The sequence below is a fragment of the Lepidochelys olivacea genome (assembly GCF_965140295.1).
Source record: "Lepidochelys olivacea isolate rLepOli2 genome assembly, chromosome: 20".
NCBI classification, from domain to species: domain Eukaryota; kingdom Metazoa; phylum Chordata; order Testudines; family Cheloniidae; genus Lepidochelys; species Lepidochelys olivacea.
Genome location: NC_140430.1, coordinates 21,681,491 through 21,821,598, shown reverse-complemented (window position 1 = coordinate 21,821,598; position 140,108 = coordinate 21,681,491). Strand labels below are relative to the sequence as shown.

The 140,108-nt window shown below is 50.8% G+C and overlaps 6 protein-coding genes and 2 long non-coding RNA genes across 13 annotated transcripts in view; 2 read left to right on the top strand and 6 right to left on the bottom strand.

Annotated features, from left to right (window-relative positions):
- The window catches only part of LOC311510328 (LIM homeobox transcription factor 1-alpha-like), a gene marked incomplete at its 5' end in the record, with an annotated part of 62,031 nt that extends 30,184 nt beyond the window's left edge, over window positions 1-31,847 (bottom strand). Inside the window, 4 exon segments of the mRNA XM_084609918.1 lie at window positions 20,787-20,973; window positions 30,227-30,307; window positions 31,482-31,817; window positions 31,820-31,847. Of these exon segments, the coding sequence (XP_084466044.1) occupies window positions 20,787-20,973; window positions 30,227-30,307; window positions 31,482-31,817; window positions 31,820-31,847 (632 nt within the window).
- Window positions 31,848-39,315: 7,468 nt separating this feature from the next.
- Window positions 39,316-45,511, bottom strand: LOC311510309 (hepatic lectin-like). Its single transcript, XM_084609880.1, has 6 exons — window positions 45,445-45,511; window positions 42,969-43,076; window positions 41,524-41,592; window positions 40,803-40,954; window positions 40,175-40,287; window positions 39,316-39,802 (listed from the first exon to the last, which is right to left on the bottom strand). The coding sequence occupies exons 1-6, from the start codon at window positions 45,485-45,487 to the stop codon at window positions 39,667-39,669; spliced, it is 621 nt and encodes a 206-aa protein (XP_084466006.1). The 5' UTR covers window positions 45,488-45,511; the 3' UTR covers window positions 39,316-39,666.
- Window positions 45,512-50,603: 5,092 nt separating this feature from the next.
- On the bottom strand, window positions 50,604-58,072 carry FBXL12 (F-box and leucine rich repeat protein 12). Of its 2 annotated transcripts, XM_084610437.1 has the most exons (3): window positions 57,968-58,072; window positions 56,691-56,763; window positions 50,604-55,106 (listed from the first exon to the last, which is right to left on the bottom strand). In XM_084610437.1, exons 1-3 carry the CDS (start codon window positions 58,060-58,062, stop codon window positions 54,333-54,335), a joined length of 942 nt encoding a protein of 313 aa, XP_084466563.1. In that variant the 5' UTR covers window positions 58,063-58,072; the 3' UTR covers window positions 50,604-54,332. The 2 variants fall into 2 exon arrangements, with proteins under 2 accessions (XP_084466563.1, XP_084466562.1); XM_084610436.1 differs by lacking the exon at window positions 57,968-58,072 and having other exon boundaries at window positions 56,691-56,984.
- Window positions 58,046-61,080, top strand: UBL5 (ubiquitin like 5). Its single transcript, XM_084610438.1, has 5 exons — window positions 58,046-58,177; window positions 58,333-58,397; window positions 59,061-59,144; window positions 60,192-60,229; window positions 60,820-61,080. The coding sequence occupies exons 2-5, from the start codon at window positions 58,342-58,344 to the stop codon at window positions 60,861-60,863; spliced, it is 222 nt and encodes a 73-aa protein (XP_084466564.1). The 5' UTR covers window positions 58,046-58,177; window positions 58,333-58,341; the 3' UTR covers window positions 60,864-61,080.
- Window positions 61,081-62,797: 1,717 nt separating this feature from the next.
- PIN1 (peptidylprolyl cis/trans isomerase, NIMA-interacting 1) lies at window positions 62,798-89,260 on the top strand. Its single transcript, XM_084610307.1, has 4 exons — window positions 62,798-62,889; window positions 66,157-66,357; window positions 77,886-77,996; window positions 88,013-89,260. The coding sequence occupies exons 1-4, from the start codon at window positions 62,832-62,834 to the stop codon at window positions 88,120-88,122; spliced, it is 480 nt and encodes a 159-aa protein (XP_084466433.1). The 5' UTR covers window positions 62,798-62,831; the 3' UTR covers window positions 88,123-89,260.
- Window positions 89,261-101,905: 12,645 nt separating this feature from the next.
- Window positions 101,906-105,750, bottom strand: LOC311510764. The gene is made up of 5 exons (XR_014709135.1): window positions 105,629-105,750; window positions 103,658-104,098; window positions 103,515-103,550; window positions 102,559-102,661; window positions 101,906-102,476 (listed from the first exon to the last, which is right to left on the bottom strand). It is a non-coding gene; the product is annotated as an uncharacterized lncRNA (long non-coding RNA).
- A 7,092-nt stretch (window positions 105,751-112,842) lies between these two features.
- LOC311510301 lies at window positions 112,843-123,130 on the bottom strand. 3 transcript variants are annotated; one of them, XR_014709067.1, is made up of 3 exons: window positions 118,654-123,130; window positions 116,685-116,752; window positions 112,843-114,326 (listed from the first exon to the last, which is right to left on the bottom strand). It is a non-coding gene; the product is annotated as an uncharacterized lncRNA (long non-coding RNA). The 3 variants fall into 3 exon arrangements; XR_014709068.1 differs by having other exon boundaries at window positions 116,685-116,749; XR_014709069.1 differs by having other exon boundaries at window positions 112,843-113,215; window positions 118,654-123,128.
- Window positions 123,131-138,536: 15,406 nt separating this feature from the next.
- LOC311510308 (microtubule-associated protein 1 light chain 3 gamma-like) overlaps window positions 138,537-140,108 on the bottom strand; it is a 12,007-nt gene continuing 10,435 nt past the window's right edge. For 2 of the 3 annotated variants that reach the window (XM_084609878.1, XM_084609877.1), the window contains exon 4: window positions 138,706-139,270. In XM_084609878.1, coding sequence (XP_084466004.1) covers window positions 139,075-139,270 — 196 coding nt within the window. In that variant the 3' untranslated portion in view covers window positions 138,706-139,074. Of the gene's footprint in view, window positions 138,665-138,705; window positions 139,271-140,108 lie in introns of those variants that run through there. The other variant, XM_084609879.1, reaches the window with a different exon arrangement.

Genomic DNA, 140,108 nt, shown 5'->3' with positions numbered 1-140,108 from the left:
CATAATTCTCAGTGATCTGGCTGCACTCACACCTTTAGGGATTACTGGAGCCATGAACTGCTATCAGCTGTTTGGCTTCTGATGATATGAATAAGCATTAAGCCCCATAGGAAAAATTAAATCCAGGAAATGAAGATGAAACAGGGAAACCAAGCTGGGAGCTCTCATCTTTGAAGGGTAATAAACACAGGGAATAAGGTACCAGGGAAGGAGAATGGAGCAAAAGATAAAAATAGGCAAGGGAGTGTAATGCATTTCTGAAGCAACCCGGCCGAGCAAGCTCCAGTGATCCAGCAGGGAGGCTGGCATTAGACCCAGCAGACTTTCCTTATGTGTTACATTCCCCGTTTTCATTTTCTTCCTCTTCTAATTTAATCATAATGTGTGTTCCCAAAAGGGAGCCACGGATTCTACTCCTGGAGCAAAACCCACGTGGGAAACAAGGGACAGGCTGTTTCCTAGACAGCAAGGAGCACTGAGAAGGCAAAGAGACCCATGTCCCAGGGCACTTCAGCACGGGGAATATTGATTATTATCCACCTCCCCTCTCACAAATACACAGGGAAGCCGGTTTTGTTTTAAAATACTGAATTAATTGCTCGTATTTCTTAACAGTGTTGGAGACTTGAGACCGGTTTCTAAATGAGGAAAATACTTGATGAAGAAGGCCCCATGTGTTTCAAGCTTTACACTTCCACGTCTTTTTGTTTTGTTTCATTTTTTGTAATTTTGTTTTTTGTAATTACAACCAAGTTTATGAACAGAAAGATTTCCAGAGTTATAATGCAACAATTGTAGCATCTCAACCTTTATAAACCTGCTTCCCTCAAGCTCTGCCACGCAGTCCCAACCTCCAGCCCTCCTGCTATCCCAGCCCTGGGCTCCCCACCGTTGCCAGTATCCCCCAGTCCTGACCTACAGTCCTGCTGCTATGCCAGCCCTGGGCTCCCCCTCCAGCTGCGCTGATGCCCCTCAATCCTCACCTCCAGCCTCCTGTTCTCCCAGCCATGGGCTCTGCACACGCACTGATCTGCTGATGTCACTCAGTCCTGACTTGCAGCCCCCGGCTGTCCCAGCCCTGGGCTCCCCCCAACTGCTCTGCCAGTGCCCTGAATCCCAATCCACGTGCAGAACTGTGATTCGGAGACAGGCACAAAAGGACACTGGTCCAAGACTCACCAAAGTCACTTATAAACTAAGACAGGATTTGCTTTTCTGAGGTGAAAGGTTAATGCAAACCCGCCACAATCTGCTAACTATCTTCTAATGAAAAAAGAAAAGGAGGACTTGTGGCACCTTAGAGACTAACACATTTATTTGAGCATGAGCTTTTGTGAGCTACAGCTCACTTCATCGGATGCATGTGATTAGGCCCTATGATGGTGTCCCCTGAATAGATATGTGGACCCAGCTGGCAACGGGCTTTGTTGCAATTCCACCATGATTTCAACAATTTCCATCCCACCATCAACCTCAGCCTGGACCAGTCCACACAAGAGATCCACTTCCTGGACACTACGGTGCTAATAAGCGATGGTCACATAAATACCACCCTATACCGGAAACCTACCAACCACTATTCCTACCTACATGCCTCCAGCTTTCACTCAGACCACACCACACGATCCATTGTCTACAGCCAAGCTCTACGATACAACCGCATTTGCTCCAACCCCTCAGACAGAGGCAAACACCTACAAGATCTCTATCAAGCATTCTTACAACTACAATACCCACCTGCTGAAGTGAAGAAACAGATTGACAGAGCCAGAAGAGTACCCAGAAGTCACCTACTACAGGACAGGTCCAACAAAGAAAATAACAGAACGCCACTAGCCATCACCTTCAGCCCTCAACTAAAACCTCTCCAACGCATCATACAACCTATCCTGAAGGACGACCCATCGCTCTCACAAATTTTGGGAGACAGGCCAGTCCTCGCTTACAGACAGCCCCCCCAACCTGAAGCAAATACCAGCAACCACACACCACACAGCAGAACCGCTAACCCAGGAACCTATCCTTGCAACAAAGCCTGTTGCCAACTGTGTCCACATATCTATTCAGGGGACACCATCATAGGGCCTAATCACATCGGCCACACTATCAGAGGCTCGTTCACCTGCACATCTACCAATGTGACATATGCCATCATGTGCCAGCAATGCCCCTCTGCCATGTACATCGGTCAAACTGGACAGTCTCTACGTAAAAGAATAAATGGAAACAAATCAGATGTCAAGAATTAGAACATTCAAAAACCAGCTGGAGAACACTTCAATCTCTCTGGTCACTCGATTACAGACCTAAAAGTTGCAATTCTTCAACAAAAAAACTTCAGAAACAGACTCCAACGAGAGACTGCTGAATTGGAATTAATTTGCAAACTGGATACAATTAACTTAGGCTTGAATAGAGACTGGGAGTGGATGGGTCATTACACAAAGTAAAACTATTTCCCCATGTTTATTCCCCCCACCCCCACTGTTCCTCAGACGTTCTTGTCAACTGCTGCAGATGGCTCACCTTGATTATCACTACAAAAGTTTCCTCCCCCTGCACCCCACTCTCCTGCTGGTAATAGCTCATCTTAAGTGATCACTCTCCTTACAGTGTGTATGGTAACACCCATTGTTTCATGTTCTCTGTGTATATAAATCTCCCCACTGTATTTTCCACTGAATGCATCGGATGAAGTGAGCTGTAGCTCACGAAAGCTCATGCTCTAATAAATTGGTTAGTCTCTAAGGTGCCACAAGTCCTCCTTTTCTTTTTGTGAATACAGACTAACACGGCTGCTACTCTGAAACCTATCTTCTAATGCGTCCTTTTTTATTCACCGAGGCTAATAGAGCAGGACATGGTGCAACAGAGAACAGCAGGGACTGCCGTAGCCTCCCCTTGGTGAATTCAGCTGCAGCCATGGGTTTTACATGTCACAGAGGAATCTGGTTTCTCAAAAGGAGGAAGCCAGTGCTTAATTTGTGCCAGGGCTTGCCAGGGCTGAACCCCAGCACCACTGGGCTTGGCAGTTCATAGCCCCGGCATTGCTGGGCTTGCCGCATCAGTTATGAAAGTAAAGAAACTACTTGAGCCCCTGCACCTCTTTCATTACAAACAAGGCACTGGCGGATGCACTGTTAGCCAGAATAACTCTTTGTAAGTCAGGATGCGTGTGCGGATTTCACCCCATTTGGAGCAGCTCCCGGCTGCCTGCACCATGGAATTTCTATAGCGCCTTCGGCTGCATCATTCTCCAAGCACCTGGGCACTTACACTCTGCCAGGCACATTTCAGGCACCTCAGACCTTTGTTTCTCCAGCACCTTTGCCCTCACTGGTGCCCTCTGGTGGTTGCTGATACGTGTCTGATTGAGAGAGTCAGCCTCTGGCAATGGGACGACACTGATGCCCTGCGACAGACTCCCATTGCCCTCCATTCGGCCTGGCCAGGAGCCTCGCGCGACAGAGCTGGCAAGCAGCTTGTGGTTCTTGGGGAAGGGTTGAGATAGCAATATGACACCTAGCAGCCCTCCCCGAGCTCCTGACCCTCTAGTGCTGTTCACACACACCGTATCCACAGCCCCAGTGAGCTCACAGTCCGAACCGGCAATGCAGGGAAGCGGAGTCAGATTTCTTTTTCAAATATATGCTTTAAACCAGCTTCTGGAGAAATTCTGTGGCCTGTGTGTGCTGGGGTGGGGTGGAGGTGGGGAAGAGCTCTCGCTCTTGATGCTCATAGTGGCCTCTTCTGGCCTTGGAATCGATGAATTCCCCTGTTCATCCCCTTCCCTTATGGGCCGTGAGGAGAACAGGAAGCTTTGCATTGCCCTCAGCAGACAATAACTAACTATGGTCAGCTCCCATGCTTCAGGGCTTCAGCTGGTCTTCTGCAGGGGCCAGGACCCACAGCGTGACTGTCTGTGCACAGATTCTGTCTCGGGCTCCTGTTTGGATTGATTATGCTGCACTACAATCATCCCGATAGCGTGCCATTCCACGGCACAGGGGCTCATGCCTCTGCCAAGTCTGAAGCCCCCACTGTTGCTAAGCAGCCTCCACGTTAGCCTTCACACCAAATAGCAAAAACACAGCCTGAAAAGCAGAGCCCTGCAAGGAAAGAACTGCCCGAGAGGGTGGTGCCCGTGAGAGATTCTGCTTCAGAGCAGCACTGGGGTTTGAACTACCGTTCCTCATCTGATTATCTACGATGCAGGAGGGGCCCCTGCAGTCTCTGCAAAGGGAGGTGACTCAGCACCCGGCATTGCTGCTCTCATTGAACATTATTATTATTTCACAGCATCTCTGAGTGCACGGGGCTGTGCTCAGAAAAGGCCCAAGAGACAGGCCTCTGCGCCAAAGAGCTCAGCCTCTCTGCGATGGACTCAGCTGACGAGCAAGGAAAGGATGGGCCAGGGAGGGCATGGGCTATAACGGAGACCGTGTGTGTGTGTGAGAGAGAGCTAGGTCTCAGCGTGGTGCCCAGGACGGGCTCTGCCCCGATCCTGCTGAGCTCTCACCGCAAGCCAGGTTGGCAGGATGAGGCTTGTATAAAACCTGAAACCCAGCTCTTGTAAGGAAATGCTATCACTGGGGCTTTTCAAACACAGCTGGGCAAACCTGTGTATAAAGGGAAATTCTTCCCCCTGCAGCTCACGCCAAAAGGCCATGAAACGCTGTCCTGGGGACACTGACATAAAGCCCCATGGAGCTGGGTGAAACACCCCCGGTGGTGGAACATCTCCCTGGCCACTCCTCCTGCGCCAGCCCTGGAACTGGCTGTTTGGAGCTTGCAGTCAGAATCCGAGCCCTGCGGGAGTGGGACACAAAGAGTCCATCAGCAGGATGCAGTCTCAGTAGCCCCAAGAGCCACTAGGCTACTTCCCTGCTGGACTGGGGCGGCTCCCAAACACGCAGCTGCCAGGTCCACCCAGAGCCTCTCTCCACAGGGAACGGAGGCCTCGTCCATCCGGGCAGAGCATTTCTTACTCCTTTTGAACTGCAGGGGAGAGTCCCTGAAGGGACTATGCCATCTGTGCTGAGCGTGTGGAAGCAGAGAGTCCTACTGGTCTGGACAACCCCTCCCGTCCATCTGCAGAAAAGCTCTCAAACCAACCTGCTCACAGGACTGTGGGGCCTGATCCGAAGCCCACTGCAGTCACTGGGCTTTGGATCAGGCCTTAAATAACTAGATCCCTCTTGCAGCTGTAAAGGGGTCTCCACCAATTTGGAACACAGGATTTATCGTCTGGGTCAAACAAGGGGCCTGTCTGGCCTGGTATCCCATCTCTAACAGGGGCAGCCCCAGCTGTGCCAGAGGAAGGAGCAAGAAATCCTGCAGGAGGCAGCAATGGGATAACCTGCACTCGGGCAAGTTCCCTCCCAACCCCTGGTAGTCAGAGGTCGGGGCTTGTGTGCTGAGGCAGGCAGGGATCTAGCCATTCCAGAATGCCTGCTTGTTTTCTAATCCTCACTATTTTAACTGTGGATATTCTTGTTATCCAAATTAGGGCTTGTCTACATGGGGGAAAGTTAATCTGAAATAAGGCAGAATGTGAATGTAAAGCAATATAACTATTCTAGAATAGCTCCCCGTGTGGACATTCTTATTCTAGAAGAGCTATGCCCATTAATCTCTCTGTGTAGACAAGCCCTTGGAGCCTTCTAGGGACCCTGCAGAGCACTTAGCCACACTGACATCTTGTGGTAGCGAGTTCCCCTGGCTAATCATGGATTATTTGGAAAAGCATTTCCTTTTACCAGTTTGAACTCTGACGCCTTTCTGCTTCATTGATTGTCCCTTTCTTCGTGTTCTCAGAGGCAAGATGAATAGAAGTTCCTGAGCTACTGCCTTGCTCCTCTTCATTAATCTGGATGCCCTTTTCACATCCCTCTTATTTTTCTCCTCTCTGAGGCCTGCTCTGTATACAGTGCTTGTACCCGTGAAATTATGTCAAAGGCGCGCTTTTTTTTGTAATCAAAAGATTTATTCTAATACAACCCTTTGTGTGGATGAAGTTAAACTGGTACAAAGGTGCCTTGCACTGCTATAGCCTATTCCCCTTCCAAATGGCATTAGCTACACTGGTATAACCACATCCACACTGTGGGGGGACAGGGACCTTTGGAATTACCAGCCACACCCAAAGTTAATCTTTAGCCCTTGTCTCCAGGCTCCATTTATGGTCCGAACAACCAACAAACTTGCAAAAGGAAAACAAAACTTCCAGCTGGGTGTTTCTCCCACCAGGAATCCCCCTCCTCCAGGGACTCCTGCAGGAACCTGTCCCTTCTGGAAGCTCTTCTCTACAACCCAGTATTCTGCCGTTCTTTTATAAGGAACACTTGTCCCCTTCTCACCTGCATCTGATCAGAGAACAGGGCTGGCTGGCTCTGGGCCTTTGAAGGGGCCGGCCACCCTATTACAGGGGGGCTGTGCCATTTTAACGATGCCATTCTGGTTAAAGGGGTATCACTTGTATGGGTCAAGAAGGCCAAAGGTTATAGTCATCCCAGTCTTTCTCACTCCCTCTTTATAAGCTAGTTAAATCACCTCTTCACAATGAAGAGCTCCTTACCATGGGGTGGATTCTCCATCAGTGGAAGTCTCTAAGTCAGGCGTAGATGTCTTTCTAACCGATCTGCTGTAGCTGAAACAGGAGTTACAGGCTCACTGCAGAAATTATTGGGTGCAGTTCTGTGCTATGCAGGAGGTCAGAGAACAACCAGCCTGATCCCTTTCTGGCCTTAACGTCTATCTGCCTACAAAGATGCTGACTGGTGACTGAACTGAAAGCATTCACCCGTTTGCGTTTTCTAAGGGAAATACAGAATATGTGGGTGGGTGGAGATAGCTGAACTGAACTGAGCCAGCCAGGGTGCAGATTCATAGATTCAAAGGCCAGAAGGCACCATTGTGAGGATCTCATCTGATCTCCTGGATAACACAGGCCAGAGAAGTTCCCCCATTTATTCCTAGACAGGATATTTTAGAAAAACATCCAAGCTTGATTTAAAAATTGCCAGGGATGGAGAATCCACCATGACCCTTGGTACATTGTTCCAATAAATTGCCCTGGGAGTAGATGAGAGTTTACAGGCACTCAGACAAGCAGAGCTACTCCAGTCATCAGGGACCCAGTGCTGTCTGAGAGACACAGAGAGAGGACACAGTGAGATCTTCAAACAGGGCGAAAGTCACCCCCATTGGAGCCTCCGCATGAGGCCTAGGCGCTGCTTCAGCCCTGAGACCTAGGCCTCAGGAAGGCCTAAGAGGGGTAGGGAGGAGTCAAAGCAGGGCCTAGGTCTTGTCCTGGTCCCTCTGCACAGGGTTGAATTTCACCCACAGAGAATGCCAGCTGGCTATGGAAAATGCCCCTACCTGAGTGGGCCAACAGCTTGTGTCTGGCATGTACGGTGGTAGAACCCCTCCTCTGCTGGGACTGACTTCACCTGTAGCATCTCATTATAATTACCCACCCCGGCTCCACTCCTCAGGACTTGCCAGAGGCCAGCATTGCTGAAGCACATAGGAAACCCAAAGGATTGGGTCCTGGTTTCCCGGGGATTTTCCCTTCATCACAGGACTCCATGGGGTCGGAGCTTTAAGGAGGATGCCAAATAATATTGTGAAAGTTGGCAACACTGGTTTCTCTTGGATTCCTCTTTGTCCATCTGGCCCCAGTCCCCACAGCGCAATCCCAACAAAGTAACTGGAAGGCTGGGGCCATTTGCAGAGACTTTTCTGTGATCTGACACAGGAGACAAGCAGATGGACAGACAGAAAAGGCCATCAGCACTGAATGGACGACAACATTATCCAGAAAATCTCAGACCAAGAGGACACAAAGTGGGGTAGGAAAAAACAGCCCAAAAGAGGGAGACAGCTATCAATTACATTTAATTAAACTAGAAAGATAATTTGCCATGACAAGAATGCTCCCTCCTATCCCTCTGTTAGAAGAAAACAATCCAACAGCAATTGGGAATGGACAGTGTATGGTGGCGTGTTTCTTAATCACGTTCAAGGCACATCTGCATATTTCTTTCATTTTGCAGCGATTATGAAGTTACTGTTTAATTTCCTGGGCTCTGTGAATCCACCAGTGCAGGGAACAGTGTGAATGGGGCGAGGAATAGCTTTGTGTAATTAACATCATTAATCATAGCGCATACTTCACTCTCAGCAGGAGATAGGGCCCGTCTTCCTCACCCTCACATCTCTGGGGAAAGCAAAATGCTTGGGACGAGGGGACAATCCAGTCAGAGTTTGGGTCTCTACTATGGACAGAAACCTGAATGGGGGAATGCTCACTTGCCAAGAGGAACTCAGCTCTTATTAACAGCAAAGGCAAAGACGGATGTAAAATATGAACACAGGATCATAAGCACATAGTGCCATCCTGTGTTTTCACATTGGGCCTGGGAGCCAGGACTCCGAAGATCTAGTCCTGGTTCTGGAAGGGAAGTGGGGTCTAGTGGGTTAGAGGAGGGGGAGCCAGGATTCCTGCCTGGATTCTCTTCTGGCCATTGCCACTGACTTGCTGCGTGATCAAAGTCACTTCTCTTGGTGGTACAGTTTCCCTATCTGTTAAATGGAGACAGCAACCCTGGCATGTGGGGGGAAAGGGGGATAAGACTTAGAGTTTGGCGACTTCTTTTCAAGCCTCAGGTGCCAGGTGCTCAGTAGATATAAATTATTACTATCACGGCAGATAGAGATCGCTCCCACACCTTCTCCCAAACCAGCTGCCACTCAGATTTAACTGGCAGGGGTCAGGAGGTGCAGGGCACTTCCTTATCTTCTCCCTGCTTCCCCAGCCACCTGGCTCTCCCTTTGTGTTTGGTGCAGCACCCGCAGGGGCTTCGAGAGGCAGGGGATGGGGCTCCATTCATCACTGCCTCATCCAGGCTGCTCATTATGTCATTTGTCTGCTTGCTCCTCAGCACACAGTCACTTCTTATTCCCTCCTTCCAGCCCCAAAGGGGTGGGGAGAAGGGACCCTCCTGTGCTGCAGAACAAGAACCAACTCTTGGCTGCGAAGGCTGCCAGGGTGGCAGGGTGGGGACTCAGCTCCAAAGGGCAGGGACCAGGCCTCCTGCTGTGTCTGTGCCGGGAGTAATAAATCATCAATAACCATACGAGCAGCCACAGCTTGGGACAGGCGTGTGAGCATCAGCGACCCTATTCACGAAGCAAGGCTGGGTAAGCAACAGGAAGCACGTTGTGGGTGAACCAACTCAATCCTGGCCTGCAGCTACGCCCCTTCCGCCCCCCCACCCCCGACACACAGCTCTGCTGATGCTCCTCAGTCCTGATCTGCAGCCCTCAGCTCCCAACCCCACCTCCGGGTCTGCTGATGCCCCAGAGTCCCAACCTGCAGACCTCTTGCTATCCCCTGTCCCCTGACAGTCCCCTTCAATCCAAAGAAGACCCGAGCCAAAGCTCTGTCTAAACTTGAATGCCTGTGTCTCTCACCAACAGACACTGGTCCAGTGAAAGATATTACTTCCCTCACCATGTCCCCCCTCAATCCTGACCTGCAGCCCCCTCCGCTCTCCCAGCTCTGGGCTCCACCCTCCGCCAGTTCTCAGAGCCCCGCAGGCTGCAGCCTCCCCGGCTCTCCCAGCCCTGCTCTTCTTGAGGCAGAGGATGCTTATTGTATCAAACGAGGATTGTTTTTAATGCTTATGTCACAAACTTATCTTGACGTGTCGGTCTTGGAGCTGTGCCCGTCTCCTCGCTGCATGCGAATAAAGAGCCTCTCATCTCTCTTCGCTGGCTTTTATGCCACTCAATGCTTTACATGCCAGGCCACGCTCCACCGTGCTACCTGTCTGCCTGCTTCACCATTGTGCGGCCCTTTGTGCCGTCATTTCCCACCAGGGCACGCTGGGTCCGAACCCGGTGGCATTTTACATCCCTGTGCACTGGCCTAAACAATGACACAGGCGGCAATAGAGACTCTGACGCTAAGCCTACAGCCCCCTGGGTAGGGCACAGGGGTAGGAATCAGGAGACCTGGGTTCTATTCCTGACTCTGCCACAGACTCCCTGTGCTGACCTTGGGCAAGTTACTTTCTTTTGCTGTGCCTTTGTTCTTTAGAGGGACTGTCTCTCACTTTGTGTGTCTGCAGTGCCTGGTGTGACAGGGCCCAGACCTTGGTCATGGGATATTGTGACAAATAATAATAATCTGTTATTAAAACAATCTTTGGTTTCCTTTAGCAGGTTAATTGCCGAATCCTCATCCTCCCAACCCCAGAGCCAATGGCTTCTCCTACCCTGGCGATCTTCTCTCTTCTGCTCCAAGGGGAACACATGGTCTTTAAACCTTCAAACCAAGCCTTCCCACATGGTCTTTAAACATTAACTTGCCCTCATGGAGTGGCTGCCAAGGCGTGTGAACCCGGATCAGTCACCTAGAGCCGAGCGGAGAGGGTCATTGTGTTGCTCGGAGCCTGTTCTGCAGGGAGGAGTGGTTGGAAGGGCGTGTGCTGCTGGCTCACCCCTCGCCTATGCAGCCCTGGACGCACAATGGCTCCCAGGCCCCTGCCTGCCAGCACCCTCCCAAGTGCAGGAGACTGAAGATGCCAGTGACCCGATTAGCCTGCCTGACGAATGGGGATCGGCTCACCTGCACTTTCATTCCCTGTTCACACACATCACAGCCTCCAGTTCCCGTTTCCCCAGCTGGCATCTGGGCCTCCTGGTTCCCCTGGATTAAAAATATTGCACAATCGTACAGCCTGGACCCAAATGGCTGCAGCACAAATGCAATGTGGGTCATTACCGCAGCGTCCCAGAGTGTTTTATATCAAGGGTCCCTCCTCCCCCTGCCTAGTCTCTCCACCTCACAGCACCGTCCTGGAGTATGAGAAGTTCCCGTCCAGGGGTGCTGAAAGCCACTGAACCAAGCGGTACACACTGCAGATGATGAACGCCAGGCATTTGGGTGCGATTATTGCTGCACCTGCAGCGCCCCAGGCCCACCTCTCCCCAAGGCTCAAGGGGATTCTCCATATTTTTCAGCCAGGCTTCAACAAGAAGAATACATGTTTGTTGCTCCCTTTCATCCCGAGCTTAGAAAGATCCCTGCTTGTGTCGGGTTGTTCCCACCCGCCCCCTTTACAGATGCTGGGCCAGCCCAGCACAAAGTGTCCCTGTGCAGGACCAAACAAAGGCCTGGTATCTCCCCAGGGAGGGGAGGTGCAGGCCCAAAGAATGCATAATGAGGAAAGGCAAAGGAAGCTGAGCTCCCCACCCCAGCTCTGCCAATGCCCCCCAATCCCGACCCACAGTCCCCCTGCAATCCCAGCCCCAGCTCTGCCTACACAGACCCCTAGGAAATGAGGGGAACTCTATGGTGATCTTCAGGAGGTTTGTAAAGTGACAACATGAAGGATTCACTGCCCTCCTTGAAGAGCCCACTGGCCCATCAAGCCCAGTGTCCTGCCTCTGGCTGGGGCTCGGCCCTGGACGCCACAGAGGCGGGTGTCCCCAGCCCCAAGAACTGCACCAGGCCAGTCACGTGATACTCTGCAACTCTGAGAAAATGCAAAGGGAGGAATCTAGGCACCAAGAGGGGACTTGGGCAAAGGCACCCGCTGGGACGTGCTGGCTGGTCAGCTGTCCCTGGCTCTCTGCCTTCAGAGTCGACATCAGAGAAACTCCAAATAGACTTCTCTGGGCCCAGAGGCCAGAGTCAAGACCAGGGGCCGAGGTGGCATTTCAGGGGTTCTGTCTCTGTGCTCAGTTGCACCGGTCACGTGAGAGCAGCCCGGCGATGGAGTGCCTGGCAAGGCAGGTTCGAGCCGAGTTCAGCCGGTATCTCTGAAGAGGACAAGCAAATCATCTCCACATGGGCAGCGGGAGAGCGCGGAGGAGAGAAGGATGCCTGCCAGAGCGAGGCTGCGGTTCACATCCCTCCTGACAGCTCCCCAGCAGCCCCCGCATCGCCTGTCATCCCACAAAACAAACTTCAAAGTAAACAAGGCGCCCGGGACCGGGCCGTTGCAGCCACTTTATCATCAGTGGAGAGTATTTTCCTCCCCCCGAACTGTTGCTGTTTGATACCATTTACACGAGCTGCACAGAGTGGGATTTACAGGGCAGGTGCCCAAACGAAGCGCTGGGATAGCTGGCGGGGCCCCAAGCAAAAGGGGAAGAGAGAGTTTTACAAAAGCCTTCAGATTGTGGTTTTATATGATAGGGACCGGAGAGCAACATCCATCTTCGGGCTTAACATTTCATCTCTAGATCAACAGCCCGTTCCTTCCCCCACGTTCAGCTGCAGCTGTTGGCTTATCTTTCCATTAAAGCATTTTCCTCTTATTGCGCAGTTCACATAAGGAGGGATATGTGCCAGACGGGTCTCCCCTTTGGGTCAACACGCTACAGCCATGGTCTAAACTGCTGCCCATGGTGACGTTGGATTCTGCAAACCAGATCAGTCCCTGGCCAAAACACTAGGGTTGGGTTTGTGCGTGTGCGTACATGTAAGAAGGCTAAGAATACAAACACGGGAGGACAGGATTTTAAAAAATGAGGGTTGGAAGTTAGACTCCTTTGAAAATAGCAGCCTGTGAGCCTAAGTGTGTTAGGGTAAAACCTTCAAGAGTGCCGAAGGATTTCAAAACCACTTAGTGACTAAAAGAACAGGAGGACTTGTGGCCTTAGAGACTAACAAATGTATTTATTCGGATGAAGTGAGCTGTAGCTCACGAAAGCTTATGCTCAAATAAATTGGTTAGTCTCTAAGGTGCCACAAGTCCTCCTGTTCTGTTTTCGGATACAGACTCACACGGCTGCTCCTCTGAAACTTAGTGACTAAGGAGCCTGAGTCTCATTTTCAGAAGTGACTTGGGGCACCAAACTCCCATAGACTCCTTTGAAAATCCCATGCATGAACCATTATTTAGGCACCAAAATAAGCCTCTAAGGGTGAATTTTTCAAAAGCACCCAAGTCCCATTGTCAAAAAAGTCAGTTTCCTTGAAAGCCAATGCTCCGAAGTGCCCAAATCTCTTAAAAAGGAACTTGAGTGCTTTTGAAAATTTTACCCTTAGAGGCTTATTTCAGTTCCTAAATAATGATTTACAGATGGGATTTTCAAAGGCATCTATGACTCTGTTGCCCAAACATGCATTTGAAAACACCCCGTATTTAGGCACCTAACTCAGGCTCTGTAAAGAGTGTCTTAACACCTTTAAAGTGCTGGTCCTGGTGTAGCCTAGGTCCAGATCCACACACAGTGTCTGTACTGGTGTAATTATGTCAGCTAGGGGTGTGATTTTGACCTAGAGAGTTAGACCGGTACTACCCCAAGTGTGAATGCAGTGATAAAGGTACCTCACACCTGTATCAGTTACTTCCTTTCTGGTATAAGAATAACTTACACCAGTATAAAGCACTCCCTCCACACTGGGTGAGCGGGTTGTTCCAGTGTAACTGTACATTACAGTTAAAAATGCATAACATGCGTGTGCAGGTAAGCCCTGAGCTAATGTGGTTTAAGCAAACATCATTTTTCTTCACTTACACAGGGCCCCTGTAACCTGGTTTCAAAAGCATGAAACACAACAACCGAGCTCAGCAACTTGCAAGGAGCTCAGCCCTTTGGAAAGTCACCCTCCGTGTCCAGGCGATGGCTCTATGAGCCTATCTTGGCCTCCGGGTGAATATCACCCCAGTGCATAAGGGCAACATGAGGCCTAAACATCTCTGAAGTCCCTCCCTGGCTTCCAGTGCAAGTTCAGGGCCACAGACTGTAAGTGTTTTTGAGCAGGGACCAGCCTGTGATGTATCTGGCAGAGCTGTGGGCGCTGTGAAATAAAGCAACAGCAGCCAGCCAGAGGAGGTGATGGAGAATGGGTGGCACAAACTGTGAGAAGCTGATGTTAACAGTGTCCCCTTACATTGAGGAATGGCCAGCTGCAGCAGTTTCTGGCTCGTGTCTGATGACTAACCAACCCTGGGAAGTGGGCAAGCCCTGGTATTTTTATTACTGTCCCTGCTTGCTGCCAAGCGTCTGCGTCACCGGCAGGGAGGCGGCTGTGTTCTCTCTTCTGAAGCGCGGAGGAGATAAGATTGGACTGTTAAGAAAAATCTTTAAAGGCGGCTGCCAAACTCCAGGAAACTTTACAAAGCACCATGTCTCCTTCCCAGCAGCCTCCCCAAACCCTCATGTGCCGTCTCTGTATTTCTTTTCCCAGCAATGCCGGCTGCCAGAGACCTATCTGTGCGGAGATAGACGCTCTCATCTTTCACAACAGCACATGCTCCCCCCAGCTGTGGATCGCAAATGGCGCAAGACTAAGCACACCCTGCCCTTGTGCAGGAGGTGACCGTTCTTATCCCCAGAGCACAGCCAGGAAACCAGTCACAGAGACTGGATGTGATTTGCACAAAGCCACACAGGAGGCCTATGTTTGGAAAGAGAAACCCAGGAGTCCTGACTCCCAGCCCACCCTCTAACCTAACCACTAGCACCCACTCCACTCCCAGAGCCAGGAAGAGAACCCAGGAGTCCTGACTCCCAACCCTGTCCCTGCTCTAGCCACCAAACCCCACTGGTTCACCTTGCATTTGCCCTGTTTCTCCTGCTGATTCATTCCGTGGTGTTGTAGCCCGGTCTTTGTGACATCATGAGCTGCCATGGTGACACTACCCGATGTCACAAATTCCAGGCCGAGCTGCAAGGTTCATGACATCCCCAGTTGACGTCACAGATGCCCTATTCAGCTGGTATGTCCAGGCTAATTCCAAAGGAGAAGCTGTGGCTCACACAGATACCCCAAGTCTTGACAATGTGGCCGAGGAAAGGGGCAGAGGGAGAGTTCAAAGTCATTTTGGTAACTGATTGGGTTCTTAAAGTTTGGCCGAATGTCACCATGGTTATTTCAACTCTGGCCTCAGGAAATAAGGAACCTATGTAAGCTCTGAATCATCCCCCACGCTGCAAGGCAGGGGAGAGCCAAGTGTCCGCCCAAAGCAGCTGCAATGCTTATAGCCGTGATCAAAGTGCTCCTCACAGGGAGATAACCTCCTGCAGGATCTCCCCTGACCCGCTCCATGGAGCTTTGCCACTTGGCCAGCATGAGGAGTCATAAGGCTGCAGCTTTGGTTAATCATTCAAAGCCCCGTTAGGGATGAGCAGCCCCTCTCCTCCCATCAGGTTCTTCCAGCTTATCGCTGTTCCAGACGTGTTGAAGGAAAGGGAGGTAGGGGCAGCAGGACTGGGAACATCAGCTCCCCATGCACCAGCTCCCCAAAGTACCCTCCTTCCAGAGCCAGAGCCAAGACCTAACAGAGCCAATGGTCTTTCACCCCGCCCCACCCCCACTTCCCCAAAAGAATAATACATTTTGCAAGTTGCATGCATGGTGGCTGCCAGGTCATGGTGGGTAATGGACTGGCCTTGACTAGCAGCATCAGGGTTAGAACTACCTGTGCCTCGTCTCCTCTGGGATTTAACATGGAGATTGCTAAAGTAATGCAACAGCACCCCTCTTTGTAGGCCCAGATTAACCCATGTGCCCTTAGTGCACTTTCACAGGGACCCCGTCTCAGGGGGGCCCCTGACCACTAGGGGAAAGAGCCAACTGAGCAGCACTGCAACCCCATGCAACAGGTTGCAACAGCCACTCACTCAGATTCGGGCCGGCTGCCTCCCCTGCCCCCATCAGGATAGATGGCAGTCTGGCCAAACCTGAGGGGCGTGGAGCCATGCAACTGCAGGGGCAGGCAATGGGAGTGCGCTGTGCTGGGCAGCCAGGGTCTGGGGGAGCTGCCCTAGGCTGGGACAGGAGAGGTGCGCTGAACCGGGAAGTGGGACGGGCGTGCTGGAGAGTGGCCAGGAATGTCCCAGAACTAAGTGATGGGCGGGGGTGAGTTGTAGGGGGGTTATGGGATGAGTGGGGAGTGTTGGAGGGCTGCGGGGTGAGGGATTGGGAGCAAGTGGGGGATGTTGGGATCGGGGGATGAGACGTTGGGGGCTGCAGTGACTGGGATGTATGTCAGGGCCGCTGGGATGTGTGTGTGTGTGGGGAGGTCATCAGGATAGGTGAGGGCTGGTGGAGGGTTGTTGGGGTATATGTGGGGTTGAAGAGCCATTTGGGGGCCCATGTGGGGATGGGGAGAGAGGGGAATTCTGGGGTGGGGTTGGTATGTATGGGGGGGCACTCCCTGTGCAGGAGCTCAGTGCACTGTTCGTGTCATGCAGGGCTGGCAGCCCCTGGAGCAGCCCTAGTTTGAGGAAGGTGGGGGCCCCACCCATGTCCACAGGGCCCAAAAACTCAGGGCTTGTCTTTTTGCAGTGCGGACGTGGCTACAGATGGCTGTGTCCCAGCTGGACCAGTGTGTTTAAGGGAAAGGAGCAGAGTCCCCTGCATCCCCTTCATACCTCTGTGCTGCTCTTGGCTGGCAATTCAGGAATAACCCCACCCTGTGCCCCCACAGCTCACCCCCCTAACTCCTTTCCAGCCAGCTCCCGACACCTCAGCCTGGCCAGCCCCATGTTCCTCCAGACTGCAAGAAATTTAAATGCACAAATTGCTAATAATCTGGAGCTCAGCCTGAAACCATCACAACAGATACCGCCAGGGATCCAGGGGTCTCCCTGGGGGAAGAGAGAGCAGGTGCCACCTTGCTCTCCAACCCTCCCTGCTACAGAGGAATTCGGTCCATCTGAATGAAGCTAGGCAAGACATCAGGATCCTCCTTTCCATTTTACAAATGGGTAAACTGAGGCACCAGGTGGGGGTCACACAGTAAGTCAGTGGCAGAGCTGAGAATAGGACCCAGAGTCCTGACTCCCAGTCTTGTGCTTACACCACAACACTATCTTTCTTCTTGGTTAGGAAAGTCATCAGAAGCCTCTGGATGGCGTCAATGAATTATTGAAAGAAAAGGAGTACTTGCGGCACCTTAGAGACTAACCAATTTATTTGAGCATAAGCTTTCGTGAGCTACAGCTAGCTCACGAAAGCTTATGCTCAAATAAATTGGTTAGTCTCTAAGGTGCCGCAAGTCCTCCTTTTCTTTTTGCGAATACAGACTAACACGGCTGTTACTCTGAAACCAATGAATTATTGAGTTACTGTTTTTAAAAGACAAGGAAGAAGAGCTTTGCCATTCAGTATTGGTAGCATTCATTTATACAGCGGTAGCTTCTAGTAGCCCCAGCCACGGACCACGACCCCACTGTGCTAGGTGCTGTACATTGTTTAGTAGGTGTATTACGGTAGTGCCTAGGTCAGGGGCGGGCAAACTTTTTGGCCTGAGGGCCGCATCGGGTTTCTGAAATTGTATGGGGGGCTGGTTAGGAGAGGCTGTGCCTCCCCAAACAGCCAGGCATGGCCCAGCCCCCCATCCGGCCCCCCTGCTTCTCGCCCCCTAATGGCCCCCCCGGGACTCCTGCCCCATCCAACCCCCCCGTTCCCTGATGGCCCCCCAGGGACTCCTGTCCCATCCACCTCCCCTGTTCTCGGTCCCCTGACTGCCCCTGGATCCCCCACCCCTAACTGCCCCCCACTGCCCCATCCAACCACCCCCTCTCCCTGACCGCCCCCAGACCCCTCACCCCTAACTGCCCCCCACCACCTCATTCAACCCCCCCTCCTTCCTGACTGCCCCCCTGGGATCCCTGCCCCCCCCACCCCACCCCCCGCTCCCTGTCCCCTGACCACCCACCGCCACCCCATCCAACCCCTCCTCTCCTTCTTGACTGCCGCCCTGGGACCCCTGCCCCCATTCAACCCCCCTGTTCCCCGCCCTCTGACCGCCCTGACCCCTATTCATGCCCCTGACCACCCCCCGAACTCCCCGCCCTCTATCCAACCCCCCCGCCCTGCTCCCTGCCCCCTTACCGCGCTGCCAGGACCACCTGTGACTGGCAGCGCAGCTGCACCACGACAGGCAGCCGCGCCACGCAGCACAGAGCACTGGGTCAGGCCGGGCTCTGCAGCGCCCCCGCCCAGGGCATTGCGCCACGCAGCAGTGTGGCTGCTGGGGAGCGGGGACAGTGGGGAAGGGGCCGGGGGCTAGCCTCCCGGGCCAGGAGCTCAGGGGCCAGGCAGGATGGTCCCATGGGCCAGGTGTGGCCCGCAGGTTGTAGTTTGCCCACCTGTGGCCTAGGTGCTCCAGCCATGGACCATGTGCTAGGTGCTGTGCTAGGCGCTGTACATTGTTTATTTGGTGTATTATGGTAGTGCCTAGGTGCTCCAGCCACAGACCATGACCCCACTGTGCTAGGGGCTGTACATTATTTATTAGGTGTATTACGGTAGTGCCTGGGGGCTCTAGTCACACATCACAACCCTACTGCGCTAGGCACTGTACAAATACAGGAAAAACGTATCTCTAGAGGCTGTCAAGAACCCTAGAGCTTGGGTCTTGCTGACAAAGGTGGATCGGCGGTAAATGCTCGCCTACAGACATTTCTGAGCCAACTAATAGCTGGATTCCTCTTGGTGCCAATTGCCAAATTTATTCCCTTTTTGTGTCTCCATTTTCCTCTTTTCGGGTTCCAGGTTTATTTAATATTAGGAGAGAAAAATCTTTCAACGGCTCTATTAAATGGAGCTCAGGTTCTACCCCTAGTGTCTCTGGGCTGGATGGTGGGAGCAGGAGCTCTGGGGGAAGGAGGCTGTGGAAGGAGCTGCAAAAATACGGGTGTTCACAGGTGGGCCAAAGTGCAAATCCCTTATTGTCATGGTTTGGGCTTCTGCCTCCATTACAAATGTACAAATACAATTCCAAAAACAGGCTCTCTCATCCCAGATTTGTTTGGGGATATAACATGTAGAAGTGGCTATTTGGGACTGCAACACACAGCATGCGAAGTAGCCCGCAGACAGATGGGAAGGCTGCTTCACCATCTACCTGTGTTTCCTTGAGGGAACTGGTAACATTTTTAACTACACATTTCTGACAACCACAAACACGCTTTCGTTTGGCAGAAACGCCATCTCTGCTTCCAGATACACACAATACAGCTCCTGCCCGAACTGGTTCCTACTCTGGCACCTACTTTAATCTACAAAATGTAAAAATAACCCATAACCAGCCTAGCAGAGCAGCCCCATTCTGTGCTCCTGGAGCCCTTGTCAGCCACTCAAAACAGAGTCTATAAGTAACAGTCCAGGTGGCTCTACCCCCTCTCCATAGGGGGGAGACAAACCAACTACCATCAGCCAAGCAGAGGAGAAACACAGCTCAGTGCCCTCTCCAAGCTCCATTGCGCTCACCAGGAGCCGGTGCAAACAAACAGATCTAGCAACCTGCCTGGAATGTCAATAGAACGGTGCCATTTTGCACCACAAAGTTGGGGATCAAATTCCAAACCAGAACCTGGTCTCCACACTGGCAGCTCCCTCCCTTTTAAACTAAGGGAACTCCATGCACTTCAGCTCCCGCAGGATGGCACAGCTGCACGCATCCCTGTCCCTCCCGGCTCTTTGGAAGATCTAACTTTCCCCTTAGGGGCAGAATGTTCCAGGTCTTTGTTAGTAGCTGTCTCTGCTCAGATAGGCAGGGCCTGGGTCTCTGTTGCTCTGGAATCTCATGCTATCACGCCTATGCAAAATGCTTCTGTTCCGATCTGGAACCAGGCATAGAGCCACGGAGAGCCAGCTACTTACTGTGCATGGTATTCTCTAGTACCCCGTTGCATCTCTCTCTCTCTGCATTTGCAACTCAGCAACGGGCCTACCGCAGAGTTGCACTGGCAAAATTCTGCCTTCAGTTGCACTGGTGCATTCCCACTGATTTGAAGGGTGCTGTATCAGTGTGAGTCAGGGACTCCTGGGTTCTAGTCCCAGCTCCATGATCCTGGTCAAATCACGACCAGCCTCTGTTCCCCTACTATCTTGTCTATCTTAGAGCTGGTCGAAGCTCAGAAGTTCCATTCCTCAGGAAATTCTGACATTTTAAAATTTCCTTTAATCCTAAATTGGAACAAAACATCAAGATTTCAAAATTCACTGTGAAAAATTTCCATTTTGGAAACGTTTTGGAAAGATCAAAATGACCTTATCAAAGTGCCTCATTTCAGCCGTTCTATTTTAGAAACAATAAAATCAAAATGAAGTGCTCTGATAGTTTTTCTATAAACATTTTGACAAAGTTGATCCTGTATGTTGCCGTGGATGTTTCGACTGTGTTGAATTTGCATTTTCCAATGGAAAACTGTCCCACTGGAAAAATTTTGCAAGCTCTATTCTATTTAGGGCAGGGATGGTCTCTCACTACAACAGAACCCTGATTTTATGAACACCAATCTTACAAACAATAAGTTACACCAACCATTCTTCCTTCCCTTGTGAAAAAAAAATACATGACCCAGTGAAAGTCATGGTGAAGAAGTCGACATCCCTTCACAGTCCAATACCTTCAGTGCGTTGGAAAGTGCTTTGCAGTGGTTTGAAGGGCAAGCAGAAAGTGATGCAGTGCTCCATACTGCAGCTTACGCAATGAACCTGCCGTAATGCTGATATGTTTGATTTCATTATCTCCAATTACTTGGTAAAATAGGGGTTCTGCTGTTTGGGTCTGTGCAGCACCCAGTACAATGGGCCTCTAGATACTCCTGCAATATACATAACCTGACCCTACGTGTCCTATCCCCTGCTGCATATCATTACAGTCATCTCTTCTTCACAGCCCATCTCCAGGAATCCATCTCACACCTGTTCTCTCTGCTTGGCTTCCCCCTTAATGGCAGCCTCAAACACAATAGCCAGAGCTTGTGACGTGGGGGGAGCCAAACTCAAAGCCAGAGGCACTTACTTCTCATAGTCATGCTTGCAGTACAGCTGCCGGTTGCGACAGTAACAGGTGCCCGACAGCGGCTGCAGGCAGGCGGCACACTTCACACAGCCTTCGTGCCAGGAGCGCTCATTGACTCGCAGGAGGAACCGGTCGGAGATGGGCATGTCACAGCCGGCACAAACCTCCCGCATTTTGGAGTCTGTCCCTGGCAACAGAGAAAAAGGCAAATGAGCCACACGAAGGAGGACTGGTTTCCAAATGGGGATGTGTGCTGCTAAGGTGGAATTCACCCCTGGGGAGGAGACCCAGCACAAGGCCTAGGTGCTGCTTAAATCCGGCTTCAAGGGCCGAAGCTGGATTTAAGCAGGGCCTAGGCCTCATGTTTGCGCTAAATCTGTTTTAGAGCCATGTGTTACTCGTGTCAATTGCCGTACGTGCACCCAGAGAGAGAGAGAGAGAGAGAGAGAGAACACTGTATTGGGCACATATTTTTACAATCTTATAAATAAGTAAAAAAGTTTGTCCCACAAAAATATATGGCATCTACAGGATTGGTTTCTAATTTCCAGGTAGTACATTTTTAAAAATCCTCTCCCCTGCCCCCCAAATCCACCACTAAAGAGAAATATAGAATGCAGAAGACCATCCCCTCGGGTCTGTAATAGCTAGATCTTCAAGAGTACCCAGCACTTACACTCAGGACTTGGTAGTCACATAATACCAGCACATTAGGGGCTGAAAATGCCCCGAGTGTCACTTGCACCATTGGCAAGATTTTCCGAAGTGATCTGCTCCCAGCAGCTCCCACTGTTTTCAGTGGTGGGGTGTGTGTGTGTCTGTTCGCCACGGTTCTCAATGGCGTAATATATGCACGGTCTGTTGTTCTCAGGGATGCATGTGTGGTTCTCAAGAGGAGCTGTTGGATGCTGAGTACTTTTGACAATCTACAATAAGAGTTTGGAAGGAGGTCAGATTTGGGTCTGAACAGCCAGCCTGTGCCTCCCAGGTGTATGCCAGATTAATCCCAGTCAGGGGGATGCGGTGCTAAACCAGTTAAAATAGCGAGAGCTCCAGAGACTTGAGATTTTTTCCCCTGGATGTTATCATCACATAAATCTATGGCTACCCTTCAAAGGCTTCCCTGCGATAACTCCAAGGTAGAGGCATGCGGGTGGGTAATAAATACGCTCTCTGGCGCATTGGATCTGGGCTGTAGGCTGAGCCAGGCAGGTATGAAGTACCTTAGCCGAGTGCACTGTCTCCCCACCCATCATGCTGAGCTGCTCAGGTTTTTAAACCCTTGATTTGTCCTGTCCCTTCACCAGCCTCTTGTTCTTTTATCCTCCTTTGGGCAGGCTCGTGGGGCAGAGCTCACCCAGAGCCTACTGCGGGCGTGGGAGAGGTGCCAGCTAGTCACATAGGTGACATTTACCCCTTTTGTAAGGGCTTAAGTGGGGCCTAGGCCTCATGCTGGGCCCTGCCCAGGGGCAGGGGTGGGACTAGGGCCTTTTGCTGGGACCTGCCGGGGTCAGACAGGCCTGATGGTGGGCCCTGCCCAAGAGCAAGGGTTGGGAGCTAGGCCTTGTGTTGGGGCCTGCATGGGGGACACGCAGGTGTCTAGGCCTCGCGCTGGGCCCTGGTCAGGGTGAGTTTTAACCCATGTGAGCACTAGGGATGTCGCAGTCATGAGAGAACTGGCATGTCCAACAAAGAAAGGCCACAGAATTCCCTCCTCAGAGATGCTCTGTGCCCCTCTCATCTGGGGACGCAAAGCAGCCCTGCTTTGGAAAGGGGCGCCATGCGCACAGCGTTGGGGGAAGTGGGCTGTGGGATTTCTAGCCAGTCTGCAAAGATAGAAGGGAAGAGTTGATTTTCCAGCCTTGCTAAACTCACTACCTAGGGGATCTGCGAGGCAAGCAGGGACACTAGGCAGCCCTGGTCACGCACCCTCCAATAATAAAGGTTCTGTGGGTCAAATCAGCCCCTCAGCAACACCTGTGCAGGCCCCTTGCACTCAGCAGAGTGTCACAATTCAGTTTTCTGCAACGGGTGTGACAGAGGACAGAGCCTGCCCAAGGAACTGGCCCTCTAACTAACAATTCTGATGATGTATGAGCCAGGCTCGAATCCAGGAGCCTGATTCCTTGGCCCCTCACACCTCCTACATTCACTTTCTGCAGTGTAAAGTGAGTGTAAAAAGTTACTCTCCCAGTATGGTAGCGTTCTACGCTCACGTCCTTGCACTGGGGTAAATCACAGTACCTGGTGCAGGGTAATGGAGAATCAGGCTCTGTGCTTTACAGATTTTGCATCATATCTTAGACTGGGAAGCCTCTGGGGCCCAGCCTGGTCTCTGTTATTTGTTTGTACAATGGGGCCCTTAGGTGTTACTGCAATAGAAACAAACCGTAGCTGTGATTCAAAGGCAGGTGCTGGGAGAGCCCTAACCCTGCATGGCCTGACATTGCCCTTGCTCTGGCCCAGCCTCTGCCGTTAGACAATCATTCCTGCTGCATCTCGCTGCTTAAGCAGGATTCTTTACTACAGCAGCAACAACCTCTGCTGCCTCCCCACCAGGAGCTGCCTCCCCCCAGGCTCTCACCAAGCCACGTGCTTGCCAGTATGGAAGAAGATGGGCAGATATTCTTGTGGCCTGGGAGAGGGAAGTCAGAGCAGGGGAAGCAGCTCAATTTGATGGAGGAATATCAGTGCTGAGATGGTTTGGGAAAGTGGCAGCTAACAGAAACGCAGCCCTGTTCCTCTCCATGGCTTCCTGAGCTCTTTTACTGCCTGTATGTTGGAGTCTAGCAGTTCAGGATCTCCCCAGATCAGTGCCTAAAGTAGTCTGAAAAAAGGGTGTGTGGGAAGTCTAACCTCAATCTGGGAGCAGTAGTTTTGATGAGGGCTTGTCTACACAGACATCCAGGAAAATTAATCCAAATTAACTAAAGATGTGAATCTGAAGTGGTTTAATTAAACCACATTGAATCCCTGCGTGGATGCTGTTATTCAGAATGGAACTGGCCTTAATTTGGTTTAGTGAAGTGAATTGAGTTAAGATCACTTTAACTTTGAATACCAGCATCCACACAAGGGTTTAATTAAGTTTAACGAATCCACTTCAGTTTAACCCTTTTAGTTAATTTGCAACAATTTCCCACTAAGTGACCTGGCTTGATTTATTTGTATGTATTTATTTTTGCCAGGTCTGCTCCTCCTGGAGAATTCCTCCCACATACACTGTAAACACTGCCCCAATGCTTCTGCCACTGTTGGGGGCATGAATCAGGGTTCTAGGAAGCAATGCCTCCTGCCTCTGGTTTCTCCTGGAGCATTGCTCACTCAGGCTTGCTCTGCTTGTGTTTTGTTTCTGTTCTCTCCCCTGCTTTAATCTTTATGTTTTCTCTTACGTCTCTCTCTCTCTCTTCTGCCTCCAGCTCCTCTTACCCCAATTTCTTGCCCCTCCCACTGCCTCTTCCTTCATCCTTCCCCGCCTTTCCTTTCACCAAACTCCACATGAGAGGAGCCTAGAAGTGAGTACAGTTAAGCATTCATTGCATTTCAGCAGCACAACCCTACAGAGCTCTGTGCACCTGTGGAGAGTCCAGGGCTGGAATAGCAGGAGAGCTGGGGGTCAGGATTGAGGGGCATCTGAAGAGTTAGGGGGAGGAGCCCAAGGCTGGAATAACAGGGGACTGTGGGTCAGGATTCAGGGGCAGCGGAACAGCTGTGTGTGGGAAGCGAACGACTGGAAGAGTGGAGCAAAGTGTAGCCATTTGGAATCTGTGGAGGGGCAATTTGTAAAGTGTCTGCCTTCTTTATGTCTAGTTGTAGCAAGAGCTAGAGTCTTTCATGAGTACCAAACCCACATACAACTGCAAAATGGTCCAAGACACTTGCTTGAACTCAGCCCAGCACACTTCTGAGCAGGCTCAGACAAGGCAGCTGCTAGGATCCTCTTTAGCGCTAAGCTACTGGCCCATCACTAGCCTTTAAGGGTACCCTTATCATTGTTACATAAAACCAGGAGAAATCATTCACAGTAAATAACATTAATTAGGTTCATCAGGGCTTATTACCGTAGTTGGCACCTTGGGAGCCTGAGGATCATGAGTGAAGGCGGCTACTCACCCCACTTGCTAGCCCCTGTTAGATTTTGCGTTCAGACTCACTAGGACCTGAGCCAGCCCCCTCCGCTGAACTGCTGCCTGCCACTGCAAACAAGCTGCCCGTACGATCCATTCCTGAGCAGGGCTGCCCGAGCGCAGCTCTGCCAGCATCAACTGACATTCAGAACTACGCCAAGCCCTCGACAGCTTTCAGATTCAAACACATTCTGAACTAAACCCTGGGGCTTGCAAATCAGAGGACGGGGCCAGCTGGAGGGAATAAAACCTATAAACCCTCCCCCATCCCCTCAGCATCCATAGGGAAACATCTTGCCCACGGAGTAATGGAGGTAGCATGACCTAGTGGGGTGAGCACTAGACTGGACTGGGACCCACAAGATCGAGGTTCTATTCCCTGCGATGAATGGTGGCAAGATATTTCCCTTCCCACCCTGTGCTGGTCTTGTCTATTTAGCCCATAGGCTCTTTGGGGACGGGACTCTTTCTTACCAAGGTCTGCTCCACACTCGCTATTTGTAGCAGCTAGGGGTGTGACTTCTTACGGATAGCGTTAGACCAATGCAACTCCTTGGCTGAACACAGTTATACCAGGAGAGCTTACTTCCCTTCCCTTAGGGGAATAGTGCAAGGTGTATGTCTCTAATAAACACACAGCAATACAGGTGCGTGTGGGGTGTAACAGGTGGGCTGGAACAGTTTTTATAGTGGGGGGTGCTGAGAGCCATTGAACCGAACTGTAAACCTTGTATATAATGGAAACCACTTCAAGTCATGGGGTGCTGCAGCACCCCTCGTTCCAGCACCTGTGCTCCCGAAATAAAATATGTCAGTGAGCTTGTTTTGCCAGGGAAGAGGATAAAAGACCAAACAAGTGACAGATGCTAGCCGCATCGCCTAACACACTATGGGAAGGCGATCAGATAGCACAGGGATGAGGCAGGTGCAAGAACCTACACCCAGCTACACCTGCGTACGCACATGTATGTTGTTAGAACTGCATCCAGTAGGGGGGCTGGGCTGCTTCAGCTCACCCAGGATACAGTAGTTAGTCCAGGATAGTTAAAGCCGCACGTCTGTGTATAGGCGGGTTTCCCTGTCTGTGCTGCTGGGACCGTTCAGTGCTACCGTAATACCTATCATGAAAAGGATTCTCTGTAAAGGTCACTCAGTTCTACCGTAAAGCCTGTAAGAACGTAGCCACTTAATAATGGCTCTAGAGCATGGCAGTGGGAGATTGGATGGGTTTTTTTACTAGATGAAGTATGATCGCGTGGTTTGTCCCGTGAGCTTTGTTGCCTGAACTCACTGTCTCTGATCCTGCAATAGCCACTGTGCAAGCAGACCCCTGCAGGGCTTAAATTGTAAGGAAAGAAGTGCTGGGGCTCAAACAATTTTTTTACATTCATAACTGACACAGCAAGTCCAGAGGTGCCGGGACTATGAACTGCCAAGCCCAGAGGTGCCGGAGCTCAGCCCTGGCACAGATTAAGCACTGATACCCTCACATGGCATGACTGGAACTTGAGAGTATAAACTCTTAGAGCCAGGGCCCGTGCTGTATGGAAGGGGTCTAGAACACAGTGGGGGCTGCTGCTGTAATCCAATGAATTAATAATGGTCCCTCCCCCTCCAACTCATTATTGCTAGCACTCCCCTTAGCTGCACTGGGCCTGTCAGCCTTGTCATCACAAGCAAGTAAATTCAGTCAGGACAGATTCACTCCAGGTTGCAATGGGGGAGTCCTAGCAGCCCAAAAGAATGTGGGGGGGAGGGGCTATGATTTGTGGGGAGGGGCTCTTTTTGAATGATCAAATAAGTTTAAAAAATAAATCTTTAAAATTGTTTCCTTTGTGCTTGTCTAACTTGAAGACACCTTTTTCTTATTCAAAACACTCGACCAGCTCAGAAGAGAGGACCTGATGCACCTTTAGAAGAAAAACAAATGAAATACAGCCACAAAGCTCTGAGCCTCTGGACCTGCTACTGCCAGTCATGTAGGACGGAGTTGCAGCACTTCAGTACTAGACCAGCTGCAAGAATCATAGAATCATAGAAGGTTAGGGTTGGAAGGGACCTCAGGAGGTCATCTAGTCCAACCCCCTGCTTGAAGCAGGACCAATCCCCAATTTTTGCCCCAGATCCCTAAATGGCCCCCTCAAGGATTGAACTCACAGAGCGCAGTGAAACTGCACAATGCACACCGAGAAGCATTAAGGCCTCAATTCAGCAGAGCTCTAAAGCGCCTGCTTACTGTAGGCATATGCTTAAGTTCCATTTGACTTCCATGAGACCTAAGCATGTGCCAAAAAGTTAAGAATGTGCATAACTACATTGCTGAATGGGTCTGGATTTAAGCCACTGCCTAAAATGAGGTACATGGTTTGTTGAATCAGGGCCCAGGGCTGCTTATCCCTAAATATTCAAAGAGACACCTAAGGGATTGGGGGTAGTGTAGACAACACTTTGCAGGAGCGGGGTCAGGCTCAGGTCTAAACCCACACAAACAAGGAAGGTCCCATTTAAAGCAGAAAGGGCGAGGCGGTGGGGTTAGTTTTAGTGCTTGCCCAGCGGGGTCAGGATGGGGTGTCAGAGGAGGTTCCCTGTGGTTTTGAGGGGAAACGTGCCAGCCTGTTCGCGATACTCACCGGTCACTAAGGCTGTGGGATCTCGTTTCGCCTACTTTGGAACTGACAGACACTGTGGATTTGAAAGCTTGGCTCAAACACAGAGGACAGTAGGGGCTTGTCTTCACTGCAGAAATTAGCTCAAGAGTTGCCCCTAGCTTGAGTTCTGTCCACGCACAAAACCCCCTTAACTCAAGTGTGGCAGGACTTGTAACTCAAATTGGCTGCCCTGTCAGCTCCTCACCTGCTAACAATCACACAGTTCCAGTGCCAGATTGCTGTATGGCTGCTCTCACTCACGCTAGGCTAGGAGCAGAATTAACTCAGGTTTCGATAAATCTGAAGTGAAGACATACCCAAGGGTTCATGTCCCACTCAGTGGGGAGAAAGAAAAAATTTCATGAAAAAATAGCTGCCAGGGTTGGATTCCCAAGGGCTCAGCACCCACAACTGGGGACAGATTTTCAAGAGCTCATTTCCCATCCAGGCACCTAAATAGAGACCAGATTTTCTGCTCAGCTCCAAAAGTGCCCAGGCTGGGTTCCTCGGAAAATGTGGCCCATGGTCTTTGTCTGGAACTGGTTGGAAAAATGGATTTTTGTGTTCCCATGGAAATATTTTACTTTTCATCAAAACTCCAAAACCTGTTGGTGGTGGTTGATGTTTTTGTTTGTCTGATAAAAAGCAAAAGTTTTCTGTGGAAAGGAGACGCTGTCCACATACATTTTCATTTGGTCAAAAACCCAGTTTTCTGTCCAATAACGGTTTCAATGCAAGATTTCAAACCAGCTCTGTTTTCGTCCCATTAGCTGTATAGTGTGTAACTTTCTGTGGTTGGGTTTTGTGGTGACTGCAATCCCTTACAAAAAGCATAAGCTTCCCCATTAGGGGATTTGGGGGGATTCTTTAATACTTAAATAGCTTTTGGGGGGAGGGAGTAGGAACAGATATTTAAATGAAGAACAAAGGTATGTGAACTTGAGCTAGCTCTAAGAACTAAAGAGAGCCACAAAACTTCAGATGCTGCGAGGTTCCCCCTCCTTGTTCAAAACACACTTTACATTAGATTATTAAATGACCAAGTGAGCCTGTTGCCAAGGATTACGCTATGTGGAATGCCACAGAGCCATGCCCATGGCCAGCCTGTATTGTGATTCACTGACACTGGCCATGTGAGCAGGAGAGCTGAGGGCACGGTCAATAATTCACACCTGGAGTTTTGTTAGGCACAAGGCCAAGCACCCAGCAATAACTTAAGAAAATGTAAAGAGAACAATCCAGTCGTGGGATGGAGGATAAAAGATGTGTAGGGTGTAAGTGGGAATGCTGCTTGTCTGTAATAACATCTAATCCCTGGTAGAGTCACAACCTCCTCAGAAGGGGCTGGACTTGAAACTGGAAGTAAACAAGCCTCTGACATTTTGGATCCTACCGACTGCAAGGCTTTAAAATTAAAGGGTAGAAAAATGCAGCCGTTTGAGCTAAAAACATGAGATTTTAAAATTCTTGTTCCTGTTCTGAGCTGGGAACTGACAAGATGGCGAATGAGTTCCAATCAGCAAAATGTGCAGCATTAATTTAAAGGGCAAACTGCTTTCAAGAGTCCCATTGCAATGTAAGTTTGTCAATTCCTTACCAAATTAATTCATAGATTCTAAGGCCAGAATGGACTGGTCATCTGGTCTCACCTTCTGTGAAACACAGGCCACAGGAGTTCCCTGTGTCATTTCCTGCTTTAGGGTCCAATAACTGGGCTGGATGTAGAGTAGATCTTTTAGAAAAATCCCATCTCGATTTAAAGATGGCCAGTGATGGAAAGTCCCCCACAACCCTTGGCAAGTTGCTCCAATGGTTAATCACCCTCCCTGTTAAAAGTCTGAATTTGTCTAGCCTCAACTTCCAGGCATTGGATCTGGCTACAACCAGAGTGAAGAGCCTTCTATTATCAAATTTCTGCCCTCCAACAGATACTTGTGGACTTGCATCAAGTCGCCCCTTAACCTTCTCTTTGTTAAGCTACCAAGAGGAGTCTGTCGAGGCAGAATTAGCTCCTTTGGGGCACACAGCTGGAATATTTTGGGGCTCCCCCTTACCTCTCCCCCACACCCTAACAAAGATGAATTGCATTATTTTCACAAACCACAAAATCCACCAACAGAAGACATGGACATTTGTTAAACACTCCACATTAGATAACGAACAGTATTTGCGGGTAACACTAAATCAGGGGCCTGCAGGCATCGCTTAGTCAGTCTGCCTTACCCCCCTGCCGTCACAGATCTGTCAGGGGCAGGTTTCTAGCCCTGTAATCATGCTCCTATCCCTTCTCTGAGCCCTCTCCCCTTTATCCGCATCGCTCAATTCGTGTGGAAAACACTCAGGTCCCACTCCCAGACTTGCACCAAACTAACCGGCTGTGTGAACTCAAAGCCACGTAGTTCTTTCAGCGCCAGTCCCTGTGTAGACAAGCAGCGGTGCTGGAACTAGGGGGGGCTGCCGCACCCCGCGGCTTGGAGCAGTAACAGCAAACACCGAATCCATCAGCAGCACCCGTGTAGACAAGTCCCGGCTCTATTCTACAGCTCTGGGTTGAGACGGGGGACGCCGGGCAGTCAGCAGCGATGGGGTGCGACCCAGCCAGCCCACTCCCTACCCGGGGAGGAGGGTCTGTCTCTCGGCTACCCCAGGCCATACAGACACTCACCGAAGCCCAGCACCGGGGTGGCCTGCTGCAAGCAGGATGGTGCCTCCTCGGTCTTCATGCTCCAGCCGCGCTGGGGAGAACCTGGTGGGGGAGAGACTGGGTTAGTTCTGGCACGGGACTGGGACCCGGAGGGGTTGCCCTGGGCCTGGGGAGGGGTCAGGTAACCCGGGGGAGGGGGGCATGGGAACCTGGGGCAGGGAAGGAGGATCCCCTGATCTGGAGGGGAGGGGGTTTCTCAGCTGAACCTCCCGGGGTGGGAGCGAAGCTGCAGGGGGAGACCTGCAGGAAAGGAGGCGGCGGAACCTAACCCCGAAGTCCAACCTCCCCAGCCTGTGCGGGTCTGTCCCGCCGTGGCTCCCATCTGTCCATCCCCCCCGCCCCTCCTGTTCCCCATCTGCCTGGCCACGAATCTTCTTTTCTGTCCCCCACAGCTCACCATGTCCGCCGGTCTGTCCCCCACCGCCCTGTATCCCCCGGTCCGTCCCCCCCTTCTCCCACCGCACACGTTAGTCCCCTAATCTCTTTACATTATTCTGGGCAATAAAGAACCTCCCCCGCCACCATTATCGACCTCCAGGCTCCCCGAGCCCTGTGGGGGGAAGAGCCCCCAGAGGTTACCCCGGTTCAGCCCCCGCCCCGCCCCGAGTGAGCCATGGATCGGCCCCGGAGATAGAGGAGTATCTGGGCCGGGATGGGGTTGATTGGCGGGCGGGGGGAAAGATGGGGTGGCTGGTGGGGTAGGTTACAGGGGCAAGTTATGGGGCAGGATGGGTTCGTTATGGGGCGGATAATGAGGGTTAAGATGGGCTAAATGTGGGGCGGATAACTGGGTCTGACGTCGGGCGGGTTACCGGGGTAGGATATGGGGCGGGTAACGGGCTCGGACGTGGGGTTCTCTGCCCCCAGCCCTGGGGCGGGGAGAATCCCACCCCCCGTTTCCGCCTGTTGCTTTAATCCCCGGAGCCGAGCTGGGTTTTTACCCACCCCGATCCCTGGCGGGCAGCGCCCCGCGGGCGGCTCCTTCCCCCGCCGGGGCTCGCTGGGTTCGGCTCGATGCCCGCGGTTCTGGTTCGCCACCCGCCCGGCGCCGCTGGGTCAAGCGAGCCCCGCGGTGGCGCTTTAATGGAACCACAACGAATTCTCCGCCCCTGGGCCCCGGAGCCCGCTAGCCCCGGCCGGCCCCGGCCGGGTCAATTCCCCGCAGCCCCCCGGCCGCCCCCCGGCCCCCGGCCCCGCTCCTGCGAGCCGCATTCACCTGCGGGCGCGTCCTTCCCCTCGGTCCCGCAGCCGCCGCTCTCCGCAAAACGGGGCCGGGCCGGGGCCGCGGAATCGGAACCAACGAAATTTCGTTCGTTTCTCGGGTTAGTTACCCCAATACCCGGCGCTTTGGTGTCCTTCGTGCGGAGCTTCCCCGGGGCCGCGGGCTTCGCTTGTCGCCGCAGTAATTTCGGGGCGAGCCCCGGGCCCGCAGCGCTCACGAGCCTGCCGGGTTTCAGCGGCCGAAGCCCCCGGTTCGGTCCCGGCTCGGCTTCGTTCGTTCCGTTGGGACTCGCCCGCAGACCGGGGCGGGTCGCTGCCGGCTGGCGGGGCTCTGGCTGCGCGGCGGGCCCCGGTTCCGCATGGAGCCTGGCTTTGTCCCTGCTCTCCGGGGGCAAGTGGGACCCCGGAGCTCTAATGGCGGGGGGTGAGACCCCGGCTCCCTCCAAGTCCAGGGGAGTTTCTGCTCTTGGCTTCCCTGGAGCCGGGAGTTCGGGGCTGCTCCGCCCGCGTGTGCAGATTTACACCCTGTTCTCCTGCAGGGCAGCCCCCCAGCAGGGATTTCTCCCCCCGGCTCCACAGAGAGACCAGAACCTGCCTGGGACAGACGGGCGGAGCACGGAGCTGGCTAGCGCCCCTCACCGCTGAGCTGGGGCGGCGGCTGCAGCCTTGGAGAATTTTCAACCCCAATTAAGTGCCAGGGATACCCACGCACCGCAGGAAAATTGGGGGACGGGGAAGGGATGCGCCCAGCCAGGAGGGGAGCTGTGTCCCAGGGTCTCCATAAACCATGGATAAGTTGGTACCTCCGAGCTGAGACCTCCGCCCCGTGGGTATCCCTCCCCCCGGGCCATGCACCCATCCCCGCTCGCAGCGACGCGGGGAGGAGAACAGACAAAAATCTCGACACCTACCCGGCTTGGAGGCTTGCCCAGCGCGGGCTGCAATGCCAGAGACAGAGACTTCCCCGACCGCTCCAGCTGCGAACGGGGGGCTCCTATTGTCTGAGGCCAGGATCCAGGGGGAGAAAGTCGCGCTGTTGCTCCCAGACACAACAAGTCCATGCCCAGCGCCCGGCTCAGACTGCCAGGGCTTCCCCAGGCCCCGTCCGCCTCCGCCTCCTCGCCCCCACCCCCAGAGCGAGCGAGCGAGCGAGCCTCAGAGGCCCGCGGGTCCAGGGGTCCCCAGCGAGCCTCGCCCACCCGACTCTGTAGCCCCCGGGGCCCGGGCTCCGCAGGGGGCAACAGGGAGACCCGAATTCAAGGAGTTTTTAAAGGCTGTTCCTGGGCGGGGCGTTTCCTATCGGTCCGAGGGGATCGATCACACGCATTAATTCGAAGTGAAGCCGGTGTCTCACACAGAGCCGGAGCAATAGGGGTTAATCGCTGGAGACCTGAGCGCAGATCTGCTCCGGGGCGGGCAGGAGGGTGAAGGGTCCGCGGTGGAAGTGGGCCTCTGGCCAGGCCCCGCGGGAGAAGCCGGGGTCGGGTTATACAGACCGGCAGCCAGTCTATAGAGACCGGGGCAGGCCCAGACCGGGCATTTGGTTGTGGGTTCCAGGGGAAAGGCGCGGCGAGTCCGGGGCTAGGGGCCGCGCTGCGGTACCCGTCGGATTCCCGTGGGGTCCCCGCGGGGGTCACCGCACCAGCTCCTGCCGGGCCTTATAGCGCCACTGGGCCATATCCCGGCCTGGGGAGTCACCCGCAGCCAGCAGCCAGCGGAGCGGGCCGGGGCCTGGGGCTAAGAGCAGGCACCTCTGGCGAGACTGGCCAGCCGGGGTGAGGGGTCTGAGTGTCTGTGACAGACCCCGCGTGTGACCGCGACCCGGGGGCTGCTCGGAGCGGGGGAGTGACCGGTCGGCTCAGGGCCCAGGCGGCGCGGCCCCGCTCCCTGGCTGCCTCTCGCCGCGGCTGCTGGAGGGGCAAAGGGCGGGAGCCCCCATAGGCATGGGTAGGGCCCGAGCCCAGCGGCCAGGGCGCTTTGCGACGGTCGTTACAGGCCGGATCCGATGGGCTCGGGTTAATCCGGTTTGTGTAACAAACCGAAGCTGGGTAACGCATTAAAGTGCCCGAAACCGGATCTACACTCACCCCCCTCTCCGCATTAACGGCCCCAAACCGGGTCTACACTCGCCCCTCCCCAGGCATCAAACCGGGTCTATTCTTCACAGGGCAGAGACAAGAACCCACCGGGAACCGGCCCCGCAGCGGGTCCCGGGACCTCCCTCCTGTGGGGGGGGGGTCGGAGCGGGGGGACTGGGGCAGCTCGGCAAGGGGTGTCGGGGGCGCCCAGGGACGCGTCCCCGCGTCTTGGCTCTGGGGTGTTTAGGGCGCAGCCCCATGAATTCCCATGGTCCATTCATCGCAATTAGCAGCCGCAGGCCCGGCTGGGCTCAGACCCGAACTGGGGGAGGGCGGAGGGCTGCGGACCCTTTAGGGCTGCAGGGGCACCGCCCCTCCCTGGTGCCGGGGCTGGGGGGCTAAGCAGTGAAGGCGGGGGGCAATGGGGTGCAGCGGATGAAGGGGTGTGGGGGCTGGGAATTGGGGGTGCAGGGGATGGAGGGGTACGGGGATGGTGTGGGGGAGTACAGGGGGATAAAGGGGTGTGGAGATTGCGGGAGTGTGAAAGGGGGTGCAGGGGATGAAGGAGGCTGGGGGGCTGGGCATGGGAGTGCAGAGGGATGAAGGGGTGTGGGGGCTGGGAATTGGGGGTGCAGGGGATGGAGGGGTACGGGGGGTGGTGTGGGGGGAGTACGGGGGGATAAAGGGGTGTGGAGATTGCGGGAGTGTGAAAGGGGGTGCAGGGGATGAAGGAGGCTGGGGGGCTGGGCATGGGAGTGCAGAGGGATGAAGGGGTGTGGGGTGGTGAAGGGGATAAAAGCGGGTGGGGGCTTGAAGAGAGTGGGGGCTGGGTATAGGTGGTACAGGGGGTATGGAGGGTGTGGGGGATAAAAGCGGGTGGGGGTGATGAAGGGGTGTGGAGGGTGTGAGGGCATGAAGGGGTGGGGGGCTGGGCATAGGAGGTACAGGGGATGAAGGGGTGTGGAAGGTGTGAGGGGATAATAGTCAGTGGGGGTGGGGGGATGAAGGGGATAAAAGCGGGTGGGGGGGATGAAGTGGGGTGTGCCAGGAAGTGGCTGGGAGGCTCCAGGGTTTTTCTTGCTAAAATTTTCACACACACAAAAAACCTGAAGAAAATTCTCAACAGCGAGAAAGCCCAGAACCACTCCCACCCTGCTCCCTGCGACCCCCCTTTATGCCCCCTGGACCTTGCCCCATCGTGCCCCCTCAGATTCCCCCCCCCCCACCGGGGGCGGGGTGATAGCTCAGTGGTTTGAGCATTGGCCTGTTAAACCCAGGGTTGTGAGTTCAATCCTTGAGGGGGCCATTTAGGGATCTGGTCCTGCTTTAAGCAGGGGGTTGGACTATATGATCTCCTGAGGTCCCTTCCAACCCTGATATTCAATGATTCCCCAGAGACCCTTCTCTCTGTTTCATGGATTGGGGTTTTACCTGGGATATAATTGGGGGCCCTGGGACCCTCTCAGGGGAGTGGGTGGAGGGTGGGGCTATAACTGGCCTGTGGGGATGTCAGATGCCCCAGGGTGCACAAGGCCCCCTTACTGGAGCCCTTATTTCTGGTAGAGAAGTAACCGCACAGCCCTGGGTCTCTGCCCCAGCCTGCTGCCCAGGCCGGGCTGGGAGGGGGCCCTGCACCTGGCCAGCTGGGGGACCTGACCTGCCTGAGGCTGCCCAAGTGCAACAGGTGTGTGACTCTTGTTAGGGGCTCTCCACCCCGGGACCAAAGCCCTGAAATGTCCCTTGGGCTGCGCACCCCTGCAGCCTGGGCAGCCTTGTCCAGGGTGCAGCAGTGACCCCAGCCCACCGTTTCCTGCCCCCCCGCAATCTGTGCTTAGCCAAGGCTGGCGTTGGGAGACCTCTGCTGCCCTCCTCAGACATTTTCACCCCATTGTTTAATTAAATCTAAAAACAAATACAGTAAGTTTGGTTTAAGTAAAAGTTTTAGATGTTTTGGCAGCAAACGTGTGTGTGTGTGTGTGTGTTTTCATTCTCTCCCTCCTGTTTTGAGTGGGGAAGAAGGGAGGCAGGGTGGAGGAGGACCAAAAAACCCAAACCTCAATTGTTTTGAGTTTTGTTTTGTTGAAAATTTTCCCAAAAAGTTTGTGTGAAATTTGCTTGTTTCTTTTTTAACTTGTCACAGCTGATCCTGCCCATTCTCTGACTCGCTGTAGCCCCCAGATACTTTCCTAGTCCCCCTGGCTAGAGTTCCAGCCATGGCCTTTTCGAGTATGCTTCCCCTGGCAGTTGCAATGCATGCGGTTGCCAGGCCTTGGAGTGCAGCAGCTTCTTGGCAAAATCTCTCCCCAGGCAGCCGCTACAGATGAAGGCGCTGAGGTTTCTAACATGTGATCAATCTCGTGTAATGGCGGCACTGCGGAAGGCCTTGCTGCCGGAGGAGGTTCTGGCGAAGCGCAGCCCGCTTCCCCTCGCTGAGCAGAGCCCTCTCCGCCCCGTGAGTGATGAAGTGTGTGGGGAAACCTCAGCACTCTCCATCCAGTCCCACCTACTCGTGCTAGGCCCTGCCAGAGTAACAACCGGCCCCAGCTCCCCAGACGGCCTCTCTCCACCTTGAAGAGACAGAGGCAGATTGACCCTCTGAAGGTCTCACCTGTGTACAGGAAGCACAATGCACTGTGCTTCTTGGAGACTCTGACAATGGGGCCTGCCAACCACTCCCAATCCCCAGCCTTCTGGGGACTCACCCGTATAAACTCGCTGGCGAACGCTGTCCACCAATGAAACGCAGAGGAAGAGCATATGGGCCCCCTGGGCTAGAGCAGCTGCCTGGGTATTTAACATGTGCACCAAGCCCCCTAAGTGTGCATCCTCCCCAACCCTAACCAAGCTAAGGGGTGTAGAAAGTGGCTGTCACCTTTGTATCCATCCCAGCTGCCCATCCCTAAATGGCCCCCTCAAGGATTGAACTCACAACCCTGGGTTTAACAGGGTGGTTCTCCATGTGCTCAGGGTCGGGGCATGGCAAGGCGCAGCCCACTGTTCGCTTTTACTCTCAAACTCCAACTGGAACAAAGGCGACAGACTTGTCTGCAAGATATTCTTGCTCCAGGAGAAGGATCCGACGCAAATCCTTCACCCTGGCACTTGAGCCTTGACAACAGCTGCCTGTGCCCCAGCCAGGATTAGATCCTAGCTCCTCTCCAGAGGCCTCTCAGAGGGAGGCCTTGTTTAATGACTGGGGCACTGGGCTGAGACAGGAGACCTGAGTTCAATTCCCAGCTGTGCCTCTGACTTCCTGCATGACGCTGGCATCCTCTCTCTGGGCCTTGAGTTTCTGTCTTGCCCCTTTAGACTTCCAGCTCTGCAGAGCAGGGACTGTGTCAGGTGCAGCACAAGGGGGCCCTGCTACCATGGTACACAGAAGAGCAGGACACCACCCCAGCCTGGCTCTGGGGCTCTCTCTCACTCTGTGCTTGTACAGCGCCTAGCACAGTGGGTCTCTAGGTGCTGCTGCAAGGGGCAGGCCCAGACAGAGCAGCTTAGATTTATGCCAGGGTACATGACTGTCGAATCCAGCCCCAGACCTTCACCAGGAATACAGGCTTGGGCCCTAGGTGTCTTTGTACATCAGAGATTATTAATTTGTTTTGTACACAAGAATCTTTTGTACAGCGTCCAGCACACAGGCGTCCTGGTCCTGTGTGGGGCTCCGAGGCGCTCCCGTAACACACCTAATAAACCGTGTTAGCGCCACTCTTACCTCATGTGCGTCCCCCTAATCAAGATGGGGATGTCTGATTTGCAAGGTCAATGGGACGGGTGGGTGCTCAGCCCCTTTGCAAATCTGAGCACCAGGGGCTCCGAATTCACCATCACCCATTTCACTTCCAACTCGAGAGCAACGGCTTGTCCTATGGCTGTTTTTATTAGCAACGTAATAACCCTGTGTAAGCTGCTGTAAGTGCTGAGAACTCAGGGGATGTACAATGCAGGTCTGTAAAATGGGAGTAATGAGTCGCCTCCTTTGTAGACTGATTGATGAGAAGACTTAATTATTTATTATCGTGACAGTGCTCAGGGTGCCAGGGCAGCAGAAGCCCCCCAGCCAAATAGTTTTACCGTTAGGCCTGCAATCTGCAGCCTATTCAATTTCTTTTTTTTACTGTACAATGAGGAAAGGACAGAAAGCGCAGGAGACAGCAAAGGAAGCTGGCTTTATGCTGAGTGCAACTTTCCACTTCCAGCGCTCTGCTGTGGGCGGAAGGGCACCATCTGGTGCCTACAGGTTTCAACTACAGCTGGTTGTAAATTTTCCATCAAGAGTTTTATTTTGGCCAGGAAAATTTTGTTGTTTTTTTGACAAAATGGACATTATCTTCCAAGATCTATTTCCAAGATCTATTTTCCAATATTTGGGGGGGGGGGAGAGGTGTGCAGGTGAAATTGTTTGGTTATCCATGGAAAGTGTCGTTTTTTTTGTTGGCTGATTTTTGGAGGAGTTTTCAATAACACCGCCAACATTTTTCAAAGACGGCTGTTGACAGAAATTAAGTTGTTCACAGGGAAATAATTTCCAGACCCGCCGCAGCTGAACCAAACCATGTCTGATGGAGAGATATGTATCTGTCACCATCCCTCGCTGGAGACTTTCCCGGCCACCAGAATGATCTGACCCAGAGCTTTCCCTGTGCAGGGAATAGGAGAGTCACATGCCACAGAGAGAGAATTCCTGGGGGAAACAGCACCAGGGTTTGGAGGGTGGGGGAAGAGACCTCAGAGTTGTGCAGGGAGGCTGGAACAATGTGTATAGTGGGGTGCTTAGAGCCATTGAGCCAAACTGCAAACCCTGCATCTAATGGAAACCGCGGCAAGCCAGGGGGTGTGGGAGCACCCCTAGTTCCAGCACCTGTGGAGTTGACAAATCCAGAGACGCTAACAGAGCTGCAGATGTGGCCATTAACTCTGAATTTATAGAGGAGCATTAGAGGATTCATATCCGAGAGGGCCACTGCCCCAGCTAGTCTGGGGTCATCCCCTCTCATACCAGGGGTCCATCTATTCTGGTAGTGGCCATTGCTCATTGCGTCAGAGGAAAAGCCAACCCTCCCCTCTGCCAGTGTAACTAGCTCTACAGTGGGAAAGAATTTCTCGCTAATCCCCACTATGATTCCTCTAACCCTATGATCAGAGCTTGCAGAGATGGCTATAAATGCTATTAACTGGCACACCCCATACCTAGTGACTGTGTCTGACTCCCTGAGGGCAGGGAATCACACATTGGATAAATCTGTGTCTGCTCTTATTGATCCTAAACTGGTTACTTCCCCCGTGATTGCATCAAACTTTGCCCTGTGCTCTCACTATTCCACCTGCTAAAAACAGGGAGGACTCAGCTGCCACTGCGGCCTCTTGTGGTTCTCAGCAGACCCTGCACATTGGTTCCCTGTAACCTTCCAAGTGCACCCACGCGTGACCCACAAGTCTCCGGATGTTACCGAGGTGCCCAATCCATGGAGGACGCAAGTCTGTTACAGCCAATTGATTGAAAACTGAAAACAGATGCAATTTGGGGGTGGGATGGATTTTGAAAATTTGGTTAGTTTTGAAAACTTCATAACCTCCTTTCATTTTTTTCCCAAAAAAATAATTTTTGGCCCAAAATGTTTGGTTTTAAATTTTTCCCATTTTCACCCGTTTCCCCTCTTTTTTTCATTTATTGGCATGGAGAGGGGGAGTAAAAACCCCAGAACATTTTGAAAACTCATTTTTAAAATTTGGTTTCAAGAAGGCAACTTTTCAACAACATCTTCATTTGAAAACATTTTTGATCAGCCCTAGGCTCAAGCTGGAAAGGTGCAGACTTTTAGCATCAGAAGTGCCTTCTGGGTCCTCCCAAGGATACTGACCCAATGGCTGAGAGAGACCCATGGAGGAGCTGACAGGAAGTGGACACAAAGATAAAAGGAATATAAATTAAGAACAGAAGAGCGGGGGAAAGTAAAAAGATTAGTGTGATGTTTACAGTGTCAAAGGGCTGGACCTTGGCTTGCATCTCTGTCACCACCAGGAGGCAGTGCTGGCTCTCTGCACTGACCTGCAGGTTCAGGCAGTGTGGCTGGGAGGTGGCTTTGGTCCGGTCTCTGCTCACGGAGGTGCAGGCTTTTCACAGATGTAGTAGCACTCGTATGTGCAATGCACGTCGTTCCACTCCCCATAGGTCCAGACGTGTGCACAGTCCTCGTTCTGGTCACTGTTGTTGGGCTCCCCCTCCTTCCAGTACCTAAACACAGCGGGACTGCAGCTGGAGTGGCAGGAACGGGGTGCAGGGGACAGAGCGGGGTCAAAGCAGGAGGTGGGCCTGAGCCACACACCATGGGGATTTGAAGCCGGTGTTTCCTGGAGTTAGGGGGACGGCTGGCTCAGAGATTGAAATGTAGGCCCATTGCTGGTGAAAACCATCAGCCTTATACACCACGGAAAGTTGGACATCAACACCCCATGTGGCTTCCCATGACCTGATTTTACCCTGATGTGGCCCAGCCCCACGCCTTCGGGCTCTCTCAACAGACACAGAGGCTGTTCTGCAGAAGGAGGCCTGCGGCATTAAGGAAGAAGGAGAGCGGTAGCCAGCAGGGGTCAGCCCCACACTCACGTGAAACCGGTTGTGGAGTCGCTCCCGTCGATCCATTTCCACTCCCCTTCTGCATTCCGGTCTGAGAGGCCGATCCAGAAGCGCTGGTTGCGTGTCCTGTACATGATAAAATTCTACGGCCAGAAGGGGCGTGGGGGAGGAAGCACAGAGTCATCTCCTTTACCAGGATCAGTGCAATTTTACTCTCCGTTTGCATCACAGCAGAAGTGGGGCTGGGGAAGCCATGTCTATTCAATGTGTCACACACCCCACAGGGCTCTGCCGCTACATGCATCCAGGGACCCATAACAGAGCATGTACCACTCAGGGCCAGGGTCTCAGTGACGTCCCCTTTGCGTGGCTGGCACAAAGAGCACAAAAGCCTTGGACTGCTAATGGAGTTGCTCCTTCAGCTCAAGTGGTCGAAGCCTGTGCTTTCAGCCACGTTCAATTCCCACTGGCCACCCACAGCAAAGAGTTGTGATATGTGTAGCGATGGGGACCCACAGGAGGGTGCTGCAGAGTTAGCTGGGGGAAGCGGCTAGTTCCCTGTGGGTGCTAAGAATGCGGGAATGACAGAGAGGCCCTGAGAGACGGCAAGCCATGAGAAAGGAGCTCAGGGGCTTTCCATCCAGACTCTCGTCTTTACCTGCTTGGCATGGCTGTTAATGATGGCCAGGAACGAATGCTTCTCCTCACACAGCTCCTTCGCCCTCTGCCAAGATGTGGCATGCAAGGAGAAATAGTAACATTTCCCGCTGAAGTATTCCCATTCCCGGGCCTCAGGTCCACACGGGAACACTGGAAAGGGGTGGGACCAGCTGAGTCAGAGACACGTGTGGAAATGACAACATGACCCCAGCTCTGCAAGGACCTGACTTCCAAGACAGTGGTTATCGCTGGAAGTGTCCAGTCGCAATTCTACAGGGGTTTGCTTCTGTCTAACAAACAGGAGAAAGCTGGGGCCTAGGCTCCGAAGCAAGGAAATGGCTCAGAAACTAGGACGACCCCACCCCACCCCGTGTGCAGGGTGACGCGAACCAAAGAAAATCAGAAGAGGTAAAGCCCCAGAATTTCTGCTTGGGGACGGACCTTACAGCAGGGTTCCTGGTGTTAGGGTCTGAACAGACACTCTACAACGAATGATCACAGCAGGGAGTGGCAGCTGTGGCCAGAAGGAGCGAGGTGTCCGCAGGAGGGCAACCCAGGGAGGTGGGCAGAGCCGAGGGCAGGGGCGGGAAGAGGAATATGGGACGGAAGAGGCTCCTGCAGGGGCAGTGGACCTTGGGGCGGACACAGCAGAGGCAGCAGGAGTCGGGAGCTGGGGAGGAGCAGGGGGGAGGGGGCACAGGGCAGTGCCCTGCACTTACATTTGAAATTGTTGCTGGAGTTATTCAGCTCCTTGCGCATTTCATTAAGTTGGGAAGAGAGCATTGAAACTAAAATCGGGGGGGGGGGGGGAGAGAGAGAGAGAGAACGCCAGGTTATCTGACCCTGATGCCACCCTGTTATGTCTGAGTGACATTGAGTCATCTTTGGGTTTCAACACCCTTTACCCAGCAAGCTCACCAGCACTTGCGTGTGCGAGAAACACCTTCCAAAGGCTTATTTACTCCATAGGGAAACCCAAAACCATGCCCTTACAGCCAATCACAGGGCAAGGTGATCTGGGCACCTTAATGCACTAATTCTCCCGGGTTTACAACCTGGTTCATCCTGGAATAAGAAGCAGGATTTAACAGGTTTGGTGGGAAACAAACACACCTTGGGATACACAAAGAAAAAAACTGCCATTAGACAATCCCCAGTGGGCACCAGAAATTCCAGGCAGATTTGCAAAGGCTGCGGTGGGTGTTTCCAAGGGTTTGTCCGCCAGAGTAAGCATTGGTGCCCTAGGGGAGCTATGCTGTCGTAGCAGCGCTGGTGTGAAAGGTGACTAGAGACTTGCACAACATCAGTGCAAAAATCCACGCCCAGAAAAGTCCCAACATGAAGCTCTGGGGATCTGCCTGGCCCTGGGGTTATGGCCACGTTCTGTGTGACCAAGGCGGCTAGGATGTGTCTCCTTTTTGGGCTGGTGAGTGCTGACGGAGTAACCCTCTTGCTAGTACTCAGCATGCCAGCTATGTCTGGCAGAGCACCCCCAGCGCCAGCAACAAGACCTCAGTGTGAGGCAATGGAAGGGTTAAACAAGTTTGACCTAATTTATCTCCCACCCCTCCGCCCCCTCAGCCCACCAGGGTCCTTTTGAGCAAGGCTTTAATTTATCTTATTGATGAAGATAATCAATAGAGCCCATTCTATAACAATGCTAGAGTGCCACACCTTCAAAGTCACGTCACCTGCCTCCCCTCGCCAGGTAGAGAACAACATACAATACCACCCCCACTTTGCAGCTGGAGAGAAATGGAGACACAGAGACGGCGAGGGCCCTGCTACCGAGGTGGACAGGCAGGGGACAGGGTGGCACTCAGGAGATGGGATTCTATTCCCAGCTCAACCCCTGGCCTGCTGGGAGAGCCTGGGCAGTTACTTCCCTTCTCCGTACCTGTTTCCCTTCCCACCCTGTGTCAGTTTAGCCTGAGAGCTCTGCCAGACAGGGGCTGGCTCCCTGTGTCCACGCAGCACCCAGCACAGGGGGAATCTTGGGTGAGCTCTTTGCTGCTGGTAAGACAAAGAAGAACAAGGACACAGAAGGGCTCAGTATCAGGGTTTGACCCCAGGGCTTCTGAGCATGTCTCTCTGAGTCCCCCCAACTTCCTTCCTCATCAATGACGTGAAACGTTTCAACTCCCGAAGGCCCCACGCAAGGTACCTCTGGAGAGCGACACCACAAACAGGATGACAATCAGCAGGTAAGAAAGTGCCAGCAGCACGTAGACTGTGAGGGAGGATCTCAGCTTCTGCCGGAGGAAGTTCCTGTCTTTAGAACAGAAGAAAGATTGCGAAGGGTCACAGACTGACAGGTTCGCAGCGGCTCTGGTGCTGCTTTGCAGGAAGGTCCCATTCATTGTTTAAAAAGGGTTGATAAATGATTAACCCTAAATTAGATGATTAATTGCTTGGTATAGAGATCGATAGGGCATTTATAACTACAACTTACAGCTATCTATCAGCTTTTTCTTCTTAGCCACACTGCAATAGTGTCTGGGAGCCCTGATCCTGGATCAGGACCCCAGTGTGCTGGGCACTGTATGTTATTTATTAGGTGTGTTATGGCGTCGCCTAGGAGCCCCAGTCATGTATCAAGGCCCCATTGCGCTAGGCGCTGTACAAACACAGAACAGAGAGACGTGCCCTGCCCCAAAGAGCTTATAAGCTTCTAACCATTCATGGGACACACCTCTCATGACCGTAACTTCCTTATAAGGGCTGGTAATAATCTCAAACAATGGAAGGGTTTAAGCTTCCATTCAGACTGTGACCAAGTATCCAGTGTTACAGTTTTGTTTAGCATGTGCCCTCTAGAGGATTATTTTTTCCCCATCGTTAACTGATGTTTAACAAACATTCCAAATTCATCCCAGGGCGATTAGGCCTGTGACTCAACCTTTGGAGAGGGGCTGCACACTCTGGACGTCGTGACCGGTTTAAGACAATTTAAGGGGGGCTCCGGTTTTCAGACAATGCTGAGTGCCGAAACAACCCAGCCCCTCTGAGGCGCCTCGAGTCGGACCCTCACAGTCCTTTCAGAAGATCAGGGCCCATGAGTCTTATTCAAAGCAGTAACATCTCTATAGAAAGGCCACTTCCTTCTCTCACCGGCCAACAAACTATTTCCCTTTCATTGAAAAGCATAAAATACAGCTCCCAGCAGGGCTCGTCTCAAACAGCCCAGCACAATTAGCACTAATTAGCCCGCCTGTCAGAACAGAGAGGCCAAAGACTGAATTGGCCAGAGACGCTCGTCTCCCTTCTTGCAGGTCAGGGTGAGGAAAGATTTCTCTGCTGCATCTGTTCAGCAGCAGCAGAGAGCACACTCCTAAGAATGGCCACACTGAGTCAGACCAATGGTCCACCCAGCCCAGTGTCCTGTCTTCTGATGGCGGCCAGTGCCAGGTGCTTCAGAAGGAGTGAACAGATCAGGGCAATTATCAAGTGATCCATCCCATCGTCCAGTCCCAGCTACTGGCAGTCAGAGGTTTAGGGACACCCAGAAAACTGGGGTTGTCCCCGGCCATCTTGCCTAATAGCCACTGATGGACCTATCCTCCATGAACTTATCTAGTTCTTTATTGAACCCCGTTATACATTTGGCCTTCACAGCACCCCCTGACAATGAACTCCACAGCTGACTGTGTGTTCTATGAAGAAGTACTCCCTTACGTTTGTTTTAAACCTGCTGCTTATTCATTGCATTGGGTGAGGCCGGGTTCTTGTGTTACATGACGGGGTAAATGACACTTTCTCATTTTCTCCACACCCATCGCGGCTGGCTAGAGCGCGATCGTATCCCCCCCCCCCCCAGGTTAGTCGTCTCTTGTCTAAGATGGACAGTCCCGGTCTTTTTAATCTCTCCTCAGATGGAAGCTGTTCCAGCCTCCTCGTCATTTTTGTTGCTCTTCTCTGTACTTTTTACAATTCTGATATATCCTCTTTGGGACGGGGTGACCAGCCTGCAGGCAGTATCCAAGGTCTGGATGTACCATGGATTTATACGGAGGCATGATGCTATTTTCTGCCTTATTCTCTCTCCCTTTGCTGATGGTTCCTAACGTCCCGTTGCCTTTTCTGATGGCTGCTGCACATGGAGGGGATGATTTCAGAGAACTCCCCAAAGTGGCTCCAAGATCTCTCCCCTGAATAGTAAGAGCTAATTTAGACCTCATCATTTTGCATGGAGAGTTGGGATTCTGTTCTGCAATGTGCATTACTTGGCACTTGTCAACACTGAATGTCATTGGTCATTTTCCTGTCCAGTCAGCCAGTTTTGTGAGATCCCTTTGTCTCTCTTCCCAGTCAGTTTTTGACCTATCTATCTCAAATAATTTTGTATCCTCTGCAAACTTTGCCACCTCACTGTTTACCTCCTTTTCCAGAGCATTTATGAATATGTTGCACAGCCCCAGCCCCAGTGCAGATCCCTGGGGGACCCCGTTATTTACTGCTCTCCACTTGGAAAATTGACCATTTATTCCTACCTTTTGTTTCCTATCTTTTAACCAGCTACTGATCCATGAGAGGACCTTCCCTCTTACCCCATGACTGCCCACTCATCTGGTCCAGAGACCCGTTTCAATCTTTCCTCCCATTCCTGAGCTATTGGATGGAAGGGAAGGAAGAGGGCTTACCTCTAAAAATGCGCAGCTCATCTTGAAGCCTTTCCTTGTCCATGCTGTAAATGATGACTGGGAGGCAGAGGTGGCTTTAAATGGCTTTAGAATATGGCCAAGTGGAACCCTGCTCCCTGAAATATCTAGACTAGAGAATTCACAATTCCACTAGGAATGTTAAATCCAGAGGTTAATGTATAACCTGCAGTGCTCACACCATGTTCCAGGTAACTTGTCCTCTAGCCCTGGCTGTTTGGATTGCTTCCATTTCAAACGTGGTCCTGATAACTCCTCTGCTCAAACAGACTAAAAGGTCTTGGTTGGCCAACCAGCTCATTCTTTCTATTCAAAACTCTCTTAGTCAATTTTAAGTTGTGCAAGAGCAAAAATACAAGAAGCCTGGTTCCTGAAGCTGCTCCCCTCATGCACGTAAGAAAAAAACCAGCTTGATCACAAAAGCAACAACTCAGGACCTTCTTTCTGGAAGAAAATCACAGCACTCTTGTCTTCGGAAAGCAGTTACTAAGCACTCGCAGAGTTGTTCCACACAGAACTGGCGGTGTCCCAGTGGACATGTTTACACAAGAAGATAAAATGGATCCCAGGCTGATCATTGTCCTACAGATATATGTATTATGGAGCTATCGTCCTTACTTTGTAATTAAAGCATTTTCAGTTCTAGGTACCCAATTCCCCTGCCCTTTGTGCAGTCATTTAATTTGGTGCAACATGCAATCAGATCAGAACGGTAGTGTCTTGCACTCCATTTGCACGGTATAAATGCCTGCACAAAGGGGCAGGATAAAGGAGGATCACGTCCTAAGTGCTCTTTCAACCCCTTTTCCAACTCTCAAAAAAGCTTCGTTTGAGCCCCAAATCTCACGTGCTTAGTAAGCGTCTCATGGTAATTTGTAACGAACATTTTTGTATGATGGAACTTGGAAAAACAAGTAGCTTTTCACTGTGAGATCTCAACTGTCACTTGTCTCTGGACTCCAAGACATCTTGTTGCAAAGACATTGGGTTTATTTTACACCTCGGTGTCCAGTACAAACACACATGGGCCACAGCTCATCTTTCAGGAGTAATTTTTAAAAAAATATTTACTGATATAACTAAGCACAAAAGGCAGTTAGGTGCCTAAATGCCTTTCACAGGCAATAGGAGTTATTTGTCTACCCACCACTTGTGCCTTTAATAATCTTGCCCCTTGAGAAATCTTGGGTGGTTTGTTTGAATTCTTCCATTTTTTTCTGTGCTGTATCTCACTGTAAAATTTAACTGCTTCCAGCTAAGTCACAATTCATCTAGTGAATGTTTTATATTCATTTAAAGTCGCTGTCCGGATGCAATTCTTGATATAATGCTCATTAACATATGGCTATATTTGTGCTGTTTATTATTAGTCATTATTCGTACTGTGGTAGCACCCAAAGATCCTGTCTCAAATAGGAACCTTTTTATGCCAGATGACGTACAGACACACACAGTAACAGACAATCCTTGCCCTCATAGCTTACGTTCTAAACAGACAAGGCACACAACGGGTGGGAGGGGAAACAGAGGCACAGAGAAGGAGAACTGCCTTTCCCAAAGTCATATGATGCTCACATAGACTAAACAGGTTTCAGAGTAGCAGCCGTGTTAGTCTGTATTCGCAAAAAGAAAAGGAGGACTTGTGGCACCTTAGAGACTAACCAATTTATTTAGTCTCTAAGGTGCCACAAGTACTCCTTTTCTTTTTATAGACTAAACAGTGGTATCTACAGTCTCGGCAAGTTGCCAGCACAGCTCTAGGACTCCTGTGATACCCAGACTCCATACATTCTTGCAGCTGAACGGTCTGATAGTTAGTACATGAAACGTAGAATTGCTGTTCCCTTGCCATTCCATGCTTAGTATGTGCATGTTCCGCAGGTGCCCTGGGATAGAAAACAATCTCCGTTCAGAAACTGGCAAGTTGGGACTTACAAATATTAAATTACACTGTTTAGCACACGGTGCTGGCAGACTGCAAATATCCCAGTGCTAACAACTGTAGTGAACATTTCAATTCCAGCAGGGGGGCTGGAACAATGTTTTATAGTGAGGGTGCTGAGAGACACTGAACCAAACTGTAAACCCTGTATGTAATGGAAACCACTTCAAGCCGGGGGGACCCCTATTTCCAGCACTTACAGATTCCAGTCCCAGCCTGGCCCCATTGAACTGTGGTAAGAGCTGGACTGACTGATTTTGCTGTGTTCTTGATTTTCATTTTTGCCAATTTGTTTTCATGTCTGTAGTTAAAAAAGGACCAGATGCCCCAGTGGCAGACGCTACGGAAGGTAACATAGTTCCTTGCAGCCTTTACTCTAGCTTAAACCTTTGTGTTTGTGATAAACATGTAACAATAGGTGTGACGCTTCCCAGGGTGCCTAGGTTGTGAGGTCCCTTGCTACCACCTCTGCTTAGCATGAGGAAGCCTTGTCTGTGCCAGCTCGGAGTAAGCTCCACACACCCCTCCAGCCATGGAGGCACTCCCCTCTAGGCCTACGCAGGCCCTGCTCTCTCTCCAGTTTAGCGATAGAGACACTCTAATCCCTGTGTGTCACTCTGGAGCGACCAGCCCCTGGTCCATTGGACACCTACAGAATTCACAGATCCCATGCTACCAAAGACATGGTACACACCAGCTTACCCATTTCCCTTCAGATCACACTCTGCTTAACATTCAGCACAGAGATATGTTAATAGGGACAGCAGGTAAAAGTTTATTAAATAAAGAGCAGAGATTTCAATGATCGCAAGCAGAGGTATTAGAAACAAATGGTGACAAGTAACATAAAATGATAACACACATTCTAGAACCTAGAAGACTTCGCTAGTTACTATCCTGTCTTCTAGGATTGCGCACCGGCATTTTTCAGCCAGTAGGCTGTAATCCCTTTTCACTTAACAAGCCACACACTCAGCTTGGCTACTCAGTGAAGAATACCTTGTGTCTCCTTGCGGTCTCCGGATATACCAGACTAACTCTTCACTGTGTTCCCTCTTGTAGATTTTGTGATTTCCTATAGACTTTGAAATCTTGATTAGCTGGTAGCTCCATATGCAAATAGACTTATATTGTAAGATATGCAATATACTATGACCTCTTAGGGAGATAAATGTCTACTATCCCCTGCCTGACCAGAACTTATCGCCTTCTAGTAACCTGTCTTAACTTATACACCCGAAGAACCCACATTTCAGTATGAATACATAACTTTGTATATAATATGTTTACATACATTTCACTGTGATTATGACCAGTGAGCTTTCAGGAGAGACCTCACATGCCACCCTTTGGTGAATTACTATGCATATGCCTGACCCAGAGAATCCTTGAAACCCTATGCACCCCCTCTGTGTCCTCTGCCAGCTGGCACCAAGGGGACAGTGAGGTATTAAACAAACAGGCTTGGAACCATTCCCTCTCACCGCTCTCACCACTATTTCCCTGAATTTTGCACTGGTCATATTTGTGTACGAGTACAAAGACACAATGTCAGCCCAGGGCCCGCAGGGCAGTTGTTGCCAAGATGCACATGGGTTCAGTGCCTTCCCGGCACTGAACCCATGGGTTTCATCACATGGGTTCAGTGCCTTCCCGGTTTGTTGTTTGACCTAAAAGCTTCTTGCACAACCTTTACCTTGAAAGGAGGAAAACAACCGATAGACAAATTTGTTGTTTATATAAAAACATAGGCCCGCGATGGGAGGCTTAACTGAGAAGTTAGCCCGTCTGATGTATTTTCCAGACCACAAGTTGATGAATACACTAGGGAATTCACCAATTTAGCAGCTGTGTCTCACTTTCTTCTCATGCACCTGCCGGACAAGCAGACAATCTTGCCAGGAAAGAAATGGCAATTTGAATCAAAATCACAGGCCAGTGGGTTGGAGGGGCATTGAGAGAGAGAGTTGGATCCGGTGATACTGCGAATGCCAGACCTTTCACTGGGCCTACGTCATGGCATCTATTCACTGTGATTAACGTTAGTTATAAACTCATCACATGCACTTCTGTATTCTAAGCAGGGCCAGCTGGCTCTTCTGTCCCGTGGCAGAAGGCTGCCCAGCTGTTAAAGAAGATTAATTGACTTGCATAGGTATGGACAGCACCTATCTGTAAACCCAAAGGTTTAACCAGAGAAGACAAGTTGTTGTTAAGAGACGTCTCACTACGGAGCTCACAATTGTCACAATCCTTTCCTCTGGAGCCAATTTTTAAAAGATATTTATGATGCTTCCTGGGTGTGGCACTGAACCCCATATTCTTCACAGTGATGTTATATGATTATGACATAATTATGATGTATATTGTGCAAGTCATGTGACATGTCATTGGAAAAGTTATGATTTGTGTGCATGTTATCATTTTTGTATCAAACTATGAATATTGACTATGTAGCTGTATTTCAAATGTAGTTACACCTTGATAGCGCCCATTAGACAAGGTGCTTTCAGTCTAGAAAGGGGGCAGTGGCGGATTAGCCATTGGGCCTATGGGGTCCATGTCCAGGGGCCCTGGCCAACTTGGGGGCCCCAGAGACCCTGCGCCCCGACCCCACTCCCTGGAAGCAGCACCGGGCGGGCATGACGGGGGAAGCTGGGTGGGTGGGTGGGTGGAGGGGAAGCCCTCAGCACCCCAACCCCACTCTCTGGCAGAAGCGCCAGGTGGGACAGGAGAAGCCCCAGAGCCCTGACCCTGGTCCCTCGCAGAAGCGCAGGGGGTGGCGGGGGAAGCCCTTGCACTGGGACCCCCGCTGTGGCCCCAGGACTGCAGGAGCTCTTGCTACCTGCCTCAGCCTCAGGCCTGGGGGAGCTCTCACTCCTTGCTGTGGCTTGGGGCCCTGGTGGGGGGGAGAGACAGACAGAGCTTCTCTAATTTTAGGGCAGCGGGAAGCGGGAGTGCAGAAAGTACCAAATGGGTTGCGAGGCTGCACTGGGGGTGTGTGGAATGGGGGGACACTAGATAGAACAGGAGTGGGGCCCCAGGGAAGGGACAGAAAAGGGTGGGGCTGCAGGTGAAGGGGGAAGAAATGGGTCTCTCCATACAACACAAGCAGTATCACTGAAATGTTAAAAACCACACGTCGACTGTTGCCACATTTCAGTCAAAATCTGACAGCATGAGACGACTTTACAGATCTAAAAGCATTTTTATTTTATAAATACATTTTACATTTGATTACAGATAACAACTCAGCAGATTCAAAACCTCAGTGTGTCCCAGAATGGAAACTTCATAACAGCTACTGTTTTAACATCAGCCCAAACTTGCTAACGTGAACTCAGGGCTTTGTAACAGCAGGTAAAGAGGAGGGAGTATTTAAACAATAGAAGGCACAAGCAGCCATGCACAGCAATGTAACCCAACAAACCAGGTGCAGGATCTGGCTGCTGGCAGCCTGCTAATATTATTCAAATATAATACCTGAGATCTATGCTTTAGTTATTCACATACATTTGGGTTCGGTCTATGCTACAGTTAGGTCAACGCAAGGTGGCTTACGTTGCTCTTATTCGGTCAGCATCTACCCTATAATGATGCTCCTGATGAAGTAAATCACCCGCTACGTCAACTTAATAATTCCACCGCCACAAGAGGCGTAGCACTTAAGTCAACATAGTTACGACAATACAGTGTCAGTGTAGACACTGTGTTAATTACGTCAACTTTAATGGCCTCCAGGAATGTCCCACAATGCCACACCACTACCGCTCTGGTCACTGTTTTGAACTCCACTGTCTGGTGGCCAGGTACTCACCACGTACCTTTTAAAGCCCTGCGAATTTTGGAAATCCCATTTCCCGTTTGCTCAGCATGGAGAGCTCACCTAGCATCTGCCCAATTGACCTTGCTGGTTCCACGCAGCAAACACACTCCTGCCTGGAACACACAGGATGTGCTGCATCCCCTGGGTCTCCGGGGAGAAGAAACTGAGCAGGCACAGCTCCGATCCAGCCACAGACATGTAGGTATCTATGGCCAGATGGCTTGGGACAAGGTGGAGAAGGGCTACAACAGGGAAACACAGCAGTGCCACATGAAAATCAAGGAGCTGCGGCAGGCACACCAGAAGGCAAGGGAGGCGAACAGCTGCTCAGGTGCAGAGCCAGTTACGCTGCTTCTACAATGAGCTGCATGGCATCACTGGCGGCAAGTCCAGCACCCCCCAAGGGCCCTGTGGAATACTCTGGAGGAGTCAGAGTCATGCACCAAGAAGACCAATGGCATTTTGGGGTGTATAAGTAGGGGCATTGCCAGCAGATCAAGGGATGTGATCATTCCCCTCTATTCGACATTGGTGAGGCCTCATCTGGAGTACTGTGTCCAGTTTTGGGCCCCACACTACAAGAAGGATGTGGAGAAATTGGAGAGAGTCCAGCGAAGGGCAACAAAAATGATTAGGAGTCTGGAACACATGACTTATGAGGAGAGGCTGAGGGAACTGGGATTGTTTAGTCTTCGGAAGAGAAGAATGAGGGGGGATATGATAGCTGCTTTTAACTACCTGAAAGTGGATCCAAAGAGGATGGATCTAGACTATTCTCAGTGATAGCAGATGACAGGACAAGGAGTAATGGTCTCAAGTTGCAGTGGGGGAGATTTAGGTTGGATATTAGGAAAAACTTTTTCACTAGGAGGGTGGTGAAACACTGGAATGCATTACCTAGGGAGGTGGTGGAATCCCCTTCCTTAGAAGTTTTTAAGGTCAGGCATGACAAAGCCCTGGCTGGGATGATTTAGTTGGGAACTGGTCCTGCTCTAGGCAGGGGGTTGGACTAGATGATCTCCTGAGGTCCCTTCCAACTCTGATATTCTATGATTCTATGACCACTGGAGTGAACCCTGAGTACAAGGTGCTGGATGAGGAACAGCAGTAGGAGGAGAGTGGGGGACAGGCGACCGGGGGATCAAGTGGTGTGGCAAGCCAGGACCTCTTCCTGACACCAGAGCAGTTGAGCCAGTCCCTATCATCCAGCACCGGCAAGCTTGATTCAGGGAAAGGAACCTCTGGTAAGTATGATGTTTGCTTCAGTATTGCAGGCACACATCTGTTCATGTTTTTAATCAGGTTAGAAGAGATAGTGAAATAACCATACAGGCAGAGTTGCTATCTGCTTCTCATTCTCCTGTACAGTTAGACAGAGGGGGGCCCCATGGAACAGTTTGTTTATGTGCACCGGGATGTCCCGTGCGTCCTCTACAGAGACCTCAAGGAAACTCTCCTGGAAGTAGGTTGCAGTCCTCTGCTGAAGGTTTCTGGGGAGGGCTGCCTTACTTCTTCTGCCATGGCAGGACACTTTCCCACGCCACTCAGCAATTAATTCAGCAGGCATCATTGCAGTACACAGACTAACAGCAGCCGGACACGTGCAGGAGCCGTTTCCTTTCTGCCTCTGTTACCTTCAGGAGCAAGATACATGATAAAGTCTCCACTGCCTGTGGGAAACAGTGACAGTATTCACCTCAACTGCCCCATCTGCTTATACTGATGCCCGTGAGCTACCCCAACTTATAGTCCCAACTCGCCCTGCCCCCCAGGATGTACTCATCATGCCTGGGACTGCTCCCCAGGTCTGTGGATCCCAAGGAGAAGTGAGAATGTTGTGCTTGTAACTTGTGGGGATCCAGGGCCGTGAACGCATTCACAATAGGACCTCTGCAGATGTGTGCCTGCAATGCTGAAGCAAACACTCTGTCCACTGTTTCTTTTGCAGCTGCAAATGTTGCCTTGAAGGTCTTTCCATCCACACTGGCAGACCAGCGGGGCCAGACAGCAGGAGAAAGACGAGGACAAGGGAAGACATGTTGCAGGAGGTCCCATAAGGTTCTGCTGTGTCAGATTCCAGGCTTGGAGGGTGATGCTCAGGGACAGAATGCAGAGTGATCGCGAGGACAGAAGAAGCAGAGAGGAAGCAATGATGGTGCTCCTCAAGGAGCACACAGACATGCTGTGGTCTCTGACTGAACTTGAGGCTGAACAAGTGTGTGCTTGCCTCCCCCTGCAGCACACAGACAAATGCATTCCGGGACCTCCTTATACTCCCCCCCCATTCCACGTACCCTTGGGGTCACAGCAGAACGCCCACCACTCCACCCCTCGGGACAGGACACAAGCACAGCCGCACATGCACCGACCTGTGTGGCACATGGTTGGTGTCTGTGTTTGTGAAATAGACGTGATGGGTTCTTTCCCCTTAAAGGTTCTGTTCCCTGCATTTAAAAGTGTGTGTTTGCACAATCCTTTGTCCACTTCCTACTAGGCATGTTTTGGAGTATGCTCACAGCACACCAATGTGGCTAATGCCTTTTGACCTGAGTTAAATTTGGTCTAGAGTCCAAGGTTTGGGTAGACAAACCCTTTTGTGCATCAGGATGACAGCTGACTTACTCCCTTGTGCTTGGGGATAGTTCACCTGTTGCCTGATGTTTAATGTGAGACAGGGTTAAACTTAAAAGAGAAACCCCTATGGCCAAACTGCCTCTAATCTAAATAAGCTCATAGGGCCACCGTTCCTCATATGCCACCCATTCACCGGGCCTTGCTATTTTCTTAGTAGGAGAAGGTGAAGGGTCACTTCAGGAGCCCAGCCAAGCAGACGGCAGAACTGAATTTCTGCTGGCCTGTTTTCAGGTGACACAAGCTGTCTGGATGGTTCTCATCCTACACTGCTCACCTAATTGTTTTAGCCAGAGAAAATTCTGCCTTCAGTCAGATAAATGCAACGGCCACTGGGAGTACAACCCTGTCCAGAAGCAGCAATTCTGGGAGTTATTTCAGGGGGGTGAACACCCCACAGCTCACCCTTGTGCGTTCCATACAACTCCCCATTGTTAATGTTTCGCCTCAGAGCGTGGGTCAGGGAACACATCAGAAATGGCAGTTTGGCAAACTTGCCTGAATTTTACGTATTTCCTGGTCTTCCAAGTCACTCCCATCTAAATTGAGATTCCTTAACTGGGGGAGTGCCTGGCACACAGCAACAATGGCATCAGGGGAAAGTTTAAATCTGGACTCAAGGCGGAGGGTTTCCAAGCACTTCAAGGCTGCTAAACAAGCCAGGCCTGCATCTGTTATGGAACAAGTGTTGCTGAATTCCAAAGAGCGGAGCTGTTTCATGTGACGCCCGATGACGTGAACAGCAGCATCTGCAATGACACATTTGCGCAGAACCAGGCATTCCAGGTCCTCCAGATACGGAGCTGCTCTCTGAATCCCAGCGTCTGTCAGCCGGTAGGTTTCAGAGAGCTTCAGTGTCCTTAGGCTGGTCTGAGATGAGATGTTAAGCAGATGCTGATCAGAAAAGGCGGAGACGTTATGGATCATGAGATGCTGCAGTTGTGGCAGGACCCTGGGAGTCTCTGGAGAGACAGATCTTTGGAACCACACAGTAGGAATCTCACACCAGCTCAGCTTCATGCTCTTTAGAGAAGATGGTATACAGTCATATGGGAGCCGACGGAGGTCAGCCTGTGTCAGGGACAGGTGATGGAGGCTGGGACACTGCTTCCCGAGTGCCTGGAACAGTGCTGGGGAAAGGAACTCATGCTTTCTCATTGAGTAGAGCGCTCCTCTCACTTTCAGTATCCTCAGGCTATTGCACAGGTACTGCTTTAGCAGGTGCCACAGGATCTTGGAGCTGATCTGAGCACAAGAGAGCAAGCAACAAAGCACTTGGCACCTTGACAAGACAGGGAACAAACTCAACAGAAGCAGTAAATGAGCAAGGAAAGGCCCATCCCTGCTCTTCTTCATATAGATCTTTCCCATTCATCTAAAAGGAAGATACAGTAACTCCTCACTTAATGTTGTAGTTATGTTCCTGAAAAATGTGACTTTAAGTGAAACAATGTTAAGCAAATTCAATTTCCCCATAAGAATGAATGTAAATATGGGGGGTTAGGTTCCAGGGAAATTTTTTTTCCGGACAGTACTATAGTTGGGAGGTGCCCCCCCTTACCCCACACAGGCACAGCCCCTGGCACTGGGGACAATGAGTCAGGCAAGGAGGCTAGGAGAAGCACGTTGTGCAGCAGCAGCTTCCCCTACTCTGCAAGTACCAGGGGCGGGGGACTCAACCCTCGGCCAACCCACTCCACCCCTTCCCCCAAGCCCCCACCCTTAACTCGCCTCTTCTTCCCTCCTCCTCCTCCCCCTTTACTCCGCACACTGCATCCTAGCTCCTCCTCCCTCCCTCGCCTCCTGCCCACGGCAAGGGCAATCAGCTGGCTTGCGGTGTTCAGGGGGCAGGAGAGAAGAGTGAGGAGCAGTCCACGGCCTCCCCGCTCCCTCCCCTGCCTCCTGCCCGTGGCAATCAGCTGGCTTGCGGCGTTCAGGTGGCAGGAGAGAAGAGCGAGGACAGGGTGCACGGCCTCCCCCCTCCCTCCTGTCTGCGGCAATCAGCTGGCTGGCGGCATTCAGGAGGCAGGGGAGGGAGCGGGAGCCTGCACTTGGCGTCCTGGCTCCTCCCCCTCCCTCTTGAATGCCGCCAGCCAGCTGATTGCCAAAGGCAGCAGGTGGGGGAAGGCGCGGTCTGACAGCAGGTGGGCAGCGCTTGGGGGGGCATAGAGGGGCTGCCAGCTGTGGACAAAGCAGCAGTCGAAGCATTGCACAACTTTAAATGGAGCATGTTCTGTAACTGAGCAGCATCGTAAGGTCAATACAACGTTAAGCGAGAGGACGGTAAGTGGAGAGTTACTATACTCCACACCTGTAGGGTAAGCCACAGGCACGACCCTGCAGTATATCTCCTCTTACCCTGACTGCTGCAGCTCCTTTCCCTGTGAGCAACCTCAGTCTCTGCTCTCCACACTCCAGCACGTGTCAGATGCTGTGGCTGCCTTCTCCTCCACATACACAGTCTCTGTCCTCAGAGACCACCCCTGACTCTAGAGACCTATTTAAAACAACCCTCCTGGTTTTAAATGCTCTTCAGAAACTGGCCCAGCTGATCTCATGGCCTCTCTGCCCATCTAACACTAGCCTCTGCTACGCAGCTCCCTCTCCCCTACCCCCACCGCCCTTGCCCCATATGTACAAGATCTGCCCCTGGATATCTTCCTAGCTTCTCCTCTTCCTTCTCTCATTTCACCATCTCATGTTGATTCCCCGATGCAAGCGTCTGGTCCCCACAGGCCCCTCTGCCCCTTCTCCTGGGACAGCCTTTATCAGCCCCCTGGAGTGGTCTCCATTGGGAGACACGCTGCAGGGACACAGCTGGGCTGGTACCTTGTAGGGCATTAAATCCACATGTCTCCAGAGCATCTTGTCCTGTACCAGCCTACGCCAGCGCCTGCAGACCCTGTGGGAACAGCAGCAGGGCAAGTTACGATCCCAGCAGCAGCATCCATGCTCAGTTTTGTGGGAGGCACAGGGAAGGAGCTCACCCACCTGGGGGGGGGGGGACATGGAGGCGGCCCCTGGACCAAACTACCTGTGTGGGGGAATCCCCATCATGGGGGCAGGCAAGGATTGGATCCAACCGCCTTGGGAGAGGGCTCCCCATCGGGGGGGGGGAAGGGAGCGGGCTGGGCCAAGCTACCCCTGTGGGGGGTCCCCATTATGGGGGGGGAGGGAGCAGGCTTGGCCTGGGGAGCTGAGCCACTCGGGGGGGAAAGCAGGGGCGGGTTGGGGAGAAGGGGTTGTGGGGGGCCAAGCCGCCCTGGGGGGGGGAAGGGGGTGGGCTGGGCCGGGGTTGGAGAAGGGGGGTTAAGAAGGGGGGCTGAGAGAGAAGGGGGGCCCGAGCCGCCCCGGGGGGAAGGGGCCGGGCCGGGGTTGGAGAAGGGGGATTAAGGAGGGGGAAAAGGGGGGGGCTGAGAGAGAAGGGGGGGCCGGGCCAGGCGGGAAGGGGGCGGGGCGGGCCGGGGTTGGAGAAGGAGGGTTAAGAAGGGGAGAAGGGGGAGGCTGAGGGAGAAGGGGGGCCGAGCCGCCCCAGGGGGGGGGAAGGGGCCGGGCCGGGGTTGGAGAAGGGGGATTAAGGAGGGGGAAAAGGGGGGGGGCTGAGAGAGAAGGGGGGGGGCCGGGCCGGGCGGGAAGGGGGCGGGGCGGGCCGGGGTTGGAGAAGGAGGGTTAAGGAGGGGGGAAGGGGGGGCTGAGGGAGAAGGGGGGCCCGAGCCGCCCCGGGGGGGGAAGGGGGCGGGCCGGGGTTGGAGAAGGGGGATTAAGGAGGGGGAAAAGGGGGGGGGGCTGAGAGAGAAGGGGGGGCCGGGCCGGGCGGGAAGGGGGCGGGGCGGGCCGGGGTTGGAGAAGGAGGGTTAAGGAGGGGGGAAGGGGGGGCTGAGGGAGAAGGGGGGCCCGAGCCGCCCCGGGGGGGGAAGGGGGCGGGCCGGGGTTGGAGAAGGGGGATTAAGGAGGGAGAAAGGGGGGGGCTGAGAGAGAAGGGGGGCGGGGCCGGGGGGGGTGGGGGATTAAGGAGGGGGGAAGGGGGGGCTGAGAGAGAAGGGGGGCGGGGCCGGGGGTGGTGGTGGGCGGGGCCGGGCCGGGCCAAGGGGGGGCTGCGCCCTCACCGGGCCCCGCGCAGCCGCTCGTGCAGGGGCAGCAGCCGCAGGATCTCCAGCAGCAGGGAGTCGGGCAGCGCCCCCAGGCCCCCGGCCGCCGCCATCGCCAGACACTTCCGCTTCCGGTCCCACTGACTTCCGGTCGCTGGCAGAGCACTTCCGCTTCCGGGTCAGCCTCGGCAGCGCTCTCCGCGGGACTGACGGGCGGCGAGCGCGGCGGTAGGTGCCGGGGGCGTCTGGGTCTCCCCCCCCCGCCCCCCCCGCGGCCCGGGCTGGCTCCGCCCCCCCCCGCGGCCCGGGCTGGCTCCGCCCCGGGAAGGGACCCCCCCCCCGCGGCCTCTGCCCCCCCCCTGACGCCTCTCGCCTCCCCCCAGGCCGGCGGCATGATCGAAGTTGTCTGCAACGACCGGCTGGGCAAGAAAGTCCGCGTGAAATGCAAGTATCCGGCGGGCGCTTCCCGCAGCGCCTCGGCCCAGCCCGGCGGCCCCGGCGTCTCGCCCCGGGGGGGCAGGGCGGGGGGGCTATGTATCGCCCCGGGGGGGCGGCGGGGTCAATGTCTCGGGGGGGCGGCGGGGTCAATGTCTCGGCGGGGCGGGGGGGTCCTGGCTCGGTCCAGGTGTTCGCTCCGTGGGGGGGCGGGGTGGGGCAGGGCAGGGGGGGCTATGTCTCGCCCCGGGGGGGCGGCGGGGTCAATGTCTCAGCGGGGCGGGGGGGTCCTGGCTCGGTCCAGGTGCTCGCTCCGTGGGGGGGCGGGGCAGGGCGGGGGGGGCTATGTATCGCCCCGGGGGGGCTGCGGGGTCAATGTCGCGGCGGGGCGGGGGGGTCCTGGCTCGGTCCAGGCGCTCGCTCCGTGGGGGGGCGGGGCAGGGGGGGGCTATGTATCGCCCCGGGGGGGCGGCGGGGTCAATGTCTCAGCGGGGCGGGGGGGTCCTGGCTCGGTCCAGGTGCTCGCTCCGTGGGGGGGCGGGGCAGGGCGGGGGGGGCTATGTATCGCCCCGGGGGGGCTGCGGGGTCAATGTCGCGGCGGGGCGGGGTGGTCTTGGCTCGGTCCAGGCGCTCGCTCCGTAGGCGGGAAGGTAGTTTCCTTAACCGCGGGGCTCAGCACGGAGGACACGATCGGCGACCTGAAGAAACTCATCGCGGCTCAGACTGGGACCCGGTGGGACAAAATTGTGCTGAAGAAATGGTAAGTGGGTGAACGAAAGGCAGGGGCAAGGGAAGGAGACACCTTCGCTGGCTTGATGCACTCGGCCCCTGGGGAAGCTACAGATTTCAGGGTCATTTTAGCTCTTCATCGGCCCAAGGCAGGTAAACTGAGCTCTTTGCACTTCCCTGCATGTGGGTGCCTGTCTGATGCCGTCTTCTGCTACAATCCACCCCCACACATACCCAGAGATGGCTGCATGCGAGGTCATGTGTCTCAATAGTTTGTGATGCACTCTGGGATGGAAAGCTGCATATGAATGCAAAATCTTAAAGAATGCAGCAGAAAGGGCGATCCTAAGGAGAGGAGGCCTGTGGCGCAGACTTCCAGTGAGTGTTCGTTTAAGATTTCTTTTTAGGTTCTGAATTTGTTAATTCTCAGATGTTTCACGTTCTGTACCTTCCCCCTTGTCCAATGTTCCTGGAGGCTCCACTAAAACCTCTCACTCAACAAAGTCTCAGGGGCAGGCCAGCAGTCTAAACTTTGTAAATAATGACAAATTATTCTGGATGAATGCTACTGAGTGAATTTTCCTTCATATTCTCACCTGTGGTAACATTCGACTCAAAATTTTTACTTGGTTCTCTCTTTATTTCAGAATTTCCTGCTGTTCCCCTAACTGGGGATGGATCACTTGATGATTACATGTTCTGTTCAGTCCCTCTGAAGCACTTGGCATTTGTCACTGTCTGAAAACAAGATACTGGGCTAGATGGACCTTTGGTCTGACCCAGTATGGCCATTCTAACTTCTGTATGTGAAGTTATTATATATTTAACACTGTAACTGCACACAGGCAGTCTCTTCTCTTTCCCCACGGAATTCATGATTGGCATTTGTTAAAAAACATGGTTTCAGAAACCTGTCGTGTAACATTTCAGTGATTGATTTTCTAATGTAGTAACTGATACAAGCAAACCTTTGAGTACTATCACAATTGTTCTATTCTTATTGACTACGCTTCCTTTTGTTAATTCTTGTATTGCACTTCTGTTCTTGATTAACTTCCTTTTTAAAATGTTTGTGCAGGTACACAATCTTCAAGGACCATGTATCACTGGGAGACTGTATCCTTGAACATTAGAATAGCCCAAGTAAACTGCAGCTTCTGAGGAAACCGTTTGTCTAGTTAAAATAAAGAATGGGATAGTTATCACTTACAAGATCCACAACCTAAGTAGTGGAGTGACGGGCACATAAATACACAGCTAGACAGAGACCTTTTCTAATCTGACATAGTTGCTTGTCACAAACCAGAGGTCTTGCTTATCAGCTTGGGTACTGGTGACTGATGGTATTGGGAGGCCATCATAAGATAACTGGTGAATCTATAGGGAAAACTCCCTTACTAAATTGAGTGGGGTAGCATATGATGGGGACTAATTTGCTGAGTTAAGATACTGCTGTTTCTAGCATTGATGCTTACAATGTCTCATATGACCCATGTTCCCTTCCATAACACTAGTAGTTTAGCTTGTCCATTTGGGACTAGTAGTAAAGTGGGAAGGAGAATTCTGTTGTTGAGAATTTGTACAATGTATCATAATGAATAAATTTGCTGCTGTAGTTTATTTTGAATTAGTGAGCTGGTAGAAATGTAATGCCTTCTTCCATTTGAGCATTTCCTGTGAAATTTCCTTTAACTCATTCCTTCCAGATGAAATCCATGATGGCATGAACCTGGAGTTATATTATCAGTAGCCTTGACTCTAGCTGCAGTTGCATATGGCAGGCATCACTTTTCTAATATAAAACTTGTCTATAAACTTTATTTCATGTAAGGTAAACATTAAAAGTCAAGTTGTGCATGTAGTTTTATCAGATGTCTTTAGCTTTGATGGCAATAAAACTATGTGCAAACTTGTAGGAAGGTTGATTTTGTTTTAAAAAATTGTTTGTAATAAATGTCTTCTGAGAACTTCAGTGTCCTGCTCCTGGCTTTTTAAGTCAGAAGAAATCTCTCTTCCTCAGTAATTACCACAGCAGCCCTAATTAATGCACAACTCCCATCACGTTTGTTTTTATAACAGTTTCTGCCCAAGCTGTGGGCATCCTGTGTTGGTAGGTACTATAACCTTATATATGCTCTACCTTATCATTCTCACTGAACCTTCAAGCACAACCCCTTCCCCCCACCACCCAAAAAACCTCTCAGAACTGTTCATTCAGTTCTAAACGTAAATGATTGGCTAGGATCCTGAAAATTTACATCAATGAGACATGATTGACAGCAAGAGTGAGAGGAGAGCAATTGATTAAGAAGCACTTTAACAAATAACAATAGTAATAATAGACTTCATTCTTAATTCAGACAGTCTCCTGGTTTCCATGGTAAAATCTGTCTGGTAAGACTTCTCACAGCTGTTATATTTATCCCCTTGTCACCCTTTTCCTGGCTCCTTTAGCATAATTTTTAACTAGACCCACCCTGTACGTCCTTTTCAGAGTAACAGCCGTGTTAGTCTGTATTCGCAAAAAGAAAAGGAGTACTTGTGGCACCTTAGAGACTAACCAATTTATTTGAGCATAAGCTTTCGTGAGCTACAGCTCACTTCATCGGATGCATACTGTGGAAAGTGTAGAAGATATTTTTATACACACAAAGCATGAAAAAATACCTCCCCTCACCCCACTCTCCTGCTGGTAATAGCTTATCTAAAGTGATCCCTCTCCTTACAATGTGTATGATAATCAAGGTGGGCCATTTCCAGCACAAATCCAGGGTTTAACAAGAAGGTCGGGGGGGGAGGAAAAAACAAGGGGAAATAGGTTACCTTGCATAATGACTGAGTCACTCCCAATCTCTATTCAAGACCTCTACTGGGATAACGAACCAGTTGCATCCTCAGCTGCACAACCTGAACTATCTTCTTGAATTCCTATCTCATTGCCTGGTCTCATTGCCTGGACCTTTGGTGCTTCACTTCCCTCTATTTTACCTGTACTGACTTCTCCCCCTGTCTTCTAAATTTTGGTTATTCATCCCTTTGAGCTCTATTTAATTATGCATCAATGGAGTTCCTTCCTGCTGCTCTGTGTAGAAACCCTGAAAATATGAAACAAGAGAATCAAAGATCACCTAGCAGTTCACAAAGCAAAAATGGAAACCAATTTAACGACCAAACAAACATATAGCACTTCTCCCATGATGCTTTTCATCCTGAATCCAAGATGTTTTCTAAGGCTAGAAATTGGTTTAAAATTTGAGAAAGGTAATGCTTCCGGGTGTATTTTGGGGAAAACACGTGCTTGCTAATAGTCATGCGATGCCCCTTCTAACGCCAAACAGCCACTTTTCCTCTTTAGTTTGTACTGCAAGCGACTAGCACCTCCCCCGGTGCCTCGGTACAGGAAGCCCCGAGAGCAGCTGGCTGCGGCGTGCTCTGCTTGTCCCTCCCCGGGTTCCATCCCCGTCACGTGGGCCTGAGACTCGGAAATCGCTTCCGGGATCATTGCGGCCTGTCGCCTGTAGCCAATCACTGATCTTCTCCGCCAATGAGACAGGGGCTGGCTCGGGGGCGGGACCTCAGCTGTCTCTGAACCAATGGGAGCCAGCGGGGGTGGGGCCTCGGTCTCCCTTCCGCCAACGGGAGGCCGAGGCGCCAGGCGGCGGGGGCGTGGCCGGGCGGGGTTGGGCGCGGGAGGCGGAGCGGGCGCGGCGGAGGGAAGATGGCGGAGGAGGAGAAGCTGCCCTCGGGCTGGGAGAAGCGCATGAGCCGCAGCTCAGGTACCGCGGGCCGAGCGGGGGCCCAGGCGCTGGGGCTGGTCTCGGGAGGGTGGGGACCGGCTGGGGCTGGGGGGGGCGCGGGGACCGGGGGGGCGGGCGAGGGGGCGCCGGGACTGGGGGGGCGGGCGGGCGAGGGGGCGCCTGGCGGGGGAGGACTGGGGGGGCGGGCGGGCGAGGGGGCGCCTGGCGGGGGGGGCGAGGGGGCGCCTGGGCCGGGGGGGCGGGCGAGGAATGGGGGGGCGGGCGAGGGGGCGCCTGGGCCGGGGGGGCGGCGAGGAATGGGGGGGTGGGCGGGTGAGGGGGCGCCTGGGCCGGGGGGGGCGGGCGAGGAATGGGGGGGGCGCCTGGGCCGGGGGGGGGCGGGCGAGGAATGGGGGGGGCGCCTGGGCCGGGGGGGGGCGGGCGAGGAATGGGGGGGGCGCCTGGGCCGGGGGGGGGCGGGCGAGGAATGGGGGGGGCGCCTGGGCCGGGGGGGGGCGGGCGAGGAATGGGGGGGGCGCCTGGGCCGGGGGGGGGCGGGCGAGGAATGGAGGGGGCGCCTGGGCCGGGGGGGGGCGGGCGAGGAATGGGGGGGGCGCCTGGGCCGGGGGGGGGCGGGCGAGGAATGGGGGGGGCGCCTGGGCCGGGGGGGGCGGGCGAGGAATGGGGGGGGCGCCTGGGCCGGGGGGGGGCGGGCGAGGAATGGGGGGGGGCGCCTGGGCCGGGGGGGGGGCGGGCGAGGAATGGGGGGGGGCGCCTGGGCCGGGGGGGGGCGGGCGAGGAATGGGGGGGGCGCCTGGGCCGGGGGGGGGCGGGCGAGGAATGGGGGGGGCGCCTGGGCCGGGGGGGGGCGGGCGAGGAATGGGGGGGGCGCCTGGGCCGGGGGGGGGCGGGCGAGGAATGGGGGGGGACTGGCCCCGCTAGGGTTGGGGTGCAGACGGTTTGGGCCTGCGGCGGTTGTGGCCTGTAGGGGAGAGCCGTGGAAGGCTGGTCCCACAGGTGTATGTCTTGGGCGGGATGCGGTTGCTTGGTCCCTGTGGGCTGGTCTGGGGTGGGGTTGTTCCTTTGCATGGAGATGCCCTGGGGGTGTTTGAGCAGGGTAATTGGTTCCTGTGGGGGAGGTCCTTGCTGGGGAGGGGTGGGGGTGGGTTTTAGTTAGCGGGTGCCCTGCTGCGTGCACTGAATAGAGCCAGGGTTGAAGTGGCTTTATCAGTGATTCTCTGTGGTCAGGGAGGCTCTAGTGAGGCAGGCTGGGGATCTTGCCATGTCCTTACTTGGGGATAAGCTTTCCCCATTGTATGGGACCACCTGGCCAGAGAGCAAGCTCTGGAGGTCCCATGTTTGTTCACCTTATGGGGGATGGACAAGTCTGGAATGAAGCTCTGGGGTGTCCCTATGTGGGCAAGGGAAGTGGAAGCTGGAAAGGTGCCTGTCTTGGATGCTGGTCCCAGTGTGGGTGGGGTGGATACTGGGGTGTGTTCTGCTGTGGGGTAGGGTCAAGTTTGGAGCAATGCCTTGACACCCTCAATGTGCAGGTTAGAGGCAAAGCACTTGCACGGGTTCCTGACTTGAATCGTGTTCCAGATAGGTTTGCCAGGATGCTGCCAATCCCATGATAGTTGTTTTATAATGGGAGGTTTGGTCCCTGTATGTTTGGGCTGGAATTTCCCTTTCCCTCTTCCCCCTTGTTGCCTTTCTCGCGTTGCTCTGTGCCTGACGTGTGCTTGGTTTGCTGGTTCAAAATCCTTTGGGTTGAAAGGGGTTATAGAGAGGGAGGTTAATGATGGTGAAAATCAGACTGGCCCATGTGAATTCCTGGCCCATGCAGGAATGAGCTGCTGCTGCCAGCTTGGAGAGCAGGAGCTTGCAGCATCTCCAGATTACAGTAGTAGTTGTCTTGGCTTCACAACCGAGTGTTCCCTGTCCTCTTGATTGCTTGCTTCAGGAGAATTTTGCTGGTTATTCTAAAGAGCAGTTGATTTTGATTGGGGTGTGTTTCTTGTTAATGGTAGCACCCAAAGACACATCCAGGATCCAAGGCCCCATTGTTTGTGCAGTGCCCAGCACACACAGAAAGACATGATTTCTTGCTTAGTCTTCCAACTGCAAGATCATAGACTTGTGGGACTGGAAGGGACTCTGCAAGGTCCTCTATTTCAGTCCCCTGCACTCCTAGCAGGGCTAAGTATTATCTAGACCATCCCTGACAGGTGTTTGTCTCACCTGCTCTTAAAAATCCAGTGATGGAGATTCCACAGCCTCTCTAGGCAATTTATTCCAGTGCTTAACCACCCTGACAGTTCGGAAGTTTTTCCTAATGTCCAACCGATACCACGCATTGCTTCTTGTCTTATCCTCAGAGATTAAGGAGAACAGTTTTTCTCCCTACATCTTGTAACAACCTTTTATTTACTTGAAAACTGTTATGTCCCCAGACAAACCCAGTTTTTTCCAGTCTTCCCTCATAGAACACGGTTTTTAGACCTTCAATCATTTTTGTTGTGCTTTTCTAGACTTCTTCCAGTTTGTCCACATCTTTCCTGAAATGTGTAAATTATGATGCGTTTGTAAAGTATGAGTCGCTGATATCCAGGCCTTTCATCCTTCTTGTGTAGGGATTTCACATATATGCTGAGGTAAAGCAAAACATAATCTCCTTGTTCTTTGCCAGCAACCCAGCACCTTTCACCTCCTCAGCAGGGATAATACAGGCAGAGTTCTTTTGTCTGAGTTCACTTCTTCAGCACGTGTGTCGCTGTTATGTGATGCCGGAAAGCTGCAGACATGTTTTCTGCTTTCATAAGAATAATTAGTACTTTACAAATATGAACTATCCAGTTCACCTGTGGTAAAGGTTATCTTGGGAAGGCTTAAGGACCTGCTTCTATAGAAATCAGTGGGAGTTTTGACATGAGACAACGAGAACTGGATCAGGACTGAAGTGACTTGCCAAAGCTGGAAAGGTAGTTAATGTCAAGAGGCTGGATTAGAGTGTATGAGCTGTTGTGCTCACACCACCTCTTCCTTTATTATCCTTTATTTCTTATTAGGAATGTTTGTTAGAGACGAGAATCTTAACAGACAGGATTGACATCTGCAGTGGTGCAGCATCCTCTTATTATGGGATATTGAGTGTTTCCAGTTTCTGATTTGAGCTGACATCCACACATTCTCACCCACTTGCAGAAATTCAGAGTCTTGTATTTCTGATGAGATAAGCAAGAAGTTAATGCCATGAGTCTGAAAGGAACTTCTAAAATCTAATCCTCTCCTCCCTTTTATTTGTAGGCCGTGTGTACTACTTCAACCACATTACAAATGCCAGCCAGTGGGAGCGCCCCAGTGGTGGTGGGAAGAACGGCCAAGGAGAGCCCGCCAAAGTGCGCTGTTCACACCTCTTGGTGAAGCACAACCAATCCAGAAGGCCCTCATCGTGGAGGCAGGAAAAGATCACGCGGAGCAAAGATGAGGCACTGGAGCTTATAAATGGCAAGTAAAAGCAGGAGAGGTTGATGGTAGAAAAGGGGAAAGTCGTGTTAGGGCCTAAAACACACGCAGAGAGAAATGGCTTATTAGTGGCATGAACCCTCTAAGGCAAAGTTTTTGAGCCAAGTGGCTTGAACATGGACTTTCGTGTAGCACAGCCACTTGGGGAATCAATTTTGCTGTATGATTCACTGACCCTGATTAAATGACCTAAAAGTAGGAGCCATCCCTTTCCCACCCCCTCTTTGCGTTTTTGTAATGTCATGTCAGACAGGTGTGTTTGTGTACTCTTTGTAAATGTGTATTTTTATATTAAAAATAAAATAATTATTTGAAGCTAAAACAAACGTTCCTTTAACATCTTCCTTTTTCTATATTTAAGATTTCATTTGCCCTAATGCAGTTTCTATAAATTCTGATGAATCTGCCTGAGATATGCATAAACATTTGCACAGGGATAGTCAAATATCCTGCTCAGATGATCCACAAAAAGTACATTTCCCAACACAGTAAGTTTTCCAGTGTGTGGTGGCCTTAAACTGGTCCAGGAGGGATGGAATCCTGTGTCTTTCCTAATGTCTGTTGTGACAAGTCACCATACGTATTGTCCCTTGCAATGCTGGCAGTAGCTTTTAAGTGGGATGCTGCTTAGTCAGTGAGGTTTGGTCTTGTGAACTGAGCATGGGATTGGCATTTGGAGACTGGGTTCTCATCCCAGCTTCTCCATTGACTCTCCTATTGCTTTGGGGCCAAGTTAGTCAGGGTCTGGGGTGAAGTCAGTGGGAGTCTTCCTCCTGACTGTTGATCAGTACCTTAACCTGTTTCCCATTTGCGAAATAGTCTGACCTACCTCACAGGGGTGTTGTGAGGACTAACATTTTGTAAAATGCTTTGAAGCTGTAAAGCACGGTTACTGCTGCATGCTGTTATGTTATTGTAAAGTTTCTTGTTGCTTTTGGAGGGCTCAGAAATGAGGTTTTACTCGCAACAGCCTTGACCCTGCTTCAATTTAAAAAAAAAAAACAAACCATTGGACAGTGTCTGGGGGAGAAGAAAATCACCCCAGCAAACACTGTGTAGCCCTGAAGCCTAACCAGGGGACTAACCAGCAGGTGGTGCCCAGTGTGTTTTGAAAGAGATGCGGAATTAATTGCCAAGAATGCTAGTACCTTTTCAGGAAAATCTCCTTTGTGAGTTAGGTTAATTAATTAGTTATAATTGGCATAGTAAAAAGAAAAGGAGTACTTGTGGCACCTTGGAGACTAACAAATTAGTTAGTCTCTAAGGGGCCACAAGTACTCCTTTTTGTGAATACAGACTAACACGGCTGCTACTCTGAAACCTGGCATAGTAAAGCAGCTGTTGTGTACTGCAGAGTATGAGGAGTGTTACAGCAAAGTTTATTAGAACTGTGCACATGGAGTTGAGAATTTTATAAATAAAAATAATTGGAAATGTTTGACAGCCAGGCTGCAAATATTAATTTATTCTAGTAGATTCACTTATATCTTAGGGTGAAACTCTCCTCTGTGCAAAGAGCAAGACTGCAGTAGTATGTAGGCCTTGTGCTGTCCCCCTGTATAGAGGTGAGGATTTAGGTGGGGCCTAGGTCTTGTTTGCTCTCTGCATGGGGGGAATTTCACACCACACCAAATAACTGACAATTGACACTTTGTAGGACAGCAAACTTTACTGTCCTATAGTGATACAGCAGAACCCCATGTATCTGATCTAATTGGCATTGGGGCTTGATTGGATAATCAAAAATTGGGATAATCCAGAGAATGGGAAAATGTGGGGCTGCAGCGCCACCTAGTAGCCACAGGAGAGATTGTCCTTTCTGGACCTGTGTGTGCTGGTTGTTTGGCTCATATGGAGAGCTGGATAATGGAGGGTTGGATACATGGGATTTTACTATACTAGAAGCAAGAGTGCTGTTGTCATGGTACAGAGCAAGTGTTCATAAACTTAGGTCCAAGTGAGAGAGAGTGAATTTTAGAGGGAAAAGTTCTCCTGAGCTTTGTTAACTAAGTGGTATTTCAGATCTTTATAACCAGTTAGACTTTTTGCTGTTAGAAGACCTGCACATAACTTATCTCCCCCTTAAAAGCCCAAATAACATTATTCTGAATAAATGAATGAGTCGTCTTTATAACTTTGTTTGGGTGCCCTCCTTTATCTCAGACACAGCAAGTCTTCAACATCTGATTAAGGTTATGGAGAGAGACTTTTTAATCTTCTGTATGAGAGCCGGATGTAATTTTTATTTTAAAGTGATTTTTTTTTTTTTAGAGTTAGACTAAAGTGCAGGATTGACAGCCCTGGAGACTGAAGTCCCCTCACTATCAGATAATTTTTATGTTTAGCAATCTTTTGCCCCATGTGGCGCCTGAGGACGAGAGAGATGTGATTAAAACTTATTTGATGTAAATGTCCTGCTGTGTTCTTGATAAAGGCCATTAGGGATTCTTTCATTCATCATGTTTATTATCGTTGTATTTTTGTCTCCTGAGAATGAAATGGCATGATCAAAAAATCTATTTCTGTTGACACTCCCATCTGTGCTTGATAAACGCTATTCCCTGCAAATGTCATAAGGAACATGCACTCGTAATTATTTTATGTCAGTTGTTTCTGCATTTTCCTTGCTCCAGGAAGGTGAGATAGCACATGGATACAGTTGACCTGGAAAGATCCAATCCAGTATTATCCTCCTGAAAATGACAGAAAATTATAAAGTTTTTTTTAAAAAGCAAACCAGAAAAACCCACTAGAGAATGTATTGCATGAATGCATAGCTTAACTCCACTACAATTTCTGACAAATAGTCAGGCATCACTGAATTTCCTTGAGCAGAATTTCCTTGAGCAGATGTACTGTATCTGATGAACATAATTATAGCACAGAATTGTTTAAGGAGATCTCTTGGGAGGCGTTTGTTCGACAGACATTGCTCTTTAAACAAAACGCAAGACTGTGGTGCGCTGTTATCTCTCTGATATTTCCTTCAGAATCTTTAACTCTGGAATCAATGTTTTATGCAATATAAACCGGTGATTGGAATTTGTTTAAAGAAAATGCTTTGTTATATTCTACTGTCCTGAGGGAACCTGCTAAAGGTTAGTGTTTTAGATCGATGAACTTTGGTTAGTTTTGGACATTTTACTTGCTTGTGATTCTCTTTCGAGTAATAAGGAAAATAGATTGAAGACAGCTAGAGGTGATGCATTATTTGTGAATAAACCAGCATTACAAAATCTTATACCATTATGGAAGTTACAATGTGTGAATAAAATTTGTAGGTTAAATTAGTTTTCACTATAATCCCGATATTTTGATTTGTATTATAGCAGTGCTTAGAGGGCCCCATTGTGCCAGGCTCAGCACAAATACATCGTGAGAGACGGTACTTGCCTTGAAGAGTTTGATTGAAATAGACAAGACAGAGTTGGTGAAAGGAAGGATTATTAATCCCATTGGAGACAGGGGAGCTGAGGCACAGAGAGTAAGGATCTTGCCCAGAGTTGCACAGGGAGTCCATGGCAGAACAAGGAGTTGATCCCCAGTTTAGTGCTTTAACCACAAGATCATCTAACCACCTGGCAGCCAGTTGGCAGAGCTGTGATAACCAAATTTAGTTTCACTTTGCAGGCTTGTAAAATTCACTCTAACAACTTCATTCTCCAGAAGCTGCTAACAGCATGAAGGTCATGGTAGAAACTGACTACTCAGGGACTTCAGCGTTAAAACTTATGATTCTTTCTTAACTCAGGTGCCTTTACTTTTTTAAACATGGGTGTGCACATTAAGGCTGAACCTTCTTGTGTGTGTTGGTGCAATGGGAGGTAATAGGGTACATTTACTGGCAGGGTTAGTATGATGCTTGGAAGTAAACATGCACTCTAGGGTGATGCAAATATGTATTTTGGAAGAATGCTGTATTTTGATAGCAAATGTACTGTGCAAATATACTGTTGACGCTAGGCTGGAGCAGCTTATTTTAATTAGATAAACAATATTCATTTTCATCCACTGAAATGTGCATACATAAATGCTGTGAAAACAAACGGTCTTCTGCCCAGAGGCACAAGAGACACAACAAGCCTCTTTGGGGTAAATGGCTTACTCATAATCTTGCATTAATCTTCCTTAAATAAAATACAGAACCGACACACAGCTCCCTTTGTGTGCCCTCTTGCCGCTGCCCCCATTCTCCCCCCCCCCCCCCAAAAAGGAATACATACTAAACAAAGTAGAAGGTGGGATAAATATGCATACCCCTTTAGTTTAGCAGTACCACTCCCATTGCTGCTGGCATCTTTGTGTTAAAGCACATCATCACATTCATTCCTTAGAAGGAATATAAACTACCTTGGCTCTCAAAATATAGTCACAGGGCTGTAGTCAGAAGTCAGTCCCCCATTCTTCCTCTCTGCAACTCTCTGGCAGCTTTCCCACAGGCCTGGTTCTGATGTTAGTACTTGTCCAGCTAAAGATACAGAAATAATTCTCTACTCAATTAAATTCCTTGCATAATTACACAGATGTAGGGTACTGGCAATTACTTCAGCTGAAGGGATCCAATTGATTGACCTTTGGGATCGGGGGGGGGCAGGAAAATGCACCATTGGTGGGGAAATCCCAAGGCCTTGAAGAAATAAAGAATAGTGTTTTATGCTCAGTTTCAGTTAGTGGAAGACTGTTGTACTGGGAACTGCTTGAATGAAATCTGATTTAATTTGACAGATTTCTTTTATTTAAAAACCAAGCTATCCTCTTTCAGTCCCTAAAAATAGACAAAACTTAGCCAAGCAGAAGACTGAGTCATACTGGCTTAAGACAAAAATCAACCATATCTTTTTGTCACTGGTTGGGTCGCCAAAACCAGACAGTCTTTTGGAAAATCAAGGTGTAGCTGTTTGGTAGTGACTGGTTAGCTTGTTGTCCATGATGTTTTTTTCTCTCTAGTTTCTTCACGACATGGCAGCTTACTGCAATGTCTCATCCAAGGCAAAGGCTGCCACAGGCTTTTGTGGGTAGTTCTGGGGTCTGGAGGAGGAAGCTCGTCTTCCCCTCTCTGAATATGGACAGGCCTCTATCTCCTTGCTACGAGAGGTGGATGTCACATGTAATGGCTAACACTTAAAATTCCAACAAAAGCACAAAGACATCTCTGAACTCCACTGGACCATCTGTGCAAGGCAGAAATCACTCCAATAAGAATGTGGTATCTTTCCATAAGCTCATTCCTTCTAGTAACACTTGGATTTTTGCATTTTGCTTCATGGTCTCTCTTCACGCGTGGTGCTGTCAACATGACTCTTTGCATTCATCGAGGCTCTACAGGTCTCCCATTGCTGCTTACGTCTTCGCTCTTGTTGCTGCATGAGCTGCTGCTGTTCTTAAGTGCCTCTGTTTCCCCTCTAATTGCTTTGCCCTCTTCCACTCTTGCTAGTTTTCTTGCCACCCACAGCTTCTGATTCCCTCTGTGCTAAGTGGCCCCACTTTCCTAACTTCAGAGCCTACTTCTTCCATGAGCTACCTGTGCTGACCTTGCTGAGAGTCTCCATGGCTTCTTGCACCTGAATTGCTCTGCCTGTAGCTTGACTGAGTTGGTCTTTAAGCCCTTTTCTCTCTGTGCGCACTGTAAAGCATCATTTGCACCTGTATAAGGCTATAAATCAAAGATGTCAGAGTGGCATTTGCTTCCTGTGCAGATGTAGTTCATCTGTAAAATATTTGCTAATGAGGGAGCATTTCTGGAGCCATATTTGGAGTATGTGGTAGCAAAACTTTTTATCTCCTCAAACTTTGTGTCTGATATTGCCCTTTTCTGTCCCTGAGCATTTCCCCAAACTATTCAATGAATTTAGGGGTGTCTCTGTGTGCCTCTCAAATAAGGCTCTTCCACTGGCCCAACTACAGCTTGAACTCTAGTGTCCAGGTGCCCATCTTTCGGAGTGTGAGTGCTTTCACCTGGTTTACAGTGCCCAAATGGTAAGTTACCTCAATAAGTCTCTTCAGCTTCTGAAACCAGGAGATTTATTGACTTCTTCCTTTTCCTGTGTGCTTCTCCCAGAATCATAGAATCATAGAATATCAGGGTTGGAAGGGACCCCAGAAGGTCATCTAGTCCAACCCCCTGCTCGAAGCAGGACCAATTCCCAGTTAAATCATCCCAGCCAGGGCTTTGTCAAGCCTGACCTTAAAAACCTCTAAGGAAGGAGATTCTACCATCTCCTTAGGTAACGCATTCCAGTGTTTCACCACCCTCTTAGTGAAAAAGTTTTTCCTAATATCCAATCTAAACCTCCCCCACTGCAACTTGAGACCATTACTCCTCGTTCTGTCATCTGCTACCATTGAGAACAGTCTAGAGCCATCCTCTTTGGAACCCCCTTTCAGGTAGTTGAAAGCAGCTATCAAATCCCCCCTCATTCTTCTCTTCTGCAGGCTAAACAATCCCAGCTCCCTCAGCCTCTCCTCATAAGTCATGTGTTCCAGACCCCTAATCATTTTTGTTGCCCTTCGCTGGACTCTCTCCAATTTATCCACATCCTTCTTGTAGTGTGGGGCCCAAAACTGGACACAGTACTCCAGATGAGGCCTCACTGATGTCGAATAGAGGGGAACGATCACGTCCCTCGATCTGCTCGCTATGCCCCTACTTATACATCCCAAAATGCCATTGGCCTTCTTGGCAACAAGGGCACACTGCTGACTCAGAATGCTTCAGAAGAACCAGCAGCCATTGCTGTATGTATTGAAAATCCAACTGCCACACCTACCCTGCCTTATGGTCCCAAGATCTTGCAGGGTTTCACTGGTAGAATGCTCATGCTGATAATGGCTAGACCAAGCACAGTCTTCCCCCTTTCATAGCAATTGCTGTGTCCAGCATTTCTCTTTGGAGGTGGAAGACTGGATGTCCAGAAGGCAGCAAAGTTTGACTTACTTTGAAAGAAGTAAGAAGCTCTCCCTCACCTTTGTTTGGGGTGCTGAAGTTCTTCCTAGACGTGAACCCTTGAAGTTAAGTAGGTAGCGACACCACCTTTGAGGCATGTGCACCTACAGGGTGCCTCAGGAGAGGCAAGTGGAGAAACGCACACACGAGATCTGAATCTCTCTCTCTCTCTCTCTCTCTCTCTCACATCTGTGTTCTCCTGTATCATCTGAAAGAGCATTAGGACTTTGCCTTCCCTAATTATAAATAATCTGAAGACTGACTTGTTCCAGTCCCCTGCTGGTGTCCTTCACCGCTAAAGGAGAGAACCACCTCCTGAGTTTTGAAATGCTACAAGCTGGTAGTGCTCCTCTTCCTGCCATGATCACTTCACAGGTCTCCAGGGAGGAGGGCACACTTCTGTTGATTGATCCTCCTTCAACTTCCCCCTCTTTAGGGGTGTGTCACGGTTTCTCTCTCTCTTTAAAGCACACGCAGGTATGATGCTGTTAACTTGACTTAACATCCAGGCAAAGCACTGGACTGGGACTTGGGAGATCGGTGTTCTACTCCTACCTCTTCTGCTGACCTGTGTGACCTTCGGGAAGTCACTTACCCTCTGTGACTTTCCCTCATGCTCTTTTGTTTATTTAGGCTGTAAGCTCCTTGGAGCAGGGCCCCTCTCGCTACATGGCACAGTACTTAGCTCAAGGGGGCCCTGATTTGGGGTTCTAGATGCTGTTGTAACATTAATAATACCCCAGTACTCCTTGAGTGTTAATAGCCCTGCTATTAAGCTTAGGCTGCTATTGTCAAAAAAATAAACGCATGCTTATTTTATCAGTCACCAAATCACAACTGGAGTGGCTGCAACATTTATGTGAAGGGTGTAAATGCAAAGGGGAGACTGAAACTGACATGGGAGATGCAGGAGTGTGAAACAGCTAGGGTATAAAAGATAACTAGGAGACAAAGGAAGGAGAGGAGGTATTTTGTGGTGGCTGAGATGTACGTATTCACAAGCTTTACAGTACTTATCCTTACAAGCCTCCTGAGAGGCTGGGCAGTACTGTTGTCCCCATTTCACAGGTGGAAACTGAGGCACAGATACAAGTATTTAGGCACTTAACACCCATTGACTTCAGTGGGAGTTGCATATCTAAATACCTTTGAAGATTGGACCTGAGTGACTTACCCAGGGTCATGCAAGGAGCCTGGGGCAGAGAAGACATTTGAACACAAGTCTTCTGGGCTAGCACCCTAACCACTGGACCATCCTTCTGTCAGCTTGTGCAGTAGTCTTCCCAATGGAAATGGTGGCAGCCAGTTTCCTTGAGTCACTGGAACCTATGCAGAGCCTAGAAGAATGCAGTGCAGGGCACGGTCTCTGCTCTGGCTGGAGGGAAACGCTAGAGTGGGCCTAGGAGGGAATTTCTCCTTCATTCCAGTGAAACTAAATAAACACTGAAACAAATCATAGCAGTTTAACTTCCCAGAGTCTTAGGAACCAGAGATGAAACCTGTTGGGTCCTCTATAATCTAGCCCCCTGTGATGGCCAGTACAGGGTTATTTCTGTACCATTCATGGGTTTTGTGCCCTTTCCTGCCACTGAAAAGTCAGCATTCAACTAAACTTGGCTTGTACAGGAGTGCCTCTCCTAAAAATAACTGGTGGGCGTTGGGTGCCTTTGTTAATCTTAATGCTAATGGCTTCTAATTTAGAAAGTAAAGCAAGGCTGGTGCTGGTTGATTTAGCAGCGATGTCGTACCCTGCATGCCAGCAGTGCTCTTCAAAATGTCCCATTCAGTTGCATTAAGATATAAGAACGGCCATGCTGGGTCAGACCAGTGGTCCGTCCAGCCCAGGATTCTGTCTTCTGACCCTGGCCAATGGTAGGGGCTTCAGAGGGAATGAACAGAATGGGCAATTGAGTGGTCCGTCCAGTGTTGTCCACTCCCAGCTTTTGGCTGTCACAGGCTAAGGACACCCAGAACATGAGGGTTGTATCCCCAACCATCTTGGCTAATAGTCGTTGATGGACGTATCCTCCATGAACTTCTTTTTTGAATCTAAAATCCTGCATAGCCTGTTACTCAAAAGACTAACTGATTTCAATGTACCGCCAAGAACTGTATGTCCTGGCATAATTCAGATACCTGTGTGTGACACTGTTTTGCTTGTCTCTGATTAAATGTTTTCAATGCCTGAGTAGTTAGTTATACCCTTCCACTCTCCAAAATACAAGTCAAATATTATTGATTTAGTGATCAATGGCTCCATATCTAGTTGGCAGCCGGTATCAAGTGGAGTACCCCAAGGGTCGGTCCTGGGGCCGGTTTTGTTCAATATCTTCATAAATGATCTGGAGGATGGTGTGGATTGCACTCTCAGCAAATTTGCGGATGATACTAAACTGGGAGGAGTGGTAGATACGCTGGAGGGGAGGGATAGGATACAGAAAGACCTAGACAAATTGGAGGATTGGACCAAAAGAAATCTGATGAGGTTCAATAAGGATAAGTGCAGGGTCCTGCACTTAGGACGGAAGAACCCAATGCACAGCTACAGACTAGGGACCGAATGGCTAGGCAGCAGTTCTGCGGAAAAGGACCTAGGGGTGACAGTGGACGAGAAGCTGGATATGAGTCAGCAGTGTGCCCTTGTTGCCAAGAAGGCCAATGGCATTTTGGGATATATAAGTAGGGGCATAGCGAGCAGATCAAGGGACGTGATCGTTCCCCTCTATTCGACATTGGTGAGGCCTCATCTGGAGTACTGTGTCCAGTTTTGGGCCCCACACTTCAAGAAGGATGTGGATAAATTGGAGAGAGTCCAGCGAAGGGCAGCTAAAATGATTAGGGGACTGGAACACATGAGTTATGAGGAGAGGCTGAGGGAGCTGGGATTGTTTAGCCTGCAGAAGAGAAGAATGAGGGGGGATTTGATAGCTGCTTTCAACTACTTGAAAGGGGGTTCCAAAGAGGATGGCTCTAGACTGTTCTCAATGGTAGCAGATGACAGAACGAGGAGTAATGGTCTCAAGTTGCAGTGGGGAAGGTTTAGATTGGATATTAGGAAAAACTTTTTCACTAAGAGGGTGGTGAAACACTGGAATGCGTTACCTAGGGAGGTGGTAGAATCTCCTTCCTTAGCGGTTTTTAAGGTCAGGCTTGACAAAGCCCTGGCTGGGATGATTTAACTGGGAATTGGTCCTGCTTTGAGCAGCGGGTTGGACTAGATGACCTTCTGGGGTCCCTTCCAACCCTGATATTCTATGATTCTATGATTGGCTGATGTGAAGGAACAGTCTAAAAGGTGAGTTACGTTCTGTTGTTTCTTGTTACACAGATATGAGGGCAGGGTAATACATGGGCTGGAGTTTTAAGACATAGCTTCCAGTTAAGGCTGTGAGTATTTCCATTATAACCCCATTTTCGGACACCCTTAACTTTCCAAATCTTCCACCTATTTGGCTGAAGTTTTCCATGTTTGGCCTTTTACCAAGGGTAAACTTTTGTAGATTTAAGTACAAAGTTCTTCTCTTTTGGTTGGTTGGTGGTGAATTTCTGCATTTCAACCCCGCTCTTCCCACCACCCTTTTTAGCCACTAGAGATGAAATGGCTTAGGATACACAAGGAAAATTGAAAGGTGCTTGGAAGTAATGCATCACTAAGAAGTGCTTCAGTGTTGTGGGGAAAGTTTATAGTTTTGACTTGATTTACATTGAAGAGGGTTTGCAAACCTCACTTCTTACATGCAGAGCACTTCAGAAAGTGCACGACTGTCTGTCTTAGCTGGGTGGTGAAAAGGCATCTGAGATGTGAATTGCTGAGACAGGTTCTGTGGGAACCCAGCATTTGTAGTTTATAGACTGACCGGTGCATAGTGAGTGAGGTTAGGGCTTCACAGGAGCTGCTTCGCCATTTGTTGCACATCTTGTGTAAGTCACTGTCATGGATTCTTGTCTAGGATACACAGAACAGCACACCGTAGTAAAAGATACTATGAGAGCATCCGAGGTTGTAGAAAAGCATGAAACGTTAATTACGTGATCCACTACATTGTAATACAGACACATGAAGGTGAATGGAAGAGTGCCACTGTTGCTCAGGAAAGTGGGGTTTCTACAGTGATGGGAAAACTCCTCTTGTCATTGTAGGAAACTTCAACCCTATGGTGCTATCGTGACCTAGCAGTGCCTCAGTAAATGCCAGTTGTGTAGACATGGCTAAAGTGGCAGTCATGCTTGCAAGTGCAACCTGAACTTCTGGGATTAAGTGCAGCAAAAGGCCACTGATGGTGGGCACAAAACACAAAGCGAAGTCCTGAGGTGCTGCTTTAGTTTCTTGGGAGTTATGGACCTTCTGCCATGGTTCAGACTTACCATTAGGGGATGCTAAGACTGAAGTACCTCTTTGAAATGGCACAGGGGCAAAGCAGATCCCTTGAAATGCCTCTCAGTAACTTACAAAAGCTACATTTATCTACCCATTTTCATAATGAATATTTCCCTCCTGCCCTACTCCCCAGCAAACTCTCTGACTTGGCTCTTGGCTCTGACTATGAATTATCACGTGTGTCAACAGGATACATCCAGAAGATTAAATCTGGAGAGGAGGATTTTGAATCCCTCGCTTCCCAGTTTAGTGACTGCAGCTCGGCAAAGGCGGGAGGAGACCTGGGTGCTTTTGGGAGAGGTAGGTGACACGAATTGAATACTGAGATTACGTGATTGACATTGAAATTCCTCCGTAGGGGGTGAGGATTAATAATGCCCTCTGTTCCCCCTCCCATGGATCGGTGAGCGAGGAGACTTGCTGCACATGAAATGTAGTTTGCTGCTTAGACACTAAACCAATTAGGAATGCAGCTATGATGATGATATTATTCTAGGAGGAGAGGATGTTACACAAATGCTGCTTATGAAATTGGCTTTCACTTTGGGAGAGATTTTTTTTCCACCATGCTGAATGGGAATCCAGTTGTTCAGCGTAACAAACTGTGAACAAGGAGGAAATGAGTAAATGGAACTAACGACAAAACAGGCAGATAATTAAGCACTAATCTCAAAGTGTGTGCGGGGGGTGGTTAATAGCAAATTGGGGGAATGGGGGCAATTTTCAGCCAAGCAAAAATAATGCTTCTGGTGAGGAAATTAATTTCAGAAATGTTGATCTGTGTGATGAGGGAGTAAATACAAGAAGCTGCTCTCCGATCACTTATTAACAGGGGATTTATTAGGACACTTGAAATAAGGAAGATCCTTTGAAATTTACAAGTGAAACTGAATCATCTGAGATTCATTGTCCTATGATCACTTAATTTTTGATTTTGTTTGGAGTTGCTCATGTATTCAGTTTCCACTGAGTAGAACAAAGTACAAAACAATGAGATCCTGTAAATGATGAGTGTTTGGTTTGTTTTTTTTAAAACGCCCCCTAAATGCCAGGAGATGTGTCCGTGTTGCATATTGTAGCTGGAGTAAATCAGGAAATTGGTGCTGGCAAATACAGCATTTTCTGTCTTTGGCTTTAAAACGTGTTCTCCAAAGTCACAGAAACTTGAACAAACCCAAAGGGAAGAAGTCTAGCGAGAACTGTCTGCAGCTGAAACAGTGCGGTGGACTCCTGTGTCACCGTCAATGGAAATCCCACATTTTTCCTAAGCTCACTGTTGAGGACAGCAGGATGAGGAGTGAGTGTTCTTAAGGCAAGTTCCTGAACATTTCGCATCTTTTCCCTGCTGCAAATGTACAAATTTTGTAGCAGAAATCTATTCTGATGTACAGTACTGTAAGTGTATGTTAGAGAGCAGATAGTGCCCAGGACAGTCTACATGGTTGTATCAGAGTAAAAAAAAGTATCGTTTTATATCCACATACGGATCTAATTGATTAAATGAGAGTTAAATGAGAGATTCTTCAAGTACGGTCCCTGTGAGTGCTCCACTTTAGGCACGCACGCGCCCCTGCACCTTTGATCGGAGATTTTTGGTAGCAGTGCCCGTTCGGTCTGTGCATGTGCCCTACGCATCCTTGTACCAAGGCTATAAAGGGCTGTGCGGGTGAAGCGCCTTCAGCTTCTTCTCAGCTGCCTGCGGCCAGAGATGGAGTCTAGCATGTGCCTGTTTGCTGTCTATTTACCCCCTCCCCCCCATCAATCTTTTAGCCACATAGTTAGTGCTTCGTAGTAGTAGGTTTAGCACTTTATAGTTGGAACTTCTGTTCCCCTTTTTTCTTTTAAAAACAAAAAAAACTTTTCCCCCCAGTAAGGGGTTTGAACAACTTTTTTTCTTTTGTCGAGGATGCCAGTCTCCCTAAGATTTAAAAGGTGATTCTCTTGTTGGTTATGGGCACTCCCACTGCATTCATTGTCTCAGAGACTCTGTTCCCAGCACCTGTAAAATATTCTCTTCTTTTAAGGGAAAATCCTGTAAGAACAGGGAAGTTAAGCATAGACAATTAATGATGGAGAGAGCCTTATGACCGGCTTCAGAGAACTGGGTACAGAGAACTCGGCTGTACAGGTACCCTCCACATCTGTCAGTGCCGCCTCATCATCAAGAGCTCTGTCACCAAGAGCTTCCAAAAGGAAGATGACACCAAAACCCCAGTCTCTGGCATTCTCGTTGCCTGAGGTACCTATAACTGCACCACTGGTACCAAGAGCTTTCCCGTTCCAAGTGTAAGGGAGGAGATCAGAGGAGCAAAACAGCAGAGTACCTCATCAAAGACCCAGTCACCGGAAACCTCAGGCCCCAAAAAGAGAGCTAGTGAGGCTCCAAGTACTTCAGATACCATGAAGCTCGTTAAGACTTTAACTAAGTCCAATACCTCAGTGATACAGTGCTTGGTAACAGACTACTACTACCAAGAGACCAGCTTCAGTGGAATACTTGACCCCACTCAGTATCAACCTCAGTGTCGCGCACAAGAGCTTCTTCAACATCATTGGCGATGGTACTGAATTCTGTTGGGCTTCCCGTACTGCAGGACTTCTGGTACTGAATGAGCCATGATCTCTGCTCCGTGCAACCTCTGGATGCCACTTGGTACTGAGGTCGGGTGGGTCGCTGACTGCTCATGTTTCTGGAAGGCCTATCTCATCATCTTTGGGTATCCATGAGGAGGGACTGTCCGCTCTGATACAATATGTGGAGGAGCATTCTGACTCGGACTCCAAGCTTTCTGTTCAAGGAGCTCCAATTTACTTCAGGAGATGTTATTCCCTCTTGCAGATGCTACAAAGGCAGGACACCAGACCCCTGCCTTCCAGTGCTTGGGATGACCAGCATTGGATTCCTCCCCCCATACCATATAGTCTCTCTCATTTGCCTATGGATCCCAGTAAGGCCATGTACCACCAGCAATATCGAGGGACCTCAATACATAGGGAACACAGAATATCTCATTCCCTGGTACCATCCAACTGGCCTCCCCATTGTGAGCCTGAGGAGACCTTTCAGGAGCAAAAGGCAAGGGCGGACAAGGAGGTTACCCCCACCCCCAAACAGCTCATTGTCCTCACAAGCTGAGGTACTCATGCTACCATTGCCATCATTAGCTGATGACTTTAGACAATTCCAGGACCTAATGAAGCGAATTGCTGACACCCTGCAAATTCCCCTGGAAGAAGTCCAGGATTCCCATCATGGGCTCCTGGACATATTGCACACCTCTACCTCAGCACAGGTAGTGTTGCCAATTAATAAAGCCCTCCTGGAGCCAGCCAAGTCCATCTGGCAAACTCCAGCAAAGCCTGCCCTCCCCATGCACCCCCAGTCGGGAGGGCTGATTCTGAGTTTTTACTTTCTTATCCAGCACCAAACTCTCTGATCGTGGACTCAGTCAATGACGGGGGCTGGTAGCATACCCAGAAAGCCACCCCTTCGGTCAGATGAGCTGTTCAGCTATCCTGCACTGCAGTGCTACGGATGATCACCAGGCACTGAGGTCAGAATGCGTCTACCTGAACTACGAGATGTTTAATGGTTTTATTGACCATTTACCACAGGAACTTTGAGAACAGTTCAGCGCCATAATAAAGGAGGGTCACCTTTTGGCAAAAACTTTACTGCAGGCTTCACTAGATGCGGCGGAAACTGCAGCCCTGTCTGTTTTCACCACAGCATTGATGAGGCAGGCTTCCCAGCTTCAGTTGTCCAGGTTTCCATGGAAGGTACAATCCACTGTGGAGAATTTTACCTTTCAATGGACAGAAGCTTTTTGCAGATGACTTGCTTCATAGCCTAAGGGACTCTAGGGCAGCACTTAGGTCTTTAGGGATATACACGCCTGCAAATAAAAGGAAGCTTAGCAAGTCTCATATGGCACAGATATCCCACCTGATCAGTTTTCTGCCTTTCTTAGGCCTCCAGAACCATGGGCGAAGAGGTTGAGGTTTTCAAAGAGAGTCAGCAACTACTGTGACTGCTTTTATCCCAGCTTTCAACATCATCCAAACACCAGTTTTGATGGTTTGGTCAAGAGTCCAGACCACCCAATGACCAGGTTTAATCAACCGCACGACACAACCCCCTTTTCTCACTTTTGGACACAGCCTCTCTCTCTCTCTTTCATCAAGCACGGGTGGCTATAATATCAGACAAATGGGTATTGGAGGCCATTACTTTGGATTATACTGTCTAATTTACTTTCACCCTGCCCTTCCAACCCCCCTCCCCACCCCTGTTCAGGGATCCCTCTTACAAGCCGTTGTTGACACAGGAGGTCTCATCACTGAGTCTAGGAGCCATAGATCCAATTCTACTTCAACATGGGGGAAAGGGTTCTATTCAAGATTCATAGAAATTAAGGTCAGAAGGGACCATTATGATCATCTAGTCTGACCTCCTGCGCAATGCAGGCCACAGAATCTCACCCACCCACTCCTGCAATAAACCTCTCACCTATGTCTGAGCTATTGAAGTTCTAAAATCATGGTTTAAAGATTTCAAGTTGCAGAGAATCCTCCAGCAAGTGATCAAGATATTTTCTGATATCCAAGAAAAACAGGGGTTGGAGGCCAATACTAGATCTCAGGCATTTGAACAGTATGTCAGGCATCTGAAATTCAGGCTGGAGTCCCTAGCAGCTATAATTCCCTCCCTGGAACTAGGGGACTGGTTTGCGAAACTTGACCTCAAAGATTGCTACTTCCACATAACGATTCATCCTTCTCAAAAGATTTTTGTTTCACTTTCAATCACAGTCATTACCAGTACCAGGTCTTATCCTTGAGCCTGTCATCTGCCCTGTGGGCGTTCTCAAAAATCACGATGGTCATAGCTGCCTACTTCCATTGTTTAGGAATAACTTTTTTCCTTAACTTGATGACTGGTTGCTCAAAGTTTGGTCATTTCAGGAGGTATGGTCGTCAGGTCAAGCAACTTCATTATTCCAAAGTTTAGGCCTGCAGACAAATCTCAGTAAATTGATTTTTTTTTTTTTAAATAGGAGCGTTTCTGGATTCGATAATAGGCAGAGGTTCTCTCTCTCTCTCAACAGGTTCCTTGCTGTAAAAAAACAAAAACAAAAAAACACCTTTATACAAAGAGTGCACCTCAGTCCTCTGGCTGTAGCACGAATGTGTCTACAACTGCTAGAGCACATGGCAGCTTGTATTTTTGTGATGCGCAATGCCAGCTTGAATCTTCAGTGTCTCCAGGGATGGCTCAGGACTGTTTAGGTATCCAATAAATGCAGTCTCAATAAGCAGGTATCTGTATCCAGTCAGGTACTACAGCACTCACCTGGTAGATGGAGCTACCCAAAGTTTGTGCACAAATCCTGTTCAGCCAGAATCCCCCTACAGTCATGTTAACATTGGACGCTTCCCGCTTGGGATGGCAAGCATATTTGGGTCCTCACACAGTCCAAGGAGCAGCAGGAACAGCACTTACACATCAATCTGTTGGCATTAAAGGGGTCAGAAAGGCTTGCTTTCACTTTCTTCCCCTATTCAAAAACATGTCCATCATAATCTTGATAGAATACATACATGCTATGTAGTCCATCAATTGGCAGGGTGGAATGCTTTCCACCTCAGTCTGATAACGCTTTGGAACTGGTGTGTACCCAATCAGATAGTCATCTCAGTGGCTTACCTCCCATGTATACAAAACACAGTGGTGGATGACCTGAGCAGACATTTCTCCCTAAATTACGAATGGGAGCTGGACTCTCTCAAGTCCTCAACAAAATATTCCTAGCTTGGGGGTCTTTTTTATGAATACCCTTCAACATCATTGCTGTTAAAGGTCCTTATCAAGATCAGAGAGGACCAAGGCAAAGTTGTTTTACACCAACTTGGCCAAGACAAGTTTGGTTTCTTTACCTCATCAAACTTATTTCTCATCCTCCACGGTGGCTCCCTATCAAACCTCGACTATTGTCTCAGGATGCGGGTCAGACACTTCACCCCAATCTGAAGATTCTGTAACTACAAGTTTGGTTCCTCAATGGTTCTTTGGACTAGAGACCACATGTTCATTGGAAGTACAAAAGATACTATTAAATAGCCAAAAGAAATCTACTGAACATACTTCCCTTTAGAAATGGAGAAGTACATAACTGCCATACCAGGTCAGACCAAAGGTCCCTCAAGCCCAGTATCCTGTCTTCAGACAGCGAGTGGCCATTGTCAGGTGCCCCAGAGGGAATGAACAGAGCAGATAATAGTCAAGTGATGATTGTCCATTCCCAAAAGATTACAACCTTTGTAACCAGCGCCATCTTTCTCCATCCAGTCTCCTCTTTCCTCAATCTTTGATTACTTGTTGGAATTGAAAAATTCTGGCCTTTCTGTGAGTTCTGTCAAGGTTCATTTAGTGGCAATTACAGCTTTCTGTGTGCAAATAAACGGTTTCTTGGTATTTGCACATCTGAGTGGAGCGAGATTCCGGAAAGGACTTACCAATCTTTTTCTGCAGATTAGAGCCCCTACAATGCATTGGGATCTCAGCCTGGTTCTTAACTGTCTCATGAAACTATCCTTTGTACCATTAGCTATATGTTTGTTGCTACATCTGTCTGAAGATGGCCATCTTGGTGGCCAACACTTCTGCTTGAAGGATTGGGGAGATGGGCTTTACCTTCTCCTTAGAAAACAATGTATCTTTAGGACCTCCTCCAAAGTTCTTAAGGTGTCCTGAATTTTATATCAACCGAACTACTCACCTTTCGGGTTTTTTCTAAGCTGCATCAGTCTACAGAGGAGTCAGCTCTTCATACGTTAGATGTTAAGAGGAAACTATTCAGGGAGACTTTCTAGACTCTGTTTCTATTGCAGCCGGGTCTAAGGGAGTATCTGACTTTCTAAATGGATCTCTGGATGTATTATTGCCTGTTATGGTTTCACTGAGGTTATACCGCTCCTAAGAGTGACTACATGCTCTGCTACATTCTACATCTGTAGCTCTGCTCAAAAACATTCCGGCTGCTGAAATCTGGTGGGCTGCGATATGGTCCTCACCGCACGCATTTTCCAACCACTGTTCCCTAATTCATGCCACAAGATCAGTTGCAGCAGTAGGCAGTGCAGTTCTTTTTTTAGGGATGGACTCTCTTCCAAAACTACCATCTCCCGGAATTGATACTGCTAGGGGGTCACCTGAAGTGGAGCACCCACAGGGACGCTACTCAAAGGAGAAGTTACTCGCCTTGTGCAGTAACTGGAGTTCTTTGAGATGTGTGCCCTCTGGGTGCTTCGCTATCCTCTCCCCTCCCCTCTGTGTCGGAGCTGCCTCTGTGGGCTTTCCAGTAGAGAAGGACCTGAGGACGGTTCACCCACACAGCCTTATGTATAGGGCCCTACCAAATTCATGGTCCATGTGGGTCAATTTTACGGTCATAGGATTTTAAAAATCGTAAATTTCATGATTTCAGTTTAGATCTGAAATTTCATGGTGTTGTAATTGTAAGGGTCATGACCCTAAAATGAGTTGTGTGGGGATTGCAAGGTTATTGTAGGGGGGCTTGTGGTTCTGCTACCCTTACTTCCGCGCTGCTGCTGGTGGGGGCGCTGGGCAGCTGGAGAGGGGCGGCTGCTGGCCGGGAGCCCAGCTCTGAAGGCAGAGCCGCCGCCAGCAGCAGTGCAGAAAGAAGGATGGTATGGTATTGCCACCCTTACTTCTCTGCTACTGCTTGCAGAGCTGGGCCCTCAGTCGGCAGCCGCCCAGCTCAGAAATCAGCAGCACAGAAATAAGGGTGGCATCGTATGGTATTGCTGCCCTTACTTCTGCACTACTGCTGGCCAGGCACCGCCTTCAGAGCTGGGTGCCAGGTCAACAGCCGCTGCTCTCCAGCCACCCAGCTCTGAAGGCAGTGCAGAAGTAAGGGTGGCAATACTGCAAACCCCACCCCACCCCACCGCCTTGTGACCCCCTGCAATTCCCTTTTGGATCAAGACCACCAATTTGAGAAACACTCGTCTCCCCCATGAAATCTCTCTAGCATAGAGTAAAAGCGCACAAAAGACCAGATTTTACAGGGGGAGACCAGATTTTATGGTCTGTGATGCGTTTTTCATGGCTGTGAATTTGGTAGGGCCCTACTCGTGTAGCCGTGGTACAGGGCATGGGGGTGTGTAGTGCGCATACACAGGCAGAACAGGCACGGTTACCAAAAATCTCTGCTCAAAGGTGCCGGGCTCATGCACAGCTAGAGCAGAGCACCTACAAGGGCACGCAGCTCAAAGCATTCCAGTTACTGCACAAGGTGAGAAACTTTCCCTCCTTCCTCAAACAAATATTTCCTTTTAGACAGTGCAGAACACTGTCATTTTATGGATTCTGATATAATGAAATACCCATGAATCTTAGGATGCAGTGACTGATAGTTTTGGCTCATTTGGAGACTGTCAGTTCATTGTAGTTCTTGGTGACTTACAGAAAAGGATTTCTCCTGGTTTAAGCAGAAAGTAAAGATATGTTGCAAGACTCTCTCTCCACTAGATGACACTAGAACTGCAAGTGGCTGCTGCACTTCCGGGATGTCACACTTAGTCTCCATCTTTGCCTCTTGCTGTCATTGGGCTGCAAACATAATTTATTAGAACTGTGAATACTGGTTACTTCAGAGGTGAAACTGCTAAAACATTCCAATTTATCTTCTTGAAAAACTGCAAGTAATTGACGCTTTTTGCTTTAGGAAAATTATTCTGGTGTGGCACACAAGGGCTCTTTCCTCGTCTGAAGTAAAGATCTTGTGCTAGTAGCAGAATTAACTAAAAACTAAGATGAAGGGTTTTCAGTACCCAGTTCTAGGGGAAATAGTGCTGTTTTAATTATCTGTGAATGTGTCATTAGAATAAGAATTAGGGAGACAGGCAAACTGTTTGCCTCTCCTACCAATTAATATAAATTCTAGATACTAAATTGAGGAGAGATGCAGAATTCTGAGAAGTCCTATGTATCCAGTTACTTCAGTAATAAAACCAGGCTTTTTTGAAGGGTCAGACATCAGGATGAAGTTATGACTAATCCTGAAAGGAGGAATCTAGCCTCCATGGCATCTTGCTGCCTTGCTAGAGCAATGACTATGGATGGATTTTGACCCGAAAGTAAAATATATGAATTCTGTAGCAGCTCCTCAGCTGCATGTGATGCATCCAGGATGTATGACCTGTGCGGGGCTGCAAAGCTTTAGTTCCTAAAGAGATTAGTATATCACTGAAATGGCTCCTTTTCCCCCTAAAGAGACTGCTGCTGATCCATCTGTCATGCTGTCTCTAGGCTTTCTGCAGCCATCTCCTAATGTGCTGCAGAGTCCAAAGCTACAGCACTGTCTTGAAACCCTGAGACAAGGGTCATAAACTTACAGGAGATTTATGTTGTGTTCCTGGCGAGCAGATGATCTATCCCTCTTCAGGCATCTCAAGGCAAACACTGCAAAGGCAGTCAGTGCTAAGTGCAGGGAGTGAAGTTTCCTTACGTGCCAGGAAGCTCTCTGCCCTTTTGCAGGCATCTGGTGTGCAAGTCCCAACAGTGAGACTGTGATCTGCTGGCAGAGTGGAGCCTCGTTATTTCAGCTGGGATATGCAGTTTCTCTGTTATAACTTCCAAAGTGTCCCAGGAAATTGGGCAAAAATCGTGTTCCCTCTTGAACCCGTAACTCCCCTCGTGGCGGAAATCCATCTGACTGAACCTTTGTAGCCCACTGCAGAACTGCTGTAGGCCACCCGCTTATTATCCCTCATACAGGGGCCATCTCAGCATCACCTGTGGCTTTCCTAGGTCTCCACTGATAAACCATCAGGAGCCTGGTGACATGGAGACCAGAGCATTCAGCATGCTGTCTATCTAGGTCATGACATTACCCAGATGCATCCTGTGAATTATTTAGTGCAGCTTGTAATGCACACCGCATCTCTCCTCTCTCTGTGCCTTAAGGGCATCTGAGACTCAAAGACTAACACCCACTTGTGCCAGTGAATCTGCAGAGATTTCCTCTGCCCTTTGAATCCCCAGCTCGCTGAAACACTTTTCCTGGCAGCAGTGATGTTTATGGAGTGTGAGTGAAAGCTCTGAATCTGAGTCATGTGTGTTGGTGGAGTGTCTGCTGGGAACAGATGGAAACAGACACCCCCTGCAAGCTATTAATTGGTGACTTTGTTGCTTGCCTGGAGGCTGCCTTCGTTTGAGGTTGGTGTGCTCAGAAAGGTCTTCCACTCTCTGCTGACTTAATTGAACTCTTTCTCATTGCTGCTTTCTGCAGGTCAGATGCAGAAACCTTTTGAAGATGCCTCATTTGCGCTGCGGGCTGGTGAGATGAGCGGACCGGTTTTCACAGATTCAGGAATCCACATCATTCTACGTACGGAGTGAAGTGCCTGGTGACCTGTAGAAAGGAAAGAGCGAGGGGAAGAAATGGGGGGGAACCCTACTCCAGCCCTGCACTCTCCCGAATGAACTTCATAGATCTAGTTAAAAAACCTCATTTCATATCTCAATACCTTCCATGGCACCTGACACAACGGTTTCCACCTATAGAGATGCATGGTTAGCCAAGGATGAGAATGTAATCAAACTAACAGACGGTAGCATCTTTCATAAGCAGAGAGAATGTTAAAATTCTCAAGCATGCCACAGCCGCTTGAGTTTTATATTGACAATTCCTCCGTTTAGGAGACGTGTCGATGCTAAAGGTCACACTTCAATGCTTCCCACATCCACCTTATTAAAGATAGAGTATTTATTACAGAACTGCATTGATGGTAGCAAAATTGACTTGTGAGCTCTGGTGTTTAAGATGGAATGAATCTCTGTCCCACCGCCACATCCCTGCACTGCTTTAAAAAAAAAAAAAAGAAACATTTTATCTAGAATAAACAGCATTCGGTCTGCACCCCAGTTTGTTTGTAGAACCGATCTGTCAAAGCCATTTATAAATTGATGTTAAGATACCACACAAAGAGCCGTGCTGGTAAGGCCTGTCACTGGTGCCTGTGTGTAACTTCCCTTCATGTAGCTGGCTCAGTGCAGATCGTTGTGTTGGTCCTGCCAGACAATGGTAACTGGAGCTTCCACCTTTGCCGTTGCATGGGCTTAAAACTTGAAGATGCCTTTTGGTTTGTGATGAGTATAAACAAAGTGCGGGTTAATGGCCAGTAGTTCCCAGTACAGAAAGATCAGTAGCCAATTAAGCTGTGTAAAGGTATGCAGAATACTGTGTGTTAACCATTCCAGCATGAGGTCACTCCATTAAGACATCACAGTGCCATTTGGAAGGAGGGACTGCAGTGTGGATTTTCAGTGTGGAGAGAGTGCTGTTTTCTCAGAGCTTCTCTTTATCCACTTGTGGTTTAATCTCTGTAAGTCACTGTTTCCAGTTACATTGCATTGCTTATGTTTAGTCAAAACAAAAACAAACCAGATAAAGTTTCCCAGCTTCGGTCCAGTGCAAAGATGCTGTATAGTTCCAGTTCTCTTAAGCAGAAAATAAAGCCCTCTCCGGTTGAACATTTCCAAAGCTCTGGCATTCATTATTTCTTCCCTTCCTCCTTAGATTGTTCAGATCTCTTTGGTCTTTTTTAAATCCCTGTGCAGCATGTGTAAAGGCAGCTTTGGCCAGTTTGATCTTAAAATGGAAATATAACTCCAGTGATATTAAACAAAGCTGTTCTTACTTGTTCTTTCTGGGTCTTGAAAGAAAATCAAACAGCCACCAAATAACGGGGGGCCTGATTCTGCCACTTGTGGCTGTGTTGAGTAGGGCCTTGCCCAGGGCATAGTTCTGTTGGAATCATGGAGTCAGGTGCAACTCCGTGTGAGTAAGAATGTTACATCAGGCTCTTTAGTGTCTAATTCAGTAACTGTTTCCCAACTTCTCTCAGTTCTGTAAATCTGCAGAGTTTTTCTTTATATCAAACCAGCCATTACAGACTCACTCCTTGGTGTGATTTAAAAATTCCTATCTTGTTTAAAAATGAGGAAAGGCGACATCTCCCAAAAGCTCCAGCCAATTAAGATAATCACCTAAACTAAGAGGCGTCTGAAAATGAATATTTCTTGAATTTCTGTCTCTGCTCTTTCCCTTGCTAGCCATTCTGGGGAAATGGAAGGCTCTTGCATATCAGATGAGTTAGTCTCCATAGCAACATATTTTAAAAAATACCCTCTATGTTGGGGGTGACAGGTGAGAACTTATAAAAGGAAAATTACCCCCAAACCACTGTGCAATATCATGAAAACAGGGTCAAAGGTGAACTAGCTGAAGTATTGGCAGCTGAATGCTTTCTAAAGCTGGACTTGGTCATGATTTTTGTTTCCGAATTGTAATAGGTTTAAGCGTGAATTACATGGTCTCAACTCTGTCGTCTCCCTTTTCAAAAGGTAGAGCAGCAAGAGAAGCAGTCTGGAGGTGGGAGAGGCTGAAAAGATCAGGACACTTTTAGTAAGTACACCCAAAAGAAAGGGCTGGCCAAATTGGGTGCTTTTCTTTAAAAAAAAAAAAAAAAAAAAAAAAAAAAACCCAACCCTTTTTGGTAATACTGGAGTGAGGGGATAGTTAATGAAACACAGGTGCTGGATTGCAAGCTGGTAAGGGATTTGAAACATAATATTGACCTGTAAAACTCTGCCACAAGATATTGAGTTTAGTGGGATTTCGAAAAGCATTTGATGTTTTATATGGATAATGAGAACACTCACAGGTAAAGTAGGTAGGATGTTGTTTATTATGATTGGGTATCTGCCCCCTAGTGCTAGGAGTACTGTATGCCTAGGGCCTGCCATAAAGAGCTTCCCATCCATACAGTGCAGGGATAAGGAACCTGGGTGCTTCAGGGCAGCTATCCAAGCCAACTACTAACTGAGTGGGTGTTAGGGGAGGAAAAAAGCCTTCCCCTGGGCACATTATTCCCTAATTGTCCATTATAGAGTTTCCTGCAGTTGGTAATGGCCATGTTGGAGACTGGGCTAAATGATCTGCTGGTCTGAACTGCTCTGACCGTTCCTTTGCGTTCATCCAACTCGGCCCTCGTGTTTTGCTGATCTGGATCTCAGCTGTATATGGAAAAGGGTATTCTGAGACATGGCCTCCAAAGCAGAACCATTGAATGGCCTGGTGCTATAGCAAGAAATACCATCTGACCCAGCCCTTCCCCTTTCCTGCCACTAAGACCCTGCTGTGGCATTAGCAGCAAAAACAAATGCTCTGAAGTGTCTGAGAACAGAAATTTCTTTCCTGGCAGTTTTCAGAGTAACAGCCGTGTTAGTCTGTATTCGCAAAAAGAAAAGGAGTACTTGTGGCACCTTAGAGACTAACCAATTTATTAGAGCATCTGAGGAAGTGAGCTGTAGCTCACGAAAGCTCATGCTCTAATAAATTGGTTAGTCTCTAAGGTGCCACAAGTACTCCTTTTCTTTTTCCTGGCAGTGATGGTGGGGTTCTGCCTGGGGGCCTGTTCTGTGTTATCTTGGAGTTTGTCTGACTGTCCTTAGAAACCTTGCTGTAGCATGTGGCGGTAGCGAATGTGGAAAGTCTCCTTGCCCAGTTTGTTTTTGTGGACAGAGCTGAGATGACTCAAACCTGTGTTGAACTGCAGGGAGCCATATTAGCTTGCACACGGACATTACCCTACCTGCAGCAATGACTCAAGCCCTGGGACTCCTGCTGGCTCTGGCATGCAGGACTCTTCCATTAACATGCAGTGGGGCTCCGCTGAAAGGATTTTATTTTTGGGTAAATATGCCCTGCATTGCAGTTACATTCTGAAGCTGTTTTCAGTTCAGGTGAGGTGGGAAAGCCATGGTTAACATCCCTTCCCTGCTCACTCTCATGGCAGTGTGCTCTAAGGATCTTCGCTCTGAAAACACAAAGTACAGCCTCCATCTCAAATAGCCAGTGCTTGCCTAATTGCTGCTCTGGTTCTGGCCTGCAATCTGGAATCCTTTACACACAGACACACTCAGACACAGCATTTCAGCTCACAGGTCCTTCAGCTGTGGTTAATTTTCATGTCTCCTCGGTTCCTGCAGGCACTGTCGCTTGCCTGTGGAGAGGGGATGCACAGCTGGCTTGGAGATCCTATGCCCTTGCTCAATTAGCGAGTGACTGGGAGTTTGTACCCCTTCTCAAGTACCCCTCTGCTGAAGGATCCGCCAGCTCTGTTGGCAGGGAAAGATTTGATGTTGCTTCTGTCCTTTGCCGTAGCCTAGCATCCTCAGCCCTTTACATCTGCCTCTCACAGGGCAGCCTGGTGCTAGGCTCCCTGGGACTGGAAACCATACCCTCGGGTGCCCTCGCTATCTACGGGGTAGGGGCTGTCTGAGGAATATGGGCCTAAACTTGCAGAGTGTCTAGTCCCTGTGGAAGCCTAGTGTAAGACACCTGGAAGAGACCAGGTTTTTAGAACATGTTGGTGCTCACTTAGGCGACATTTACACTATGAAGTAGGGGTATGATTCCCCTATTTGTATAAGCTCATGGTAGCTCAATAGGCCGAGTAGAAACCTGCCTGAAAACTGGGTATGCCCTCAGCATAGCTCACCGGTCCTCCTCAGCCATGCCGCTACACTCCTGTTCCCAAGTGGAGCGCTGGGCCCCTGAGGGTGAAATCTAGAGCCAAAGCAGATGGCTTTTGGTACTCTTGTGATCTCTCCTCTCCTGTGGAAAGAGCTGAGCACAAAGAGGGAGGCCAGAGAGCCCTTTGGGTAGGAGTTGGATTAGGGTAGTTGCATCTATCTGAATTCAGGGCACTGCACTGAGACAGACAGTCCTCTGAGAGCGGCATAGACCAGCCTGACCAAAGGGTTCTATCATACAGGGAAGTGAGGCCCAGTGAGGGCTAATGACTTGTCCAGTGTCACACAGGCACAGCCTGACATGGAATCCAGATCTTCTGAGGCCTAGCCTAGGGCCTTTGCCGCACCAGGCCACAACCCTTCCTCTCCAGGGATGATCTCTCTTCTGTGATGCACCTGGCACCATGTGCCACGCGGTGCTTCTGAATGGGTGTGGATCCCAGGCCCCATCTCTTAGTCTCCATTGTCAGAACTGGTAGGTATCCTGTCCTAGCACCTGGTAAAACGTGCTCACTGTGGCAAAACACCCTCTGAGCAGGGAGCATCTGAGGCATGGTACCATGATTTGGTAAGTCCTGCTAGCCTACAGCTGGGCCTCTTGCCCTTCCACCTGTGATCCCTAGGTGAGTTGTGGGTTAGTAGCACAGAGATCCTAGGCCAGCGCTGGACCTGCAGGGGCCCTTGGGTTTTTATTCAGAGGCTGTATAAGGTCCTGGATTCTGTCTGGGTGAGGCACTGACGGTGACAGTAACTGCTTCTGACTGTATCATATCTGCAGCCTTCACTTCTACAGACCGATCATTTAAGGGATTTCTTATGGTTTCTATCCAGGCTGGAGGAGGTGGCTGTCACATTCAGAAAGCTCAGGCGTTTGGTCAGAGGCCAGGTCAGGGCTGATCCCTGGCTATTAGGAAGGCAAACTCTGCCTCCTTGGGAGTAAGGACGGGCCCGGCCCTCACAACTGCAGGGGGTGCTTGGGCGCAAATGCCCAGCCATAGAGCTATGAAACGGGCACTCTCCAGGGAGAGGGGAATAGGGCTCAGGGCAGGGAACACACAGGCCTCTAAGGGAGACCCTTGTTTAGTGGGGAGAAACACACACGAATAACATAGACTTTGGAATCCTGAAGCTCGTGGGTGGCCGCTTGCCTACCAAGAGCAGAAAAGCTGCATGTTAGCAGCAGTGAGCTGAGAGGTAGTAGAGGCCTGAGGATGGGTCACTAGACTGCACATGAGCACCCCTGCGCTCCGGTCTCAGGCTGTCCTAGTGTTTTACCTTTTCTGCGCCTGTTTCCTCTCCTAGAGCTAGGGACTAGAATCTTGGCGTTTCCTGCAGTCTGGTCCCTTAACCACAAGACCACCCTCCTTTAGGCTGGTGCTGCCTGTGAGCTGCTTATTGTGCGGCAGATCTTAGCTTTATAGCGAGTGCTGCTTTGCACATGTAAGCCGTGAATGAAGGTGCATGACCGGTTCCCCTCTGTGCCAGTCGGTTGTTATAGTCCCCACAAATGACGTTCAGGCCCTTTAGGTCAAGCTATAGCTGCTTGTGGTTTTTTTGTTCTGGAGGTTCCCGGTCCCATGAATCCCTCTTTGCTTCCTCCCCTTGGGGTTTCCTGGCAATAATTCTGTGTTCTTCTTTATCACCTGCAGCAATGAAGTATCCCTGGTCACCAGCGATGGGTGCTTCTGATTAAATGGGAAGCTTTGGCCGCACTTGGACAAATCTCAGCCCCCATGGTCTGAGGAGTGAAGCTGCTTAGTACCCTCGTTACTTATCCCCCGAGTTCTGCTGCATTCCCTGCTTGCTATAGACAAAGGTGCATGCACATTATAGATGTACAAACACACACATGTCCCAGCATACACCACTCATGCTCGCTGGGCCAAACTCTTCCTAGGATGTGGAGCTATCCCATGGCTGGGTTTGGCCCTTTCCATTTTATATGCCTAGTGAAGCTGCTCTGCATTATGCAAACCCACTCAGGGTGCAGCACGCTCTGACTGAATGCTGGTGTGCTACATAAGATCACATCCATCTCTGTCAGCACTGTTATTAAGCTGGGGCTGTGAGCCTCAGGACTCCTGCACTCGGAGCTCCACAGCCCTCACAGGGAGGTGGGGAAATCAGTTCTTGCCAGAGTCCCATTAAAATCCAGTTCTATCATGATCACACAGAGATAAACACAGGGAGATAGAGCCAGCTCTGGGAGGGAAGTGGGGCTGAGTGGATTAGAACTGGGTGGGGGGGAAGGAGTCAGGACTCCTGGGATTTGTTTCCCTGTCTGCCATGGCCTTGTGAAATATCCCTTCCTCTCCCTTCTCTGTACAAATGGGAATATTGATACTTCCCTCCCCGAGGGGGTGTTGTAAATTCACTTGTGCTGATGTGTTCTAGATCTTGTAGTGGGGACCCCATAGACACCTGTAACTCCAGAGTGCAGGTGGTTTCCTTTCTCTTGGATAAGCTGTGTGGTGAACACAAATAAGCAAATGCAAATTCGGTTGCAAATGCAGCCCCGCTACCTTTGCCGGCTCCATCGGCCGTACCCAGCAAGCGGGGAACGGAGCAATGCAGCAAGTCCGTTTCGTGGCCCTGCCAGCCCTTGAGCTTCGGGCTTCTGCCTCAGTTGCCAGGCTGGGGACGCTCTTGCCCTACGTCCTCTCCACCCAAGAAAGCATTGTAGGGATTTCAGAACTGTCTGCAGGGAGGGGGCGGAGTATGCAGTGAGGTGTTTTCAAGTAACGCACTGCTATTTGCAGAGACATTGGATGATGGGCACAGAGGCTTCTGGGTCCTCTTTGTGAGGCACAATCCAGCCCCTGGATGTGAAACATAACAGGCCTAGCTGGCTGTCCTTCAGTCAAGATGCTGGGCAGAGCTGAGCTGTTCCTCTGGCAAAGCAAGGTGATTTTGGCTTCTAAACCACGAAGGACAATATCAATTTAATCTCTCTCTGGGCCAGGGTCCATGTCTCAGCCCAGCCCTGATCCTGCATTGCAAAAATAACAACTAATACTTCACCCAGCAATGCTGCTGTGTCTGAGGTGAAGGTGGCAGATCTTTAACAGGGTGCAGCAAAGCTATAAAACAGTCCAAGGCAGGAAGTGAAGGTATTGATAATGTGGGGGATTATAAGGGGGGGCAACTGAAATTACCTGAATTGGAATTTGGGGGGGATTAATGCTGCTGTCCTTACCAGAAACTGTCACGGTGCAGAATATGGACTCAGAGATTTTGTTACGGGAAGGAGAATATGGTTTTCTCTCATTCTTGTTGCACTCGTGTTTCAGAGCATGTGGCCTCTAACCTCTTGTACATTTAGATCACGTTTAAACTCTTTCAGGATGTGTCATAAAATAACATGGTCGTAGCAAGTCCATTCACAGTGGCACTCACTCCACATGTGCAGAAGCCCGGCTCCAGTCACTTTATCTCACTGCCTAATAGCTCTTTGAATTCAAATAGTACTTACGCTAAGTTAACTTGGTTGGACTAATCTCTTGTATATAATAGTTGGTGTTTGGTCTCTCTTTGCACCAACTAGATGTCTCTAATACTCTGTCACTACGTGCAAGATTTATTCTGGAGGAAGAGGGGACATTCTAGAGCAGGGGTGGGCAAACTTTTTGACCCGAGGGCCATATCTGGTTATGGAAATTGTATGGCGGGCCGCGAATACTCACAAAATTTGGGGTTGGTGTGCGGGAGGGAGTGATAGCTCCGGCTGGGGGTGCGGGCTCTGGGGTGGGGCCAGAAATGAGAAGTTCACGGTGTGGGAGGGGGCTCTGGACTGGGGCAGGGGGTGAGGGAGTGTGGGCTCCAGCTGGGGGTGCAGGCTCTGGGGTGCAGGAGGGTGGGACCGAGAGATTCGGAGGGCAGAAGGTGGAGGTGGAGCAGGGCCAGGGCAGGGGGTTGGGGTGCAGGAGGGGGTAAGGGATGCAGGCTCCGGGCAGCACTTACCTCAAGCAGCTCTCAGAAGCAGCAGCATGTCCCCCTCCAGCTCCTTCGCGGAGGCGTGGCCAGGCGGCTCTGCACACCGCCCTGTACGCTGGTACCGCCCCTGCAGCTCCCAATGGCTGCGGTTGCTGGCCAATGGGAGCTGTGGGGGCAGCACTTGGGGCAGCTTGCGGGGCCCGCTGGCTGCCCCTACGCGTAGGAGCCGGAGGAGAGACATGCTGCTGCTTCTGGGAGTCGCGCAGAGCCACAGCACATGTGGACCGGGGCAAGCCCCAGACCCTGCTCCCCGGCAGGAGCTCAAGGACTGGATTAAAAAGTCTGGAGGGCCGGATGCGGCCCCCGGTCTATAGTTTTCCCACCCCTGTTCTAGAGACATGGTACAAAAAGCCCTTTCATTGGGGGTCTCACATGCCCACCCATGCACCCAGCAAACCCCTTCCCAGAGCCAGTTATTATTCTTACTTGTGTTATGGCAGCACCTCAGAGGTTCCCCACGAGGTGGGAGCCCAGCGGTGCTAGGTGCCGCACTGACCCACAGTGGCAAGGGTCGGCGCCCCATTGTGCTATGTGCATGTGGGAGGCAGAGCTGTGTGGGATGGCTGAGCATGGCTCTTAGTTTGTAAAACCTCCTGGAAAAGGGACGGTCTCTGTGACACACGTTTGCACAGAGCTTAGCTCAGTGGGGCCCTGGCCTCTGGGCGCTACCACCATGCAAATAATCGGTAATAATAAGTATCTTCCCACTTGTTCACTGCAGGACCATTTTGTGGATAGCGGCCCCTGCCCAGGGACTGCCTGTTGCTTCCAGTAGTTCTGCAAACACAGCCTTAATTGGATCATCAACTGGATCTAATTTACAGAGCGTGTTTCTCCCTCCATGCCTCATTACAGTTTGGGCAGCTGTGAAAGAGCGGCTGGTTGCTTTGGAGGACGGACTTTGGCGCATTTAGCGCTGCCATAATGAACTTTGCTGCTAATTGTTTGTGTGCACTGGCTGGTTTAATCGGAGCCATCTCACGCTGTAAATCAATCTGGCTGGGAGGTGCCAGGGAGCTGCATTCTGTGCTGGGGTTCTTGGTGAGGGATGGGTGGGGCCTAGGCCTCTGGGTGGGGCCTGTCCAGGGGTACGAGGTTGGATGAGGCCTAGGACTGGTGCTGGGCCCTGGATGAAATGGCCCCTTTGTGCCCATGCTGGCCCCGTTGGATCAGAAATAGGGTTTTTTGGGGGTGGGGAGATGGTGCACAAAAGGACCCATTGACAAGGCTCATGCCTCATTCCTCTGAGCCTGGTTTCTCTGCCATATAGGGGGCCCCCACATCCAGGCATGCTGAGCAGCAGGGGTGCTTCTGCTGCCTGTGGCAGTGGTGGGAGGAAATGGGGAACTCAGCCTTGTTCTGCAGGGACAGAAATGCAAGAAAATCCCAGAATTATTTCCGGGCTGCCTCGCGCGCTCTTTGCCTTAGGCCAGGGTTTCTGTAGCACCCAGTCACTGGCGTATGGAAATGCTGGAGGCTGAGTTTTTCATAGAGGCCTGCGAGGAAGGGGGGATAAAACTAATGGGAACTGGATCTCTGCTGGTTTTGCAGGTCTCAGTTGTGGAATCTACAGCCCTGCCTGCTCTACAGAGGTACAACTGCATCAGCGCAAACTTCTTGCGTCGACACCATTAGCAACTGGGGTAAACTGCACTGGTACAATTCACTTTTTACCCCAGTGCAGCATGTCTAGATGAGTGGCTTGATTCTCCTTGAACACCGCAAGATGTAGCCTTGTAGTCCTCATGCAGTTGTTGCACCATAGCAAAGAGGGTGAAAGTCAGAACAGCGGCATTTACACCCACTCGGCACTGAGATAAACAACTGCATGGTGCCTGGAGGTGGAGAATCAGGCCTTCAGCATCGACAAACCCTAAGTCAAGGTCACCGTCTCCTTTTCAGCCTCAATTCCTGTGGCAAACGAGCTCCCAACATGCCGCTCCGATCTGGGCTCCTTTTCACTCAGTATGAAGAATGAAGGAGAGTGGCGGCTCCCAGTGCCTGTCCTATCGATTCTGGCAGCGGCCCTGTCCAGCAACCAGTAATGGGGATAAATGAGCTGCTAATGTGCTGTGTCTGAGGGGTGTTTGCTTTCAGGCTACTCTAGACACAGAGTGGCAGTGCGTCATCTCTGGCACCATTTCCCCCCTCAAGGGCTGAGTCTGGGAGGAATCAGCTCCATCACTGTCCCCATGCACTTTGCTCTTACTGCTCTTCAAGACAGCATGGTCCAGCGGGTAGGGCAGTGGGCTGGGACTCAGAAGACTGGGGAGCTATTTCCAGTTCTGCCTGTGTCCTGCTGCAGTGTCATTTCCCTTATGGTCATGGTGTACACACACAGAAAAGTTAGGTAAAAACATAAATACTCTTGCTGGAAGGTTGCAACCTAACACTGTAGCTTAGAATGCAGAACAATGACACACAAAATCAAAAAAACAGAGAGAGAGAGAAAGCAGGCTGCTCCGTAAAACAGAGAGGCATAATTCACCTGCCTTAGTTTAGGTGGGCTGCCTGCAAACTCACTGCTGCTGCTAGGCCCAGCTCGAATGTTTCTCTGCAGAGCCCACTAGCCTGCAATCAGGAAACCCCCTGAAATTTAAAGTGACAACTTACAATTTTAATACAGTTTTAACACACCACAACTTCCTCTCTCTGTGCCTCTGTTTCCCCTCCCACTCTTTGTCTGTCCTATCTAATTTGGGGCTTGGACAGTCTCTTACCATGTGTCTGTGCAGCACCCTCACAATGGGGCCCTGATCTCAACTGTGACATTCATAATAATAATTAAGACAACGTCTGGAGATGGCCAGGTTTGGAACAAGAACCAGGAACACCAATTACCCTCCCATTAATACCACAGGACTCTGCTCTCTGTTCGGATGCTGCAATGGTCGTGGCCACAGAATTACCTGGGGAAATGCAAATGTCTATTATTTTAAAAGGACTAAACCTCAGAGGAAGCTCCTAACCAGCAGTGTTCACTGGCTGATCCAGGGCAGGTAACGTCACGTGGGAGAGGATGTGATCTGCTCAATTTCGAAGCAATTACCTGTAATCATTATCAGTGTCCTTTTGCAGACCCTTGTGTCCGAGTGTCTCAGACTCACCCAGCCTTACAGCCACCCCTTTCCCCAAGGAACAAGCAACATTTATTATTCTCATTTTACAGCTGGAGAAGCAAAGATACGGAATGTTGAAGTGACTCACCCAAGGTTGCATGGTGCAAAGCAGTGTCGGAGCCAGGAGTACGGCTCAGGAGTCGTTGCCCCTCGAGCCTGCCCCGCCCGTAAGCGGCACCCCCTCTTGTTCTCGTCCTGACAGCGTTCCCCATGTATACAAGCAGCAGCCTGAGATTCCCTGCTGCCTCTGTAAAGCATGCCCATGGGGCTGCCCCGTGCCCCAGAGATGCCCAGATAGGTGCCCAGCGTCCCGTTGTCTTTCTCTGAGACATTGCTGGGGTGCAGTGCAGCAAGTGTGTTGGAAGCCTGGTACCAAGGGAGCTAAGCTTTTCCGCCGCTTGATATAAAGGCGGAGAGGCAGGTTTCAGTATTACAGATAATTCTAAGTGACTTCCCCAGGCCCCCGCATGGGCTGCCCTCCTTCTGCAGTCTCTAGCCACATGGCTGCAGTAGCAAAGTATGAGTGCACAGGTAAGTTGGGGGGAACTGCGGAGTGGGCTCTCACGTGTCAGGATGCCTGAACAGGGAAATAAACTTGGTCTTAAAAATGCTGCTAAAGGATCATTCCCACAGACATCCCCTGGCTCCAAGTCCAGCCAGTGGTCCGGAGTGGGCTGTGTCTCAGCGCTAGGGGAGACCACCTGAGCAGGGGAGGCTCAGCCATCCGTGCCTGCCGGTTCCTCTATAATAGATGGGTGAACGTGCTTTATGCATGTTGCTGGGGCAGGCTGGTATTTAGGTCACCATTGCTGTGAAAGGTCTGAAGCTTGGAGAATGTTTAAACTAGAGGCGGTGCCAGGGATTCTGCTGGGTTTCTCTCTGCCCGAGTAAGGGCCCTCTCCTCTCCATGGGGGTCTCTATCCCCTTGTTGCCATCAAGAGATGGGCAGGCGGAGCAGGTTGTCAGGCCTCATAAAGAGTTCTGAATGCAGCCTCTGGGGCACGTTGCTTTAGGAAGATGAGGCCATTGGACCTGCCAATTTAGCTTTTAGATGGATTTTGAGCAGCTGCTTTTCGCTCCCTGACACAAGGGTTTGAGTCTAAGCCACTTGCACCTCGTGTATTTCTCCTTCCAGGCACGAGGATTTGTCTTGTGGCTGCTTCCCCATCCATGCACCGGGGATGCAGGCAAGCAAACAGAACAGCCGGATACTCACATCCTTAATGCTCTTGCTGTCTCCAGTGCCTGGCCCACTGGCCAGGTGTCTCCAGGCCAAGAAAAGTGAGAGGGTGGAAGGTGATAGAGTTGGCATTTAACTGCAGTTCTATTCCATTTAATTTCTTTAACACAGTAAGGAGCTTGCTGATTTATGTGTGTCACCACTGCCCTCTGCTGGATGGGATAGGAACTTCTCTGCTGTGTGACATAGGCTCTGTAGTGCTGATCGCCAGTGGAGATTCTGCTTTAGTGCATGTGGTAGGGATAGTGTTATTGGAGCAGAAGTATCTGAGCTCTGGCCCTTCTGTTGCTGTGAAGGTCTGAATAGCCCCTGTATGCAGCAAAGAGCCAAAAGGTGCTCAGTAGGATCCAGGATTGTTACAGAGCCCTCCCTGTGTAACTTATAGAGGAGGAGGTTTTAGGGGCTGGAGCTTTGCCCCGTGTGGGTTAGAAAGAAGGGAGCTGGCAGGCTGCATTAGTCCAGCCCAGTATCCTACCTGATGCTGCAGAGGAAAGCCAAAAAACCATAATGCACCTGGCCAGTTGGGTAATTCCCTCCTGCCCCTGAAGCTGTGATCCCCACCAGTGATTGGCCAGATGCAGATACTCTTGCCATGACGTTGTCCAAAGCGTGTTTACAAATCCAGCCCCACATCCAAACTGCATTCCGCGGAGAAAGGTTTCTCCGGGCTCTCTGTAACCAAATGTGCCCAAGCTCAGCAGCATGGAGCAGGGCAGGCGCTGAGAAGGGCTGAGGTCTGGAATGCAGCTTGTGTTGGCTAATTATAGAAAATTTACTTTAGATTAGCGCTGCTTGGTTGCCGCGCCAGTTCCATAAGTGGCAGAGATCCAGGCCAGGCTTCAGGAGCGATGTTCTTTTCATGACAGAATGAAGCATTGGATTAGAAACTGATATTAAAACCATCGCCTTGCCGTTAAAACACGACATGCTCCTTGCAAGGAGGGTTGTCTTGTGCTTAAGACACCGGCCTAAGAGTCAGGCTTCCTGGGCTCTCTTCCTGGCTCTGCTGCTGACTGGCTCAGACCTTGTGGTGTAATGCCTGGGACTCCCAAGCTTTGGTCTATGCAGGTTACCCAGCAGCAGCCAATTCATAACTGCAGCCAGGCAGAGTACTGTATGAATCCCCTCCCTTCCCACATGCCAGGAGGCAGAGAACGAGACGTGCCTTCTTCATTACAGATAAATAAGTCATAAAGTTTTCCAGCTTCCAGCAGATTTGCCTGGCCAGCTGTTTTTTATTTATTTATCATTTCCAAAGTTCTGACTGTGGTGATGACTCACCTCTCGCTCTGCGTATTATACCTGCCTGTCAGCCCCTGTAAATTGGTAAGAGTGATGGGTGATGTGGAACTCCATCCTCAGAACTCTGGCTGTTTTACCTTTCACTCAGCCAATTAGTGCCTGTTTCTATGGTTTTCCATTGGCCCATTAAACCTGTTGCCTTCAAACAAATAATTCAGAGTCTGTGGCGATGAAAACATACTGGGAAGAATCGTTCCCTTCAAAGTGGATTGCAGCTTCGCTTGCCTGTCAGAGACAGGTGAATCTGTGCTCTCTACCACTGTCGGTGCATCCTCATGGAGAGCTTGCAGAACTCAAGAATGGGAGAAGCACGCTGGGCTGGTATGAGAGGCTTGCCTGCCTTGTAGCTAATGAAGAGCTATGCTGGGTAATGAATGTAAAGGGAGGGAAACACGGGATTTTAGACACGGATCTGTTCTGGCAGTTGTGCATAAACTCCATGCATGGTCATTCTCATCTGAGATCTTTGAATCTGGCACAGGCAGAAAGAGAGCCAATGGCTGGAGACAGAAGGGAGACAAACAGGAAATAAGAGGCAGGTTTTTTTACCCAGTGAGGCTGTTAATCATTGGAACAACTTACCAAGGAATTTGGTGGATTCCAAATCACGTCCTGTCTCTTTCTAAAAGATATGCTCCAGATCAGTGTTTCTCCACCTTTTCGGATCAGGACCCCCTTAGACTGGCTATAAAAGTCAGAGTAAGAAATGTGGTAATGAGAGTAACGATAAGCCAATATAATTTATTTGTGCGTGTGTTGTGAGTGGCTAACAGAGGGTACTTGAAGGGGAAGGTGTGCGGAGGGCAAGGGATCTTTGCTTTAGATTGTAATACATGTTCAATGTCTTGCAACCCCTGTGTTGGGCATTCACCCCACACCGGCCCTGAAGGGGTAAAGGTGGCCAGATGGGCCAATTAGCCCTCGAGACTGCACCTGGAGGAGGAGCAATGAGGACTAATTAAAAGATGACGCTCACCTGGACAGGAACAGGTGGAGCTTGTAGAGAGCCAGGTGGCTGAGGGCGGAAAGGAGCTTCAGGGAGGAGGCTGCAGTCACTCTCCCTGAGGCTAGAGAGAGAAGGTAGCTTGGCCCGGAGGGCAGGGCAGGGCATACCTGGAGGAGGGTGGAGAAGGAGCCTGACAGAGGCAGTTAGGAAGCAGACCAGGGAAACCAGCAGCAAGACGTAGGACCGTGCAGATCTTAGCTGCTAGTTGTAGGATCCCTGGACTGGAACCTGGAGAAGAGGGTGGGCCTGGGTTCCCCTACGAGCACCTGGGGAAGTGGCACCATTGAGGGGCAGTGAATTGGAAGACTGGCTGGTGCAGGGAGACTTTGGTACACAGCCCCTTATCACCGTCCCAGAAGGGGAAAACTTCAGTGACCTGACTGGAGGGCCAAGCCACGAAGAGGGCGCAGTTGAGTCCCAAGAGAGTGATGGAGTAAGTATCTGCAGGAAGGGGCATCAGATCGGCAGAACTAACCCCCAGGGGGGCCCCAAGGAGGCGCTCCAATGCTGCGTACAGCACCCCATGACACACCTGTTCGCCTTTCATGACCCCGTGGGAAGCACTGCTCTGGAAGACAAAGGCAGAACAAGATTCAAGGGCTAGAAGCTGAATCTAGACTGTAAATAAGGGGCAGTTTTGTTACAGGAGGGTCACTACCCAGGGGTGCAACTTACCAAGGGTAGTGGTGGATTCTCCATCACTTGGTGCCTGTTGATGGAGAGCAGTTGTCTCTTTCTGAGAGGTACGCTCTAGCTCAGCCAGAATGTTGGGGCCTGATGCAGGAATCATTGGGTGAAACGCCGTGGCCTGTGTGATGCGGAGGTCAGACTACAATGGTCCCTTCTGGCCTTAAAGTCAGTGGTTCTGCGAGACATCCATGGTTCTGTGCATAGGCAGGCCGTTTGTCTGGTCTGTTTTTTCAAGGTTCATCCCCTGTCCAGTGCAGATATAAAACAGGATGTGGTATGTCCGGTATCACGCCACCTGGGATGGAGGATGCCATTTTGAAGAGCATGCCATTCTGCCCTTGCCAGCGTGACACTGTGAGTGAGCCATGCAGGTGGGGCAGGCCCACGCCGTTCTCGTCCAGGGTTCTGGGGATGTCAGTGGCTACCCTATGTGTGCATGAGACAAAGAGCAGGAAATTTCTGTGAGATGCTTTATAGAAATGAGAGGCCCCAGAAAACAATGTGACGTTGCTTTCTCTCAGGTCAACAATGCCTGAAAGATAAATGAGCCTGCTTCTGTCCAAGGCCCTCTGCTCACTTGCCCTCCTGGTATCTCTGATACATGCCTCTGTCTTGGTCATTTTCTACTTCTTCCCTCAATGGAACTTGTCACTTCCTCAGTCCCCTTTAAAAAAGAAAGCGAGCCTGGAGTCACTGTGGGGAGTTCTCTGAAATCATCCCCTCCATGTGCAGCAGCCGTCAAAAAAGGCAACAGGACATTAGGAACCATCAGCAAAGGGAGAGAGAATAAGACAGAAAATATCATGTTGCCTCTATATAAACCCCTGGGATGCCCTCGGCTTGAATACTGGAGGCAGATCTGGTCGCCCCATCTCAAAAAAGATATATTAGAATTGCAAAAGGTAGAGAGAAGGGCAACAAAAATGATGAGGGTCTGGAACAGCTTCCGTATGAGGAGAGATTAAGAAGACCGGGACTTTTCAGTTTGGAAAAGAGACGACTAAGAGGGGTTATGATAGAGGTCTATAAAAGCTTGACTGGTGTGGAGACAGTGAATCAGGACCTGTTATTTACTCCTTCATATAACACATGAACCAGGAGTCACCCAATGAAGTTAACAGGCAGCAGGTTTAAAACAAACAAAAGGAAGTATTTCTTCACAAAACGCACAGCCAGCCTGTGGAACTTGTTGCCAGAGGATGTTGTGAAGGCCAAGCCTATTACAGGGCTCAAAAAAGAACTAGATAATTTCATGGAGGATAGGTCCATCGATGACTATTAGCCAAGATGGGCAGGGATGCAAACCCATGCTCTGAGTGTCCCCAGCCTCTGTTTGCCAGAAGCGGGGAATGGGCGACAGGGGATGGATCACTCGATAATTGCCCTGTTCTGTTCATTCCCTCTGAAGCCCCTGGCATTGGGCACTGTTGGAAGACAGGATGCGGGGCTAGATGGACCCTCGCTCTGCTCCAGGATGGCCGTTCTTACATTCTTGAAAAAAAGTCAAAGTGAATTTTAGTGCTTGTGAAAGTGTGGAGCTGAGTTAGCAACACCAGCTTGAGCCTGGTCTACAGAAGGCAGGTACTGGATACGCTTTACACATACCCTGTCACTCAGTACATCTTACTGGTCCAGCCTTGGTGTCCCCTCCCTGCTGAGCTCCCTCAGTCTGGACTCCCAGGCCTGGGCTCCCCCCGCCAAGTCTGCCAGTGCCCCTCAATCCCAACCTGCAGCCCGTCTGCTATCCCAATGCTAGAACCTCCCTGCCCGTTCAGCTGGTGCCTCTCAGTACCAGCCTGCAGCAACCTTCTGCCTTAGCCTCTCCTCATAGGTTAATCATCGAAACTCCGCATTCCCTCCTCCGAGTCCTTAAAGGGTTTTATGCCTGTCAGGCCTCTCCATATATTTCCTCTCTTCCCCAGACAGCCCAGGGCAGGTGCCCTGCCCACAGCTGACCTGCTGGGAAGTGAACCTGGTCCGGTAGCATCAGCAGTTTCCTGTGCTGGCATCTCCACACAGGCACCCAGGCTACAGGCAGCTATTAACGCGCTAAATGCAAACCCCGTGGAATCAGGCAATGAGCCTTCCAGCCTAGGAAACAAACGAGAGAAATAAACTCAGCAGGTGGCACGTGCCTTCGAACCATCTGATCAGCAGGAAAGGGGCCCAGCCCTCCCCTCCTGGCAGCTTGCGTGTGGGTCAGAGCAGCAGAGAGCTGGGGGCTAGCACTGGGGCTGGCCTACGCATGTGCGAAACTGAACTGACTGGGTTACACGTCAGTGCAAACTCCCATGGAGAGCCAGGTAAGCCAGTTCCAACCACGCTCTGACTGTGCCCACACAGCTGCTGGGAGCGGCTTCCCCCGCGGGGTGGGTAGATGGACACGCCCTAGCTCTGCTTGAGTTAGCGTGTGAGAAAAAGCCTTGTGGCCCCCAGCAGCATAGGCAGCCGCTCGGGCTGGCCATGCAGGGATGCACCCAGGAGGCCGGGCAGGTTAGCGCTTGGATAGCGACCTCAAGCTGCTGGCCATGCTGCTCTGGTCACACTGCTGTTTTTAACATGCTAGCTGGAGCAGAGCTAGGGCATGTCTGTCTGCCTGTGCCGGGAGACACCCCCCCAGCTGCTGCACAGACACATCCTCAGACTGATTTAACTCAGCCCGGCCCAAGGCGCCGTTCTTCCCCAAAATCCTGACAGGCCCAGTGGTTTCCATAGCAACTTCCTTGGTGTCAATGGCCCTGACTCCTTCCCACTGTATTCCCATTAGGATGCACGGGCCCTCTCTGGTTCACACTGGCTGTTCCAGCCTAATTGAAGACGATAGATGATCTGGAACGACCAGCCAGAGGAAATAGCAGGCAATTAGCTCAGAGAGAGAGTCTGCAACAAGGAGGCTGTGTCCTTTGTCACAAAGCTGTGAGGGAATGAGGACTTGGCAGCAAAAACTTTGAAGCAGCCACCTGGCTTCCGGTGCAGAGTCTGAGCCTCCTTCCTGCTGAGCGGCACTCAAAGGCAAATGACGACCATTATCCCAATCCAAGCTGCAAATGATATGATGCATTTCCAGCCCACCAAGTGCAGCCATAATTAATCAGAGTCTATTTATGGCAGGCTATTCATCAAAAGGGAAGAAATCATCCACATTGTAATGGGAGCCTTTAATGTCCACACATTCAGAGGCAAATCTCAGCAAGCTGCTTCCCATCTGCACGAGCATCTCGCTGCCATGGAACAGGAATACATTTCCATAGTGATGACTAGCAGGGCTATCATCATTGCCAGGGAGTGCGCTGCCCATGCAGAATGAGAGTTCTAGATAAAGGCAGGAGGTGGGCTCTGGATTCCAGGCTCTGCAGGCCAAAGCAGCATCCCTGTGAACTCGGGATTGTGTTTTCTTTTGTTACTCCGCTTGGCCCCTCTCATGGCTCAAAGGGAAAGGCTGCAATTTTGTGCCTTTTACGCAAAGTCGCAGGGGCAAATTTTCAGCCTTAGGAATGGGATTATTGAACAATCCAATTGTATCAGCAAACACAGAGGCACAGACACTTTGCATTTGCAAAAAGTCATAACTATCTCGTCACAGCTTCAGAGTAAATGCACCTGTATCCACCACCCCTCCGTGGTCCCCTCCAGAGATCCCAATCAGGCCTCCAGCTGTCACCTGTCTTTGGGCAGGGACCCTTGTCCCATTCTCTTCTACTGGGGCGGGGGGTGTGTGTGTGTGAAAATCTGCACAGCTCCCTGCCTTACACTGTGATATCCCCAGCAAGCCAGTCTGCCTGATGGCCAGTGCTTTGCAGTCTCTCTGAGGTCTATGAACAGAGCATTGTCAGCAGTTACCAGTAACCACCCTGCTCCTTCTAAACAAGCACCTTTATTCTTAAGGCAAAAGCATCACCGAGGAAACATAAAACCAATAAACAGATTCAAACACACCAGCAGTCACCCATCCGTCTTATGGGGCCTTGGAGACCAAAGCCTTTTCAACCCTTCTGCAAGTATTCTGCCTCTTGGACAGAAGGGCCTGTCTGTTTGCTGGATCAGAAAGAAGGCCCTGTATCAATTCCAGCTCATCCTTTTACACCAAACGCCCTTCCTTTGTCCCTGGAAAACCCACTTAAACCAGTTTATGCAAACCACTCCAGGCGCTGGTATGTCTCCAGAGCTGTGCAGTCTCAGTGATCCACCTTAATTGCCCCTTAAGTTTTTAGGTCTTATATGGGCTGCAATAACCTCCCTCCAAGGAGTAGAACATAATCATACATAAACCATTGTAAATTGACTACAATGGCCCCCAAAGGTACTGCATGGGGTGGTAATATTTGTCACACATCTATCTACAGAATCCAGCTTCTACAGTACTGTCACTGTCTATCTACTGACTCCATACGCATTCATCATCTAATTAATCAATTTATCTACCTGCTGAATTGAGCCTGCCTGGTGCTATTCTATTGTGTATAGATTCTTACATTATCCTAATCACTGTAATGAATCCGAGTGCCTTCCAGTCATGCATTAAGCATCATAACATCTGTCACATTAAGTTTGTTTGGTCTCTCATCCTCCCCCCAAGATGTTCAGTGGAGCCTTTGTTTTGGAAGGGTTTTGTATTGGGGGATTTTTTTTGTTTAAATAAGTCCACACTGTTCTGTGTTTATGTTGGAGAAGGCAAGTGTGAAGAAGTGTGCCTGGCACTTGGAGCAGGACGTGGGGTGGTTTGTGACTGTCTAGCTACCATTTATATTGCGTGTAAGTATCACCCCAGTAGTTCAGCACCATATACGTGGTAAGACAAACTCACTGACACGCTCTGTTTTACCCTCCACTTGCCATAGTCCAGGTGGGTTTTTCTTACCTATATAGTTGAATGGCAGGAAGCCTGGCTCACGAAAAGGGGTTTCACATTTTGATGTGAAAAGTCTCTGAACTTCGTGACCAGTCTTGTTTCTCCTGGGAGTGAGTTCCAACTGGTCACAGCGCAAGTGCTGAGCAAAGGAGTCTCGCTCTGGTGGCTGATGGTTCCGTTGCCCTGGTGGGACATAGCTGCTGGTCGTGGCGGGTAAGCCAGTTCCTCTGGCTGCTGGGGAGAAGTGCATGGGAAGCTGTGAGGGTGAGGAGCTAGACTGTGCATTCAGAGAGCCAAGCGCTGGGGCAGTGTGCTCTTGGCTGCTTGTGTGTTTGGCTGCTTGTGTGTCTACCGCACAGCACTGAGTGCTCAGACACGTGACAGCCTTTCGGATGTACAGTGTAGCAGGTGTGCAAATATGAGTGTGACACCTGCTGAATATCTCGCCTTCAGAGGCCATCATGCCATTAGCAGAGGAAATATGGCCCAGTGAATAGACCCACGCTCTAGCCCAACCTCCAGCCCTGCAGGCGGCCTTGGGCAATTCCCCTCCCTAAGTGTGAGCTCTTTGGGGCAGGGGCTGTTGTTTTGTTCTGTGTTTGTACAGCACCTAGCCCAGCGAGTTCCTGGTCCATGAGCGTGGCTCCCAGTTGCTACCATAACACACCTCATTAAAGAATAGAGCTCCCTTTCTCCCACCCTGTGTCTCTCTAGATTTGAACTCTTTGAGCAGGGACAGGTCTGAGCAGAGCTCAGTGCAGCGGGAGCCCCTCTCTCTCGGTTTGGTGCCACTGTAACAATGAGAACAATGGGACACCGTCTGTTGTTTTTGCACCATTCCAGTGCATTGCGAGCATCCATCCAGAGTGAAGGGGTAAAATACGTCAGTCAATAAATAAGCAAGCTCCCAGCCAAAAGAAAGAGCCATCAGCAAAAGGGCCCTCAGTGCATGGAGAACAAAATTAGCCAAACAACAACAATTCCTAGCGGGAGAACTTGGCATAAAAGAAGCATTTTTATCCAGCAGCAGCAGCTGTAAATCAGCAAAGCTAGAGCCACATTGTGCTCCTTACGGGAAACCTTAATTTGAAGAAAACAGCAGTGGTATTTGGTGGGGGGGCGGAGGGGAATTTATGAATTACCTGAACTCTAGGGCCAGGCAATGATCACCTCCTCCATGGAACACATGGTTAAAAATTAAACAGGGGGTAATGACAATGTAGCTGAGCAGGAGATCAGGTTTGCTCTAATTTAGCTCCGTAGAATGAATGAGTTTCCTTTTATTCCTCCCCTCCCCAGCTCTTGAGCATCTTCCTGGCACTGAAAGGTGTTTTCTGGGACTCCTGCTGCCTGCTCTCATTCCCTTTCATGCTTACAACACCATCTGGCCTCATTTTCAAGCCCTCTTGCAAACCTTGCAAGAGACCAGGCATCTCTTTCAGCAAAATACGGCAGATACGTGTTTCTCCCTTTCTCCCCCCCCCCACCCCCCCGTGTGGACATCAGGGCCTGACTGAGGAAAAGGCTATTGAAGCGGGAGGAGAGGCTCCCAGTAATTCAGGATGGGTTTTAATACTGGTGAAAGGTCCCATGCTGGCAGCACTGGAAAACACGGGTCTGGAGTTAGTCTCAGCATAGAGAGCGGCAGACACGCACAGCATCTCCACCGCACTGGGATCCCGTCTTGGAGTGACAGGGGAGTCAGTCTGGACTGGCCAGGCAGCCCTGGGCCTCTCTGCTGGGGCTGCCTAGCAGGGGCTGGTTAGTGCTGGGATGCCCATTTCCTGGAAATGGAACTGGGACCAATTAACTCTTTAACAGGCATCACTGAACAGATGTGCCAGCCTGCACTAGCTATGTAGTGGAACTGAGAGGAAGGGTGGCCTTGTGGCTAAAGCAGGGGGATAGGACTGTGCATTCAGTTCCTGACTCCAATTTCCTGTGTAGCCTTGGGGGAGTCACTTCCTCTCAAAGGCCTTCATTTCCCCATCTGTAAAACAGGGGTAAGGATCCTTCCATTGGCTATTTTAACTCTCAGCTCTTTGGGACAGGGACGCTCTCCCTGTCTGTGCAGCACCGAGAGGCCTTTCTCTCAGCTGGGGGCTGGATGTGCTACTGTAATATCAGCAAAGACTCCTGTGGCACCTTATAGACTAACAGACGTATTGGAGTGTAAGCTTTCGTGGGTGACTACCCACCTCGTTGGGGGGATTCACCCGCAAAAGCTCATGCTCCAATACATCTGTTAGTCTATAAGGTGCCACAGGACTCTGCCGCTGTTACAGATCCAGACTAACACGGCGACCCCTCTGATACTACTGTAATATATTATTCCCGAGGACACTATTGCACCATCGGCCATCCTTAGAGAGCCATGCGCACAATACGTTTAGCTCAACCTGTGTCTAACACTAGTCATGGCATTGCTGAGTTTAAAGAAAGACGAGAGTTTGTTCCAAAGTCACTCAGTGTTGGCAGAGCCCGAACATGATGTGTTTTCACTGAATGCTGAAATTCAAAGGTGATTGAAATGCAAGGGGGGCCGTCTGTAGAGACATCGCAGTGCACAGGCAAACAGCAGATTTAGAGACAGAAGCAAATCCAGCTGTGAGCAAGACCCACAGGGATTCTCACAAGCTTTGGCTAGTTATCACTCTGTTTTACAGTTTTCTGAACAGATCTGAAAGGAGAGTCCTGGTCTATATTACTCCAGACCCCCGCATCTCTGCTGGCAGGGTTTGATCAGCCAGCATGTGAAATCTCACTCTCTGGCACCACATCCTCACTATCACACGCTCCTGCCCTCCCACGCATTTATTCTTTACCCAAACAACTCTGCAATCTCATCTCTCATGCAGTATACATGGCGCCGTCTGTGTCTTTCATTCTTTGTACAGCTCTGTCTCAAGGAGTCTGTACAACACTTTCCCCCCCAAATTATTTTCCAGCATCTGGAGGCTGCAAGGTCTCTTTTGGATGTTTTCCCTTTGGAATACAGCAAGTGGTTTACTTTGCCAGGCACGGAGGGAGTTGTGGGGGATTGATAAGGTCTCTACTTGCTTTGCTCTCTGTACGGATGTGTCTATGCTAATGTCATATAACAGAGTCATCTGATCTAGAAACTAACAGCGTATTTCCAGTTTCTCACTTCTTCAAATGATCCCATTTGGCCTCTGCAAAGATCCTTGTCAGCTCCAGAGCCTGCTTCAAAATCTTAATCGAGGTGTGGGGGTCACTTCAATGCAGTCTCCTTCCTTTTGTGTCCTTTTCAGAATATTCTTTTCCCCTTAGTTGTGGCTGGAAGGAGCACAATGGCCTCCAATTTACATCCTTTTAGGGAACTGAGAGATAAGAGCTGCACTTGCTCTCTCTCTCCTAGCAGGCTGAAGTGCTGAAACCAGCCCCATTACATTGGCCTCTGTCTGATTTTTCTTCCCTGCTGCATCCGGGCCTGGCTGGACGCTAGTCTCCATTCCTAGCATTATCATCTGCGTCACAGTAGCCCCCAGAGGCACCAAGCCCGGCCCTGCCTTGGCCCAGGCGCTGCACAGATCCTGACTGAGATCAGGACCCAACTGGGCTGGGCACTGCAGGGACAGAGAGTAGGAGAGTCCCTGCTTACAGTATAAACCAACAAGACAGACACCGGAAGGATTGTGATCCCCAATTCGCCAATGGAGACCTGAGTGGCAGAGAGCAGAAGGGAGGCTATGGCGGAGCAGGGAACTGTGCCCTCTCCCAGCGGGGGAAACTCGCCTGTGCGGTGAGGCAGCCACCGAAGTCCCTGAGAAATGTCCGGGGCTGGGAGGAGTGAAGGGCACAGTCTGGAAGGGATATCACCATAGATATCTCAGCTACCGTGGCACAGATGGACAGGCAGACTTGTGTCTCACAGTGCCTCTTTCTCTGGGCTCTAGCTCAGCTTCTTCCTTCCAAGTTTCATAGGTTTTGCAGAGTTTAAGGCCATGATATCATCTTGCCTGACCTCCTGCATATCACAGGCCTTTATACAGGCCCTAGATTGAGCCCACTGACTGGAGTTAAACCAAAATATTTCAGTCCTCAGGAGACTAAACTCTTGTGAGCCACAAGCAGAGAACAGGAGGGACCAAGGTGAGCCCAGTGTCTGAGCCCCGTCCACCGGCAGGGAATTGATTAGAACAGGTAAGAAACGCCAAGACGATATCAGTAGTTCACCCAAACACCATGCTGCAGAGGAAGGCACCCCCCCCCCATAAAGTCTCCTGCCAGTCTGACTGGGGGCAGAATTCCTTACAGACCCCAAATCTGGAGACCCCAAGCAAGACTCACCAGCCAGACATATTTCCAATTCCTCCTCCTACCTTTAATACATTTTCTTTCTTCCTTCCCTCTCTAGGTTTTATTACCATCTTTTGTCTGCTAATCCCTAGTGACCCACTGTAGTCCCTAGTCATTCATATCTAGCTCTTACTGATCTGCGCAGTCCCATCTGCCCTTCTCCAAGGTAATTGTTCTTGACAATTGTTGATTCCAGTCCATTTTCTGCGGCTTGCTTCTTATCCCTTCTGAGCTGGCCTGCGTCACGTTTGCTCTGCGCCTCTGTCTTTGGATGTGGATCCCTCTGGAGTATCCCAGATTTGATGATATTATGATGACTTGATCTTTGGCACTCTCTGACTCCTCATTCATCCTCCCTGGTTCATTGCCTAGGACTCAGGATTGAAATAGCGTATTATTTTTTACTGTTGTTGCTTGTAAACAAGTCGTAACAGAAATTGTAAGTTCTGCTCTGATTCCAGCAGCCAATTTGGAGAAGCAAAAGCCCCCCCTGCGCCCACCCCAACAAACAAAAAAACAACCCAAAACCACCTCCACTGTGAATGTTCAAGCAACCCTCCCCAACATAAATATTTTGGGTCAGATTTCCATGGGCCCCAGAGTGACCCCAGGCCGTGGAATAAACCAAGCAATGGGCGAGCCCTGCAAACTGCAACGCCCAGCATTGGTGCATGAACATTAGCATTAAATGTATTTTTAGCATTTCACTACTGTGAACGAGGCCAGCGTTGCCTCCATTTTACAGACAGGAAAACTAGAGCACAGAAATTCACCAAAGGTCACACAATGAATCACTAGCAGAGCTGGAAACAGAATCCAGGCATCCTGACTCTTAGCCCCCGCCTGCTCTAACCACTAGACTCCACTCTCCTTCCAGAGCTGGGAATAAAAACTAGAAGTGCTGCTTCCCATTAACCTCTCCCCCTTCGCAGAGCTAGGAAGCCTGACTCCCAGCCCTCCCTGCTGTACCCCACCAGACCCCAGTACCCTCCCCTAGTCATCTGTACATGTGGTGGTAAAAGAAAACTTCTGTGCCCCAAGTATCCTGGCCACAGTTCAGGGTGTAAGGTGAGGCTGTACATGTGTGTAGATTGCAGTCCCTGTTTCAATCAATCATCCCTCATCTGGGATTTCTTTCAGCGGCACATTAACGAGCTGGCACACACATCCCTGAGCTCTAATACTTGCCTCCCATCTGATGTGAAGGGTGGGCATGGGATCCATCTCTCCCAAGCTGAAGGCAATAATGTGGAGATAATTGGTTCTGAGATGAGTCCCTCCCATGAGGCGCCGGCCCTGCCAGGGCCAGTGCTAATCATTTAATCTTAAATATTTAAGGCTGTTATGTCTGTGGTGAGCAAGTCACCTATTTGGTGAGTGCAGGTGTGTTGGACAGTGGGTTTCTCGCATGTGGGAATTGCATCTCAGCTCCCAGGGTCTCCTGGAGACATAAGCTGCAAAAGCCGGCTGCTAACACCGGAAAACCTGCAAAAATAGAATTAGCAGCATCATTAGCAGAGGGGCTGGGAAAGCTCCTCTTAAGCTGGAGTGTGGGAGAGAGAGAGAACTCTTCTGATGTACAGGTCTTGTCTGCTTTGAGCCTTCCAGCCCTGTCTGTCTTTCTTTCTTTTCTTTCCCTGGTGACTTTTCCCCATGCCTATCATCTTATTTCTCCGTCAATACTAACAGTAGCAGCAAAATACAATGAATAAAATACCTTTCTCTAGTGTCCAAAGCCTTTGTTTTGAAAGGCAGCATGTCATTAATCATTAATAAAGCATTCAGAGATGATCTCGCATTCCTAGAAGGCTTCTGTTAATAATGAGCATCTATTAGAATAGTTCACCATGTTATCTTTGATGAAAGAATAACACATTGCACAGACAGTTCTTGGACCCCCTTCAGACAAGGGGCTCAGGTATGGCTGGAAAGGCAGGTCTAGGCCTGCTGTAGTCACTGTCATTTGGACATCAGCAGAGCCTCCTAGGCTGGGCAGGAGGGACACAGAAGCGAAGCGAAGTGACTCGCACAAGAGGATTGTGGACTATTGCTCAGGGCCATCTCCACTGGACTGGACCCTGCCGCCTCCAATGAAACAGAGGCCTCCAGTGGGACTTCAATGTTGCCTCAATCTTGTGCGGGCCCCTTCCCAGGAGTGGAGGAGGGTTGCTAGGTGGCCGATTTTCGACCAGAACACCCGCTCGAAAAGGGACCCTGGCGGCTCCGGTCGGCACTGCCAACTAGGCCGTTAACAGTCCGGTCAGCGGCTCCCTGCCTGCCCTAGCTCCGTGTGGCTTCTGGAAACACCTGCCGGGTCCCTGCGGCTCCTGGGCACATGTGCGGCCAGGAAGGCTCCCTGAGCTGCCCATGCCCCAAGTGCGGCTTCACAGCGCCCATTGGCCGGGAACCGCAACCAATGGGAGCTGCAGGAGGGTGGGGAGGGTGCCTGCACCCTGCACCCCCTCCTGCACCCCTCCCGCACCACCTCCTGCACCCCAACTCCCTGCCCCAGCCCAGAGTCCCCTCCCACACCCAAACTCCCTCCCAGAGCCTTCACCCTGCAAGCCCCCACCCCACCCCCCTGCCCCAGCCCTCAGCCCCTCCTGCACCCCAAGCCCCTCATCCCCAGCCCCAACCCAGAGCCCACACCCTCAGCCTGAGCCAACACTCTGAACCCCTCAGCCTCGGCCCCACCCCAGAGCCTGTACCCCCAGCTGGAACCCTCACCCCCCTCCTGCACCCCAACCCCCTGCCCCAGCTGGGCGAAAGTGAGTGAGGGTGGGGGAGAGCGAGTAATGGAGGAAGGGGGGGATGGAGCGAGTGAGGGGCGTGGCCTCTGAGAAGGGGTGGGGTGGGGCGGGGCCTTGGGGAAGGGAAGGGGCGGGGCCTCAGGACAAGGGTGGGGCAGGGGTGTTCGGTTTTGTGCGATTAGAAAGTTGGCCACCCTAGGTGAGGGTAGGAGGTCCCCTAGGTTTCATGCAGGGCCCTGCCTAGGAGTGAGGGGTCAGGGTGAGGGCAGCTAGGCCTTGTGCTGGACCCTGCCCAGGGTGAGAAACCCTCTTCCTATTTGCTCCTTGCACTGGACATGCCATGTGCAAGCCCTTTGGGGACAGGGCCTTGTCTTTCTCTTTATTCCACCCGGGGGCGCGCCATACACGCGCCCTGGGGTGCTGTTAGATAAATGAATAAAACAATGAAAGACACAGGCCCACCTGTCCTCTCCATTTCTGGCTGTCAGCCTCCTGGTGCTTTCTTGCCTGCTGGTGTAAGGAAGGCTGGGAGTGTAGCTAAGGCCCTTCGGGCGCCTGGTGTCCCTTTCTGGCTCGGCGGCAGGCTCCCTTTTTGAAGGTTCTGGTCTCTGTGCCGTTAGATGAAGCCTTCCCTACCTGGCAGTAGAACCCAGGAGCCCGCCCCTACTAAACCCCACTCCACTCCCAGAGCCGGGGATAGAACCCAGGAGTCCTGACGCCCAGCCCCCCTGCTCTCACCACTCGACCCCACTCCCCCAGAATTCCTCCAATCATCCTCCCATATGACTTTTAAGAAAACTTCTGTGCTGTGGGTCTGCTGACCAGGGTGTTGCCAGGATAAAGCTGTGACTGGTTCCCAGGTGCTCAGACAGGAGTGCATGGGGAGCAGTGAAGTCGCAGTCGCAGAGGGAAGGGAAGCTCCCTGCTGACAGGCAGTGTGCACCTCTCCAGTCTCGCTGCCTGCATCTGTCCATTGGCTCCTCCTGTTCCCCCCTCCATCATTTAATTAAACCCCATTTTAATCAATCCTCTGGGACTTGGGGGTTTAGGAGTTTAAGGTGAAGGTATGGAGCATTCTTCATTTGCATCTTACCTCCGCTGCTCCTGAGAGAGTGACAACCCCAGTAGCTCATTATCTGCAGATCCAGCATTAATTGCCTGCTGGGAAGAAAGATGAGTCATTCCAGGCTGTTTATTACTCATTCGACCAGGGAGACGGGTTCGAGCAAGGATAAGATGTCTGTGCTTTCAGGGATCAGGATGGATTTGGGGGGGACAGGCCCAGGAGATAAGGAGGAATTAGTGTATTGGCTGTCAAGGAGGTAAATGACTGCATGGGGGGTGTGCGTGCATGTGCGAGTGCACACTCGTGTTCCCACACCGAATTCTCTCTGCTCTGGGGGAGCCAGGCAGCAGCCTCCTCTCTCTCTCTCTCACACACACACTAGGAGACTAAGGGAGTGAGGCACTCAACACCCGCTGGATTTTAATGGGATTTCAGAAGCCCAGCTGGAATGTCTTTCTTCCCTGATGCTCTCTCCAGGGGCTGAGCAAGAGCCATCCTCCGCTCCAGCCAGGACACTTGCCCCTGGCGTTCTGGTCTGAACTGTGTGTGTTGTTATGTTGGAGATGTGTGGCAGCCCAGGGAGTCAGGGTGGGGGTGCGGACTTTGTGGCTGTTTCAGACACCTCTGCCACAGGCTTCATGGCCACTCATGGCAAAGGTGAGGACACAGCTCAGACCAACCTGCTCCAAAAGTTCAGGCCCTGACCCCCTGAGCCAGGGGAGAATTTCCATTAGCCGTCAGAAGTGCAGGGCATATGACACACAGCTGAGCAAGTCTGATTCCACCCAGTAGAGGGCATTGGTGTGTACATTTACACACACATGGACACGCACTAGTGGAGAAGTTGGCTCACCGGTCTGGATCTGGTCTGGCAATTCTTATGTTCTCATTAATTATGGTAATTAATTGGACCTCGCAGAGTTTGGTTAGTTAATAAAACTGTCTCTTAGGTGAGGAACACAAGGATTGCTAGACTGGGTCAGACCCAAGATCTATTTTAGCCCTGTCTCCAGAGGTGGCTGGCACCTGGTTTTTCAGAGGAAGGTGTAATCTGCTCCCCACATAGGTTGCATCCTGGTCTCTAATAGCTAGAGATTGGTTTGAGCTCTGAAATATGAGTGCTAATATTCCTTTCAATCCTGTTTGTTGTCATTGACTATTCTAGCTCTGGCTATTCTGGATAGCCTGCAAATGCCCAGTCCTTTTAGAATAGGGGCGGGCAAACTTTTTGGACTGAGCACCATATCGGGTTTCGGAAATTGTATGGAGGGCTGGTTAGAGGAGGCTGTGCCTCCCCGAACAGCCAGGTGTGGCCCGGCCCCTGCCCCCACCCTGCTTCTCGCCCCCTGATGGCCCCCCCAGGACTCCTGCTCCATCCAAACCCCCTACCCCCCCTGTTCCCTGACAGCCCGCCCGGGACCCCTGCTCCATCCACCCCTCCCCCCACTCCCTGACCGCCCCCAGAACTCCCATCCCTGACTTCCCCCTGCCACCCCATCCAATCCCTCCTCTCATTCCTGCCTGCCCCCTGGGACCCCTGACCGATCCAATCACCCCTTCTCCCTGCCCCCTGATTGCCCCCAGAACCCCTGCCCCTGACTGCCCCCAGCCGCCTCATCCAACCCCCCTGTGACGGTGTCCTCCATAAGGCTTTATGGAAATATGCTTATGAATGTATATATGACATAACTAGAATATGTTTTATGCTACATATGCCATGTAACAGCTCTCTGTAAAGGTGATGATCTACTGAATCTATTAATCCTATTTGTATGCATGTGTCATTTTTGTATTTGAAGTTATGATATTGGGTGTGTTCTTGCCTGACTTTTAAGTAGCATTTGTAAAGCATTTGGGCAGCTTCTTGAGACAGGAATGTGCAAATTAAGTGCCCAGTCAAGAAACACTTAAGGGACAATGGATCTTGGAATGCTCCAATCCACATAAGAAGTCTACTTGAGGACGTTCAAGGTAGCATGTGACCCATGACTGCTACCTGTAAGTTCTGAGTCGTGCCTGGACATGTGACTGGCCCATGTGACTCCAAAACTCCATTTTGTAGCTGGATTCTACGCGGGGTGTCCACCCACAAGAGAAAGTCTATTTAAACCCCTGGGAGACCTCTTCATTTTGTCTTCAGCTTGCTCAAGAGAGAGCCTCTCCACCCCCAAGGATACCTGAAAGAAACTGGAACAAAGGATAGTAACTACAGGGGGTGTGAGTGATTGCTGGACCCAGACTAGAAGGAGACTAGTCTGTAAAAGGAAGCTGACTGGGTGAGGTTTTTAATCTATATTCAGTTTTCTTAGACATAGACTTGCGTGTTCTATTTTATTTTGCTTGGTAATTCACTTTGTTCTATCTGTTACTACTTGGAACCACTTAAATCGTACTTTCTGTATTTAATAAAATCATTTTTTACGTATTAATTAAGCCAGAGTATGTATTAATACCTGAGGGGGGGCAAACAGCTGTGCATATCTCTCTATCAGTGTTATAGAGGGTGAACAATTTATGAGTTTACCCTGTATAAGCTTTATACAGAGTAAAATGGATTTATTTGGGGTTTGGACCCCATTGGGAGTTGGGCATCTGAGTGTTAAAGGCAGGAACACTTCTTAAGTTGCTTTTTGGTTAAGTCTACAGCTTTGGGGCATGTGGTTCAGACCCTGGGTCTGTGCTGGAGCAGACTGGTGTGTCTGGCTCGTCTGGCTCAGCAAGACAGGGTGCTGGAGTCCCAAGCTGGCAGGGAAAGCAGGGGCAGACGTAGTCTGGCACATCAGTTGGCAGCTCCAAGGGGGTTTCTGTGATCCACATCATGCCCCCCTCCTTCCTGACTGCCCTCCCAGGACCCCTGGCCCCATTCAACCCCTCTGTTGCCTACCCTCTGACCGCCCCAACCCCTATCCACACCCGCGCCCCCTGACCAGCGGGGGAGGGGCCGGGGTCGAGCCTCCTGGGTCAGGGGCTCAGGGGCCGGGCAGGAGGGTCCCACGGGCTGGACGTGGTCCGCAGGCCGTAGTTTGCCCACCCCCCGATTTAGAACCTTGTTACGTTCTTGGCGTCAGTCACTTGCTGTGGCTGTGAGTTCCATAGTCCAATCATGGGTTGTAGGAAGCGTTTCCTTTTATCAGTTTTGAATTTCTCAACCTTTCACTGAATGAACTTCTGCCGTATTAACTAAACTCAGCCGTCCGGGTCCTGGGTGCCCCGGGAGGCCCCCCGCCACGCCAGTTTCGCATGGTGCTCACCTCAGATTGGAGTCCATCCCTGCTGTGGCAGGTGGGACACTCCCTGTTGACACCGGCCAGCGAGTCTCTTCAGATCTGCTCTGTAATGGCTCCAGCACACGCTCCGGATCTGTCAGCCAGAGCCAGCCACTCTGCTAATTACTGTCACTTCGGGGGACAGGGAGGCATGGCCAGATGCAGTATAACAGGCTCCGAGCCCTGCCAAGGCATCTGCTGTTCCATAAAATGGTCATTTTGTGGGTTATAAATAGTGCGAGAAGTGAGCATAGAGCAGCGAGAAGAGGAGAAATGGAAACCAGGAGCTAGTGCTGCTGGATCCACTGGGTTTCAGCTCTGAAATGAAATAGCCTTGGGGAATTCCAGTCTGAAAAGAAGGGAACAGGGGCCCCGCAGACCAAGGTACGGGTCAGCTGTGAGCTCAGCACCATAACGCCAGTCCAGGTCGGTCTGTCTGTCTATCAGTAAGACCAAGGCCCTTGAGCAGGTCGCAGCTGAGAGCCCTGCCTCTGAACCCACCTTGAAAACGAGGTGGTCATTGACCTAAGAGGCAGGTAACGGGAGCGCCGAGCACGCTGGCATGATGGAAACGAGGGGGCCCCAAAGGGCGGGCAAAGGGCTTGCAGCAAGTTACGTGCACATGCCTCCTGCGGGGTGAGAGACGGGCAGATGGGGGAGGAGAGACACAAGCCAAGGTGTGGGGATAAGGAGCATGTTCATTGATCACGAAAACCTCGTTAGAGGGGGTGAAGGGTTTGATAACGAATAGAAGGAGCAGACGTGTAGGTGAAGTAGAGAACTGGGCAAGACTGTTCTGTTTCTAGCTGCTGGGGTATCGTTCTGACGTGTCTGCTCGACTGGGGTTGCCCTGCTGCACCGAGATCAGGGCAGCAGCTCCTGTGGGTGTTACGTGCAGTGGAGAGGGATCAAAGTTACGGAGGGATAAACAGAGAGGTGAAACTGCAGGTGGGCCTGAACTCCCGACACCAGTGTACGCGAAAGCTGGGTGAGTTTGGAGCCAGGCCTCAGACTCGTCACAGGGCAGTGGTCGAAACCTCCCCAGCTTTACAAAGGGAGCATTGGCCTGGCCTCAGGGGGCCGGAGTTCTGAGCCCACTGAGCAGCCGCGTGGCCTCAGGCAAGTCACTTCCTCACTCTGTGCCCTTGTCTCTTTGGGGTGGAAGCTCTGCATGTAACACCCGGTGCAATGGGGTGCCACTGAACGATAGCAACAGCAAAGGACGCATCCGACGCAGTGAGCCGTAGCTCAGGAAAGCTCATGCTCAAATAAATTGGTTCGTCTCTAAGGTGCCACGAGTCCTCCTGTTCTTTTTGCAGATACAGACTAACACGGCTGCTGCTCTGAAGGAAGCTCTGTCGTCTGGCCATCACCTTTCCAGAAGGGTGGTAAATAGCTGCCTTGAATTGCCCCCTTGGGAGCCCTTGGGTACCTCAGAGGGAACCATCCTAGCTCCATGATAAGAACAAGGTGCAGAAATATAGACAACTTTGCAGAAGAAGGTTTAACGGGAAACTGTCAGTTTAAGAGCCTTTCATGCAGGACCTGATGCAGTGGAACAGACAGTGGAAACCGTTTAGCTACCTGCTTAATCACATAAGATTCAAGTGATAATTACGAAGTCTCCAGGTGCAGCATTCTTGTGGCAGGAGCAAAAGGAAATGAAATGAAAGATGGACATTTCCCATGACAAGCCCCAGGCTATTCAATGAGGGGAAATGGGGGGGGATTAAGTGGAGGGTTTAATCACCTCAATCTGGAGAAGGATTCATTATTGTGGTTCTCATGGAAAACAGCTATTCAAGAGCTAGACAAAAGGAACTGAATAGAATCAGGAGCCAATGTGTTGAGCAGCGTTCAGACACAAACAGCCTCTTCCAAGATGAAAGAACAATTTACAAAACACAGATACGTCCATTCTTCCATCTGATAAGAGCCCAAACAATAGCTATTTACCCTCTAATGAAGACACAAACCAGCTGCGAAGTGCATCAGAATGAGGAGCAAAAGGTAAAATCCAGGCCGCCAGCTCTTGCCTGCTAAACGCAGCCGGCAATGCCCACTGAAGGGAGCTGACACCTCTGTGCCTCTGTTCACAGTCCAGGATGGACCCATTTGTGCTTTTCCATAGGCTGAAAAATATCTAGCGTAGCGTTCACAGCTGGAGCGGGAAGCAACACAAATGCCAGGGCCGGGGAGTATGGCAGAGCTGTGGGGTCAAAACCACCTTGCTCAATAACTGTGGGAAAGGGTCACACGCACACACTGGGTGCGGGCTGCTGGCAGCAGGATGTCAGAAACCGAAAGCTAGACCAAAACAACTCAGGGTTATACAGTTCTTAAAAAACTCATGATTTTTGGGAGGTCTGAGTCAGGAGTTTTGAACGTTGGGGGTTGGCAGTTCTGAGACACGTACCCTTTCTGGCTTAACCATAGCCGACACCGAACCCCCATGCAGTGGCTGAAACAGTGCGGATGTTTGCTCAATTCTGGGGCCCTACCTGGGACTGGGAGGAAGACAGGGGCAATGGGGAAGCAGGGACAGGCCCAGGGAAGCAGGGTGTGACTTTCCCCAGAGCCTATGTCCCAGCCCTGCTTCCCTCTGCCCATACCTGGTTCCTGCTCCCAGCTAGGGGCTCTGCTGTCTGGGGGGCCTTGCTACCTAGCTCTGGGTCTGCCCGAGGCTCCTGCACTCCCCTGCCCTGTCCCAGGCTGCAGTGTCCCCTGCCCAGGCCCAGCACCGACACCTGCCACGTCGGAGGATGCTCTGCAGAAGAGGGAAAAGGGCCCCTTGACAAGGGAACACAGGAGCTGAAGTTGCCAGCAAGGGCCTTCCACTTGCCAAGTGGCATCAGCTGTTCCTTCCTGCTCCATGCTGGGGGCACTGCTCTACAGGAGCCTCGCTACCTGCGTCCAGCTGGCCTCAGGCTCCCGGCAGCTCCAGCTGGCGGGGGCACTCAGAGGCGGGTCAGTGTAGGAAAGCGGCAGTGGGGAGCGAGCAGGGGAGGGGGGTGCCAGAGCTGGAGCAGGGTAACGGGGCGCTCACACCCTATGCGCTGGGGGCTACAGAAGTGAGGCGGCCGACCAGGATCTGTGGGGGGAGCAGGGAGAGCTCTGTAATCATAGAATCATAGAATCATAGAATATCAGGGTTGGAAGGGACCCCAGAAGGTCATCTAGTCCAACCCCCTGCTCAAAGCAGGACCAATTCCCAGTTAAATCATCCCAGCCAGGGCTTTGTCAAGCCTGACCTTAAAAACCTCTAAGGAAGGAGATTCTACCACCTCCCTAGGTAACTCATTCCAGTGTTTCACCACCCTCTTAGTGAAAAAGTTTTTCCTAATATCCAATCTAAACCTCCCCCACTGCAACTTGAGACCATTACTCCTCGTTCTGTCATCTGCTACCATTGAGAACAGTCTAGAGCCATCCTCTTTGGAACCCCCTTTCAGGTAGTTGAAAGCAGCTATCAAATCCCCCCTCATTCTTCTCTTCTGCAGGCTAAACAATCCCAGCTCCCTCAGCCTCTCCTCATAACTCATGTGTTCCAGTCCCCTAATCATTTTTGTTGCCCTTCGCTGGACTCTCTCCAATTTCTCCACATCCTTCTTGAAGTGTGGGGCCCAAAACTGGACACAGTACTCCAGATGAGGCCTCACCAATGTCGAATAGAGGGGAACGATCACGTCCCTTGATCTGCTCGCTATGCCCCTACTTATACATCCCAAAATGCCATTGGCCTTCTTGGCAACAAGGGCACACTGCTGACTCATATCCAGCTTCTCGTCCACTGTCACCCCTAGGTCCTTTTCCGCAGAACTGCTGCCTAGCCATTCGGTCCCTAGTCTGTAGCTGTGCATTGGGTTCTTCCGTCCTAAGTGCAGGACCCTGCACTTATCCTTATTGAACCTCATCAGATTCCTTTTGGCCCAATCTTCCAATTGGTCTAGGTCCTTCTGTATCCTATCCCTCCCCTCCAGCGTATCTACCACTCCTCCCAGTTTAGTATCATCCGCAAATTTGCTGAGAGTGCAATCCACACCATCCTCCAGATCATTTATGAAGATATTGAATAAAACCGGCCCCAGGACCGACCCTTGGGGCACTCCACTTGATACCGGCTGCCAACTAGACATGGAGCCATTGATCACTACCCGTTGAGCCCGACAATCTAACCAGCTTTCTACCCACCTTATAGTGCATTCATCCAGCCCATACTTCCTTAACTTGCTGACAAGAATACTATGGGAGACCGTGTCAAAAGCTTTGCTAAAGTCAAGAAACAATACATCCACTGCTTTCCCTTCATCCACAGAACCAGTAATCTCATCATAAAAGGCGATTAGATTAGTCAGGCATGACCTTCCCTTGGTGAATCCATGCTGGCTGTTCCTGATCACTTTCCTCTCATGCAAGTGCTTCAGGATTGATTCTTTGAGAACCTGCTCCATGATTTTTCCAGGGACTGAGGTGAGGCTGACTGGCCTGTAGTTCCCAGCTGGCAAGGGCAGCCTGAGATCCAGGGGCCGGCAGCTGGTGTGAGACAAGTTCAGGCTGGAAATAAGGCGCAGGAAGAGTCATTAACTGGAGGGTCAGATCAGGGCCCGGGCCTCCCTTGTGAGCAGGGCACTTACACAGACACAGACCCGACTCCAGCCTCAGCAGTTTCCAGTCCAAGCAGAGAAGCACAGAATTTAGCCTCCTTTGACGGAGGTTGTGTCCCGGCCCAGATGCTAGCCTCCAGGGTAGCCTCCGTCTCCTTTCCTGCTCTCCTCAGAGTCCCAGCCTGCCTCAGACAGAGCCCCTCTCCCAGCACGGGCATTCCAAAGGCCGCGGCTCAGACCTATGAGCGATCCCGCTTTACAGCTCTGCATTCCTGCCACAGGCAGCCGAGTTTCCTTGGCAAAGAGCCTGAGCGGTGCTAAATCTCATCTTCCCCTTCACTTTGCAGTCTGTCATCGCCCTCTGATTTCCAAGCCTTGCTGCGTCTCTGCCTCCCAGCTGCCCTGGATCAATCACGGATTCCTTCTCCCCTTCCCAGCAAGGGAAAGGCAGGCTTGCCACTGAGCCAACAGTAACTGGGTGGGGAAAGACACAGCAAAAAGTCAGCATCAGCATTACAAAGAACGAGGTTTTCATCTCCCCAGAGACCAGGGTCTTGCCTGGGCAGACCGCTGTAGGGGCACTTGTGCTAACCCTTCGGGGACGTGTGCTGCACTGGGATAAAAAAATCAACTTCTGATTGAGTTTTTTGTTGAAAACAATAGAAAATGTAGAAAAACGTGGGGTTATTTTTTAATTTTACACACACACACTCACTTTTCTCCCAGCCCTCTATGTTACGGAGTCTCATATGCCGTGAGCCCTTCCCCGGGTGGGCTGGAAGAGACGGGATGCCGCGTGAGACCTCGACCCCACTTAAGACCAGAATGCCTGAGACTTGTGCTGCAGCAGCCTGGTGGTGAGCCCATGTTTCATCTCACTCAGCTTCAGGAAATAAAGTAATCGGACAATATTGTGCGACACATTAAAATGATGGGATACAATAGTGCTCAGAATTAGAGCTGGCACTAATGAAAAATATTGTGGGCCCCCACTGAGCAAATGAGTTGCCTTATAATTAACTCAGAATTATCCCTGCAATAAATTTGTAATTATATTTGCACTAATACAGGTGGCTCGCAGCTACAAATGCCATTTAGCAAAATAAATGAGGCAGCAAAAAGTCCATAAACAGCCCCGCTTCCTGTCCGCTGACATTTTTTATTAATTTACCAGATTAAATAAAACATGTGGATACATTCTTCAAGCCTCCTTGCTGCTGCACCTGGGGAGATTGTGACTGGGCCGTGCAGAGTTTTTCAGTGCATTGTATGTTTCCAGCACATGGCAAGGTACCATCTACATCCAAATGGGACACACTGGTACACCGGGTCGACGTTCACAGTAGGATTGTTCCAGGGGTTCAAGTAACAACTGAGAATTAACGCACAAAACCAATTCTTGCGGTTCATTATGGTTAGTATTAAGGCAGTGTCTGCCACCTGTCTCTCACTATGTGGGTGTTACAACTCCCAGCACAACAGTGCCTCGAAGAGCTTACAACCTAAATCAGGGCAGAATTGCTATTCCCATTTTACAGACACGTGAGCTGAGGCCCAGGAAGAGGCAGTGACTTACCCAAGGTCACAGAGGGAGTCTGTGGCACAGCCAGGAACTGAACTGAGATTTTTTTCCCAATGCAGGGCCTTGCCCACAAGCCCAGCCTGCCTCTCAGGCTGGCAGCTCCTGCTACAGGAGCATTATTACGTGTTATTTTTATGAGTGTATTTCTTTGTTCCACAACCAAAGGTCAGCTTTAGAGCCAGCACTGGGAAGGATGAGGCCCAGCCCTTGTCCGTGTGCAATGTAAGGCCCCAGTTGTGTAAACACTTGCAGGAGCAATCCCACTTAGCTGCCTTTCTGTGTTTCTGTGTGTTAGAGAACGAGATCATGGAGCAGGTCAGGGAATCTGCATCAACCCATCTCAATTCACTTGGAAAAATATTTTTGACCGGTAGAGGTCACCCAAACCAGGGAAAACACCTTCCAAGTGTTGTCTGCAGAAGAATTCAGTTTCCACAGCATCTCTCTTTGTGGCTTGCAGAGAGCCCCGCCCAGGTCCTCCAGTCTTCATCACCTGACACCTCTTGCAGCCACTTGCATCAATGGAAAGTGTGTGTCAAATGCTCCTAAACCAGCCTGGGTGCACGCACAGGCATCAAGGACAACACCAGGTGCAAGGCAGCAGAAAATCCATCAATCAGCCTCTTTCTTCTCCTCTGCAAACATGCTGCATAAGAATCTCAACACGTCCAGTGATTAAGGACCAAATTAGACCCTCCCCCTGGAAAACTTTGCTTTCTGGGAGGGAGAATCACCCCAGCCATCTTCCCACAGGGATTTGTATTTTTAATCAGTGCCGGTGTTTGTTTTTCATATTCCCTAAGCTTGTTCTATCCCTCCTTGGGATCTTGCATATATCTGCATGATAAACAATAACCTTTCCTTAATCCTGCTTTGATGATGCTGTGAGAAGTAATTCCTGAGAAGGAGCTGGTACTTTGTGAACTTCCTCTCCTATTTAGATTGAGAGGAAAGTTGGAACGGTTTTGCTTTTTAAGAGATATTTTATAAAGAATGAAAGATACCAGGCAGGTGAGGTGGGATGGTCCAATGGCTAAGGCAGCAGGCCGGGACTCAGCAGACATAGGCTCAATTGCTGGCTCTGCCAGTGATTGGCCGTGGGCAAGTCATTTAGAGGAGAATTTTCTGAGATGGGAATTGGGCACATGACTGTCCATTGTGCCTTTGCAAGTGTCCCCCTTAATTCCTCTAGGCCTCAGATCCCTGGCTGTAAAATGGGACTAAGCAGCCTTCCTGTCTCTCTCTCGCCAGTTTAGACAGTGAGGTCTTTGGAGTGTTTCTGTGTGTGCAGCACCTGGCACAATGGGGCCCTGACCTCAGTTGGGGTCTAGGCAGTGCCTTCGACAACGCAGCCCTGATCTCAGTTTGGAGGGGCCATTAATATAATTAATAATGATGCATGTTCACTTTCATAACATCCTCTTATGTCCCTGAACTTCATCTGGGAGCATTAATGACCTTGATTTGACCAAGGTCTGATCTGTCTTTCTAATCACTCAGAGCTGTGATCTACGGCTCCCCTGCTTCCTCCTCCCCTGCGAGCTTCTCCGCCTCCTCTTGGTGCTTCTAATGGCTTGACTGTACCGGATGGGCCTGGCGTCACCCTCTGAGGTACTGGAACAGTGATACAATGGGAGCCAGAGAGGATGCCTCCCCATCCCAGGCCTGATTCCAGGCAGAGCTGTCTGCACAGGGAGAGGGAACTGAACAACTGGATAAACAGGGCTCAGAAGGATGGAGTGGCTAGTGCTCTGGGGAGGTTTGGGTCAGTATCTCCACTGCTGCTTGGGTCCATGTATCACCTGGAAACGCGTGTGGCATCTCTATGCACCCTCCTGCCGAAAGGTGTGACGCGCCGGTGGGGGCCCTTTAAATCCAGCTTCCTGGATGTTCTCAGTTCTATCAGCATCCTCTGTCCCTCTCAACAGGCGTGCAGGAGCCCCAGACAATGTTAGCTGCCTACAGCAAGCTACCTCCTGCCCTGTGTTTCATGCTGAGCATCCTCCTGCCCTGTGTTTCAGCTGTGGCGCAGAAAGAGTGAGGTGGGCAGGGGGACTGTCCTCTCCCCTCACCTGAACCAGGCACCCCCTTCCCGCCCGAGCAGGGAGCTGCACTGAATTGCATGAGGCCTCTGGAGACTGTGCAGAAAATTAAACCATCAGCAAGTTGAAAACAGAAATGTCAGCAGAGGTCGGGGTCAGGAACACGAATGGAATAATGAATCTGGAGGCCTCACAGGCTGGATCCGGGGGGCACAGGAGAATGAAGATGGGGCTGGTGGAAGGCACGGAGTCTGGGATTAGTCTGGGGGGGGAGCTGTGATTTCAGGCAGTTTCCGTTGTTAAAATGCCCTTTAATTTAAAGATGAAACGTCTCTCCCATCTGGTTCCATCCAAACTGTTCATCTGTTTCCAGACCCAAGGACAGAAGGGCTAATGGGGCCATAAACTCCTTTTAATGAGCTTCTCATTGCAGGCTAAGCACGTCCATGCTGCTCCCATCCAGTCCCATCCCTCCCTCCTGAATCAAAACCGGGAGACTAGGCTGCATTGTGGCAGGCAGGGAGCACCCAGCCTGGAATGTGTCAGGGTGATGGTGCTGTGAGACCTGTAATCCACACTGAAAAGCCATGTGTGGGGCCAGATCCCCAGATGGTCTAACTCAATGTAGGTGCATTGGAGTCAGTGGGGCCAGATCCCTACCTGGGTGAATCCATCATAGCTCTATTGGACTCAATGGGCCAGATCCCCAGCTGGTGTCAACTGGCCAGAATGACATTGGAGTCAATGGAGCCAAGTGGTGTGAACTGTTGCTGCTCCATTGACTTCAGTGCCCATTCACACCAGCCGGGGATCTGTCCCCATTGACTTTGCCGGAGCGATGCCCATTCACACCAGCCAGGGATCTGTTCCCATTGACTCTGACGGAGCGACACCCATTCACACCAACCGGGGGTCTGGCCCCATTGACTCTGACAGAGCGACACCCATTCACACCAGCCGGGGATCTGTCCCCATTGACTCTGATGGAGCGACACCCATTCACACCAGCCGGGGATCTGTTCCCATTGACTCTGACGGAGCGACACCCATTCACACCAGCCGGGGATCTGTTCCCATTGACTCTGACGGAGCGACACCCATTCACACCAGCCGGGGGTCTGGCCCCATTGACTCTGACAGAGCGACACCCATTCACACCAGCCGGGGATCTGTCCCCATTGACTCTGACGGAGCGACACCCATTCACACCAGCCGGGGATCTGTTCCCATTGACTCTGACGGAGCGACACCCATTCACACCAGCCGGGGATCTGTTCCCATTGACTCTGACGGAGCGACACCCATTCACACCAGCCGGGGTCTGGCCCCATTGACTCTGATGGAGCAACGCTCATTCACACCAGCCGGGGATCTGGCCCCATGACTCTGATGGAGTGATGGCTAAGGCTACATTTTAGTCATGAGTATTTTTAGTAAGTCATGGATAGATCACGTGCCATAAACAAAAATTCACATGCCTGTGAGCAGTCCATGACTTTTATTTAAAATACCCGCTGTGACTAAAACTTGGGCAGGGGGCTGTGGGTGCTCTGGGGTAGGGATGGGGGCGGTCTGAGAGTGTCTTTTTTCCTGGGCGGGGTATAAAACCCCCACAATAAATGATGTTTTCACAAACAGCTGCTTTTGATGACATGGCATTTCCAGGAGCCTGGTGCTTCCCCTAATGAAGTGGGGACACTTACACATTTACTCAGTCACTCTCCTGCCATGCAGCCTGTGTACCGGCACTTTAATTCATTACCTCCCCTTCTGGAAGGGCTGCACGCCTCTAAACAATCATGAGCTGAACTCTGCCGGCCTGTTCTGGCTGCCTGTATAATCAGTATCTGAGGGCACTCGGCTCCATTCCCCACTGAGGCATAAAACGTTCCAAAGGCCACTGCACCGCCTGCCCTGGGCAGGAATCCCAGCGGAATTAGCAAGAGGACTGCAATGGTATTAGGTGCTTAACTAGTGACACTCACTGGAAGCTCTTTGCGGCAGGGGCTGTCTGTCACTCAGCACAACAGGCCCCTGATCCAATGGGAGCCTAATAGAATATATTATTATAATATAATAATAAATACTTCAAAACACTTTAATAATCTGTCATCAATTAAACATAACATGAGTGGGTAAACTGAGGTGCCGAGAAATGATGCGGCTTGCCCAAGGTCACGCAAAAAGTAAATGACAGAACTTGGAGCAGAACCCAGGAGTCCTGGCTCCCAGTCCCCCCTGCTCTAACCACTCAATCCCTCTCCCCACCCAGAGCTGGGGAGAGAACCCCGGAATCCTAGCTCCCAGCACTCCCTGCTCTAACCCACTAGCCCGCCCTGCCTTCCCAGAACTGCTTCGTCTATCTGTTCTAACCACACTGACTCTCCTCTACGGGGACTGACAATCTTTTGGAATTATGACAGGAAGTGTCTGGTACTGATGGCCTCAGGTGCTCCCTGGGGAGTGTAGTGAACTTTGCAACAAGGAAATGAAATCCAGCCAACACAAGTCCCTGGACATGTTCCCAGGAAGGACTGACCTGCCAGCACCTTGTGTAAATTGGTGGTTTGAGGATAAGAGGATACAGACGCTGCTCCACTTCCTGGCTGAGCACAGCAAATATGGACAGAGGCGATTATGGAGAGCGGGGGGCGGGGGTATGGGAGTGCAGAGTGGAGCGAGCTGATGGTGGACGATGGCGCCTTGCCATGTGCTGTCCGCCGGGCAGTGTGCTGGGGAGCTGCCCTTGGCTGCCACAGAGCCAGTCCAGGTGAGTTCCTGAGCCTAGACGCGACATTCCTGTGGCGACAACATGCGAACCAGGCACTAAATGACCCTGCATGGTGGCTTACCTAAGGCTGGTGACTCCAGCACTTCCTGCTTCTCAGGCAACTCTGCAGCCTCCCGGCAACATTTAAAAAAGGCAGCACCTGCTCGGACAGAAAAGGGACCCTAGGGCACTGGCACCAAGACACTTTGCAGGCCAAGGCCATCTCTGAACCTGCAGCTCAAGAGACCTGATTCCATCTGCTCTTCCACCCTGCAGCCATTTACACCAGTGCAAAGCGTGTAGGTGTTTCCTGCACTTTCTGTGGGTGCAAATGACTGCAGGGTGATGGGGAATTGTGCTCCGTAGCTCCTGGCTGTGCAAAGCTTCCAGTAGGTGACTGCCTGCATTTACAGCTCTTTGGTGTTCAGTGGGCGGCTGGCAGATCCTTCCCTGACCCAGGGAGCTGGAATGTCTTACTACGCTCTGCAGCATCCATCCCTGCCAGGCTGCGCTGGGAAAGCCTGGCACGACACAGGTCTGCAGGTGTGGCTGGCTGGCAGCTCAGCCTTGGCCTCCGGTAACAGTTCAGCTTCCAGGCAACACCCTGCCGAAGCCTCTAGCTCTGAGCCAGAGCACCAGACAGGAGCCCTCCCTTGTGGGATCCCTGCTGGGGAGTAACCTCGATTCGTACTGATTACAACCACATGTTCCTTAGATTGCAGAGCCCCCAAAATGCTCTGGGTGTTTTCCAAGTAGAGAGGGAGTCCCGTGCCTTCTCTGTGATTAGCCAGGGCCAAAGCCTGGGCAGAGCAATCACACAAGCGGAAGGAGCTCACCTTGATGTCGTAATGCTGCATCGGGCACACTGGGGCACCTGTGTCGCTTTCAGGGGGCCCCCACACCTCCCCTTTTGGCGAGGATGCAAACGCGGCTGTTGCTGTGATGTGGAGAGGTGGGGACTGGGGGAAGCGAAGACAAGTCCAGCCACAGCCAGTATGGTCCAGGACGTAGGATAGTAGCTTAGGAGTCAAGAAGCCGGGATTCTCTCCTTGTTCTGCCACTGAGCTGCTGGGGGACTTGGGGAAGGTGCGTCCTGCTTCTGGCTGGCTTGTCTGTCGTAGGCTCTCTACGGTACCCAGCACAATGGGGCCCGCTCTCTGCTGGGGCCCTTATGGCTGTGATACTCTGGAGGAGAACGCAGTCAGGGGCTCACACTCTGGCTCAGCCACAAGCTGTCTTTCTGGAGGACAGACAGTCCTGCGGTAAAGAGGTAAAGATGCCAACTGGTGGAGAATCCACCCTGCCCCTCAGGCAGCTGTTCCAGCGGTGAATGAGCCGGGCCATTAAAAACTTGCATCTTCCTTCTAAAAAGAAAAGGAGTACTTGTGGCACCTTAGAGACTAACCAATTTATTTGAGCATAAGCTTTCGTGAGCTACAGCTCACTTCATCAGATGCTCAAATAAATTGGTTAGTCTCTAAGGTGCCACAAGTACTCCTTTTCTTTTTGCGAATACAGACTAACACGGCTGTTACTCTGAAACCTTCTAACTGGAGTTTTTCTAACTTCCTGCTCCCAGCCCCTGGATCTTGCCATGCCGTTGTCTGCCATTGTGAGGCCAGTGTCTTTTCCCGGCTAGCTGAATGAAGGAGCCTGAGGAGAACAGGGAGAAAGACACAACACTGCATTCTCTCTCAGCCTCTGCCTTTGCGGGGCCTCTGGGGAACAGCGTGACAGGGTCTGCAGGGCTCTTGGTCTTTTGCCCTCTCGTGTCACTGAATTGCAGCAGCAGCAGAGTGTTGCCACTCAGTCCTGAGGGAGGAGGGAACACTGCACGGCCAGACTAGAGCAGAGCCGCCCAAGGCCCATCCAGCTCAGCAGGCTGTCTGTAGCAGTGGCCAGCACCAGATACTGCAGAAGAAGGAGGAAAGAGCCCTGCAGTGGGCCGGTGGAGGTCTCAGCTTTGTTTGCTCAGTGCTTGAATGATGGGGGGAAAGTGTGTGTATGTGTGTGAGGGGGGGGGTGCTTAATGAAAGCAGATAAGTATTTAAGAAAAAGGAAAACCCTTATTCTCCTCGCTCCCCCAGCACTGTGAATACGACAGAAGTGAGGTAGCCTCTAAAAGTAGTAAGGGGACCCAGCCCTTTCAAACTGCCCCTGTAATTTGAACACTGGGTTTGATGCCTTCCCACTGGCTGAACGACAGCTGTGGACAGAAATCTGGGGAGCCTCAAGCCAGACCTGGTCTGCTTTAATGTCCACCCATATGCCCAGCAAGGACAGATGGGTTCCCCCACAATCCACCGTGAAAAGAATCATGGAGTGGCTCGGCTTTGCTGCAGCACTAAGAACCGTGGGGGGGAGGGGGGTGTGTGTGTGTGTGTCCCTGTCCCCAGAACTCTCAGCACCTCTCCGGAGTGAGTCTAACGCCCGCAGGGACGCAGGGCATTGCAGCTACTTGTGTGTTATTTTGCAGGGTGGCCGCACGCACTAACTCGATACAAGTTGCTCGAGTGCAGATAACTTCAGCTAACTCTGCAGGGAAGATGCACTTTTCGGTAGACAGAAATCAGCCTGAAGCATGATGCGGGAGCATCTCAATGGGTTCTTTTTCCTTTGGACTTCTTGATGTACAGGCACAAGTGAATTGCAAATAGCCAGGAGTGGGGAGGGATGGAAAGAGACAAGCATGAGCAGCAGGTGCTGGAGGAAGGATTTGAAACGTGTGGAGAACAAATTAACCACTCTGGAAATTCATAAAGGCAAATTTGAGATGAGGGGCTGACTTGAACACGCACCCCCACCAGCCCCCGTTGCCTCAGAGATGATTTCCCACGGCAAATTCATTGAGGATCCAACTCGCTTGGAATGGATGAATAGCCACTTCTCGAGGCAACCAAACAGCGTTATTCAGCCTCTGATTGAGACTTCTTGCAGGCTCCGGAAGGAACCACATCCTTCTTCCGTGGATGGGCGTAGGATGCACAAAGGGAAGGCTGGGAGCCGCAGGTGAGCAGCGCTTAAGGAGAAAGCAGAAGCTGGACTCCTCCTCGCTTTTGACAGCTTCCTTGAGACATAGAAGCTTTATGGTAAATGTGTTTTGCTGGGCCTGTGAATGGCTCATGAAGAATACGCTTTCATCTAGTAAATGCCAGCTCCATTTATCCTCCCCCTCCTCAGCTGTGTGAGTGGGGAGAGGAGTAGATGGACGGATTGCAATTTCCCTGCCGCCTGCAGTGCTTGGCGCTTTCATTCATGGCCAGGCGCCCGCAGAATGCTTCCCAGGTTCACCCTGGGAAGAATAAATCACAGTGTGTGAGAATGGTCTGGTTTGTGGGTGAATGGAGAGAGCAGTGCAAAGGTGCACGGGGGTGGGCCAGTGGGTGAAGCAAAGGCCTTGATTAATTGTATGTACCCAGGAAGCCCAGAAAGGAGCAGCCTGCCGGCCTTGTGGCACTCAGCTAAGCTGTAGGAAAGCAGGGTTCAGTTCCTGATTCTGCTGCAGATACCCTGAGTGACGCCAGGCGTGTCACTTAGACCTGGACCCTGTACGTGCTGTGTAGATGGAGGGGTTTGACGTGCAGAGTTGGAGCCCTTGTCTCCTTGGGATCAGTTCATGTGGTGATCCAGGGGGAAGGACCCTGGCCTGGGAATCAAAAAGAAAAGCTGGGCTCTGTTCCTGGCTCTGCCAGTGACCTTGGGCATCTCATTTCCTGTGGGCTGCCCAGCCTGGAGGGTCTGTGGGGCAGGGACTGTGTCTGGGTAGCCCCTAGTACAGTAGGACCCTGATCTCAGCTGGCCACTCATGTCATGGGTCAGGGCCCCATTGTGCTAGGCGCGGCACAGACCCAGAACAGAAGGGGTTTATGTCGGTGTGATACAGACAGTGCAATTCCCTCATCAGTAAAACAGGGTAACAAAACTTCCCTACTTCACAGGAGCGAGAGGAAGCAAGATGTGGCTGGCAGCTGTAGGTACATACATGCCCACTCATGCCAGCCTCTTCCTTATTCAGGGAGGCTTCAGAGGTAAGGGGGTCAGCGACCTGAGGGTTAAACGTATGTTTATGAAAACCCAGCATGAGGAGGTGCCTGAGCAAGTGCTGTCTTGGGGCACCAGCCATCGCAGAGCATCGCCGAGCATCGCCAGGCTGACAGACCGAAAAGGCTCGGGGCGACAGAGCCCAGGTGAAGGGGGTCCTGGGGGTGCAGTGGAAATATCTGACCACCATAAAGAGGCATAATCCGTGGCCACGCCCCGGAGAGCACAGCTAATGGGGCTCCCAGGCTCTGCTGCAAACGTTTCTCATACAACACCCCCATACCCCCGAGAAATTAAATCCTGCATGATCTAGAATTAGAATCCGCCCCCAGTTTACTGAATGGGCTCAGGACCTGCATGGTGATTTACCAGCCAAGCTGCAAGGGACTCCCCGCATTCAGCAATAACTAGAGCTGAGCAACTAACGAATGTTCTGGGTCACTCACCCAGCCAAAACGTTGGCAATCGTTGGGGGGCGAGGGAAATGGGGTTTGTTTCGTTTTTGAATTTTTTAAACTCTTTTTAAAATAAAATTGAATTAAAATTAGTCATTGTCAGGATGACAATTAGTCATTTGAGATCAAAAAATCCCAATGTTTCCTCAGAAAACGTCAAAATGAAACATGGAATTTTTTTTTTTTTTAAACCAAGACAATTCAGCAAATGCAACACAAATCTGCAAAATGTCTTGGTCGACCTGAATCTGCATTTTGTGGCAAAAAAGAGCTTTGGCTGAACCATTTTGCCCTGCAGTAGGTCTAGCCATGTGCGGGGTGCTGTGGGCTAAGGGAATTTGGACCAGGCTGTGCAATTCTGTCTTTTATTAGAAGCAGAGAGGACCTACTCTGCACAGAACACTTCTGCAAACTGGGACTAGACCCAGAGGTGCCAGGTGCTTTGGGACCCTCCCTCACCAGTCACTGGCAGAATATTCTCTAGCCTTGAAAGCAGAATGGAACTAGAAAATACAATTGGTCTCTTCCTGTCTCCTGCACCTCCCTCTCCTGTTTCTAAAGGTGCCATGACTGAGACATCTGGACTGTTGTTTCTGCAGCTCCCGTGACAGTAGGATTTTATAAAGACCAGCAGCGCCTGTGCGATGGTCTGACCTCCTGCATTAGTGCAGGTCAGAGAATCCCACACCTTGACTTCTGCGTGGAGCCCAGGCACTTGCTGCTGGACACAAAGAGAGATCCCATTTCCATGTAAAGACTGCAAGTGAGCGAGGACCCCCATTGTCTCTGGGGAAGCTGCCCTAGTCCTTACTGTTCAAAGTCAGTGCCTTATTCCCACCTTGAGTTCTTCTGGCTTCAGCTCCCAGCTCTTGGTCTTGTTATGCCTTTGCCTGCTAGAGTGAGGAGACCTAACACCAGGGAGCCTGTTCAGAGGCTCATGGTAGCAATAGGGCTTCTTCCACACTGCAGCTACACGCTGCCCAGGGGACACAAATCTGCTGTGATACCTCCTTCTGCGTGGCTATTTTTCCCTCCTGCCACTAGCTCAGTGACTGTACTGAGCAACACTCCACCTCACAGGCCAGTGACTTCTCTCCTTGAGCAGGAAAGCCCCATTTAACTTTCCCCTGCATTTCACACTGGAGCCAGACCCTCCCTGGGCCTGCTTTAACAGCTTACACTACAGGGTAATTTGCTAGAGTAATATTTATGAATGTTTTTAACATTGAAGGACATGGAATATTTATCCAATGGAAAAATTAGATAGTTAAGAGACATGTCATGGCACCACGGTCAGCTCAGGAAACATTTATATCCCACTCGGCACAACCCTGAAATGGAGTGTAGCCAGTCTGTGCTGCAAGTTTCATTACATGCGCTCGGTGTAGCCTGGCAGGGGCAGGACACGCATCATCTTCTGCCTTAGCTCTGCTGAGTTTCTCTTCCAGTAAGAAAAGGAGGACTTGTGGCACCTTAGAGACTAACCAATTTATTAGAGCATAAGCTTTCGTGAGCTACAGCTCACTTCCTCAGATGCATATCGTGGAAACTGCAGCAGGCTTTATATATACACAGAGAATATGAAACAATACCTATTCCCACCCCACTGTCCTGCTGGTACCAGCAGGACAGTGGGGTGGGAGGAGGTATTGTTTCATATTCTCTGTGTATATATAAAGCCTGCTGCAGTTTCCACGATATGCATCTGAGGAAGTGAGCTGTAGCTCACGAAAGCTTATGCTCTAATAAATTGGTTAGTCTCTAAGGTGCCACAAGTCCTCCTTTTCTTTTTGTGAATACAGACTAACACGGCTGCTACTCTGAAACCTCTCTTCCAGTAGAGGTTCAGGGAAATACTCCAGCTCCCTGCCTCCCCTCAACACTGTTTCACCTTTTTAGACTAGGCACTAACTCCTGTCACGGGGTCCCCGGGCGATGCTCTGGACCTGCTCCCCATGAAGCCAGTCAGGACTCTGGGGCAGTCGCCTTTCTGTGAGCAGCCTGTCTGCAGGACACACAGCTCCCCCGGCTTCCACCTTCCTGGGTCTGACCTCGGAGCATTCAGCCTCCTCTGCCCCTCCGTGCGCTTCCCCCCAGCGAGTCCGCTCAGGCGGGGTCCTGGGGAAGCCAGAGGGTCCTGCCCCCCAACTCCGCAGTCAGACGTGACTCTCAGCCAGCCAGGAAAACAGAAGGTTTATTAGACGACAGGGACATGGTCTAACACAGAGCTTGCAGGTGCAGAGAACGGGACCCCTCAGCTGGGTCCATTCTGGGGGGCAGTGAGCCAGACAACCACGTCTGCACTTCACTCCATGTCCCAGCCAGCCCCAAACTGAAAACCCCCTCCAGCCCCTCCTCCTCTGGGCTTTGTTCCTTTCCCGGGCCAGGTGGTCACCTGATTCCTTTGTTCTCCAACCCTTCAGCTCTCACCTTGCAGGGGGGGAAGGGCCCAGGCCATCAGTTGCCAGGAAACAGGGTGTCGGCCATTCTCTGTGTCCAGACTCCTGCACACACAGGCCCTCTAGGGCTCTGCAATGATCATACACCCTAACCCCACCCCCTAGATACTTAAGAACTGCCTAGAGGAAACTGAGGCACCCCCACACTATTCAGAGGAAACATTAAGAACAGTCCCACTTCGTCACAACTCCCCCTTCCTCTGCAAAGATGGGCTCCAGCCCTCTCATGCAGCCTAGAGGGCACTGCCATGGTCCTGCCCCCCTGCAGTCAGAGGCTAGTGCAAAGTGGGCATTGGATGCTGCTCTAATCTGGTAAGGTTTTGTGCCCACTGTCACAGAGGACCTAGTACATGCCACACACAGGGGCGACAGTTACATTGTGGGGAGGTAGCACAGTCCAGCTGGTAGACCCCAGGGCTCTACGCCCAGCTCTGTCCCTGACCTGGGTGTGACCTTGGGCAAGTCCCTTCCCCTCTTTGGAGTCACCAGGCAAAGGGTGGGAGGGGAACCAAGCACGCTTAGCCCAGCCTGCAGCTTGATTAGGCACATTACAGCCCCTAGCATAGTAGGACCATAAGGGGCTACTAGGTTATCAACCCAGCCCTGCCCCCCGCCCCCAATCTTTGGGAAGAGCCCCATTAAATGATCAGAGTAAATCACATTTTGATTGCTTTATTCCAAGGACTCAAACTTAAAAAACAGGAGAAGTTACAGATAATTGAGGTGAAGCTTAAAAATCCCAGCTGTGGAACCCTGGTACACCAATCCCTGTTACAGGAGCAGACTTGCTAAAAAAAAAAAAACAAAAAACAAAACTTTAAGTTTCCAGTGCCGCTAACCAGAACAAAGTCCAGCAGTGAAATTCATTAAAAAGGGAGAGGAATAGGCCTGTTAAGAGAATAACCTTGCAGCGGATCAGAGTAATATTCAATAGGATGTGGTTCTGGCATTAAAAACATCTCATCACTTTAGTCACAAGTTATTTTTCTAACAGGCATCTGTTCAGAGAGACTCAAGTCCCCAGCACTGTTGCAGGAGGGCTATCCTGCTAGTAGCTCCTGGACTTTCATGCTTTCCTCCTCTATCCCCACACAGCAGTTTAATTAAAAATTCAGGTTAAGAAAGAGGTTTTCAGCCCCTGCAGTTGTTTGCATCACAAGATAAACCAACGACAGAGACCAGCTGGCAACAGGCAGGTTCATGACTGAGTCACCGCAGGGCCACCTGAGCAGCCGCCACCGAACATCTCCTGGGAAGCATAGGTTATGTAGAGAAAGCCGTCCCCATCCTTGTGGTCACGGTAGACCTCCCCCATGGTCATGCTCATGCTGGGCAGAGCTTTGTTGTTTACTAGCAGGTAGAAGGCCTGGGTCGCTGTCAGGGACATGCGAGTTCTGGGGATTTAAGGAGATTTTCAGAGACCATTAGATAAGGAGACTCACAACGGCTCCAAGGAGCGTGAATTGCAGCATCTGGCGGTATCGATGTCAGTGATTGGCACCAGTTCCTGTACAGACAGGATGGACCCTGCCAGAGAGACCTTGGCATCTGAGTACAAGATGGAACAGGTGGATACAGCAGTTAAAGACTCTCAATCACTATGCGAGGTCTCTGGCGCTCCCCACAGTCACCAAGCCTCAACATTGAATGCATGTGAGGGAGAAGAATCATCTCCATGAGACAGGGAGCTGAGGTCCTGAGAGGCTAAGTCTGTGGCAGAGCAGGTAGTTGACCCCCCAGCTCTCCCAAGTCCCAGGCTAGCCCCCATAACCCCTGCTCTGCCCTTCTGCTGCATGTTCTCAGAGTCCTCACAGAGCATGGAGCATCCTTCAAAGAGGTATTCACCACTCCCTTGCACACATTCTGCACTGTGATTGTAGGGTTGGCTTGCATGCATGCTGTTTGTGGTGGTTAATCCTACTGGAGCGTTTGTGGTTAACAAGGTACTTGTGACATACAGGCCCAGTGGTGGTTCACTAGTCTGCATCCGCAGCTCTTCCCAGAAGGTGTCGGACTGGATGCCAGCCCGTTAGGTGCAGCATCACATACTAGCAGGTAACACCCCACCCAATGACTTTTGGAACCAGCATACATACAGGGGGTGTATAAAAAGTTATAAATAGGTGCTAGAATTGCTCTCGAAGTCTTTCTGGCAAGACATGCCTCAGCCCAGTCTGCCTTGGCAATGGAACATGTATTTGCTTGTTGGACCTGCCAGGTCACCAGGCAGCA

Excerpts from the sequence above, each read along its gene's own strand:
- LOC311510309 (XM_084609880.1), bottom strand. The coding sequence starts at position 45,487 with ATGGACAAGGAAAGGCTTCAAGATGAGCTGCGCATTTTTAGAG. Across the intron at positions 43,077-45,444 it reads TGAGCTGCGCATTTTTAGAG|ACAGGAACTTCCTCCGGCAG; the intron begins GTAAGCCCTCTT and ends TCTGTTCTAAAG. Across the intron at positions 40,955-41,523 it reads CTCCAGCAACAATTTCAAAT|TGTTCCCGTGTGGACCTGAG; the intron begins GTAAGTGCAGGG and ends ACCCCTTTCCAG.
- FBXL12 (XM_084610436.1), bottom strand. The coding sequence starts at position 56,870 with ATGTCCCCCCCCCCCCAGGTGGGTGAGCTCCTTCCCTGTGCCTCCCAC. Across the intron at positions 55,107-56,690 it reads TGGATTTAATGCCCTACAAG|ATCAGCTCCAAGATCCTGTG; the intron begins GTACCAGCCCAG and ends TCTTGTGCTCAG.
- UBL5 (XM_084610438.1), top strand. The coding sequence starts at position 58,342 with ATGATCGAAGTTGTCTGCAACGACCGGCTGGGCAAGAAAGTCCGCGTG. Across the intron at positions 58,398-59,060 it reads AAAGTCCGCGTGAAATGCAA|CACGGAGGACACGATCGGCG; the intron begins GTATCCGGCGGG and ends CGCGGGGCTCAG. Across the intron at positions 59,145-60,191 it reads AAAATTGTGCTGAAGAAATG|GTACACAATCTTCAAGGACC; the intron begins GTAAGTGGGTGA and ends ATGTTTGTGCAG.
- PIN1 (XM_084610307.1), top strand. The coding sequence starts at position 62,832 with ATGGCGGAGGAGGAGAAGCTGCCCTCGGGCTGGGAGAAGCGCATGAGC. Across the intron at positions 62,890-66,156 it reads GCGCATGAGCCGCAGCTCAG|GCCGTGTGTACTACTTCAAC; the intron begins GTACCGCGGGCC and ends TTTTATTTGTAG. Across the intron at positions 77,997-88,012 it reads CCTGGGTGCTTTTGGGAGAG|GTCAGATGCAGAAACCTTTT; the intron begins GTAGGTGACACG and ends TGCTTTCTGCAG.